This window comes from Tauraco erythrolophus, chromosome 6 (assembly GCF_009769465.1).
Source record: "Tauraco erythrolophus isolate bTauEry1 chromosome 6, bTauEry1.pri, whole genome shotgun sequence".
NCBI lineage: Eukaryota > Metazoa > Chordata > Aves > Musophagiformes > Musophagidae > Tauraco > Tauraco erythrolophus.
The window spans coordinates 64,477,547-64,621,725 of record NC_141470.1 but is presented as its reverse complement, the minus strand read 5'-3'; the positions used below and the strand labels follow the sequence as shown (position 1 = coordinate 64,621,725).

At 41.1% G+C, this 144,179-nt stretch overlaps 1 protein-coding gene across 1 annotated transcript; it reads left to right on the top strand.

Moving 5' to 3' along the window:
• The first annotated feature begins 80,744 nt into the window (after positions 1–80,744).
• On the top strand, positions 80,745–143,736 carry NUDT14 (nudix hydrolase 14). Its single transcript, XM_086613914.1, has 5 exons — positions 80,745–80,825; positions 109,102–109,145; positions 126,043–126,107; positions 130,935–131,172; positions 143,496–143,736. The coding sequence occupies exons 1-5, from the start codon at positions 80,745–80,747 to the stop codon at positions 143,734–143,736; spliced, it is 669 nt and encodes a 222-aa protein (XP_086470040.1).
• Positions 143,737–144,179: the final 443 nt, after the last annotated feature.

Here is a 144,179-nt window from a genome sequence, read left to right as displayed (position 1 = left end):
CTCTCCGGAGCAATGAGCCGGAGGAGTGTCAGGAGCTGCTGAGGGCCGGGGAGCTGCAGGGCAGCAGGGCATGGGGCTGCGTAGGCAGCTGTTGACCTCTACGCTCTGCCTCTCTCCCAGATCGAGAGGACTGGGGGAATTGAGGGCAAGGAGCAATCAAGACTGAGACCAAAGTCTTCAGTGAAGAAGTTGCCTTCCTATTACAGACCAATTCAATTAGAAACATCTTAATGGAGCCTCGCTTCATAACTCCCACTCATCCAGGCAGGACTAAAGGGGTGTATTTGACTTGCTGACACATTACAAGTTAGGGGTCTTCACCCTGGTTCCCACCGGGTCTCCAGTCAAAAGGAAGAGCAAAAGCTGAATAAATGGGCTGCTGCCAAAGGGCTAGTTTAATAACTGATCTGGAGAGGCAGCAAACCTTCGCTCCGACCTGGTACACCTTCTAACCCCAATTCCACTCTGTCCCTACTAACACAACTAATTGAAATATCAGAAGATCAGAGCCCTGAAGGGTAACACAGCAAAAATGCCTCTGCTTTTAGATGCTAACTTCTCCTGCCCCTATATGCATCATCAGGGAAATACATACATCTTTGCAAGCTTTAGAGTGGATGCTTTTTTCTGTTTAAAGTCCTACAAAAATACTCCAGCTGAGATGAGGAATGGCTTGGAGATATAAGATGTTTTGCCTATTGAACACATTCTTAAATTTTTCCCAAAGGCTCTTGTTAGGCTGTAGTAGTGAAAAAAAAAAAAAAACACTAAACCCCTTAAGGTTGTTTGATAGCAAGCAAAGACATACAAAAGCTGAGCAAACTGTCTTGTCCAAACTTTTTTCACCCTTCTCTAGACAAATGGTTCTCTGTTCTCTGCAAAGTGCTTGCAGACAAAGTTGCAGCGGAGCTGTGAAGTATTATTAGTAAGGTTTATTATAGCATCTCGCCTTGAATGGCTGCAGTGAAGGAATCCCCACTGGGTGACCCAGGGCGCAGAAGAGTACAGAAGCTGTGTGATTCATTGTGCACAGTGCAGCGTGAAACACCCGCAGCAAACCATTTGCCTGGGGAAGAACTGGGCCTCTTTCTGTCTTAGGAGACCTGTGATCTAGCCACCGTTTCCTGGGGTTTGTTGCTTGAATTACGCTTCATGACCCTGTTTCCCGAACATGTTTTTACCTTTTAAAAGTGTATGTACGGTGAGACTACCTAGCACTCCAGGCTCAAGCTTTAAACTGAATTGCTCAATAGGGAAGGTAGGTCAGGTAGCGCTACTTCAGTTCCTCAACTAGGTAATCAACTAGGGCATGGAGTACATCTAGAGCATTCGTGTGAATGAATTTTCAAACAATTTTCTCAGAAAATCTACATTTTTCCCTTTGTTGTCTCTTCAGAAGTGATTTCAAACTGGCTTGACTGTATTCTTTCTCTGATGGATGGAGCTTGCACCAAACGCGCTGTATTCAGTCAGAGCTAAAAACAGTAATTTTATTGCTTAAAAAGTCAGACCTGTTGTGATTACTTGTTCACTAAGTTGGTGTATTAGTGGAGAGTAATTGATAACGCCTCAGTTTAAAAACACAAGGCCCAGATAAGGGGTAGACAGCAATCTGATCAGTCTTGTCAAGACTGAGGTGTGTCTGAGCACACCATAAGAATGAGGTTTAGGCACCTTCAAAATGTTAATGTCAAAAACAATGATGTCGTAGGATCATCATAGAATCATAGAATGGTTTGAGTTGGAAGGAACCTTAAAGATCATCCAATTCCAATCCCCCTGCCACGGGCAGAGACACCTTCCAGGTTGCCTAAAGCCTCATCTAACCTGGCCTTGAACACTTCCAGGGATGAGGCATCCACAACTCCACTGGGCAACCCCAGGAGATGGCTGGCTTTCTGGACCGCAAGTGCACATTGTCGGCTCATGTTGAGCTTCTTATGAACCAGCAATCCCAAATCCTTTTCCTCAGGTCTGCTCTAAATCTGTTCTCCGCCCAGCCTGCACTTGAGTTTGGGATTGCCCCAACCCACGTGCAGGACCTTGCACTGTCCATGTCACCAACAAAGATGTTAAATGCCACTGGTCACAATACTAACCCCTGAGGAGCACCCCTTGTCACTGTTCTCCACTTGGACATTGAGCCGTTGACCGCAGGAATAGACAAATCAAGGACTGTACAGAGAAACTCCTCCATCCTGAGTAACACTGGGGGTAACCCCAAGGGCATTGATGGCTGAGAAATATACTCCTCAACTCACATACAACCATCTATCAGTACCTTCTGCAATGTCCTGAAAATACAGCACAGCACTCTGGAGACACTTAGTCTGTGGAATGTCCCTTCCCCTGAAGTGGCCTTACCAAACTACTACCAATATCTGCCTAAAGGGCAAAACCCTGGGGCTCCAGAGATGCTCCTGAGCAGATTCTGTACTTCCTCCTGATCACACTGCATTCCAGATGCATGGACCGGACTCTTACTGTCACCATGGGAGACAACAGCAGGATCAATGCCACCCCCACCAAGTTTCTTTCCTTTATGGAAAAACGGATGCCTAAATTGTCCATGATTTCCAAGCAGTTGTTTTCCTCTCCTATCAGGTAAAAACACATAAAACTGGTTATAATTGACTCTGTCTTTTCCCATAATAAAAATCATTAAAGAATGGGTCCGAGGCAAGAATGACATCCTGATGGCAGAGTAGAATTGCCAGACGGTCCTTTCCTTTTCTCTGTGACCTCCCTGTCTGCTTTATTGCAAATACTTGTCTCAGGTTGAAGTGCTCCATTTCCTTTCTAAAATCTCTTTCTTGTGCTAGTAATCAGGGTAATATAAAATGTTCCTTTTAGACCATCTGGAAGCCACAGGAAACATCAATTAACTGCATATATTTGAATCATAAATACATTAGGCTAGAAATTTCTACGCATTCTAAAAAATAAATTCTATAACGATTTTAAGCTATGCAATATTTAATTAAATTGTGGCCCCAGAGCATGGGGATCAGAATCATGTCCCTGGGCCATGGCGCAGGGTTTGCCACAAGTTCCCCACTAGAAGTGCAGCTATTAAGTTTTTTTCACATAGTGAGCTCCCTGTCTAGCTGGCACAGCCACGTCACAAGCATTTCATTTATAGCCTCTTTTGAAATGCAGAGGATTTTATTGGTTATGTCCAGCAGAGCTCCTGAAAAATGGAGGAAGTGTGCTCCCTACTGTCTACAAAAACCCAAAGCAGAATCTGCCAGTTTGATTCAAGCACACTGGTCTGAAATACCAGCAACAGCTAAAATTTAAGCCAGCTCCTTTCTTTGTATGCCTGCAACATGCCAGGATGTGTGTGCATCACAGCCTGGCTCTCAGCTGGAGTAACTCAGCTGCAGTCAACCCAACCAAACCTCATGGTGCAGCCCTTGAGTGGCCTGACATTGCAGTGAGAAGGAGAAGGAAGCGTGCCTTTCCTACCCTTCCTGTGGGGAGTATTGGACTGATTCTTGCCTGTGCTCAACGACCTCGAGCAAGTCACCATGCCTCACTTTCTCCTTCTTTGTGAACAAAGCAAGGCTTAAATGCTGTGACTATTGCACTGTCATCACTGTAACCACTCCTGAAGCTCTGACTGTGAGCTGGCTGTACAGGAGCAAAGAAATTTCCCTGCCAGTGAGGGCATCACAGGGCCCTATACATTAGTTACTGGTTGTTGCATTCCCCAGCTCTCAGGAGAGCAGGAGGGAGCTGGGAGGGAAGGGCTGACCACTCCACCATCACTTCCCTGGCAAAGCCTTTCAGAGCGCTGACCTGTGCTGCTTGGAAGGTAACTGTGCTAACAGGAGAAATGGCACAGAAAGCAAAGTGGCCCTGGAGTGGGGCTGGCCACTTTCAAACCAGCATCAGGCCTGTCACTCCACAGAGTGTCCAGCATGTATTACCTCCCCACAGCCAAGGCCCCTGCTCCCAGCATAGAGAGGTGTGAGCCACATGGTCCTGCGGCAGCTGAGAAGTTGCAAGTGCACCAGAGCAGAGCAGGGTGCTAGTTTTCCAGCTACCCTCTTAGGAAGCACCAAATAAATCAGAAAAATCTAATGGTGTGGTTGAGAGCCAGCCTTGGATACATGAGTGCACTCTCCTCTATTCTGGACACTAGTGAAGTTCATCCTTTTCTACCACCTAGCCAGGAACAGCATGAGGATAACTTCACTCTACAGGCAATTTCACCCTGGACAATTCCAGCCAGGGGTCTTCTGTGAATACACCTTCTGGTATTTCAAAGAAATGAGTAATGAAAGACGCTAAAGTAGAAACTGGATTTGCTGAGTGCAGGTGCTGCCCAATTCACCTGACACTGGCCTAGTCACAAGTGGGGTGGCAGGTCACCTCTGTTCAGACTTCATTTCATTTGAGAGTGGGCCATAAGAGACTCTAATGGTAAGGAACTGTATGGTGGATAAGGAGTTGGCTAAGGGGATATGGCAATGCCTGACAGTAAGGTGGGAAATACCATTTTAGAGAACAGTTATTGATGGAGATCATTGAGAGTGGCAATGATTAATATTTGCATTAGTGATCTGAAATACATGTTAAGAGTATTATTAATGGCATCTGTTGATGACACAAAGGTAAGAGGCATCACCCATAGAGAAAAGAATTAGGAATGCAGTTTGAGAACTGAGTGAGCTTGATGACTGGAGTATTAATAAAAATATTAAATTTTATTAACAATTAAATAATAATAAATATTTTATATTATTAATAAAAATTAAAATATTTTAAAATTATATTAATAAAAATAAGATTAAGTTCAGTAGTACAATGTTCAGAGTCTTGCAATGAGGAACTGATGACAAAACCTTTTTCTGTAACCTGCTAGAATTGAGTGAAGCAGAGAAAGACCTGTGCCTACGAGTTGATTATGAGATGATTATATGCTGGCAATGTGATATAGCTGTGTAAAAAGAAAATGTGCTCTGAAGCGGTGTCAGGACAGATGCTAACTGTTGTACAAAGTGATGGCAAAACGTCATCCCTGTGGTATACAACAGTCCCTGCTGAAGACAGATGAACTGCACCGGGAAAGATGCAGCGATGAAGGGGGAGGCAAGTCTGTCTTCTAAGGGAAGGCTCTGAGCGTTTTGCCGGGTATAGCCTGGTGCGGTGAAGGGAATAGGACTCTATCTGTACATTAACGCAGGCACCAATGCCGAAGATGGAGAGGAGCTATTTAGGTTCATGCACAATGTTGTTTCAAGAGAGAACGGGTGCAAAATAGCCATTTATAAAGTGAAACTGGAATTTGGGAGGTCAGAGCTTTGGGAACGAGCCGAGCCTTCAGCTGTACGTCCGTGGCAGCAGAAACAGAGGAAAGGCGATGCTGGAGTGCCATCGTCTGCCCGTTTACAGCATTGCAAGGATCTCAGGAGAAGGATCAGCACTGCAAGGCTCAAGTAGGACATCTTACGCAATAGATTTAAAACAAACAAACAAACAAAACAAAACAAACAAATTTTGCCTTTGATTCTATGATTCTATGAAATCCGTGTGCATGCTATGTTTTGTACCAAACCAGTGCAGCAAGTCCTGACTCTCCCCTGACAGCACAGCTGGACATGCAGTATCCCCAGGCAGATGCCTGCAAAAGGAGCCAAGGGACAACGCACACAGCCTCCTCTGCTGGTTGGAACACCCCATATCGTAGTCCAAATGCAGCAGACCGGAATAGTAGCAAAATATCTACACACACACACACACACACACACACCCCCCCAAGAAGAAATCTATTAAAAAAAAAAAAAAAAAAAAAAAGGTGAATAAGCCAAACTCACTTCCTAACTCTTAACATCAACTTAAAAAACATGCAGTGTCTGAGTTGGTTGGCTTGCAGCAGATCATCACACCACCCGATTGTGATACCTGTTATTGTGATACTGGGGATAGCGCAGAATGAATGTCTTTCTGCCACTCATCCCTTTCATAACTGTCTTACATGAGGTTCCATGACATACTAAAGAAAATCTGCAAATATTTTCACTTGAAGTAGATGCTTTGGCTCATTAGTCCTCAACAGTATTGATTTTCTGTCTTGTTTTCTCAGTTAATTGTTTCAAATGGAGAGGGGCTGTCAAGCCTATAGCGCTGATACGTATCTTCCTAATTGAACATCTCAGAAGAGGATGGAAGGTCCATTTTTAAGATGCTAAGCGTAAAGGTGACACAACTCAAAACCAGACCTCTCTATTTTGCATTCGCAAACATTTTGCAATGCAGGTTGGTGTCAGGGTCTGCCAGCATCTGCAGCAAAGCTGCCAGCCAGCTTATTAACAGGCCAATTGTCTATGCAGTGGTTGCTCAAAATTGTTACATTACACCAGAGCCTGGGTGGCTCTGCAATCAGAGCATCCATTTTCAACGTTCTTTGCATATATTGGTAATATTTTCTTCTTATAAAGTGCCCTGCTACTTCTCTGTTAAATGCTGCATCAACCGTCTGGTCGAGAAAAGCACTGAGAATAAAGAGAACTGTCCCTCAGTACCATATTTCTGACCCATACGTGACTGATTCTTCCTTAGCACTGCCATCAAGTTTGTGTGAAAGGAGTGCCCATCCCAGGCAGAGCTTTGTAGGATGTACCAGGTTAGGAGATCAAAATCCCTGAGACACCAGGTCCCATCACTCTGCTGTCGCACTGCATACAGCACTGACAGCCCTGGCAAGAATGAAGTGAGGGAATATAACCCTGCTTGCAAAAATCATGGGAAGCCTGGGATGTTGAAAAGCTCACAACAGTGTGCAGGACCAGGCCAGAAAAAGGCTGGTGTGTGAGGTTCTCCTCCAGCGAGTGGCCACCTGGCAGGAGCAGTGGAAGTGCTTAGACACATCGGTACGTTTTCGGAACCTCTCCCCAGCAGTACCCCAGCGAGCACAGGCCTGAGCGCAGCTGGTGAACCAGCACTGTTGCTCTGAGCAGCAGTGCTATCCAGCAGGTCTGCAGGAGAGAAGCTAGAGCATTCCTTAGTATTTGCTCTGCATTCATGGCCAGGGTTCACTTTGAATGTTTCTGGCTCCCTCTAAGCACAAGCAGTGCCTCTGCTTCCATCTGCCCACCGTCCTGACATGCTGATGCTGCTGTTCTCACCTCCACAGCCCCTCCTGCCCTGCCCTCCCTGCCCATCAGGTAAGCGCCGGCAACGGCAGCAGCACCTGCAGGAGCACCTGGGCCGGCTTCTGGGGCTCGTGTCGAAAAGTGCTATTTGAAAAGAAACCACAACCGAACACCCCATGAAGTGGCCATCTCATGCTGACAGCACCTAAACTCCCTGAGTGTGAGAGGAGTGGGCTGCAGCCGGGCCGAGGGGGACGCCCAGGTCCTGCAGTACGTCAGGGACATGGCATCCCTAACGCCGAGCCCCAGGCTCCGCAGTGCGCAGCCCGCGGCTCCACGCCCATCTCCCCGCAGCCAGGTGAGGGAGAACAGCCCTGGCCGACCTGATGGGACGGCTGGATGTCTCTAGGAGAAGCACGCACCTCTCTTAGACATTAATTAAGCATAGCCTCAGGCACCGCACATCACAGATAATTGCCCTTAACTTCGTGTGTTTATGCAAAGGGGAAGTAATCAGCCAGCGCCTTTGTTAGCTCTGTCTGTCGGGGAGTAAGGGCGGCGGCAAGTCCTGTGGTCCAGGCAGGTGAGATGGCCCCAGCTGGGCATGCCCTCCCCTTTCCCCCTGGCTGTCAGGGACCTGTGCGGACCAACGGTGTCAAATCATCGTGCCAGGGGGACTCTGAGGTCCCCCTGGGCCAGCAGCCCTGGAAAGAAGGCAAGCCTTTGTCATCAGGCCTCTGCCGGGAGCCACCAGTGCCGGAGCAGGTCAGGTTTTCAGTCAGCGAGCAGAGGACTTCCTCCAAAGTGTCAAAACCGAGCCGCCTTTGATGGTATACGAAAGAGTGCTGCAGGGCATCCCTTCCAAGATTGCATGCCAAGTGCCTGGGAGAAGGGCTCCACAAGTTGGTTCACAGTGCTGAAGATGTAAGAGAGTACACAGTGGCCCCTTTATCTCACCTGAATGCAAAGACCTCACAGACATGAATCTAAGACATCAGTACTGCTCCACACACCTTGTTCCTTCTGGGTCCTGAGCAAGAGGTACAGGGTTTTGTACACCCCAGCACATACAGAGATGAGAGGAATTCAGATTAACCACAGTTCTTAAATCCCTTTCTTCATCTGTTATGCACCTTTTACACCCAACTATCCTCTCTGCCCTTCTAGGCATTCCTGTTGATCCCTTCCCTTCATGACAGCCCCATGCTGTCTTCCAACCCTTACCCCAAGTTCTTCACCTGTTAATCTGCTTTCTGTTCCCTCACCTTGTCATCCATGACAGTTCAGGTCATGACAGATATGAACAAAACGTGTGAACCTTGAATTATGCTTTGGCCACCAGGATGGACCAGCAAACAGGAAGCTAGAGATGTTCCATGCTTAGTTTCTCTGCCTAAGCTAGAACAACCAGCCATTACTATATTCCTGACTGACCTGAATAATATCTCAAGATATCATATCAAGAGGAGAGGCTACACAGGATCACATCCTGCTTTCCTGTGACCTCAGGCCACCCGAAGCTTCCCCAGCCCTTAGGAAAATTGCTAGAGAAAAACTACTGAGTAAGACTAAATAAATGTTTCATGGTGGTCACCATCAACAGCCCGTAATATTGCGGAGTATGTAGAGTTCACCCAACAGTAGCGTGAGTATGCACACATGCATTTTAGTAATTTTGCTGTGACTACTGAAGGGGACACACACACACCTATTTTTCAAGTTAAATTTCTGTAGCTCATTTCTGATTACTTCATTGAACTAAATCTCCCTGTGGCCTTACGGGTCTTTCTCTTTTCTTCCTCATTCTTACAGGACATCTGCCCCTAGACTAATTAAAATAACCATATCAGAAAAAACATAAATACAGTCTTACCATGCCCAGCCAAAGCTCTGTCTTACCTGATGTCATTCTCCCATAGAAGACAACAGGCAATGGTTAGGGAAGGACATAAAACAGGGCAAGCATGCAGTGATCCTCCCCTGGAGACTATCCTACTCCCCTCTGTGATGTCCTCAGCCAGAGGTGGTTTCTTTGTGGTAGGACTCAGCTACCAGGGAGGTAGTTGTACTGAGTCCTGTTTCTTAAATTAATTTATCTGCACTTTGAGTAGAACAGACACTTCACCTCCATTTAATTTTTTTAACTGTATTCCAAAGAATGAGTTGATTTCAACAACTTAACATTTTCTGAGATTTTTCCTCTTTACTTGATCTTGGTTACACTTTCAGGTACGTATCATTTTTTTTGAGAAGTGTAGCTTTAGATTGACTGGAACACTTAGCAAATTTATGTTAAATGAAGTTAACTGTTTTATCAAAACCAGTGTATAATTAATTGCTGATACACAGGCAGTCTGTAGGTGGGGCCTGACCTTGTTGCTCTGCAGAAAGCATACATAGCTCCATTGGCATCATGCAGCTGAGGGTATGTGAACCACATCTGAGCAGGATCAACAGGCAATAAGAGGGGGATATGGTCCTCTTCACAAGTCCTGTGGTACCTACCGCCCTGCAGTACCTTCTACAGTAACCTCTGTAAGATGTCATGCACAGGCACACAGTCACTACCCTTGTTATTCGTGAGCACTGCCGAAGGTTTGATGCTTGATATCCTGATCAGAAATTTAAAACAACTAAAATTCATTCCCATCGCTAATACTGCCTAACAGTAAGACTGATTAAAAGGAAAGATGGATAACAGATGGGTCAACCTGAGTAAAGTGCTCTCATGCGGAGATTACATTTTCACTGTACTGGGTGACTCAGTTTTTCTGGTTGTCCATGATCATTAGTGACATTACTCTCTGAACCCGATGTTTCCTATTCCATATAAGAAGACATCTTTTTACAAGAAGGATATCAACTGTTCTTTCCATTGTTAAAATAGTTTTTCACCAGTTGAAAAATGTGAAAAATATTTTCACCAGTTGAAAAATGTTTTGCTGCAAGCTGGCTGAGAAGGAATACATGTCAAAGTTTCTATATCGTTTTCCAAAAATATTTGTGTATGGTGGTGCATGCTCTGCACTTAGAGGACTTGGCAGTCTATTAGGTCTTTTTATCATTAATGTTGAGTCTGGATAAGAGCACTTCTAAACTGTGGAGAATAGCTTTCTGCTGTCTCTGACAACCTGAAGATTATCTCTGATAACAAGTGAATAAAGCATTCTCTCATTATTTTGAGTTCAATAACTGTCACTTATTTGCTAAGGCTGTGAGAGAGTGGCCAAAGAGATTAAAAATACATTGAAAGTACTCTTTACTATTATTTTTTTATGATCTTTTGTCTGAAGGTGTATCATATTATGTGTGTTAGGATAATCGGGTCTTAAGAGCGATGAATAACAAAGAAAAGTCCTGAAGTGGTGATCTGAAGTGGCTCCAGGGTGATTTTATTGCAGCCTTCCAGTACTTAAAGGGGGCCTACAGGAAAGCTGGAGAGGGACTTTTTACAAGGGCATGTAGTGATAGGACAAGGGGCAATGGATTTAAACTGAAGGAGGGGAGATTTAGATTAGATATAAGGAAGAAATTTTTCACTCAGAGGGTGGTGAGGCACTGGAACAGGTTGCCCAGAGAAGTTGTAGATGCCCCATCCCTGGAAGTGTTCAAGACCAGGCTGGATGAGGCTTTGGGCAACCTGGTGCAGTGGAGGGTTTCCCTGCCCATGGTGGGGGGCTGGAACTAGATGATCTTTGAGGTCCCTTCCAACCCTAACCATTCTATGATTCTACGATTCTAAAAAACCTCAATCACAAGGTGAAATAATACACTGGAATTGGCAACCAGACAAGGTCACTACAGAAGGGATCTAGTATTGCAATATCTGGACAAAGATTTGGGATATTTATGTAGCCCATGTTTACAGCTCAGCCCAACAAGTTGCTGAGATTTGTGGCTCTGATTCAGCAAAGCACGTGTTTAGCTCAAAACATGTGAGTAATCCCATTCACTTCATTTGTACTACTTACACACTTCAAGATAAACAAATATTTGTGTGATTTGTTGGATGTGGCTCTTACTGAGCCAGAAGGAAAGAAAGGTGATTATTCAGTACTGTGGGGAGGAATGTTTTGAGATTTTGTTTTCTTCTTCCTTCCAAAGGATGCTGTATGAATGACAACCCCAGTAAATGCTCACGTGGTGTTTTTGGGTACCGCCACTGAGTCTTTTTTGGCTGAGAGTGACAGGAGGCTTTAGTGATTGTCTCCTCCGTTTTTGTTAATGTTTTCAGGGTTGTGTCTCCTTTAGTTTAATAGGTAGCAAGACTGGAAGGAAGTTTCCATGGGTGCTTTTCATGGTGCTCTGTAACTCTTATAATTAAGCAAGCCCTTCTTGCGCCTTGTAAGAGTATGCTGAGCTGGTCTTTATATAATGAGGATTTTTTATATGCCTGTGTCCGTATGCAATACAGCTGTAGCTGATGTGTGTGCGTGTGTGTTTATGCACATGGGTATTTTGAGCTGGGAGAATCCTCTGTTGACTTCACACTTGATCTCCTTGCTGCAACAAATGACGTGAGGTGCTGTAAGCCACATTATTCCCATTCTTGCAGCAGGGTGAGCTTGCCAACGTTCACATTACAGGGAGACCGCTCGACCCGTCTCCACTTACAATGTGCACACAAAATACATTTCATGATTTTACTACGGAGCGTATGATTGCCTCCATGGGTCAAACTATCATCTTTCATCAATTCCAAAAAGAATAACACTTTCTGGACAGCAGCCAAAATAAGGACTGCTGAGGAATCTGATATTTATTTCATGTTTATATCACGACGATTCAAGCAGAGATAGATCTTCTATCACTTCACTCAAGTTTCTTACTCTGGGTTATGGGATGAGAAGTCAGTTGCTCTAAGCAAAGCTGTGTAAACTTGTAGAAGAAAGTAAAGTTAGAACATACCAAAATATAAAGCATTATTAGAAATCTCCTCTTGCAGTTCATCTTTCTGCTTGAAACTGAATACTATCTCTTTATTTATCCATCTGCTCATTTCAAGGGAAAGCAAAAATATATAAAACCAGAGTATAACATTTTTTGTATTCACTTCTGTGCGAACTGCAGAGGCTTGTTGGGATCTCCTGACTTCTGTGTTTCTTCTGGAAAGGTTCTTTACACTCTTTGCAATATGCAGTTTGCTTTTTCTTTATAGATACACCATGTTTCAGTGTTTGCCCTAAAGACTAAGGAGTGCAAGACAGCTACACCCTGGTAACAGCTTTGCTATCTACTGCAGCTGCAGCTGGCATAATAAGAAGTTATTTCTTCTGGTGTATGTAAGATAATTTTTCTCTAAGAACTCAGTGATGTACAATTAAACTCATGTTTTAATGAGACAGAGAAGGTGGTAAGAAATGTCATATCATTCCCACGAACTAGAAAGGTATAAAACACTTCCCAATAGGCCAAGTCAAACTAATCAAATTTTAAATTAACCGTTGTTATACAGCAGAACTTTAAATGGATTGTCCTTCCAAGACCTGTTAAAACTAAGCTTTAAAAGATCACATAAATAATACCATATGCACAGTTTTAACCCTCAAATTTTAGGCCAATAGAAGGCCTCAGATGAAGTCTAATTAGGTACATGGGCTACAAGTGAAATGCAAAACACGAATAATTTTCAACTGATCCAAAATTCCAGTTAGAAACTCTGACACTTTGGTCCTTATAACAAAATTCTCATTTTTAATCATAATTTTTCTTCAATTATTCATTGTCCAGTCTAACTGTCTTATATAACCTGGTCCGCTGTCTCACTCAAACAAGCCTAATTGCCTTAATCGTGCCAAGTTCGTGATTCAAGAATGTCTGGCACAGTAAGTACCACAGGCCAATCATACAGTGCATGAAAAATATTTTTACCAACTTGAAACATCTGATCAAATGAATTTTTGCTTACAAAATGTCTTCTGTGTTCATTTAAAAATGTTTGACTGTCTACATAGAAAGCACAATTGACATGTGAACTGCCAAAGTGGGCAAAAAGAATGGTCGTAACAGGGTTTTTTTGTTATTTCATAGAAAGTTGTTTGCATTACTCATACTCCAATTTCCTTTTCATTTCTTCTAACAACTCTATTAGTCTATTGTTGGTCTCCAGATCTCTTAAACACTCTTCGTAATGCTTTTGTTCAAAGGCAGCCCTACATCAGTCAGTATAACTCAGTTCACTCTAACCATTACCAACAACTCTGTGGACAATATTCACTTTTAGCGCTTTTCATAGCTGTGTAGATATTATCATCATCCAAAGATGGAAAAACTAATTTTTCCAAGAAAAATCTTCAATATTTCTCTTTGTTTTACTTTGCTTTAATCTACTATGTTTTCACGTGTACAATCTGGGTTTTCGCTGTCAAAAATTTAATTATTTCAGGAACAGTGAGGGTTAAATATTGAGTACTATTAGGGGAAATTTAACCTAGAGTCTTCTTCCTTGACATCCCACCAGCCTCCATGTCTCACATGAACTACTGCTTCTCTCCTGTTATCCCAACATTACTCATTTCTGACCTCTTCCCCACCCCAGACTCCTTCAGTAGGTAGTTTCCATCACGACCTGGGCAATTTGTGGGCTATGCAACCACCCCATGAAGAGACAGTGAGTCAGCCGAGAAGTATCTGAGGGAAAATTAATTTTCAAGATATAGTACTTTTAAAAGGATAGATATGGGTTATCTGAATCATAGGTTACACATATAAAAATATGGCATCAAAGAAGCTCCCTTAACAAACATTATCTCCACCTCTGCTTGCACCCTTTATCTGACTGAGAAGTAAATTAAGTTGCAGCAGCAGGAACAAGCAAGAAAGCTGTTAACAACACTGAGCACCTCTGAATCACGATGAACCGAAACCCCTGAAGATCACTGCAGTCTAAGTGCTCAACAGTAACAGTAAAAATTCCAGATCAGTCGTGCCGTGTTTCCCTTTTCACAGTCTACATAGGAGATCTTCAACAGTCTCTTAAGATCTCTAGGCTAACAAGTACCCTGGACCAGATCAGTAGTTGGTGTAAGGCGGGTCAGCTTTCCTCAAGTTAATGGAGATTAAGCACATAACAATAATCAGGCCTCCTGGGTTACTTATTCCATTTCCTTGCCATTGCTGGTAACCTTGCCATCCAATCATCGACATGAGCTTATCACAATCCATTTTAAAAGTACTTACATCATTTGGGAGAATATTCCAACACTTTAAAGAAATCAGATTTTTTTTAAAAAATAAAAAATTTCACTATCGCAATTCTTCCCTTCTAAGAGAAGATTACATGCAGATTATGGTTTCTTAAAATGTTTTCCAACTACTTTCCTTTTTCTTTAATTTAGGAAACATTATCCCTAGCCCTTTAATTAACCACACTGCCCATCTGCTCCGAGCTCTCATCAAATAACACCATCCTCACGGCTGTGCTCTTCATCTAGTGTTCAGAGCTATCACACTATCTGGCCTCCACGATAGCCAACCTTCTGTTCCAGACCAAGGAATCATCTCCGCTTCCATTCCAATGACTGTGTTACTCACATGCACTTTGCTATTAAAAGCCTGCCTTCCATATCGAATCGTTATTTTGATCATTAGCACAGTCAGGATACAGCCTGGTTCTAACGACTCTTAAGAAGCAGAGGCAGGCAATATCAATGTAATAACAGCTGTGAGGCAGTAGATGGCTCTACTAGAAACCATTGAGACAGTTTTTGGGTCTGTGTAGGGGAACTCAGATCTTGCAGTCCTGCATTTTCCTATTTGGAAACTGGGTTCATACCCAAATCAGTTTCTCGTCTGCATGTGTTAGCTGTAGATAAGCTGTCCAAAGAACAGAGCCCATCAAATCAAAAATCAATCAAATATGTCAAAACATGACAATCCCCATATACTTTTAAGTCAAATTCTAAGAGAAAGTGCTGTGGCACCCCTGATTACTTGGTCATCAGGATGACAAAATTAGAATTAATTACCTCCAGCTTCCCTCAGTTTGTCCTTGCTGATGTTGCCTAGAGTTTGAAGGTGTTCAGAGAGGCCATAGGCTTTTAGTATCAAACCAGAGCCATCGATTTGTCTTTGTTGCATGATAATGTTTAATTGCACTTAACCAGAAGAAGGGCCACACCGGATTAGATCCATGCTCCATATAGTCCAGTATAATGCTTCCAGCAGTGATCAACAGTGAAAGCTAAGAAGGACCATAGGAACATGTCAAGTAGCTATGAGATCCCCCAGGTATCCTAGCCCTCAGCCATTCATAGTTCAGGGATATTCTAAATCAAGGTAGTCTTTACATATTCAGTAACCCAGTTAAGGCTTTCACACCAACAATATCCCTCATCAAGAAGTTCCACAGCTTGTCTACACAGTCTGAGGTTTACCTCCTTTCATCTGTTCAGAGCCATTCCCTGACATCTTTCTATGACATCCCTACGTCCTGGATTAGACGAGAGAGTGAATAGGAAGGCTCTGCTCCCCTTCTTTCTGCTGCTTATAATTTAAGAGACTTCTGTTGCATTTTCTTCAGTCCATGTACTCTCTGTCCATGTCCATGTTGCAGGTTCAGCATTGTGGCTAGAGATATAACCTGGCCAGGCAATTCACATCCCCAAGTGCCTTGCTTCACACAGCTCAGTAACCAGGATATGCTGCAGTTGTGCCAAGAGGCTAAGGGGAACTGCCGTGCAGTTCATGACATCTTATGAATCCATTCCCAGCAGCACTACTGCACCGTCTAGCCCTCATGAAGGGTTTTTCGCGTTTTCTGTCTCAAGCGCTTGTTCGATTTAATTTTAGCCCATCAGCAAGAACAACCTTCACCACAAACTGGAACCAGGTCTTAGACTATGTTTCTTTTCAGGCCCAAATGACATTTGGTGCCATTAAAAGGCAATGGTAGTTCACGGAGTTCCTACCGAGCAATCGTGGGAATCAGGCACTTGGCTGTCTCTTGTACCTTTGGAAATGTGTCACTAATAGTAACATGGGGAAGGAAAGAAGAGTGTTCCCTGCAGACTCTGACACATCACTAATTCAAGCGTGATTGCGTCTGCCTGTCCATCAGAGCCCTGTTCCCTGCACTGTGTCCTTCTCACTCCTCTGGCTTTGTCAGCTCCTTCCCTTCTTCAGGTTTGTGCCTGACTCTGCTCCTGGCTGTGGTTCTGTCCTTTGAGACATATGCATCTTTCCTACCTTAAGTCACCAGGATTTCTTTTTGTGCGTATTGATAAATTACGCACCCACTATCCTAGATCTGTCTTCAGCAAGAGAAACAGTTAAGTCCTCAGAGATAATTTTCTGCATGGTAAAAACTATATCCACAAAGATATGGCTACTTCACAATCACTCCATGAAGTGGTCCAACTTATACTGAAGTATCTGGAAGGAGGGGACACTGGCACATTGTAGGTGTTTCAGTTCTTATCATTGATACGAGAAACACGCAAAAGCTGGCAAGAGACCTTTACTAAAACGTGGTTTGGCTCCTCTGGCCGTTCTGCTATGTGGACAGGACCTGTAAGGCTTTATGCTGAACTACAATAAACAGGAAGCGTTAACAATAGCTCTGAGACTAGAAGGCTCCCCTTAAAGTCTGTGGCCCAGATCTCTGGCCGGTGCTAATCAGTCTCATTCAATTGGGTTTTGGTGAACTGCATTGATTACATAAAAACTAGTCCCAGCTCACATGTTTCTCATGAAGAGAATGGGTAACAGCAAGAGAAGATGATGAAGAAGCATTTTATTGTCCAGCTGAACAATTATCATAGAAAAGAGCTTGGTCTCCAACATCTTTTCAATCCATATAGTAAATATCTCCTGTTTTGTTGGTATTTTCAGATCACTCAGAGCAGATGCTATGCTGGTGCATCCTCTGAAAGGTTGGATCACCCACATAATCATTTCACCACAGAAGAATAATTCTCTTCTCTGATAGTTCCCAAGCAACACAGAATCATAGAATCATAGAATGGTTTGGGTTGGAAGGGACCTCAAAGATCATCTAGTTCCAACCCCCCTGCCATGGCCAGGGACACCCTCCACTACACCAGGTTGCCCAAAGCCTCATTCAACCTGGCCTTGAACACTTCCAGGGATGGGGCAATATCTGATTCATAGTCTGCAAAATAAACCAAGGTAGCCTGGTACCCATGGGCAGCTTTGGACAGGAGTACAAGTGCAGAAGTGCAAAGCAGGAATAACTCTAATTACTAAAGTAAATAAACATATGTTTCCACTTTCCACGTGTCACCTTGCTCAGGTCAGCCACCACTTGTCCCCACATCTTCGTTTTATCCTCTGTCTACTTGTCTCAGTGGCAAGGCATTTTTTTTCTTTTAGGTAAGTGCTGGTACCTATCCCAGACCGACTCTGCCCTTAGGTGCCGCTACAGCACAAATAAATACATCTGGGTTTAGCTTGGTCTTCCTCGTGTGTGAAACCTAGCCTTTGCACAGGCTGTCACGCGTGTTGGAGTTACGGGTGGAAAGCGCTGAGTTTATCACAATTACAGCAAACGAGAGTCATAAAACTCTCACAGCTCCCCATGGAACTAGCTGCTGGTTTGGGGTTCAAAATTGCTATTTTCAAATTCAAGTGCCTCCATATTCCTGAGTCTGATCGTTCCTAAGCTGTTCCTTTACTAAGGTTTTTCTTCCACACTTAACACATTTTGATAACCTCTTCTTCCTAGAAATGGGCCCTTGCAGTTCAGCTGTCCTGTTTCTTGTGTAGACAGCCTCATAGACATCCGATTACTTGATCAAACACTTCTCTATCTCCAGCCTTGCAGGTGCAACTCTTCCCTACCTCCAGCTTTTCGGGCACTGTAGGTTACAGCTTACTCCTTCAGAGAATTGACAAAGTGCAGAATACTCCAGACTTTACAAAGAGCACTAAATGTAGTCAGTCTTCACTTTCAACACAGATGGGGACAAAACAGTAAAAGAGCAGTGCAGAGCTCCGGACTGAAATTCACCACTCTCGAGCCTTCTGTAGGTTTTGGCCAGTGATCCCGAGATGGTTCCCACTGCAGCTCATGGCTTCTCTCATGGATCAGGGGTTCTTATTTTCTCCATCCTATGCAGCCGACTTCTCTGATCCTCAGCTGTGGAAGCAGATCCTTTGCTACAAAAATTTGCCCTCCTGTTTCTCTCTTCTGTCCCAGTTTCCTCTCCGTCTTTGTATTTTTTGAGGTGAGAATATCCTGGTTTCCTTATTTCCCCATCCAAGGATTCTCCCTCTCTCTTCAGAGTGCAGAGTTTCAGATTCCTGACCAGATTCATCCTCTGAAACTCTGGCATTTAAGCAGAGCCTAGAATAACAGCTTTTTTTCCTTGCTGTGCAGTATTTCACAGCGATATGGGCAGGAAGAGTGAAAGTGTCTCAAGGATACTTCCAGGCTACAACATGGCTCAATCGCAACATTCAGTGATGCAGCAGTTTCTTGAAATCAACACAAATTCATCACTTATGCAGAGCCTCTCCACAGCACTCCAGTGACTAAATTAATGAGGTTAAAGCAGAACAAAACTCCATCCCTGGGATAGGCAGTGACTTGCCCACAGCACCGGAAAGAACAGAGCTAGATTTGTTTCATGCCCAAGGATATGCAATTTCTGTCCTTGAAATCATTTCCTAGAAGGAAAGAGATAAATTAGAGGCCCTGCTTTCCCCTCACTATGGGAAAAATTCTGATCTTGTTTTGGCTGAGGCATGCTTGTGAGCTAAGTCAAAATCGTTCACATGGGCATCTCCTGCTCACCTGCAGAACCACTCCAGATCGTCAGTGCTGCCAGTCACGACCAGGTCAGGGAACAACCTAAGGAGCAGCAGAGGCCAGACCCAGACACATCGGAATATAAGACGTGTGGCAGAAACCGATCCTATGGAACGTTTTTTTTTGCTACATGTTCAGTCCTTTGGGTTTATGCCCAAGCAATTGATGCCAGAACTAAGGCAATGGGACCTGTGGGTGTGGAGGGAGCCTCTCTAGGGATCCAAGTACGAAGTCTTGTTGCCTAAAGTTGTGCACGCAACTCCGTAAACTGTGGCCAAAGTATTTTAACTAGGCTGGGTAAGGGCTTGCTTCTCATATTGCTTCCTGTGCTTTTGTGCATTGTTGCTTCTAAAGATATTCAAAACATCTAAAGGAGGCTGAAGCAATTACATTGCAACTAAAATAAAATCCTAATTTTGTAATCCACTTCCCCCCTCACCCACACAGAAAAAATCCACAATGAAATATAGTGCATGAGAAAATACAGAATATTCCACCCACCCTTCAACAGTGCATGTATGAGCACAGCCCTATCACAGCCAGCACCAGGCTAGAGTGCTTTTCATTAACTCAGAATATATATGGGCAGAAGCTTGATAAGCAAATAGCAGTGTTCCCAGCACACCAGCCAAGCCCTATGAAAACTAAAAACAATAAATTTATTGAAAGCTTTTTTAAAATAGGAGGAAATTATTACTCATTTGAATTCTGTTCATGTTAAGGTCAATGGTCTTTTTTTCAGATTCTGATTGTTAATATTAGATGAAAGGACATTTCCTTTACATTGTATTTATGAACTCTAACGGCACAAGGAGGATAACAGCCACATACATTGCACACCAGAAACATTTCTGAATTTTGCATTGTTTAAGAATTAGTTCATTACTCATTTTCCTTTGACCTTTAAGTTAAAGCCAGGGTTGTTTAAATATATTGGGTCTGATTCTGGTTTGGGATGCAAGAAGAAATGATACTTTGTTTTTACCTTCTAGAAGTTTAGTATGTGTGGGAATACATGTTTTCCATTTAGTCAACATGTCCTTAAATTCATAGAATCATAGAATCATAGAATGGTTACGGTTGGAAGGGACCTTAAAGATCATCTTGTTCCAACCCCCCTGCCATGGGCAGGGAAACCCTCCACTACACCAGGCTGCCCAAATTATTCACATGGATAAGACTACAGTTTGAAAAACAGTGGTCTGAGGGAATTTAGTCGTCTCACAGTCTGTGTGATGGAGACAAAATTTCCAAGAGGTTGTAAGGTGGAGCCAGAGCTTCAGTATCTTCTGTTGAGCTTAGAACGATCCCTGTTCATGCCCCTAAGCTTGAGCACCACAGCATTCAGCTGAATGTACAGAGCTTTGCATGCAAAAAAAATACCTGCATTGCATAATTTTGTGAGTATCCAGAAGTAAATTTTTAATTGCTCAGGTGAGAGCTATCAAAATGTTGCACAAGCACAAAATTAGTCTTAGATTTGCAGTGGCTTTCTGTTAACAGTAAACATAATTTGACAACTGAAGGTAGCTCCAGAGCCTTTTGTGTGGTCTATATTATGGAACAATTATCCACACAACATACTGCTTGTGACATTTGCGTTGCCCAAGAAATTGCCGCCTGTCACTCTGCTGCTGTTACTGTCTTTTCATATCTTCATTAATGACAGTCAAAAGCTTTCTGTTCATGTGGAGGAAAGAAATGCAAAACCCTCAGATCTGCCTGGTCTAGGTACTGGATATACTCAAAATGCATCATTGGACTAGGTGATTGCTAACAGGACCAAAGGGTTATAAACAGTGTCAAATCTCCACCCAGCTGTGGAGTCATTTCAGATTTACCCTGGTGTCTGAGAGAATAGGGCTCGGCTGTGGGCATTCCTAAATGCTCCCTCCCTTTGCACCAGCTGCCAATGCTGTATCTTTGTCAGTGAAATAATCCAACCATCCTGGTGGTTGATGCCTGATGCAGTTGCACTGTTTGCTCCAGCAGTGGTTATACCTCTTCAACTGGCTGCTGAGATATTGCTGTCATTTTTCTGGTGAGAGTGATACCAGAGTATATCCTCTTCCTCCTGAAGGCACACCAGCCTGCAAGTAGCATGGCTGCAACTCTATAAAATGGGAGACCAGCTCCTTTTCGCCGTCTTTTCCTTTTTCTTGTAATGACAGGATAAATTGTGGCCTTTTCTTGCCATGGAGGACAAACTATAGTCTGGCAGCATGTCTTAATGTGCACATGCCTCCATCGCAGCCTTTACTGTTCTGATGAAAATGGAGAGTGTTTTGACATTTGTGAGTGGTTTGGAAAGATTTAGAAGTTTCAGAACCATACTCCATCATGACTGATATAAGCACAGTAGCAGTTCAGTCTATATCCCCCTGCAGTACTTGTTAAAGGCTTTGATAAAATACATGAAATTAGTAGAGGCATTTTCTGGTTTGATTCAAAAACCTTTTCTATTCTCAGATTCAGAGTTCAGCAATAAACTATGTTTGGATATCACTGAGAAACTTTAAAATATGAAAAAAAAAATTTATCAGCACAAACAGAATGAGACAGACGGCCTTCTTTTGATTTCTAATCCCTTCTGCTCACATATGATGTACCACAGTAAAGCTGCAACGCATTTTTTTTTCAACAATTCTAGTTTGTGAAGAGCTCCCATTAAAGTTTTAGTCTCAAGTAAAGATTTAGGACCTTGTTCAGATTTCAATGTTCTGGCCAAAAGAAAACATGGGCTGATACTCTATTAGCAATGCTCTGGACACACACGGCTCATTTCAAACTCGCGATAATACAGCCTTCGGGGTAAACAGCCAGAGATTTTGTTTATGTTAGAATTTGAAAAACAGGCATTTGGGGGATGCTTTGCAGCCTTTTGAAACAGGACAAAGAACACTATTTTTCCGTGAGTCTTCCAAACTGACATACCTAAGGGCAGCTTAAAGTGAAAGACATAGCGAGGGTGTCACGTGGCCGTCCCCGCTCCAAAATAACAATACTGCACTAATAATTTGGTTATTGAATAGGGTTGGGTAATCCTTTGTACGTTTAGTATTTCACCATCTGCCATGTCTAAAAAGAAGTACATGTAGCCAGGAGAACTGTGAAAGATAGGCAGGCGAGGGATCATGACCCCTGCTTTTGACCTTGATGCTGAGAACTCACATCTCAAAAGAGATCTAGGACTGCAAACCTGTCACTAGTCCTGCCCTTCAGAGGTAGACAATTGACAGGGAACAGATTCACCTCTGTAAAAATGAGACACTGCTGTGGTGGGCTTAAGGGGGAGGGAGAACACCAGAGAACATTTCCAAGGACCCAACTTAGTCCTCTCAACTCCCCTATCAGCACTTCCCTTCTCTCATTTCCATATCGAAGGCAGATAGAACGCTGCGAAAGATGTTCAAGATGTGGCATCCATTTGGAAACTTCCCAGGCAGTTGTACTAACATGTTTTTAAAGACTGCCTGTAGGTCTTTCATCTGGATTAGCTGCACATTCTTTCCCTGACTTTTTTTGTACTGAAGAGCTCACTCGCTTTTATCCGCTGCAGGACAAAGTTCCCCTTAAATCCCCACCTTAGAACCAGCTAATTTACACAATAGAAGAGGCGCTTGCTTACCACTGCTTTTGCATCTGTATTTACACACGAAGGGCACCTGGATCCAAGTGGAGCTTCTTTTGGGGACTGACTTACCTTTGCAAATCAGGAGTACATTCCAGAGCTTCACTCACTTTAAGTTCACACCAAATATGCAAGTTCAACTGGCTTATTCATGGGAGTAAGGCAAGCAAGAGCTGGCCTCCTACTTGACTTCACATATGAGCCAGGTCTGTCTTTTTTTTTTTTTTTTTTTTTCCCCCCTTTTTTAAGTGCTAGAACAAGCAAGCAGAGGTTTCTGCTTTCAAAACAAGGACTGGTGGATACATCACACCAATCTAGTTGTCCTGGGTTATTTCTCTTTCATTAGATTTTTTTTTATTATTGAAGAGGAAAATAACATAGACGGAAAAAAATTCAGGAAGATCTATGCCAGACACATAAAGCTGAGGTGTTCATGTTTTGCATATTGTTTCTTCTCCTGTCTGCTCATTGATAATGGAGTTTTTGACACTGAGCCACAGAGAAACAAAAAAAAAAAAAAAAAAAATCATTGCCTGCCTTGGCCAACTTATTGAAACAAAACATCTCCTCTTTCCAGTCTGTTTCCATTCCCCTCATTAATCCTTCTTTCCTGCCCAGCTTAACTGTCCCATCCTGTTATCTTTGCTTCACGATGTTTCACCCAAGACAAGGGTGATGCCTATCATTATAAATTCCTCCAAGACACCTGGCAAAAAGAGAACATGACAAGAATCTGTAGGTAGACATAAACTTGAATGCCTGTACTTAAGATATATTGATATTTCTATAGTGATTTATAAAGGAACTGCAGTAAAAAGCTAGACCTTTGGCTCAGTAGTGCCAATTACTTGTTTTTCGATGTGTCTGCTAATTAGTCCTTCAAAGGAAGATGAAAAGTGACTGTATTATATTGAGGCCCAGTGTAATGCTACACAGAGGAAATTTTTCCTCGACCTTATCAGCAAGATATGTCATGCTTATTCTGTTATTGTTTTAATCCAAATACCTACAAATGTTATCAATCAATATCAGATAACTGAATCCTACTCAAATTCCAGGTCACCAAATCTGTGTATGAGACTATGTAATTGTGTCATTGGTCATGATATGTTGCCCTTTAAAAATTTTAGTTTTCCTTCATCTTGGAAAGGTTGAAATAAATGATCTGATTGTCTTTGACCCAGCAAAGGGGAATGAAATAAGAACAGCTGGGTAGGTCAAGGAGATGAGTCATGTTACAGTCAACTCATCAGGAAGGGCCAGAGATCTGGACTACAGGAATTAGGACAGCTGAGTGGGAGTAAAGCAATCGCAAGTGTATTAGACTCTTATCCAGCTCCCCTAAAATAGGGTTTGGTTCTTGCAAAAACAGGGCCAAATAGAAGTCAGCAGAAAACTGGTAATATTTTGTTGGAAATATTTGAGAAAAGTGGAAAAGAAATTGTTTTTAACACAATTTTCAGTGAAAAATGCCAATCCTTTATTTGAAAATACGGGCTGCTGTCCAAAAACCTGGAAGGTTTTAGCAAAAGAACTGTTGCAGCAAAATCCAAACTAATTTAGGTGAAATCAACAATCTATCAGAAATGTTGTCGAAAGATTTCTTATCCAGACTTGATGCGAACTTTTTGGATTTTTTGTTCCTGAAGTGTATTATAGAGACCTAAATCAATACACTGAAATACTGGCAAGCATTGCAAACAATACATATGCTTTCATTTAACTGTTAATGGCATGAGTGTTAGAAAGAGCAAACTATGTTCTTTTACATGTATCTCGTTACTTCCACTTAACAAATATGGATTTGCTTTAACAGTGATCTTCTAGAACAGGACACACCCTTGGATGCTTCACACTTTTCCCCCTATAAATCACATATAAACTCCTTCCCCTGGCCAAAATCATCTCTCTGTAACACTGCTCCTGATCACTTCCGCCATTTCTGCTTCTTATCCCCTCACTTGATACTACTACAGTGTCCACAAGTAATGTCCTAGTGATGCCGCAAACCAAAACAAAGCAATTGTGGATGAGTGAAAAAAGCTCTGAGCTCACAGGACCTCAGATAACACTCTAGATATGGATGTGCAGCATGCCAGTGGAATAGCTGAGAACTCTCCTCAGGTCATTGAAGATCAGGTAAAATTGGAGGCAAGCAAAGGCAGGCAAAGAGTCTTTGGATGAAGCACACGGCTCTTTTGCTCTATGATTTTGCCTCAGGTTCATTTTGAAGTTTATAAGGTTTTTTAATTATAGCTCCAGTGTTTGAGGTTTTATTGGGACTTTTGGGGTTTCTTTTTTTTTTCTGGGTAAAAAGAATATTGAAATATGATAAATGCTCAGACAAAATGGCAGGAAATACTTCCTGAAACCAAAAGAAACGAAGATGAAAGTACCAGCAACTCACACTGCCCTTGCTAGTTACTCCAGTGCTGAGAGTAATTGTTTTTTCACGAGAAACAAGAAGGAATGCATGTGCAACAGCAACATCTCCAAAGGATCCAGGACTAGCACTGTATTGCTCAGTACACGAACTACCATTAGCTCACTGCTAAATAGCAGCATGGTGGGATGTATTTAAGTATCACACAACTTCAAGAGAGCAATGAGTGCTTCAGATCATTGACTGTTGTGGAGTTCCCATCCTTGGAGATACTCCAGACTCAGCTGGATATGTCCCTGAGCAACCCAATCTAACTTTGAAGTTGCATCTGACTTTGAAGTTGGCTCTGCTGTGAGTAGGCGTTGAACCAGGTGACACTGAGAGGTCCCTTCCAGCCTAAGTTGTACTATGATTCTACCTAAAACTGTTCAAATTAGTTACTTGTGTAGCTGGAGTGACACAAAAAAAGACAATGATAATGTTTTAGTACAGAAGCCATAGGCAGCAACATGAGTAATGTCTCTCTTTCCAAAGATGAAGACAAGATATGAGAGTTGTTAAAGTCATGATGGTCTAACGATATGAACAAGCCAGTTGTTTGGAAGGTAACATGGTATCTTTTTATTAAGCCAACTGATAAGGGTGGAAAAACAAAGATAAGGTTTGGATTAAGGTTTGGATCCTGCATGTAAGGATTTTTCAGGTCTGCTTTTTTCATGTCAGGTCATCTTCAGTTGATCTTGTAAATAATCATAATTACTGCAGTGCTAAACGATAGAGATGGTGATTCTATGCATATAATTACTCAAAAAAACGAAGAATGTAAGATTAAGCTTCAAAATGTATGTTAAGGAGACATACAGTCTGAAGCAAAAGGAGCCTTGAGTTTGTTTTGAAATAAAATACAATGTAAAGGCAAATTCTACAAGCTGGATTCTAAAAGTAATTTTAATTTACAGATTTATGTTTAATTTCCTTGTGATACTCTGGTTTGCACAGACTGTAAAACTGCTGTTCAGTTCATTCAAAATGGTGGTGTCTGCTGAAAAGAAGCCTTTGTCTGGGACAGCAGAGGACACTTCAGGTCAGAAGGAAAAAAGTTCTTTGCTAGCAGTGATGGCCTTCAAAGAGCTTCCTAGAGCTGTGCTTACCTCGTGCCAGCCCCTCATTTACACAAGCAATAAATGTATCCAGACTATATATACTTAAAGAAGGAAGCCAGGGTTTATACCTTGTTTTTATAGAGATGTCTTATTTCTTCAACTGTTCGATATTAAGACATCTCCCAAGAGCTGTGTGGCAGCTGTGCATATCTTGCATTCAGAGAGCTGTCTGACCTGGTCAAGGTTGGTCTGCAGCTTCGACAAATCCGAACCTCCTATATTTTTGCCCTTAGATTACCCTCTAGATTATTTGTTAAAAAGTCCCTGCTGTTCAGCAGCAGAGCAAATTATTTGTTTAGAGTCTGAGGAAAACCTCAAAGCCTCCTTCCCTCTGGTTCCCAACTTTCCAACTCCACGCAGCTCAGCACCCCTCTTCTGCTGCCTCTCACTCTGTGTGGGTTAACTAAGGGTGAAGTTATCTTGGTGGGGGATGTAGGGGGCACCTTGGGACTTGTTTCTAAGTGCTAGTATTTTTAAAGACTCCAAGATTATATGAGAGGTGGGCTATACATGTCCAAAACAAGGTAGCAATTCAGAGAAAAGTCATGACGTGCTGGTTGGAAAAAGCTCAAAAGACCCACATCCAAAGCCCACCGGATCAATGGAAGGATGTGCAACAACCCAATCTGATGAAGCACAGGGCAATGAGATGCTCAGAAGCTGAAGCCTTTGATACATGAGCCCTGTAGCAAAGATTCCCTGGATGCCATGAAGGTGAATTGAGGTTAGCAGGGAGCAGATAAACACAGGAGGGCGCAGACTTCCATCCACCTGATGAGGGAGCATAGTTTGCTTTCATCTAAGCAGGGCTCTGTGTTTTCTAAACATTTCAGATGCTGTGTTCTTGTTTTGGTTTGGTTTTCATTATTAAAAATGCAGCAAATGAAACCTCCAGAAAAGAAGCAGGAGGGAGAGCTGCTCCCACATTTTCACCTCTAGGTAGATTGCTTGACCCTGCCCACAGCCCCACCTCGAGTGACTAACAAAAACATAAATCCCTGTGGGACATGGGAAGATACTGGTTTTATGTACCAGCAGATCATGCCTCAGGAAAAGGTATGAAATCATTGCCAAGGAATCTCAGCATTTGTACTCCGCTCCAAAGTAATCGCCATCTTCTGTTTATTGCCTGGGTAAAACCCGTTGTTTCTTGAGTGCTACATATTTGAGCTCCTACCTATCGCAGACAAAACAGACATTTTGTTCTTCTTGCAGCTGCATCCTGTATGCTCAGAGGTGCCCCATGCTCTCTCAGATTTTCCCTTCTTTTCTCTTTATTGGCATCATTTTCCTCATCGGAAAATTATAGCAACATTTTGTTTGCGCTGGAAACAATAACATATACGAGAGCTACCATGAACATCTTGTTACCTGTAAGCAATGCTCCCTATGCTTATTTTTCACAAAGAATATCTCAAAATTTCCAGACCAAAATGGCTTCAAAACTCGTCAGTTACATGAAACTCTCCAGTCTTTAGCAGGCCTGATGTTTCTCCGAGTACAATAAGGCTCTGAAATCCATCCTCAGTCAATTAAGTTTACAGGGCATCAATGGCCCTATAGGGAGAGAGGAAAGTTCCCCATAACTCGCAGCTCACTATTTAGGCAGGGATGTTTGTAGCAGGTGCCTTGCCTGGAAAGCAGAGGCCAGTTAGGCAGCATAGACCACTCCATTCCCTGTGTACACCTATTACATGCATAGTTGTTTCAGTGATGCACCAGGTTCAGCACGTTTTCTGCAAAGCAACAACCGATGGAGAATACTCTTTTGACACCCACACAAGACTCCAAATCTTTAAAAACATGTTCTTTTCAGTATGAGATGAGAAACAGCATCTGAACTGATGTATGACTTGTGCCTAGCTTCTCGTGACGATCAGTCCTTGGGCACCAAGGCAAGAAGCACGCAGCTTAGGAAGACATGTCCATGTCCAGACCTTACAGACACCCTCAGTGGGGGCAACGGCAGATTAACTGAGTTGAGGACAGTACAAGAAGAGTATCTGTTCCTGGGAGCTACCCAGGGCAGACCTGAGCAGGAGATGGCACAAAACATGATTGACATGAGAGGTTTACTTCAGCAACAAACCCTGGTCTTTCTTATCACAAGCCAGTTTTGTCCCAGACAGTGCTTTAAAAAACTCAGGTCCATCTATGTGGCTAGTGCCTCCTCAATAGCCTAGGTACAATGCACCTGCACATGGGTTTGTGCACCCCGTTGTCATGACTCAAGCTGTGCAAGAAGTTTGTTGATCAATTGCTGCGTGCCAACTAATACCAAGGCACTAACTAGGTGTAGGTGATTTGTGCATTTGCTCGGACTATAGCAATTGGAGGGTGACTCGGATCAGCCTTTCAGCAGCGTGCTATGATGGGAATACTGTAAAACACTTTGCTAAACATGAGTGCACACAGTATGAATATTATAACCACCAAATGTGCTCTGGGTCCCTGTGACTAGCCAGATCTCTAAGATTTCAGCAGGGATTGAATTTTGTAGTACATCCCAGGGAAATGTGGGAAAGTCGTCCTTGGTATAATTCGTTGGACTCCAGGTAAATATTAATCCCAGGTAATTACTCTATAGAATTTCACTAGAAGAAGGTACAGATATTTGATACTTGAGCACTCTAGGGCTAAGGATAGCTGGGTTTGATGCCCAGTCTTCCACAGAATTTGTCTCATGGCTCATGTAGACTGGCTGGGGACTGCTAGATGACAGATACTGTCTCTCCTCTGGTTATACCCTGGGAGACCGGCAGGAATTACATGGCATCTCCTGTCTGTCCATGCCCTCATTCTTGTCCTCCATCCTCCACCTTTCCAGTCCAGTGCTTGCTGTCTGCAGCAGGCAGTCCCGGGAGCTGTGGCACAGCCTGTATACTTCATGAGTCTACTCCTGGACATGATCTTGTTTTTAGGTGGCACAGCTGCAAAATGCTGATCTACCAAATTCATGTCGCTTGTAGTCTTCCACTCTGGATGTGCCTTTTCCAAGACACAAAGACAGGTTTGTTAACACTGTGCTAGCTTCCACGATTTAAAAAAATCACACCTTTTGCCTTGTGCTGGGAAATCTGTGGGCGTTGGAGCGAGATATATATACGCACATACACATTTGTGTGTGTTATATATATTTGTGTGTGATATATATTCTACATATCTATGCATATATATGTCTGTATCTACTTACATATATGTGTATATGTATAGCTTAAGCCTTATCTGTAGAAGCAGGCTAATACGCCCCTTTTTTTTGAAAAACAAACATTTATTGCTGACTTGTCAGGCATATTCCTTTTTGTTGTTTTTTTAACTTGGCCAGTTCTTAGAGTACAATAGTACATAGGCCATCTGTGCAGAGGAGAAGAGGGGTTTAATGAATAGACAAAGCAGGGAATGATTGACTGATTGGGACTGTTTCCCAGTCTCATTCATACCAGCCATACAATGGAATCACTCCCCATTTACACCGCCAGAAGTGAAAGGAGAATCACGTCTGTTTTGAGTTCATTCCTCAGAAGCTCAGATCATCCTCCTGGGCAAAAGACTTTAAAGCACGTGCTGCTGAAGCCAAGCTATCTAGTTTATTCAGAACATGCCCAAGCCTTTAATACGTGCTAGTAAAATTAACTTCTCCTCGGCCTCTCTGATGGTGTCACACAGCAGACGTGGCCTTTGTATAGGGCTAGGACAGTTTGTGTCCGGACAAACTTGTTTATGCAACCCAGTATGCCCCTTCCTTTTTTTGTCCCCATGTACAATGACAAAGTTCTAGGCACGTGGGCAGATCACTTTCTTTCCCCTTTTGTCAGAGTACAAATTTACAACAGCCTGTTTGCATACCGTGCGCTGGATTTTAATCAAGTTCACTGTAAGGAGAGATAATAAAAATGAGAACCATGATTACTTCACAGTTGATTTCATTTGAATAAAGAGCCGCTCAATGACAGATGGTTTCTAGAGCTGCTCTATATGTGAGCTGCCATGATGTTGAATAGTAAGAAGCACAAGAAAGTATGCTGCTGTGGTCTTCGGGTCCTTACTTTGTCTTATCTATATTCATGTTTTATTCAGAGAGGAAATTAGATTCCACACCATTTTTTATTCAGAAGAGAAGGTTGGAAAGGGATAACACACAGTATGCAAACCTGCCAGCGTCTCTCGGATCAGGTCCACATCCCTCTACTCTGCCAATACAGCTTTAACAGCATTCTCCACCAGCAGAAAGCCTTGTTGTGAATGTAGCTTATATCAGGAAAACTGCGCTTTTGGCAGTGTGGCTTGTTTCGCCTCCACCCTCAGCCCAGAGGCAAATGTGTTATCCCAGAAGAGCAAAGCAAGCGTTTTCATCTGTAAGACCTGAGGAAGGGATGTCTCTATGTGCTGCCTGATGTGGCTACACCAGCAACTCTTTGCAGTGTAGACATGAGCTGTGAGTCTGTTTCCACTGGCTTCACATTTGGTTACTTCTCCCATATCTGTAAGCTACAGCATTACACAAAATTGTTGAGGACTTTCCTTTCAGAGTTTTATTCTGTGGCAGTAACACTTGTCTGGCATATGTTGAGGGAGTATATAACCTGTCCAAAACAAAGATGCTGTAAACTCTTCCTTGTCTGCAAAACCAGAGGTCTGCTGGTTACAACTATCATTTCTTACCTCATCCTGCAACATCTTGGTGACATATCCTTGTTGGAATGAGTGGTTTTTCATCAGCAATTTAGCATACCGTTTTTCTTCTTAAACAGAATATTGCTTGTCTTCCCCCACTTTTTCTGGTCTCTCTCTGACTGCATGCTTACGCAATCCCAGCTGCATTATTCTGATTGACTCTCTTCTGAGCTGCAATGGAAAATCATTGACTTGATGAGTTAAAATGCTAGGCTTGGTTTGCGTTTGGAACTGGTTTTCCAGAAAAGGAGAAAATCTGCAATTTCTGAGCATTCAATCAACAGCTTGAAAGGGCACAATTTGTAGGGCAAGGGAATAGCTTTTATGAGACTAGCTGTTGTGCCTGGAAGGGTGAGACAACCTTTTAAGCACATCACCAAACTTTCGTTCAGAAAGCACCAATCTTCAGAACTAGGTACAAGTCAAAAACTATTGCTCAGAATTCAGTTAATACATCAGGAACAATATAATTTGAGATGAAAGGTAGTTGGTGTCTTTGGCGTGTTGGTGTCAGAAGGAATCGTTAGTAAAAGTGGAGTCCAGAAAGGCATTAGCCTGTGTGGTTCAGAGAGAAAGAGGTAATTTATCACCTGAGGAACACAGAGGTATTTGCTAATAATAGTTACTGAGGGATCAGAACATGCCATAAAACCACTGTTTTTATTGCATCTACAAATTTTCCATCCAATAATGATTAAAACCAAGAAGTAAATATTTCAGCTCCTCAGCCCTCATTAACGGGAGTCTTTGCAGAGGCTTGAAAATGCTTTGAATTGTGCTCACATAGAGTACATTCATCTTGTAAGCTTTCGGACTAAACTTTTTTGGCTGTTGAATCATGGATTCAGCTAGTGACCACCTGTGACTCTTGAGATCATTGTGATTATTAGCTCAGGCAAATGCACTTGTCTTCCATTCCTCCTTCCTGTCTCCATTTATCCTACTGGGGTATTCACCTGTTGTGTATTGTCTAAATCCTTGATTAGGAGGTCTCTGGGTCAGGGCCTGTCTTTGTGTTCTTTGTTAGATCTCTTCAATATTAATCCCTTTCACATTGGCAGTATATGAAAGGTGGATTCCTCACAAATTCTTATTAAGTACCCAATTAATAAGAGCAAGAGCATGTTAAGAGCACAGCACAGACAATGCTCCATTCAGATGCTGCATGAAATCTTGATGCTGATACTGTTGTTTGAGTGAAGTCTGTCTAGGGCTGGGGATGAATCCTGTGATGAGCACTAGGAGAGGATTATTAACAGAGCTGGATTTTTTTTTTTTATTATTTATTTGAAATTTGATGTCTGTATGATAAAATAAAAATAACAGATTATTCCTTTGTTTTTCATTATGCACCATTTATACACGTTTTATTTTAGAACTTCAGAGATAACTTGATCTGGGAAAAAAGATAAATTGGCCTAAACATTAGTGCCCAAATGTGAGCATAATCAGGGGCTTCATTCTGCCTTATACCTTGTCTAGAAGCATACCACAACACAGAGCGTTTTACGGCCATTTGGAGGAACCACTATATCTAGCATCCTCTCCTGGGATATCTTTATGCTTTTAAGGGACTCATCAGTTCCGATGTGCCAAAGGATTAATAAAGTCCAGACGTCAGACCCAAAATCTGGGTAGAGTAGAATGTCTAAGAACATCAGCAAGGAACCTTGTCGTAGATAGGCACTGAATAAAAAGGGAGTTGTATTAGACTAAGAGGGGAGCTGGGAGCGAGATGACTACTTGGGATCAGTGACAAAAGGGAATTGGCAAAGGCCAGCTGACCACGAGGGCAAGCAAGATGAAGGGAAATGTTCTGGTGGGCCTGGCTGGGACTGCAGGCTGAGAGAAAAACCTGGGTTTTACCTGAAACACCAAACTGAATAAGATGCCAAGCTGCAATATTTGCTTTCACAATAGATGGTTCCAAATTTCTGGAAGAAGGCTGACATCTGAGGCTTCCAGTGAATCCATACTAAGAGGTGCTGAGCTATGAAACCTGACTCTGCTTCCAGGCTCCTTCCCTTTGCAGAGGTTCAGACTTCCTTCTTCCCTCACTCAAGTCTCCTCAAATATGAACATCAAAAAGCACAAGTGTGCATGGACTGCCTTGAGTTTCTGACTGTACCATAGAAGTGCCTTGAAAAAATATTCCCACGGTGCACCTCCGGCTGTGGATGCGAGGTGATAAAGGCAGGCCTCTGTGTGCTCCCAAAGATGCTGGGTGCTCGTTCTGCCATTCATTGCCCTATAGAGCAGCCTTTAGGCTGCTCTGAATGGTAACAGGTGCTTCTGGCCCCATTGTGCCGTCCCAGCTGTCAGGGATTTCTGGGGACCAGTGAGTGAGATTGTGTAGGAGTTGCTTTAGTGGCTCTTTGCCATTCAGGAATTCTTTTGCGCCAAGGGAATCCTCCAACAGCTGTTTGGGCTGGCGTGGTGACAGCTTTGTGCTGCCAGAGCTGGGCAAAGCAGCCCCAGCTGGGCCAAGGATCTGGCTCCTTGCATGTAACTTGCTTATTTAGGCTATCGCCCTGTTCCGTAGGTAATCTCTGCTACTGTTAGTGAATGCAGCAAGCTGCTGAAGTTGGTGGCCTTTGCCAAAGAGCAAAATACCGACTGATGTAATTGGAATGTGAGATCTGCAACGCTTGAAAATTCTGCCAGAAACTAGTTAAATGGAGATGGCATCTCATTAAAGGGAAGAATGGGGTCTCTGTGCATGTTTTCTGTCCTTAGTCTGGGCAGTGGATCTCCAGCAAGTTTCCTCTGCGAAAGATAAATGTTTGAAAGACAGGATGTAGAAGAGCTGGATCTGTGGGTGAGATGAGTAGGTGCAGGCCTACTGTATTCAAGGATGTGGCATTCAGGTGCAGCAAATGAACACCTGATTGAAGGCTACACGTCCCTCATAAACAAAGACATGCTTTGCCATGCCATACTTTTGGTTTGTGCATGTGTCCTGAATGTCTTTCCTCATCCCTTTGTGCTACTGCCTATTCAGTAGCCACGAGGAGCATATCATAAGGTCAGCTAGCGACAGGGTCTCCATATCTACTGAGTCACGACTGGCAAGGCATGCTTCGAGGATCAGCTGTTTGATTATCCAGAGAGCATGTGGCTTCACTCAGCTGCTCCAAGAAAAAAAAGCCAAGAAGGACAACTGACTGATTGTCAAGAAGTGTGGACAATGAGGCAGAAGGGGGAATCCATGTGACTGGTTTCTGAGTATGGTCCTTCAGTATCCAGTCAAAATAGAATTGGCCTGAGCTATCTGATGACCTGCATATGTAAAAATATTTGTCCTCATTCAAAAGGGAACGAGACACCATATACTGTGAATGGAACAATGCATGCAAGCATTTGGAAATCCAAGATGTGCCTTGTAGCTAAGTCATATGAAATGACATATCTCCCCCAGTGTGCATTGTTGATGGGCAATCAGGTTCCAACAAAGCTGTGATGAAAACAAAAGTGGTGCAAAATAAACTCCTTGCTTGTGAGCAAGCCCATTATTTGTCTGCTCCTAAATATATAAATACTCAGACAGGTTAAGAAACTGTAGATTAGACATATTTTTCTGTTCTTTTTCCTGTATTTTGTAGCTTAAAGGACTAAAGTGAGAAGCTAACGGGCTGCTTTAAAGAGATGTTCCTTGTGGGACATTAAAAAGTCTTCATACATTACACTAGACAAAACAGACAGCCACCTCACTGTCTCTGCTCTGAGTGAAAATGGGGCTGCATTTTATATTCAGTGCTACTAAAGGATACGCTTTATTCCGGTAACTGGATGGAGGAATGGTACGCAGTAGAGATAGACATAATCTAGAAATTACAGTATTTGCCTTTATTTGAAATACATCTCCCTCGGGAGGATGGTAAAAGCGATCACTTCCCTCACCTCTGTTACAAACATGGTTACAGAATCACGTGGCCTGGATTCATCAGTGAAAGTAATGCCTTGAAGGGACCTTCCCAAGGGAAGAGAGGTAAATGTGATCCTGTGGTTCCCAACTATTTCCTTCTGGACTTTACTGAAGACACTGCCTGCAGACGGTGCCCCTATGGGATGCCAGGCTGGACGGGCCAAGGCAGGGCCACTGAGCAGCTTTGTCCCCAGGACAGCCTCCCAGAGCTTACCTGGAAAAGCCAGAAAAGACTGGAGCTCCACCGCATCTCCCGCGCTGTCTGCTGGGGAGCAGAGCGGAGGTATCCAGCCCCTGTGCATGAGCCTGACTTTCTGCATATCCCTAGGATTTGTGATATCCCTGGAAACCTTTTGGATGTGAACCGCCCACCTCTCTTCTTCCTCCAGCCCCAGCACAGGAGACTTCACCACATGGACCACATGATGGAGGAGGGCCTGGGCTTGGCTGATGGGCACCTTCCAGGCGCTCACTCGCTCGCTCGGGGGCTTTGGCATCCCTCTTTCCCGCTGTGGGGGAAGCCAGTGCCCGCATCCGGGAAGCTGAGCTGGGGGGCAGTTTCCCACAGGAGGAGAGAGAGGCTGGGTGGATTTGGAGCCAGGGCTTGCAGCTATTCAAATGCAGAGGTAAACTTCATCTGCACTCTGAGCCAGCACATGAGGGGGCTGGAGGCAGGGAGGGATGGACTCTCCCTGAGGTGATATCCTCCCTGCAAGGGACTCTCCAGGGTTTTTAAGCGTAGGCTGCAGAAATCTTTTTGATTCATAGATAAATGTTGCTCTTCTTTGAAAGAAAACAATTTTTTTTTTTTTCCCATCCCTGGGCTACTTTAAAATCTTCTTCTCCCATGAGGACTTCATCCAAAGAGAGAAGACTCCTCGTTGTATTAAAGAGAGGCCTGCTGGGTGTGAGCCATTGCGCCAAATTCAAAAATAAACCTGGAAAACATTGCCAAAAATAATAATAATAAAAAAGAGCCTGTGTGGTGTGAGAAAACACTTTGCGAGCAAATTAAAACAGGAAAGCAAGTGGGAGCTGTGCTGAAGTGAAGCCCGGAGGATCTTTTAGGGCAAAGCCTGAGTGAGTGTTGTTGGCTTCACATCTGCCCCTCCATTACTGCTCCCATGCTACACAGAATCCTCCCAGGTCTCTTGGCTCTTTCCCATCACACACGGTGCCTCCTTTGCCACATGAACCAGCATGCCGGATCCATCCCACTGCTCCCATTGCTCTGCACCAGAAAAGGTGACAGCTTTGTGCATGAAGCTTGGTGAAGATTTACCCAACTTCAAAGGCAGTGTAGCATAAATTAGGAAGAAAAGCTCCACGCTCCTCCGAAAGTCTTGTTTTTTGTCATCGCAACCTGCTAATACAGGAAGAGGGCCAGGTATTATCTTCTCATGCAGCGCTTTTTGTCAGCTTGAGCATGAGTCGTGTCAGCTCACTGATATTTTTCTCGTTTAGTAAAATGCAACAAACAATTTGGGCACAGCATGCATTTACATTTTCTCCCTCAGTCTCAACCACCTTAAAAATTAGCAGTACCAAATGCTAAGCAGATACCACGACCAACTTACAGTCACTGGTGATGCTGAACCAGACAGGAGCGAGAATACTGTTTTCTCAACACTACTTTTATCTCATACTTTAAACCCCCATCAAAGAATTTCATACATATTTCTCTGCATATTGCAACTTGTTGTAGGGGGCTGGACTTGGATAGTCTTTTTAGTTAATTGCTACTTCACTTTATATTTTATTTAAAATGCACCAGTTCTAAGAAACCCTGCTAGGAGGCCATTGTCTCAGGTACTGTATAAACGTCAGATATGTTTTCATTTGCTTCTTTATTTCCTTTTTTTTTTTGTTAGGATTTTCCTCCAGGCTATTCCCCCTTGAGGTTCAGAGTCCTTGAGCCTCTGTTCCAGCTCCTTTACTTTCCAGCTGAGCATCCTACTATCGTTAGTGATGTAGTTCCAAAATGCACACAGTTCTTACAGCTGAGATAAGAATCTTTGGGGTTTTCTTTGAGTAGTCTCTCTTCCTTCAGCCTCATGTAAAAATGCAGCCATTCACAGGCAACAAATGTGCAACACTTTGCTTCACAAATTCATCTCCCCTGTCCTTGCGGACCTAATCCTGTAAGTGGATCCAGACACAGAAGCTACATGTACACCGGTAAATTAAACATGCCCAGCAGTGTTCCTGGGCACTGCTGCCAGTTGGCATGGAAAAGGCAGGGTCTGTGCTAGCAACCTGCTTGGTTTAAAGAATTCACGTGGTAATCACTCACTGGAAACGGTCCCTGGACTGGTCTAAGTGCTGTGCCCAGAACAGAGTTAGAATGGGCCAAAATCATGTCAGGGACGCTTTGACAGTCTAATAGTGCAGGCAGTCACTGCCCAGCACCTACTGGTATACCTGAATCTACTAGTACAGCTGTTGCTGTCCAAGTATCTTGCTACAGAGACAATGCTGTGGAAGCAGGTCATAAGGATCAGCCCACTGCTTTGTTAGTACCGTGGTGCAATCCATGTCTGCTGTGTATGACAGCATACCACTGCTGGCTCCATCGCATGTCAAGGTATGTTTGTCTTAAGCACTGTAAGATGCATTGTGAAGTCTAAGCCATTGCTAAATGACACTCATCTGGATACACAGGTAGCTAGATAGACAGATCAATCGATCAATTGATCAGGATTTTTCATCCTTTGGCTCTTCTCCAATGTCTAATTAGAGAAGATGAAGTGGAAGAGACCTCAACGGGATCTCAATTCTCCTTGCAGAGCATTGACATAAAAATTCTTACACAAGGTCACCCATGAGTCCAGGTGCCCCAGGACCCTGTCTCTGACAGCGACCTCCAGCAGATTTGTAGAGAGACTCCAAAGCAGGGCATGATGATACAGTAATCCTCCTGTGGGCACAGCCTCCTCCCAGCTTTTAGCAATCAACAACTTCCTAAGTCTTTGCATTCAGTAGACACTAAAGGAATTTTTAATCATGAATGTTTCTATTCCTTTTCTGAAACCAGTTATATTCTTGGCTTCCATAACACCCTGGGCAAGGAGTTCCACAAATCCATTAGATGTGGTATGAAACAGTATTTCTTCTTGTTTGAATTTACTGCTTGATCATTTCTTTGCATGTCTCCCAGTTCTTCTATTGTAAGAACAGCTGTCTTTACTTACCTTTTCTATGCCATTTGGGATTTAAAATATTTTTCTCAGATGTTGCCTTTCATCATCACTTTTTTCCATAAGGAAGATTCCAGTCTACTTGTTCAGTCTTTGCATAGAAGTTATTCCTCCATAACTATTACACCCTATTCTATTACAGCTACAGATCTAGTCTAGTTCTGCTCTGTACTTCTGAGATGAAGGAACCAGACTCATTTGAATGTACTTGAATTTAAGTAATGGCTAATAATATTTTCTATTTTTTCTGTATTCTTTTTCCAATAATTACTAACATCCTATTTGCCTTTTGGTCCTCTACCGAGCACTGGTGTACTAGTTTCATAGGACTGTCCCCAGTGGCTCCAGTTTCCCTTTCCTGATTGGTAATAGCTATATTAGAACGCCTCATCACACATGTAATATTTGAATTGTTTTTCTCTCAAGTGCATTACATTGCACTTTCCAACACTGAATTCCATTTGCTGTTTTATCATCTGGTCACTCAGTAACGCCAGCTTCTTCTAAAACACTTTGATGTCAGCTGTAGTTTTGACAGCCAGGTCCTACCAGATTCGGTGGAAACCCCTGTGCCGAGTCTTTGTTCTACCTTTGATTCCTCTCTTTTAAAGAAAGACAATTCACAAAGAAGTCTACCCAATCCTTTGCAGACTTTCTGCAACCTACACACTATTGCTGTCGTCCGAACGGAAGTCTTGTCACAGACTCACCATTCTTCTCCAAATGATGTTGAACTAATGAATTAAATCTCTCATGCATGTTGCTGGGAATAAAATTGGACTTCTCCTACTCTATAGCAGTATACTGTGCTCCATTGGCCCCCTGCAGCAGTTTTCATCTCCACATATCAAAGTACTTGCAAAGATGGGGGAGTATCAATGTCTCCAGGTGACAGCCAGGGAAACTGATACCCCTTTTAGCAGTAACAGTATGCAGTGTTCTAGAGTGGCCTGAATGCTATTTGTTGAATAAATTAGTTAATGAGTAACAGCAATAGTTGCTAATTAACATACTCAATGAATATTTATGCTGGCATCTCGCCAGTTGTACATCTTATACAATGTGTCTTTCACTCTCACTTTCCCCTTATTTATTTCATACCATGAGCTCCCATCGGAAACAACCTATCCTGGCTCTGCCTCCCCAGCATCTGTCACAAGGAAAGCTGACTTCTTCTTCTCACCCTGCAATGGCCAATCATGATCAAATGTAAATCCCAAAAATCATCCCCAGCTTCACTGCATCTCTACTTCCCAATGTAACAGTTGATCAATGTGTCCTCCACAGCACCCCTAGCATTTACAGAGTCAAACTGTATAGGGGAAAGATCTCAGTTTAAGGGATGAGACAACCAACATGTAACCTGTGGGATTCAAGGTTACACCTGCACATTTTTCTCCACGGCCGCAGACCAGCATCAAAAGTGCTGTGCCTTCAAAATATGTATCCTGAGATACTTAAAGCTTCATAAAGAAAATCAGTAGCTTAGTTTCAACCTGGAATCCAATCTGCAGCTTGCATAGCTCCCGGGCCATCACTGTACCCCACAGCCTGGATTAGCTCCAGTGCCTGGAATAGCCCCAGGCGTGTGCATTACACTCATCTCGCTAATCAGGCGTTTCAACTCTGTGCTCCCCGTAGGATGATGAGGTAAGAACTGGTGTTTGTAATTCAAGAAACAAGGGAGTCTATTGGCGTCATCTCTCCTTTTGAGATGTCCAACACATCTTTAGTCCAGGGAAGAGCATCTTACAAGCACAAAACCCAAAGCCTGATGGCTTGTGTCCAATACTACCCTTAGAGATGAGACTCTAAGCATTAGCCTTACATTAGTCTTGCCCAGGTTCTTAAAAAGCTAATGGTAACTGTGAACAGTAAAACGACTAACGCTGGTTGTGAAGAGTCACAGAAGATCTCACTGCAGAGGTTGACTGCAATCTCACATTAGCGAAATGATAAAATAGCAAATAAAAGTTTCATGACAACAAATGCAAACTCATGCTTACGGTGAAAAAAACCCATGCTAACAATGCCTATACAGTAATGGACATTACATTAGCTATTACTGCTCAGGAGAGACACTCTGCAAGCACTGTGGATAGTGCTGTAAGTACGTAACTCAGGGTACAGCAGCACTCAGAAAGAAAAACTGAACATCAGGAACTATAAGCAAGGAAACAAAACAAAAAAGATGCCTGTCCTCATCCCTGTGCTGCTCTGTAGGTTAATGGTGCATGCTCTCTTCACCACTGCTTGCTGTGCCTAGGAAAAATAGAGTGGGACCAGAAAGGTTCACAGGAGATCAACAGGGATGATTAAAGCTATGGAAAGCCTTCAAAATAAGGAAGTATCGTATGGACTGGGACTGTTCAGCTGGAAAAGAGACCACTGGGATGGCAGATGAGAGAGGTACATGGAATCCGGAACGGCCTGGAGAAGGTGATAAAAACATGTCTCTTATAGTGCAAGGACTGGGGAGCATTTACGTGACTAAGTGTCAGGTTTAAAAGCAAACACACCCAATACATAACCACATTGTGACACTCGCCGCAGGATGTCATGGAGGCCAAAAGTATAAATGAGTTCAAAAAGCAATTAGAAAATTCTTGAAAGAAAATTCCATCAAAGTCTCCTAGACTGCAGAGATGAAGATACAGCCCTGGCTCAGGAAGTCCCTAAACTCCAGATTGCCAGAAACTGGAAGGATGAAGTGGAGGAAATATCACTGTACTTGCCCTGCTCTTGTGCTCTTTCGCTGAGCATCCGCTACGGGCTGGTCAGAGACAGGATATGGTCTAGGTGACCCCCTCAGTCTGACTCAGCACTGCTGTTCCTGCAGCCTGGCTGTTTTCCAGCTGGGCTAACTCACACGATAGCTGTTTGGAGGCTGTATTTCTTCATATCCCGTTGTCACGTCAGGTTATCCAGAAGAGAGGATTGTCTCTGCCAGTGGGGGCAGTCCCTCATTGGGATCAAGTCAAAGGGGCAGAAGTTTTCAGACACGATGACCAGAGCTGAGCAACTTGGTATTATGATGTCAAAAGTCCTGACATAGCTACAAAGGAAAAGTGGCGACAAGGACAAGAGATAAAACAGAACCTAGGCCTGCCATGGCCAGACCAGCACTGGCTACATCAACCTGGCAGGACCTTGTTAAGGTGTAGGGAATTGTGCTCAGATCCATTTTTTCTGAGGCAAGCCTCATCTCCAACCTGTGCCACGTAGGGTGGGAATACGATGTGTGAGGAATTTTGGATCCATGCCATGCCCAGCACTGAAACACTTTCTGCTGACTTTGCCTTCTACCAGGGCACAACAGCTCTGGGTTTTGCGCTGCAGTTCCTCACTAAACAAAAGAGGGGGCGAGTGTTGCTTCGGGCTCCTGCTAGGATCTTCTCTGAGACTTCCCAGCCTTCCCACGGCAGATGCACAGAGCTGCAGGAGGTTCAGATAAGGCCTCATTCCATAAAAACCCAAAAAAACAAACCACTTGAGCAAGCAGGTAATGAGCAGCACCTGTGCTCCTCTAGGCACATGGCACTTCCCAGCGGAGCCCATGGAGCTGCTCCACGCGCTGGAAATGATACCTGCACTTCAGCATTTTGCTGTATCGGGGTGTAAAATGGTGCAGAAAAGCTCTTATTTGTCTCACTTTTCAAAGTTACAGTATTTGTGAAAATCTTGCTGCAGATAAGCAGCTTAAGTGCATTGTAGCAGTGCGGCTGTTTTTGAATTACTAAAAATCTCAACACTACCAGCTTTGTCTGTGATAAGCCTAATCTTCTCTTCTCATCCTTATCATGTTAGAAATCATGCTGGAGGCCTCTATAATCTGACTTCATTTTGCATTACCCATAATTGTGAGAACTTGCTTTTTGCATGCGTGTTTGGGCAGAGATTGTTTGCCAATGACTTTATACAATTATTTTACTCCCAGAAGTATGCCAGAATTAATTTCTTTTTGCTTGATTTAAAGAATAAAAAAGGAATTATCCCAGCAGAAAAAGAAAAGGAGAAGAAAAGAAAGTCCTGTTGTACAGCATGACTCTGATGTGTACAGTAACAGCCTTGGTGGCACAAATTACCAAGTTGGAGATACCAAATAACCAGCATTCCCCAGTCAGCTTGGTGTACACTGCTTCAGTGAACATTGCTGTGACAGATGAAGCCCCAGTACACTAGCTCTCGATGGGGGAAATATGTAATGAATGACATGTGTTGCAGATGTATCTTCACGTTTGTTACTCTCTAATTAATACAGATACAGTGTTGGATTTGAACATCCTTTTTTTTTTTTTTCCTTCCGCTTTTACCAAAATCCACACTGGCTGTTCACTCTATTTTTTCCTTCACAGACTGTCAGGAGTTTTCCTTGCCTCTAGTGACTGATCCTATTCCTGTTAAACCAACAAGAGACCTCGCACAAGGAGGGGACAGGGGTAGGGGTTGGGATGGGAGCTGCAGAGGAAGCTCTGCGCTGCAGAGGGTGTGGAGACTGAACACAGGCTAACAGCTCTCCCGAGTCAGTCGGGATCTACAGGGCTCAAAGAGCAGAGCCAATATTTGCAGCTGCAAAGCAGACCTGATGCAGATCCCAACCCTTTTAGATCCCAGTCTGATACAAGAAAAACAAATATTTCATAGTCTTTCCATTAAACACCTTATCAGTCAATGTTAAAGCATCTGGAGTGACTGAGTGCTAAAGAGGAGACGCTCATCATGAGAGAAGTTTATAAAGAGGAACACCTAAGAACATGAAACCAAAGATATTATTATGGCTAATGAAACAAAGGCATTTGATTAATTACTGACATGGCAGAAGTACATTTTTAAAAGTGATTACTATAACTAGAGATGTCGAACATGATAATGTGCACTAAACAACATACAATAGGGCTGGAGAAGATTTATGAGATTCCCCTGCACCTTGGCTGCAACAGGGTAAGCTCATCGAGTCCCGGGAGTTCACACGAAGAGGCCTGAAGAGCTGTGAGTCTTCCCCGAGCCCCCGAAAGCCACATTGAGACTGTCAGTGATAACAGATAATATATTGTGAGCCACCTAGGAGGGGGAGAAGGCAGCAAGGCTGCTGGGCTGATGGCCTGTTCTCAGTCCAGGGGGTACGGTGGCTTGGCCCTGACCAGTATGCAGGGAATTGTCTAACACGGGGCACATGGGGAAATCGCAGCACTCACACTTTGATGTGCCACTTCTTCCCAGCAGTCCCCATGGAGAGGTTTGGAGGTGGTGGGGCGTTCTGCCACGAAGGGGCAAAACAGTTTTCCAGAAGGGCTTCACCATGGGAAGACCTCCAGCATACGTGAGCTTATCCATCTGCTGGTGAGTTCCACCATCCTGGCCAATGCACAGTGGAGTCATATGGCCTCCCTCTTCCTTTATGTTGTCTTCCAGCATTTGGCCCTGCACAGTGTGCTCAGGGAACACCATTACACATGATCCTCATCTGCTGCAGGAGAGGGAATGCATCCTGCCTCCAGTTGCTGCTGCAACCCCAAAGACATGGGGAAAAACTGGCCTAGGGAGGCGAAGCCCTTTGAAGAAGTCTTCTTGCAGCCTCCTGTTTCTAGATCAGGATGTCTCCAAAAGCTGAGGACTGTCACTTTCATTACAGATATAATTGTTGGAAAATGGGTAATTTTTCATCAACATCTTATACATCACCAGCTGCTGCACCTGGGTCAGATTAGTCACTGGTGGCTAGCAGAGCAGTCTGGAGAAATACCACTATCTGTTACCCTGTTATTATCCTCTTCCACAGACACCAGTTCCTGGCTGCTCTGAGAGCGCACCCACACTTAGCCAAAACTCAGGTAACACTTTGTATGTTAATTTGTAAGCTAATTTTGCTTTCTTTGCTCTGTTTGTGCCCTGGCTCTGAGTTCCCGTTCATCGTTAGAACTAGCCATGCATATTTAGACAGTGACGGTAAGGAGCGGAGAGTTCAGGACAGGCAGGCAGCCGAGTCTTTAACATTTCCACCTGCATCCAAGTTGAGGACAGTACCTAGAGACACTGCTCCCCTCTGCGTTCTGCACGAAAATATGGCTGTATTGATTACAGGCAAGGCTGCAAACAAAGCATTTCTGAAAAGGCAAACAAATGATGATCGCCAAAAGAAAAACAAGTTATAAAAAAAAAGAATCGGATAGAAGAAGGCAAGTTGCAACAGTGAACGCTGGGGATTTGTCTAAGGGCCAAAAACTAACCCAGTGTTGGTAGGTGCTCTTGGACAACTGCAATGTAAAGATTTGGAGCCGGATTCTCCGTTGGGGTAAGCAAGCGATGAAGTAAATGGCACTAATCTGATTTATAGCTACAGAGACTCTGCCATTAAAAGCATAGATCCCTCCAGAAGAGCAAGGGGCATCTTTTATGAGTTGCTGCATGACAGCAATTCCTTACGCACTGGAGAAATATCTCACTGATTTCATTGGCAGACATATGCCCTTAGGGATGTTTCAAAAGGTGAAAAAAATAATAATATCCTTAAGCTACCTGTAACAATTGCTAATTTCCAGCTACCTCCTCTTTTTAATCATCGAGACTGGCGTATGTTGACATTCCTTTATCGTTGCTATTAATCAGATTTGACTATCTGTTTAACTACCACCTTCATATGCCCCATGGCATTTTTTTTTGCATTTGTATGACAGCTCCATAACCTTAACTGTGTTGCCCTGCGCTAATGACACCGAGTGTAATGCGATAGGTGCAGATAAAGGTGCTAATAAAATATGCAGATGCCCTTAACGTCGTGGTGTTGAAAGACGGTTACAGGTCCTGCCCTGGCCAGCAGAGGCCACTGCAGAATGGATACCTCAACAGCCACCTAGAAACCATCTGAAGGTTGGTGAACTGAGTTTCTTTCTTCCTTCTCAGACGCACACGTGTGATCTCACACATATTAAATCTCTTTTTTTTTAAAAAAAAAAATAAATCAGACTTAGAGATGTCTGAATCCAAACTGCGTCAAAGCCTCCATGTAGCACAGTGGATCTCCCCAGTGCTCAAGTGACCAGACACGAATTATTTCTAATATTAAATATGATTTCTGGCCTCTCCCAGTAGGCCAGATCATACTGGGTTTAGGCGAGGGTACCCACTATAATCAAAAACAATACAACATTTTCTCAAAATAGCAATACGTTTTAATATCATTGCTAGCAGGTCGGTTACTTTTGATAGCAGACCTATTGTGTAAAAAAAAAAACCACAAGGGTATTTTTCTGTTATCATTGTTCTTCATCTTGGTTTCTGGGGCCCTGATGTTGAATGCTGTAATCTCAGTGAGATTTAATTTTGATTACCCAGTATGGAAACATTTATTTCATTCATCTCTCTGGGGTGTATAAACACAATGTGAATATGGACCATATGGATTTCCCAGTGTACCTGGGGTCACACAAGGGTTGTCAAGGCAAGGACTAAAGGGAATTGGCATGGAAGATCAACTCTGCTGGATGTTCAGTTTTGTCACGGGAACTTTCATGATGATCATCGGACCTGCTGTATAACCCTGGTACGAATTGTCTCCCATGAACTCTTCTCCATCTTCAGATGTTTCAGAGATTTTGGGAAGTCATAAAACACTGATTTAAAGAAAAACTGAGAATCCAACTTTACTCTAGTAAGTAATGGTTAATTACCTTCAATTTTTTTACTTGACTTCTGTTCTGGATGTGTCTAGCATCAACAACCAACCACTGGATTTTATTATGGGTTTATTTTCTTCATGAAACATCTGTTGCGTTTTCCCCGTGCTCATACTTGTAGACCGCAACCAAGTCATCCCTTAGCCTCTTTCAAAGAGACAAATTCCACTGAGTTCTCTGTCTCCTACCATAAAGATTTCCAGGTCTCAGATTGCTCATGTACCTTTCCCTGATGCCTTTCCAACCTGTCAACATCTTTTTTGAAGCACGAACATGAAAGCAGGACCGAGTGTTCCTGCGGTAGCCCCATGCCTTGTGCACAGAAATAAATCCAGGTCATGGCTCTACCTGTGCATGTTCAGGACAATCCGTGCAGCAGCACCGCATGAGGAGTTGACATTTATCTGGTTATTTCCCATCACCCCTACATCTTTACATCTCCCCTATGGCGCAAGGAATAGAGTCCTCTTCTTTTTGGAAGGATCTTTGACCCACTCCCCAGATCCATACAGGGTAAGGAAAGGCCAGCTCCGAGCTTGGGGAAGAAAATGGCTCCCCTGATCCTTGGACCATTTGGCTTAGGACCAACCCCAAGTGTAAGTTAGAGCCTCAAGGGAGACTCTCCAGCTGCAACAACACAAAAAGGATGGAGCTGGGAGCAAGGGTGGAGCCTGCATTCCTCAATCTAAAAGGAGACTTTTAGTCTCTTCCTAGCCTCCCTTTCTTTGAAATGTCTCTGGAGAGATGGTTAGAGAACAAAGGCAAGGAATGAATAAAACACATATTATCAGCACTTTGCATGAGTCCTGCAGGGAAAGGTGGCAAGCTCTCTCCTTTTCTCCTCCCTTTCTTGTTCCTCCTTTGCCATAGTGTCTCTCCCAGCTGTGGCTGGCTGGTATCCTCCTTGCAATTGCAGATCTCCCCTTGGAGTCACAGGAGATGCTGGCTCCCTTCTCTTCTGGCCTGGCTGCTTTGTTGCTGGTTATTAACATACCGTTTAAAAATGCCTTGACTGGAATGACACAAATGGCAGTAGAGGAGGGAAACACCCAAGAATAGGAAGAAAATGTTGCACAATGGCAAATAAAAAGTCAAAATTGTTGGGAGGCGGTGTGCTCCACTGACTCACAGGGGAACAAAGCAGAGTCATATCACTCCTTACCATCAGGAAAATCTGCAAGGACTAATGTTACATCCTTGAACAATGATATTTTTAAAATGAATATATTCTTTCTTTTCTGTCTCTTGAAGCTCACCTTTGAAAACTACATTTTCAAGTGCTGCACCATACTTTTTTTTTTTTTAACATAGGATTTTAATGGAAATTACTTCCTTTCCAATCCATAGAGCTTTACACATAGCTTCTACAAGTGTAACTCCGCTAGTGCCATGCAATGGAAAACCAAGACCTACATCTCGTCCTAACAGGTCAGAGTTATTTGTATAGGCCAGAAAAATCTTTTGAACGCATTTTTTTATTAGTTATTAAGGGGTTTGTCCCTTTTCCAAGCAAGTTCTGCAGAAGATGAGCGTTTGCTGGCCTGGAATACATCAGCATAGCTCCATGAATGATGTAAAGCCAAATCTGAATAATGCCATTGCTATTAATTTGCATGACCACTTCACATAATCACCAAAAAGGTGGATAAGGATGGATTGTCCATTGTTTTTTGCTGTACATGAACTGGGTTCAAAACAAATGAGAAGTGGTAGTTTTGCATGCAATAGATAGTAGATCTATGGAATTGCTTGCCAAAGGATGATGTGGATGATAAAAGTTTATAAGGGTTCAAGCAGTGACTGGACAAGTTCACAGTAGAGAAACACACTGAAGTTACTAAATATACAGAAACCACACCTAGCTCAGCGAGTCCCTGAGCTGAGAATAGCTGGATGCTGGAAGGGTATCAGGGTAACGTATCTTACAGGTTTGCCCTTTCCTTACTCTTCCCAAGGCATCTGCTTATGATTACAGTTCAAACCTGGATGCTGGGTGAGATGGACCTTGGTGTGACCTGGTATGGCTTCTCTTCTGGTTTTATGTTTGTGGTACAGATAGTGGTGATAAGGAGGCTGTAGTTGTGTTTGCATTTCCTGAAGTGTTTAGTTCTTATGAGAAAAATGACCTAGATATTTGTATTTATTCCTACCATTACCGTATGTTTTGGGTTATGCATGACTTTCAAGCAGTGTCAGATAGGGGCAATATTACTAATATTTTCTGTGGATGAGTTGTGTCTTTATTCACAATCTCACAAGAAAATCAGGACAGTAAAAAAAAAAAAAAAAAAAAGGAAAAATGCAAAACAAAGAAATTAAGCACACGTGTTATTTCGACCCAAAACAAGTCCATGACAGCCTAGTACACACAGACATTTCAACAGGCATGTTGGCTTTATAATCCTTTTTTTGGCATCAGCATAAGTGATGAAAGGTAGCCATGTGTCCAGATAACTCCATATGAGTGATTAGAAAACCTGGTCATTTTTCCCATGGCACAGGCCCCTACCTGCCTTTTTAAAGACAGCCTTCGTTCAAGATGCTTTATAAATGCCAGCTTGTTGTGGTATTATCAGTAATGTCATGTACCTGTGAACGTGCAGCCCAGCCCTGCAAGAAGCTTGTGCCAGGGGAGAGGATGAAAAGCAGCCTCTAAAAGCTTGAATACTCCAGATGGGCAGACTGTCCCCAGGGAAGAGCTCTCCTCTTGTTTCTATCAGCAAGCAGAGGGAAACAGTTAAAAGAGACAGGCCGTGTTTGCATTAATATTCAGAGTGTTTTGGCCAAAACGTAGCTAAATAATGAATCTGAAGGTACTAAACACTGTTGTGTGAAGCTGGAGCTCAGACCAAACAGAGGAAAGCAGGTGGCAGGAAGGCATCTTGGGGAAGCAGCAACTCTGCTTGGCCCTGTGCACTATCAAGGTCTCTCTGGAGGACTCCACAGAGATCAGACTGAAAGACCATGAGGAACGTGACAGCAACCTCAGGAGGAAACATCGGTGCTGACTTAATGGACACTAGAGAGCTTTTACTGCAGCAGCTAAGGACTGCAGCTTAGCTGAGAAAATCCAGCGAGGGCTTGTCTACCCAGCAAGTCAGAACCACCTTGGCTAAGTCAACCAGTGAAAGCAGGAAAGGCATCGTGTCCCTTAAGGGCCGGAGATCACCAGAACTTCCCCAACGCCAGTCAACAGGAGCAGCGAAGCGAAGGAGGAACAAGTGCTGAATGAACACCACCGTATGGGATGTTCAAACTACAGGTGGAGAACCGAGCTCAAAAACTACTGCCAAGATGCTGCTGGGGGTGGGAAACAGTGAATCTCACTTAGCAGTTGTAGATTAGATCTAGATGCAGACACAGATATTGTTGGTTTATTAATGCACCTATTCTCGAACTGGGTGGCATGTCCCCCCGGGGGGCTGGAATGCATAGGGTTGAATAGTTTACTTCTGCGAGGGAGAAAGCAAGTCTGAAGCAAATCCCCCACACCGCTTCCCTCCGTGTTACTGCCAGGATGAGCCAGACTTGCTCTTCTAGGATGCCAAGACCCACAGGCCACATCCAACGTCCATGGGCCAGGCAGGGCTGGGCACACAGCCCCTGCCTCCACGTCACTTGTCCTCTCCCGGCTGGGGGCTTGCCTGGCTACTCTCACCATGGCCTTGGCCTGGCCACGTTCCCTGCACCACACACTCCCCAGCAATTCCCCCACTCCTCCAAATTAGGATATTTTCCCCAGGGACTGCTGTCTGTCATTTTTTTCCAAGTTGAAGCTACACCAGCTTTTCATTTCCTTTTCCCGTACACTAACTCAAGCTTTGTTCATGGGAAGCTTTGCCTAATAAAAGCACCTGGCGAAGACACTAGTCTTCCTAGGTCTCCAGGCTAGGGCTCAGGCTGGTTGTAGCCATCACACCTGATGAAATCACTAGGCATTTAAACCAATCTCTGCTGCTGCCAGAGGCAGCCAGAGGGGTTGCAATATCAGGGTATACAATAGCAAATTATGACAAATTAATAATGTATAAAAACTGATCAAAATTGAGGCACTGAGCCTGATGCACATAGTTGGTCCCACTGCTAAGAAAGGCAGCCAAATTAACTAGAAATCCTGACCTCTTCCATTTGTTGCCACCCATTTTAGTTCTGTTCATGCAAGTATTTGAGTTTACTCCTCTGCTTCTCGCCCTGTGGTGCAAGACGTTGGTCCTGGCTCTTGCTCAGGAGGGTGGCTGCCACAGCAGTCTCCTTGTCTTTGCCCAGGGTAGAGCCAGAGAGCTAGTCTTCATTGTCTGGGCACTTCAGTCCTGTATGAAGAGCATGGACACCCGCCTGCCCGTGCTGTTTTAGTCGTTAGTGTTCAAATCCCTCCTTCAGTTCTTGGGTCAGCTGGGAGTGGTGTCAGTGCAGAAGAGATGTGAGGTCAGGTCAGAAGACAGTTCTTTAATTTCCAGTAACTTGAGGCTGGCTGAGGTCCCGTTGGAGCCCTAAGAGCATATATCGCATCCTACTGGTTGGGCAGAAACTGCTGCTGGGATCGTCTGGTGGGAAACCGAGGTCGCAGGTGGATTTAGTGACCAATGACCAGATCAACTCACCAGGGCCACAGTAATGACGCGATTAGTCCCATAATAAGAAAGATTACCCAATGCTTGGTGAAAACGAGGAAGATATTCCGCCTTATCCTCTCCTGTGGATCACCACAAGTTTAACTCTTGAGTGTAGATTCAAGAAGGCTCTTAATTCTGTGATGAGAAATGCAGAGATCTGATTTGATGATGGAGAGCTCAACATTGGAGGGCCGGTGCCTTTGGACAAACACTCCTTGCCAGTAGAGCCCTGACACAGCTTCACAAAGAACTGAATTTCATTCTAAATGGATATATTTGTTTTGGAAAGGTGTCCGTAAACCCGAATGTGGTGCAAGCATGCTGCTGGCAGTGAATTTTCTGGCAGAGTCCCTCTTGGCACGGAGCAAAGTCACTAGTCCAGCCCTGTCGCTCATGCTGGACCAGAATCACCAGCGCACTGCTGCAGCTTTATGCTGGTACCGTTCCAGAGAAATGAGTGAGCTGCTCTGGAGAGCCCCTGAGCCACACCATGCTCCCGCCTGCATGGCAAGGACAGCTGGCTCCGTGCAGGAATGCCCTTCCAACCACATCAGGATCCTCTCAGTGACACTTGCCATCTGCCTGTCCATGCCTCGTTTTCTCTCCTGGTCCTACATCAGGCTGGATGGGCAGGTAGCAGCCTAGTGAAAGGGATAAGCAACTGCTGCACCTTCTGCAAACAGCAAGAGCTGCGTCCCAACTGTGTTGTAAAGTGACAATGATAAGGATGCTACAGTGGAAACTGGGGGGAGAGGCACAAAATCCCGGTGAGGTGTACATCTGACCTATATCCAAGGTGAGCAGTGCCCTGCTTTATTGGAGGAAAAAGTCAAGTGGCTTAGAGTTAGGTGTATACCTTGTACATGCAGGCAAATAATTATTTTGAAGCTAAGACCCTCAACAAGGACTTCAAATAATAGGATTTAGTTCTCATCACTGTCGTGACTCTCATGTGTCACCAAACAATGTTACTTCTCCATTTTTCAGTTGGAAAACATGCCCCCTGTGGCATAGGGAATTTAATCTTCCTTCTCCCATTCTTTGCTGCTCCTGACTATTTAAACTGCAAGTTGTTTAGGCCAAGCATTGTTTCTCCTAGGGTATACATACAGTGTATACATCTAGGCATAAAAATGAGAATTTAGGACTCCTATAAAATGGACAAGTCCTGATAAGGACCCTGCTCACACTGCAGACTGTGTCTACCAAGCAGCAGCGTACATGGTCAGTGCTTTAAGAGGTATCAATATGATGTTTCCTTGTACCCTCAGTCCCTTTGACTCCGTGTGCTACATTCATGGCTACAGCAAGTCTCCCTCATCACTAGCTGCTGGCAAATACGCAACCAGTCACCAGCCACTTTTGAAGCGTGCCAGACATGTAGTGGAATATGTGCTCCTCTCAACCCATCTGCACAACAGGCTACAGATGCCAGCTGCTTTCCTTGGAGTGACATAGATGAGAGAGAAAGAAGGGAAAAGGAGAAAATAGAGCAACTGAAAACCATATTCTCCATGCTTCTTTAACTCGCTTCCCTCTTGTCTGAGTACTACTGTCTTGCTGTTGCTCCAATTTTTCTCTCCTTTTCATTTTTCCATTGACTAATTAGGCTATCCCTGAGTTAATGAGGTTAGTGAGTTTTTATTGCATGACAGTAAAATATGAGATGTTCCTAAAGTGTCTCCATTCTGGTCTTTGAAAATATAGGGCTTTTTCTCAACATATCCCCTGCTTGATTCATAGATTCATAGATTTCTAGGTTGGAAAAGACCTTAGAGATCATCGAGTCCAACCATCCCTAATCCCCATTAAACCATATCGCTAAGTAGATCATCCACCCTATTCTTAAACACATCCAGGGATGGGGACTCAACCACCTCCCTGGGCAGCCTATTCCAGTGGCTGACAACCCTTTCAGAGAAGAAATGCTTCCTAACATCCAACCTGAATCTCCCCTGACTAAGCTTATACCCATTTCCTCTTGTTCTATCACCCAACACTAATGTAAAGAGCCCTTCCCCCACCTCCCCACCATCTTTTCTCAAGTATTTATAGGCCGTAATCACGTCTCCCCTCAGCCTCTTCTTCTCTAGTCTAAACAGCCCCAACTCCCTCAGCCGCTCCTCATAAGTTTTATTTTCCAGCCCCTTGACCAGTTTAGTCGCCTTTCTCTGGACTCGCTCCAGGAGCTCAATATCTCTCTTAAAGCGAGGGGCCCAAAACTGGACACAATATTCCAGGTGCGGCCTCACCAGTGCCAAGTACAGGGGCAGGATCACTTCCCTGTTCCTGCTGGTCACACTATTCTTGATACACGCCAGTATCCCATTGGCCTTTTTGGCCACCTGGGCACACTGCTGGCTCATATCAAGCCGGTAGGCAACCAACACCCCCAGGTCCTTCTCCGCCAGGCAGCTCTCCAGCCACTCTTCCCCGAGCCTATAGCGATGCTTGGGGTTTTTATACTCCGAGTGAAGGACTCTGCACTTGGCCTTGTTAAAGCTCATGCCATTGGCCTCAGCCCAACGAACCAGTCTGGTTTAGATCATTTGAATACACTGACAAGAGCAGCCAGTTCTGAGAACCACTCAGTGTAATTCACCCTTCCTTCACAAAGAAAACTGACACTGAGTTTTCCCTTGGGAGTATTCCTGATTTAAAAAAGGGTAAGCTACAAAAGAGCACTGGGGATAATAAGCCTAACCCTGTTCTCCTTTATACTTTCCCAACACTGCTCTGACTCCACTGACCGTGATGAAATTACCCCTGGCTGATGCTGGCCAGCAGCAGTTGAAATGGAAGTTGGGTAGTCTGAAATGAAATCTAGCTGGTCTACAGGAGATACATAGGAAAATGCGAATGTGCAGGTTCTGAGGTGTGCTGGTATGGCAAACTGCTGTGAACAAGGTTACTAGGTAAGTAGCTGGTCTCAGGGTGCAAGAATATTAACAGGATAATGATGTCACCATGAGTCTTGCACAGGATCATACATATTTGTTGTTGATACTTTAGGGAGAAAATTAACTTCTTAAAACTTTTATCCTCCTGGTGAAAATCTACATGCAGATCCTCCTCTTTTAAATTAAATGCAGCTGAGTATGATTTTGTGCATGAAGGCACATGAACATGGCTGTATCAGCTGAATAAGTTCCAGTTCAAGGCGATTGAACTAGTAGTACAAAACAAAGCGCACTGGACCATGGGATATAGGAGAAAAGTGGAAAGAGATCCTCACTGTGTGCAACTTTTCCTTTTGAAAACAAAACGAATGAAAGCAAGCAAAGGTTAATCATTCCATGTGCCCTCACACGAAAGGCAGTTGATGAAGGCACGAAGTCATTCTGAGAGTTTGATTTTTAGAGCACACAAATTTTTGTGAAATTCTGAATTTGGTCACCATCTATGACATCAAGCTCCTCGGCTTATCTGGGAGCCCTACAGACCCTCCCTGCATGTGTAATGAATAAACAAAGATTGTGAACAGCAGAAGCCACATTTCTTCTGAGTGAAGTCTGTCTGTGCAGACACACCATATGAATGAAACCGTTTTCTATTCACAACTATTATTAATTTGGTGACAGAGGGAGAGAACACAAGACTGGTGGGTACAATGAGCTAATTGGATAAAAGGCATGTGAAAACACACTACCTATAATGTACCTTGTTAGCATATGCAAATGAGATAATTATACAGGCTGATAGCAGTTAGGCACAGTAATACATAGTCCATGTGAACTGTCCACAAATACTTTTGAGATCAAGAAATGAAAGTAAATTCTTTAAACATCCTAATTGGTTGCCAAAAGGAAATTCATTCCAGCTAGAACTTAATTCAGTGTAAAGTAACGTAACTCATTTGATCTCAATGAAGATCAAAAAAACACAACCGTATCCAGACAATCTTGGATTAGGATGCGTTGTTTGTATATATTTACTACATAAAGTTGTTATGCAAAAACAACCTAAATGAGATGAAGGCTCTGTGAAATCATTCATTACTATTTCTCATGCATTACTAGTGAGCTGAACACTCTCCTGTTTGTGCAAGGAGACACCAGATCTTCCTAAAGTCTGGGTTCGCATACAGGATTTGTCCAAGTCAAATGGATAGTCAGATGTTTCTCATTCCCTCAATTGCACTCAGTGATTTTGCACTTCAAGTGCTTTTTGCTTACACAAATTTAGGCCAGCCTCTCACCTTTCAAACTGCTAATGTACCTCAGAGACATTTTCTAGGGAATTATTCAAGTAGACAACATTTTTTCTCCTTGATTTGCTATGAAATGACAAGCGCTGTTAAACCAAAGGTTAATCATTGATTAAGTTTAATGACATTAAAAGAAACAGGTCATGTGAGAAAGCAATTGCACTTTCATTTTTGCTGTCACAGGTCATTTATAGCTTTTGATTCAAATTCCACCCCACGCAAAGAGTTGCTAACAACATCCTACTTCAAATTCTAATGTACTACAACTGCAGAGCAAGCATGTGAGCTGGCAGTAATCAGGCCATTTGTAAAGCATACACAGATTCTTCCATTCATCCTGGCCATTAAACTGTTTGAAAAGATTATTTTATTGTTCTGTGTTAAGAGGCAGTGCTTTTGACAACTTGTTTTACAGAGAAGTGCCCCATTTTATTTGCACGCAAGATTGTTCTGCCATTTTCATGCTCAAACTCCTTATCATCTGCAGTTCTTCCGACTTTAGTATGAACTCAAAACAAAAAACAACAACAAAAAAAGGGAAAACAGCTTGAAAAGAGAGCATTTATTTTCTCTGTGACCAATAGCTCTCGTGCTTCAAAACATATGGGGAGCTAAAAAGTCAACCGTAAGCCTCTATGACTTGTTCAAGGATGGCTACATCAGCAGGGAGCTGCTCATAGCAGTAGTAGGGTTTGCTTCTGATCTTATCCTCCTTTGTACTGCAGAGTATCCAAGGACATGACTCTGCCTTTACACCAGCATCGAGGAGATCAGAATCAAATGGTCCACCTGCTGAGGGAGAGTTAATGCGCATTGTTAATCCAATATGCATCTATGTTCTGGCCTACTATCCAAAAAAATTAGCTCTCTAAGAGAGAAAAGAACCTTTGAAAACTTAGGTGAGGGCAGGAAATAAGCAACAGAAGTAGATCATGAGGCTTATAAGGCTACATAAAGCCTCCATGAGCTTTGTTTTCTTCCTTTTCATCCTCATAATATGAAAAAGAAGGGCCCACTGCTCTAAGCTTTTTGGCACTCGCATCAGGACCCACATAGCTTATGCACAAATATGAAAGAATTTTCAAAACTGACCTTGTTCAAAAATAAAAACATAAAGACATTGATGTTGGCTTGACCTAAAAAGCCAGGATTTCTGTGACAAAGAGCATCTATAGGCAAAGGGGAACCATGCTTTAAAAAAGCTGATGGTGGGACAAAAGAGATGAGATTGCCTTTATTTGTAGACTGTATGTGAATTCAGGGATGAATCTGGCACTTTGGAACTAGACCATTGCCAGTTGCAAAGCTGCAGAAATGGCTCGTCTCTAAAACATAGCACTGAATCTTTGTGCAATGGGCAAACCACTCCAGCTGTGATTTTATGAAAATGAGCTGTTGGTATAGATCAATTCCAGGGTATCACCGGAGTTGATATCAAGAAATAGGCTTTAAAATGGTAGTAGAACTGATTCAACAAAAGGAATGCCTTGAAGTATTAAGGTATTTGTCTTTTCAGAGAAAGCAGTGAGCATTGTTCAAATATGAAAAACATGAAGAGAGCTCTAGTTCTGCAATATTGACATGAACTTTTTTCCTTTAAATCTAATTGGGGAATGATCATAAAAAAGTCTGCATAAAAAATTCTCATTTTCAGTGCTGCGGCATTGGAGCATTGCCACGGGCTTTTTGAAGAGTCACTCTACATCCACATCTATTTTCACCCTTTCAACCTGATTCTATATTGTTACTGCTGAGTGGTGGAGCTGCCTTTGAAAACATACAAAGCAGGTGATTTTCAATTGTGTAAAGCTGTGTTTGGCTTCAGGCATTTGAGTTCATGGGAATAGCCTTTCAAAGTGCCTGGTCCAAAGCATAGTGAAGTCAATTGAAAATCTCCAGGTGACTTCACTGGGTCTTGGATCCAGTCCAAACTCTGGAGCCTCAAAGTCTGGAAGTCTCAACTGGGCTTGAAGTCAGTCCTAATTGTTCAAAAACAGAATAAGAATTTTGCAAGGTCAACCTCTGCACATGCTGCGTCCGATTTTGCAATGACTTGAGAGTCTCCTCGAAGACTGCAAGCATTCAGCACCTTGCAAAATGAACGGCCATCTTAGGATAAACCTTCTCACAAAAGTCACAGCAGTAGATGTGCAGTGGATTAATTGTGTTGTCTCAGTCCTTCTCTGCCAAAATTCATCCAGCTGTGCAGTTTAGTCATCTTTAGCCACAAGCTGTGGTTGTGGCTCATCTGCTGAACTTAGAAAGCTACACGGAAATTCACTTCTAGAAGACTATTCCCTCCAGGAATCAGCTAAGAAAAATAAGTAAATAAAAACAAAAATACAAAAATTTAAATTAAAAGTATGATCTGATCTCGGAAACAATTCTTTGCCTATAAAGTTCCCACCAAGGAACCAGTTACATGCGTGTTTCAAGGAACTATATTGTTTAAAGAAACTGTAAATGTCACACAGTTGAAAGAGGGAGATGCAGCTAGATTTAGTTAAACAATTGACTAATAACTCAGTCAACAATATTCTTATCCTAGGTAGTAGTTATCAGCTTAGACAGCTGTTACAATCTTTCACTGTAATACTTAAAAGGCAAACCACCAAATTCAATACCATATTGTTTGGGTAGTAGTGTTTGTTTAAAGGTAAATCACTCATAAAAGTGTAATTTCCTGCTGATACATAATGGCGGATAGCGGCAGGAAGCCCGTCCGAGCAGACTGAGACCCTGAGATATGCAGCACTAAATCGCCAGCAATACTTCACCCCAGCTCTAAAATGATTGTGTTTTTACACCCAGTCACACCTAAATTAGCACCAGCATATTAGGCCTTCTTGCAGACGCCTCTTTTCTCTGTGCAACAGCACAAGATAAGAAAAAGTACTACAATCAACACAATGAAGTCGTGTTTCTCAAATAAAGATTCCTTTCCTGCTGGGGAGAACCCTGCTGGGCAAAATTCCCTCCCCAGTCTGTTTTTCTTATTGATTTGTTACAGTATCACACTTATATTTTGGGTTTCCTTCTGCTTGCTTTCGGCTGACACACTACCTCATAGGATTTCATCATTCTTGGAACAGCTAATTGAAGCTCCCAAATTCACAGTGTTTCATTCACTGATTCATTCACGAGTGTCAGGAGCACAGAAAGCGAGCAACTGTTGTTGGCTTTGGAAGAGCTGCTCGAGACTCATGTTCATATAGCCAAAACCCCAATTATCTTGTAAGCATGTACCAACTCTTCACCCAATGGTCCCTCAACCTATGTAGGGGCTGGCAATGTGAAGGTGATGGGGATGGTCCCAGGGACTGGGCCTGAGACGCAGACACTATATCAAGCATAGGAAAAAACGTACCCCGAGAGGAATCACCTATTGCTCCTACTTTGGTCCTTTGAGCTGAATGCTTTTCGACGAACTTTATCTGCCTAAATCTCAGGTTCTTGAGTCTAAGACAGCTCTCTGTGTGATTTATTTTAAATTATAATCAATAAAAAGAGAGGCAGAAGGCAATTCATGCTGTGCACTCTGTGACCTTTTTTGTGAGGAATGAATCAGCATCCATCTCTCAGATGGTCCCTAGTGCCCAAGGTGGGTGAATACGTATTTTACTTTCCCGCATTTCTCTAAAGAGATATCCCAGGATGCCATCAGTATGCCGCGATGGCCTGATGCCAGAGCACTCCCTGTGTGCCATAAGAACGAGCTGGATAAAATCTTACAGCCTATAGCTCAAGCCCACGCAGAGTGGGGAGGAAAGGACTCGCACCACATCTCTCACCCTTTCTCTGCCAAGAGCCTAATTGCTCAGCCAGCTTAAGAGAGGAAGAACGACTTGTGTCCTCTGCTCTTTCTTACCCGTCTGTACCTGAAAAGCCAGATCCAGACAGACTTGGATCTAAGCCACAGTGTTCAGAGGAAGTTTTGACAGAGCAAGGATGTTGATCCTCGTTTGGTAGGAAGGGCAGTTGCTGTGGAATTTGTACTGGGACTTTCACGTACTTTTGGACAGGAGAGACTTCTGGTAACTGTATATGTAGATATTTTTTAAATAATTCCTTTTAGCAGTCCACAGAAAGGAAACAGGAGTCCACAAATATCACAGAAAAGTGAGCTACTCTGCTAAATTTAAAATCATAAAACATTAATAGAAGGCTAAATTGGAAATCAGTTCCATCTTCCGCCATCTGCCAAGCTCTGCTTTCTCAGCAGCAAAGCATGTAGCTCGGAGAAATTCTTCCATGTCTCCCCATTAGGGTTTGATGTTATCAGCTTTTTCCTGTCACATACAAAAGTTACCTTTAATTAGCTCAGTTTACAGCTATACTACCCAGCCTTGGAAACTTGTTTTGGGATATGAGGAACCATTTGTCTTCTGAAGTGTCTCATGAATCATCATCAGCAATAAATACATCAAAGTCCTGCAGCTCAGGAGGGCTGTCTGGCATAACTGAGGCCAACACTGAGTCCTGGAGATGGAGATCCATTGAACATGCCATTCCTCGTGCACAATCCCACATCCAGTCCAGTTCAACCATCACTGTCGCTAGACTATCTCAGGTCTGAGAGGAACAAGAGCAAGAAACTACCTTGCCTTCCTAACTCAGCAAGCATATCCCAAATCATGACTAGGTAGAAGACTTGCTTGCCTAAAAATGCCTTTTTTCCCCAGTTATTTGTTGCTTTTTAACACAAATGCTTTTAGCAACACAGGTTTCCAGTCCAGTGTGAGCTGCTCACATTCCCTGAAGTTCATGTTGTTAGAAATGAAGGGAGATTCATTTCCTGATAAGTTGGATGAAATCCTTTTGCAGGTTTCATAGTTCACGACTAAATGTAGCATTTGTCAATGCTTTCCTTGCCTGGAGGAAGAGAAGATTGTCTATTGGTTTCCTCTTCATTAAACAGTTGCTAAAATAAAACATCTTTGTTTAATTGAATGCCTCGGCAGACTCAGTCAGGTGCAAGTCCTGTTTCTTCAAACAAAAGGATAACAAAGGAAACATGCAACTGCCATATAACCTCGTCATTTGCTTTAAGGAGAGGAAGAGTTACCAGGCAGTCGTACATTTCCCTCAGTGCTTCAAGGACAGAAGAAACAGCTGTCAGTTTGGGGGCAGCAGGATGGAGAAGGATCACACACTATGTAAAAACAGAATATGATTTGGATTTAAATTGCAGTCAGTGGCGGAATGGTTTGGAAAAGGCTAAGAGGGACACAGTTTTGTCATGGCAATTGTCTCTGCTGGACCATCAGGTTTCTGCTGTGGTAGGTGGTTCCTCACCCACAAAGTTCACTTGAAGACAAGTGAGATTTTACAATGACCCCAGTGTGAGTGAAGATGCCATCATTTGGCATCACTTGTGCAAAACGGACCTCTCTGTTATGAGCATCGAGCTACTGGCTTGAGTCAAGGATTGGGTAAACATCTGTCCTTTTTCAAATAAGTATTATTTCTTATTATTGTTTGCACTGTAACCCTGACCGAGAACAAGACCTCTTCATGCTTACAGAGGCAGGCCCTGCCCCTACAGACTTGCATTTGAAATCAGTGAGAGAGTTGTGGTATGGCAAACACAACAGCAACGAAAAGGAAAGGATGAGGTTGTCAGAAATCACACAAGAGGTTAGCGGCAGTGCTCGAATGCTGATTTTAGGATGCCAATGATAGAAGGTAGGAATATGAGGAAATAATTAAGGAAATCTCCCAGGAGTTCATCACTTAGCTGATGACAAAATTCAGGGTTTCTGAATAACACTCTGTGTTATTAATCATAACAGAATTCAGAATAACACACTTTGTGAATAGCATACATAGACCCATGTCTTTGCAGTCTGTACGAAAAGCATAGCAATCTCAGGCTTTTCTTCTCCTAATTCATCAGGTCTGAATTTGTTCTCTCTTCAGTCACAGCAGGGGTGACTTTGTGGAAAACCTCCAAGTTATACCAGAATGGAATTCAGCAGAGAGCAGAAAAAGAGCAAGACACCTGCCTTGCAGTCGCAGCGAGACTCAGCCTGTGTTGCTGATGTAAGATACCTTTGCTAGTCTGTAAAATACTTCCATGCAAACCTGAAATCGTTCCCTTTTCCTTTCTTCCATATCTTAAATGATACAGCAAAGGCAAAGCCCCATGCTGATCTCTGGCTGTGACAGCCCATGCATTCATACCTCCCCAGGCCTGAATGCCTTCTCTAGCAGTAGAAGAGTAAATCCAGACAATGTTTACAAGTCATGGATTTGTAATCATACAGGTTTTAAGGCCAGAGAGGCTGTCATGATCTCGTGATTTGATAGTTTGACCTTTGGCGTAACCCAGGGCAGAGAAATTCATGCAGAAGTTCCTGCACAACCCTGTGGTCACAATTTGTGGTTGGTGGTGGTTTAGAAACTGTGGCTTGCTCCAGTCTTCTGATGACGGAGAATCACCACATCCCTGGTCAGGTATTGCAGTGGTTTGCTACACTCAGTGAACCACCTTAACACAAATCCTCTTAAGCCTCACAGGCTGCTTACAAACCTGGAAACCAGGACATTTTGCGGTCTCTGTTTCAGTAAAATACAAAAAAACCCCTCCTGTTAGGTCTATTGTTCAGCCTAAAGCATACAACAAAAATCAGAGCTGGTGCTCAGAATATACGGATATTCTCTATAAAGTGTCGTTGAAGAGAGGGAAACCTACTTTCTACCTACATCATGAATTTACAAGCTGGTGTGTTATCCAACCCAGATATTGTTACTTAAGCCCGTCTTGGTCTCAGGGAAAAGGTCTGGCTTTGCCAAAAGGATCCTAAGGACATTGAAACTGAATTTCTCTTCCTATTTGAAAACACCTCTTGCTGAAACACTCTTTGAGGGAAATCACAAACACAGGAAACAGCAGCTACAGTGCCGCGTGTTTGTCCGTATAGAAGGAATGTGATGATATCATTTTGGAATGTGCTTTCTTTCTCAGGTTTTTGTTTTGGTGGCAGGAATGTCACTTTCTTAAAAAGTAAAGCACATTCTTGGCCGTCCTATCCTTCCCCCTCCTTCCAAATTTTGCCTACAAATCAACATGCCCATCTCCTGCCATGTGTTTTTCCCAACCTGTCAGATACCGTTCTCATGTTACTAGTATAACCATCTGATGTCAGGCATCCCAACAGGCAATTATAAATAGTCATTTACTATTAGCTAGAGGGCTTATTTATATAGATATAAGTTTCAAGATGTTCTCTGCTATTTTAACTTGAAAGGATTATTTATTTGCGTTTGGCATAGAGGATTTGACCATTTAAAACATGTCCATTTCCATCATGCTGTGGTAAAACCCCAGGTGAAACCTTAGCCCTCTGAAATGAACCGTAAATACCTCATGTTATCCATTTTCAGAGGAACCCAAAGGCATGTGATGTCCTGTTCTCCACCAATCTGACTGGGCATCTCTCTTTTACAGCTCTGATTGAGGGTGCCCATTTCCCAATGGTCATATCCTTATAGCCAGGTAACGTTTGTCAGTGCAGACGAAGTTGGCCAAGACATGGAGATCTCCTTTGCCATGCTTTTCTGTGGAATTGTCACTTTTTCTCCACTTAAACCTAATCTATGTGTTATGCACTTCTACTACATCCCCTATTACATCAAGTTTTTAGGCTTCTACTTCCAATCATTGTTAAGACTAACTTAAGGTTAAGCAATATCCCAAACCAGTCCCTCAAGGCTCCCCAATGACTAATGCCCCAAATGGACTGAGATGCTGGAGAATGCACCTGCACTTCCAAGAGGTAAACCCTGTCTCGCCATGCCAGGCTGGTGTCTCTGGAAGCACCCTCCATCTCATGGAGGAACGAAAATTCAAAATTGTCCAGGAAATAAACCTTCAGACAGAAGAATCTGAACGTTTAACACTACTTTTCTCAGCTGAAGTGGCTTCCCGCTGTGGATCTCAGCGTGCTCTGTGCATGATCAGGACAGAAATCATCTTTCCAGGACACAACAGGGGGAAAACTCTACATGGTTGGAAGGTTCGCTTATCATACGGGGAAGATGAATGCAGCTTTCCCAAAAGACAATGTTGGTTCCTCAGGAGCTTGTCCTGCAGCAGTCTGGGATCTCTTCAAATGGCAAGTGGATTCTTGCTGGTTGGAAGGACAAAATGAGCTTCTCATCTACACTAGCAGCCAGATTCACAGTGTTCAAATTTTGACATTGAGAAGGGCAATGTGCATCAAAATAGTGAGTTACAAAAATCCTACTGATCCCTAAAAACATGTTTTCTGAAATGTTGTGTGTTTCAGCAATGAACATCTGGTAAAGAATACAGTAGAAGAATAGCAGGGCGTTGCCAACCTGGGAGCCAATTCAAATGCAAAAATGTTGATTCCTGTGTAAATGAAAGCTGGCTCCGGAAAGTTGAATCTTAAAGTCTTCTTATCCTAGTCTATTTCATGTCTCAGGGGTGACACAGTGTATTTCCCAGGTCTTTATTCTCAGAGAACAGCAACATCAACATCAGTCAAACTGCAATTTCTGATCAGGATCGTTACGTCCATAGTAATGAACGCAGCGCTAGTGAAACCCAATTCACCGTCCTTGATCTAATGTTCTGTCTGATCTCCAGGGTCATTTCCAATGAACGCTACTGTGTTTTCTTATCATATAACTCTTTTCTTCTATTGAAGAATGTTTGACAAAATGCTAAGGATCTGTAACTGGACAGAGAATAAAAATTATTAATATAATCAAGAACACTGCAAGATCAACTACTGACTTTGCACTAGCAAAGCTGTTGCTACAAAAGAATTAAGAAGCCTGGCTGGGCAGATGTAATCCTGCAAGCATCAGCTAATACATTTTCTTAAGTCTTCTATACTGGCTACAAAATGATTATGCAAAAATAGAGGCTTGCTACTGACTGAAATCAGGACTGTGTGTGGGTGTCAGGGTGTGCCTTCACTGGAGCAGTTTACATGGCAGGGGCCAGAAACCCAACTCAACACGTCTCTATATTCTTTAGCAATTAGATAAACCAGTAATAAGTTCATAATTGCAATTCCACAAGGTAATTTCGTGTGCCTGGGAGATGACAATATGCATACAATTAAAAGAAGAAAGCTTTTCATCCCTGCAACTATATTACTGAATACTCTGGTCTTTTCTATTTGCAGCACACAAGCAGAAGGGAGGGCAAGGGTTACCCTGAGCAGTGTGGAGGTACCAAGAGGGGAAGAGGGAATCCTCAAGGCTGTAAATTCACTGAGTTCCATTCAACAGAAAATATGGAAACGCAGGTCTCTCAGACACTTCCTCTTCTTAGCAATTTTCAGCTTTTTGGTTGCATGCAAGAGGAAATATCTTGGAATAAGGTTCCTAGATCTAGTATAACAAATAGGGTATGTAAAATCCCTTTTACTCTGACCATCTTTGAAATAACAAAGCAGCTCAATTTCTGAATTATTATATTTAAGCTGTCTTTCAACTTTCCTTTTTCCCCCGACAGCTTTAAATCTCTCTGTGGGTGGAGATCTAATGTCGGCACATGCAATTCTATACTTTAATCATTTTTTAACTACAAGATCAAAGCAAGTGGGTTTTTATTACTCCAGTGTCCAATACTTCATAACTTAACTATTGAATGTCATGCAACAGCTCTTCTCAATGCATTGTGTTAAAATAAATCTTCCCAGCGAGACTCCCCTTCCACCAAGAGAAGCACTGGAGAAAAAAAAAAAGAATAATATTTTATTAATCATGTGAAAATTAGTAGTAGTAAAAATAAAATATAATAAACTTGTTCCTACGTTTAATCTGGGGTTGTGCGAGCAGTGCACTGTCTAAGAAGAAACCCCGTGGCAGACATTGTTAACATCTTTATCTTATTTCTATTCCTAACACTTTTCTTCACTTTCCCTGCTCCCACATAGGAACACAGAGAAATTAATACCTGGCCCATAGCCAGACTGTCTGGGTGAATAGTCTCCTGGGATATTATTCCTCTGGCCACGGCAGTGCAGAGCCATCACACCAGAAGAAGAAAGGCATCTTTTACCCCTCTGGTGTCAATCTCTCCCTAACTGTGCGCTTGAATTCTGCCTAAGTTGCTGGTCTTTCTCTGCTGCTGTATGGGAAGTCCTCCCATGGATTTGCTATGTGCCACTTTCACAGCTGGGTACCACAGGAATAAAGTTTTCTGGACTGACTGCACACTTGTTCTTTTGTTGACACCACCAGCTTCGAGTTTGGGACAATAACTGCAAGAAAAGGCAAAATTGTGATCACTCCTTTATACTCTGGGAGAAAAGATTTGATCACACCTTTATACTTCTGGAGAAAAGACGTCACTTACATGAGCTGTTTACCTGCTCACTACTGCTCACAGGGAAGTGACTTCTTAGCCTCACGTCGCAGTCTAGAGGAATTTTAACAGTGTCTTAATGCAACTACAGCATAAGCTCTGAGCTTTTCTGTACGTGAATCACCTTGGGCACCCGGGCAGTGCCACTGACCCTTGCCATTCAGCTGCTCCACATGCACATGGATTCGCCTGGCAGCATTTCCACTGGAGCAGAGAACACACAACGCTTGCACTTTGTTGTCAGGTTGAAATCCTCCCAAATACTTCTCTGTCACAAGCTGTTCCAATTAAGAAGGCATGCAATAATATGCCTAATTACATTTTACTTTGATGAGAGATCTAGGCATTTTTTAAAAATGCATGTTGTATAGGGTTAGAAGAATCTTCATTTCAATTCTTTGCATATTTTGGCACGAGCCATGTCTCTGCCCTTCGGCGGGCTCCAGGCCCTGCAGAGGCACGTGCATCTCTTCTGCTACGGCAACCCAGGCTCTGGATGCCAGACGCCAGCAGAGCGACGCGGGGTTATTATTTGCTGACTCACCCCAATGCTAAATCTGTGAGCTCTGACAGCTCCAATGCGAGAAAAGAAAAGACCCTGAGCAGTCCAGGATCTCGGACAAAGGGGTCCTGTGGTAAAATGCTCCCTCAGAGCTGTCAGGTTCAAGCAAGCGCTTGGAAGGAGATTTATATTTTGTTGATTACAACGGTAATAAGCCACAAACACAAATTCAAAGAGTAAGAGTCAACCAAACCCATGTTCTCTTTGAGCAAGATAAAATCTCTACCTTTTACACGCCTATCTATTGACGTGTTCCTGGATAAAACATGTAAAATTGTAATTAACTGAAAGTACCTCCCTTTCATATTAAACTTGGTGCTAAAACCAAAGAAAATCATACAGCAAAAATGCCACGTTGGCTGAGTGCATTTCTCTCTTTTGCGCTGAGACATTAGTATGTGCGCTGTTTTCTTCTCAACCAATACACATCAGTGTGTAATGGGGGACTATAAAAATATCCACATCACTTTGCTAATTCACTTGCCAACCAGGCACAAGCATTTATATGTTAAGCTTCTCTGATGCAGGTTCCACAGATAAATCTCTTTCTATTAGTGAAGCAGATGGGGAATGCAATCATCCCCAAAACAAGGAAGGAAAAGAAGAAAACCTAAAACAAATGTGTCAATACAGAAATAAAGTCAAGCACAAGGAAATTAGATTCTTCACTGTAATTGCTTAATACTATTCTAGTATGAAATATTTGTCTCTATTATTTAAACTATTATATCAAAACCGTCTCCACTTAACACACACATATGTAAGTACAGATGGAGGTATGCATATTATATTTTTCTATATATCTCTCAAGAATGCTGTGTTTTTGTTGGAGCTCTCAGAATCATTTGGTCAGGACAGATCCCTTGATCATACTAAAGAAGAATTTTAGGTCAGGAACTTATATTTACACTGAATCAAAAATCTGAGCAGACGGGTATATCATTAGAGCTAACTTTTAATCTCCATCCAGACACAGGTCTCAAACACCCTTCCTGGATATCCTCTGTTGTCTCTGCCCAAGGGTTTTGCCATCTCGCTCTCTCTTTCGACACCACCCTGTTGTTTGGCTATCGAGACGTGTTGTTTCTCTAACTAGATCAAGGATTTTGCCAAGTCTTGTTGCTTCCACTTCTGTAGCATATTTAGAATTCCTCCAGCCCTCTCTATCTCGAAATTCTTGGCCCTGCACAACTGTTTTATTTTGGCTGCTAGAAGCCCACACTAACCTAACCAGATTTTGGCTGGAAACACAGATCTTTTTAACCATGCTTGTTTTTCCCTGGGCACATCCTTGTTTACCAAGTCTGGTGGTGGTGGAACCAGTACAGTAAAAGCCAGCATATAAAGACACCAAAGAAAATCCACGCTGTCTTTAAAACAAGTAAGTGCCACAAACCAGAGCTGAGGACATGGCTTATCCTAAGACTCAGGTTTTCTTTGTTTTTGTTTTTGGTTTTTTTTTTTTTTTTTTTTGAGGACACCTGTACCTGTCTACTGACTACAGTTTCTTTTTAACGTTTCCAAAATGTAAGCACACGATGCACAATTTTAATTTTTCCTGCCCAGTTTGCACACAGGTGAATGCCCACAAGCAACTCTTCTGTCTCTGGCTAATGGCAAACACGATGCAGAGACTCTGGGATTCTCCCATTAAAGCTGACTGAATTGGGCTATTACAGCTAATAATGCCTGTTAATACATTAGTGAATTGCTTGTTTAATGCACACTGGTAGATAAATGTAGATGTTGGTATTGGTGATGGCAGTGATAAAAACATAACAGTACAAACGCGCTCTCTCCTGCTGCAAATCACTTCTTCCTCTATGAACTCTCACAGTGTTTTAAGTAAAATTCAGCTTCAATTTTAGTCGCAAACCTTTAAGCAAAGCTCAGATAACATTTATCCCATGACCATTTTTATCAGTATTATCTTCCTCCTCTGACAGGTACTAACTTAGAGAATTTTCCTATATACAAAATGCACAAGACTGCTTTCGTTTAAGAGTTGCCTCAGTGGTTTACTAAAAGACAAAGTTCATCTTTCTTCTTTTTTTTTTAAAGCTTTTTATAAAACCTATTTTGGCTGAACTTGGAAAATGTGACTATACAATGGGAAAGGGCAGGCCCTCTTTTTTTTTTTTTTTTTTTTTTTTTTTGTCTGAACACAATGGCAGGATAAGGGAGGCACCTCATTACAAGGAATACACTTTAATCAAGTTGCCCAGCACCAAGTATTCGTCTTCCACCACTCTAGATGCCAATGTTTGTTTTCTGTCTGGGAAAAGAAACAGACAACACTTTTCACTTTAATAAAAATCTTTCAGAATGAAGCAAACAGATGACCTAATTTGGAGGATCTACTACTTGGTTTGCAAGCCATTTAGGAGGTAAAGATGACTGGAGCGTCTCCTCTTACAGCGTTGCTGGTGAAGATTTAACACTTTCCTGCTCAGTTTGCTAGCTGAGAAGTGCGAGGTCAATTGAGATGGTGTTTGATTCAACTCTCCCAGCTACAACAACATTGTCATTACTATCACATATGGCTTGGTTGAGTGGGAACGGCAAAATATGTTGCTAGGACTGAAAACTGCAGTTGGAAAGGTGGAAATCTGGTTTTATTAAGCACATGTACGCGCTTGCTAAAATTACTTCTGCAACTAAAGTCAGAACTCCATTCTCACAACAGTCTCATTCTCTGGTATGCTTCTAAGCATATGAAGACAAGAAACCATAATCATTAAGAAAGACTCATCTTTCCCATAAATAATTCATTTCAAGCCTCCAAGTTTGTGCAGAAAAACACAAAAGCCTTAAAGACTCGTAGTGCAGGGAAACTGAAAGGCTTGTTTATTTTCAATCCTCATTACATCATGGCTAATCTCCAGGACTTTGAGGCTCGAGTACTACATTTTTTATGTTGTTGGCTGACAGCAGATACTAACAACACTTGAGAGCTTCAAGCATCTTGTCCTGTCTGGATGTAGCATTTGATGACAGCAGAGACTTACTTTATTATCTGTGACCAGGTAGAAATAACAGCCTGAAGACTCTTGTTCTCCTCTAGGATTCATGTCCCTTAAAGCCAGATCTCCCACTCTTTTCTCTCAGCAGCACTTAACTCCCCAAAACCAAGGGAGGAAGGGGTAAGAGGAAGGGTGAAGAGGCAGAAACATGAAACCTAAGTCCTCTTTTCCCTACACCACCTTGCATACCAAGGGAGCAGCCCTGTTGTCACAGAGCTGCAGGTGCAAAAGATACCAGTGCTGCAGGTTGTCCTCCCTGCTGGGAATGCAGGAGGGACACCAGGAAAGAGAAGACAGGAGGTAGTGGTGGACTGTAACCAATGCACTTTCTGTCAAGCACTTCTTCTCAGATAAATCCCTACTTGTTTTATATCACAGAGCCTGTAACAACTGAAATCTGTCAATTTTTCACAAAAATATCATATTAACCAGGAGATGGTTTCCCTTGGAACTCGTGCTCCAGTGGTGAATGATCCCCACTGTCAGAAACACACATCTTATTTCTCATTTAAACTTGCCTCACTGTGGCTTCCTACCACTAATTCTGGTTATCGCAATGCAGTACAGCCTCTCACCGCTCGGCAAAAACCAGGTGCACAGAGATATTGTGATGTTTTTGTGAGTAGAAGCTGGGACTTGCTCTTTCATCTGCCTGCACTGGAGAATATAGCAGGCACGGAGAATACAGGAGGCATTACTGAGAGTATGGAGCTGTTTTTGAGGCCCAGGCTACCTGTGCAAGGTAGCTAATGAACAAAATTAAATGGTCTGTTGTAAGGATCTCGCAGTGATATCTGACGAAACATACACTGAAAACTGTGTACATTGAGTGGGATATTGACCGGTGACAAGCATGTGATTCAGTATTTGTTCCAGGGCCATCCATGAATGGATCAATCCTTGTTTTCATAAAATCCTTGTTTATCCTACTAATTACTACTATTAAAGCAAACAGTACCAAGTATGGTCTTGCATATGCATTATTAAGAGCATCAACAACCTAGAGCTGCCAGGCACCTAGGTTTGTTGCAAGGTGCTGCATGCAAACATCTACACTCATCAGATGAGCACTTCTTTGATTAGCCCCCTGTTCTACCTTTGCTATCTCTTAGGGCAGTTACCCTCCATCAGCACTGTTCACACTGCTATCAGCTGCCTACCTGTTTTAGCCATCAGTTGCTGCTAACTCTGTGCTCTTCATTTGGCAGAGCTCTCACTCCTGAGCAGGTTGTTATGATCATGGACATTTTCCTGTGTTGGAGGGACCAGGAGTAAAGGTCCTTTCATGTGCTTTTGGCCCACATCACCTCTGCAGTCCATGGAATATCCAACTGCCCAAAACCACATCCCCTGTTCACTGCTGACATTAGGAATTCATCTGGATTCAAAGGTACGAGATATAATTTAATACGTGCTTTTCCTCCCAAACACTGTAAATCACCTTGGGATTTTTTCTTTACCATTTCAGGAGGAGGTACTATTAATTTTCCTCTACCAAAACCAGCAACACTATGTCAGCAGAGAGTTCGTCTCATAAACTGGATTGGAATTGGACATGCAGTACTCCTGGTGACATAAAAACCGGATTATTCTGGAGAATAATCTGTGGAAATCCTGCTAAATTTCACCCACACAGAGGTGTCAGAGATCCTGAGCTGGGGAGAAGAAGCAATCCACCAGCACCCAGAAGGACAGATTCCTGACGACATCACCACACATAAAGCAGCCACTAAGCTTATCAACTCCAACACAAGAGTTTCACTTAGATCAAAACAGTTCAAATCAAACATCTCATCATTCATTAGTCATGTTCTTTTCTCTTCTTTTCTTGTTGTGAGAAAATGTTTATCTTCCACCCAGAGCTTTTAAAACAGTTTTCATTTAGCAGCCTGTTGTCCCTGCTTGGGAAGTGCAGAAAGCAAGCAGAGAAATATAAATTAATTTTCTATAGATTGGAAACCCTTTTTTCCGGTCAGCTCTGTTACTGAGTCAGCTATCCGTGTGCACTGCCAAAGGAAGTAATGGGAGTTGTCTATACAAAACAGAGGGAGCAGAAATCAACAGGAGAGAAAATTGGGTTTCTCTTGAGCCACTGGCAAAAACAAACCCATCAATGCTGTAAAACGAGACAGGACTCACTGCAGACTTGCAGATTCACTGTACTGTACTGATGATATCTAAGGTGCATGACTGCTTCGCAGCTCTTTTTCCTTGAATTCAAACAGAATCAGCCTTCAGACTGCTTCTCAGCATATCTGTCTGCTTGCAGACACTACTGCATTGATTTCCATCCGGTGCATGTTTTAAAAGTTATCTTCGCCACCTTGGGGATTAACTGCACTTTTTTTTACAGAAGTTTAGATTCTGAAGCACGCTGAAGAAAACAATCATAGCAAAGAAGCACCAAATCTCTTGCAAACTCTCCCCTGATCATTGGGCTTTCAAAGATCTACCAGCAGCTGTTAATGTAACGTTATGGATGTTTAGCAGGACTTCCTGTAGCTAATGAACATAGCTCTTTCAGAGAGAAGACAAAGTGCAATGCTGTCCCAGGAAATAAAAACGATGTAACATTCAGTCAGGAATGCACTTGCTACATGGCCCGGAATGGTGAATTGATCTCACGCTTAAGTAACAAAGATCTCATCTGTAGTCCCCATGCACTGCAGGCAGCGGCACAGCCTCAGAATGACCACGATGATCCCACTCCCAAAAGGAACTGATTAGGAGGGATGTTCCAGGAGCTATTTGATACAGGCAGCACAATCCAGAATGACATTTACGGAGAACAAAAAAAACCCACAATACTGTAATCTTAAATATTTTTATGTCTAAGAATGCCAACAGCATCATCTAACTGACAGTGAAAAAAAGCGGTCCTATAAATATGGCATTCCTGGATTTTGAAGTAGGCATAGTGGATGGACAGTGGCTTTGGTGCGAGCATGGCACATAAGAGGAAAAGGTTCAGTTTGTTTTCCATGGCTTTCCTCTTGATTTTAACAGGAATTATACATGTAGGTCCATTTAAAATCCTGCCGCTCATTTCTCTATGCCTTGATGCACACAGAATGTATCCTGGGATATCATAGAATCATAGAATGGTTTGGGTTGGAAGGAACCTCAAAGATCACCTAGTTCCAACCCCCCTGCCATTGGCAGGGAAACCCTCCACTACACCAGGTTGCTCAACGCCTCATCCAACCTGGCCTTGAACACCTCCACAGATGGGGCATCCATAACTTCTCTGGGTAACCTGTTCCAGTGCCTCACCATCCTCGGAGTGAAGAATTTATTCCTTAGATCTAATCTAAACCTCTCCTCTTTCAGTTTAAAGCCATTGCTCCTTGTCCTATCACTACATACCCTTGTAAAAAGTCCCCTCTCCAGCTTTCCTGTAGGCCCCCTTATGCGAAGCAAAATGTAAAGTTGTGAGGCGAGCCGGTACTGCTGGAAACGAGGAGGATGTAAGTAACACAGGCAACTTGTAAGAAAGGCTTTCGGCAACTTTTGCCAAATATCCAACTTGTGGCAACAGTGCAAGCAAGGGAGTGAAAATGTACCTGGAGTTTTGCTTCGCCAATACCACAGAATAAACCTGAGTTACACTGAGTGTCGCCCAATCCAGTTGTCAAACATTGCTGCTGCAATACAAAGACAAATGTTTATTGGCTTAACTTTGAAACTGCAGTAAATGCTCTTCTATTCAATTAGATAAACAAATACAGTACTGAGTATATAATAGGGTCCTTTCAAGTAAATTATGCTTCCTAACTCATGTGTAAAAGAAAAATTACTTTTAATGTTTATATTCTTGTAAAATAAGAAACCATTAAGGCTCTCCTTAAGTTATATTCCAAATATTACAAAAATAAAGAAAAAAGGTTTAAATGACGTCCCTTTTATGACCACATGAGCAAAGCAAAGAAGTACAGCCAGACTGACATTCCAGCTTTTCCTCTCACTATTACGAGAGAGAGGGAGAAAAAAATTCTCCGTTCTGTTCTCATTTACAGTAGCACAAATCCCCAGGAACTGCACTGACTTCAGTTGGTTATTTTCGATTTATGGCAGACTGAAAGAGATTAGAATTTGGTCACACATGAATGAAGAACAGAACATCCACATTCTCTCTAAATATATTTTCCTTGCTTACGTGCACAAAACAGCAATGCTGTCCTTAGCAATGGTATATTATGGGCTATTGGTTTACTGTATTGCCTAGAGATATTTAACAGGTACCAAGCGGGATGCCTTGGTGAAGAAAGTACTTAGTTACCTTCTCCAGCAAAGGCATCCACATCTAAGTCCAGAAAGAACTGCATTCTCTACAGGATCAGGGCATTAGGCAAAAGGCTAAAATGCATACATTCAGCATTATGCATCCAGTGATGAGAACCACCTGTTTGTGCGTCTGTTCTATTGTTTCTGCCAAAGATTGGCTCTAAGTCATGACAGTCTCTCCTGCAGATATATTAGCATACTGGATTGTATATCTTTAAAATACCAAGTAGAAAACTGTAGTAGGTATGGTAGAGTTCTACTGTTCAAACAATAATAATTCTTGATCTTGATGAAGGAGGGTATTTTCTTCATATAGTCTGCTTAGTTAGGAGAATCTCAGATCTAGTCTCAGCAAAGAAGCAACGCAGTGAGCAGCTCCCTATTGGTTTAAAAGCAATGATCCCCCTTACACAGCATGAACCAGCTTCAGATCCTTATGCCCCATGCCTTGTTCGCCTTGTTCAGTGGAGGTGGAACATCCTTATGCACAAGCAGGTGGCCAAACACACAGTGTCTTTCCTTTGGTCTTGACACCTATCAACATTAAATACATCTGCCTCTTCCATTCTGCAGGCTTTCTAAGAAAGTGGCTGCAGGCAAGGAAGAGGCATTAAGAGAGGGAGTATTGCAAAAGTAAAGTGAAAACAGGCTGCTCCAGGAGATCGACAGAGATTAGGGTTGGATACCCCTGGGCTCAGTTTTACTGTGAGCGTACTAATGCCCAAATCTCCAATTGAAATGCTCTGGAAATCTTCTCTGCAGTCTCCAAGAACACAGTACAAAATAATAAATCCAGCAAGATGGTTCACAAGTAGGAAAGGAGGGCAAGGGTTGATTTTTGTGGTTTGGTTTTGTTTGGTTTTTTCCTGAACTATAACCAAAGAATGGAAAATATCTAAATATGCAGAACATTTATTAAAAAAAAAAAAAAAAACAAAAACAAACAACCCACCAACATTGTCAAGGTTTCAAAGTCAAGCACTCAAAAGTTAGGAAATGTCAATGTCAACAGTTTTGAGAGTCCAATGTAAGACGCCTAGGATTCTATTTTTCAGAACCTTGATTCTTATGGACACCCAATCTCTTCAAGATCCAATCTTTAAATTTCCAGAGAGCTCTCAACAACAGATCAGCTCAATTACTTGCAAGTTACTTGCTAAGTCACCTCAACTCAATCAGTTCGACCCTTATATTGCTTCCTGACTTCAACTCTCCCATACTGAAATCCTGTTGCCTCGTATCTCCAGCTCACGCCCCGCACTGCTGTAGCACTCCCAGGCTCCGTTCTCCATGCTGTCCTTCAGTCACTCACGTTCTTTGGTGAAAGTTACTCCCCCTTGAATTAGGTCATGGAGAGCTCACCCTGTTCTTCCTCAGAGCTCTCCTCCAACTCACTTCTAACTATAAGAATCTCACAAAAGCATTTAGGCTGTTTTGTTCTGTGTTTTGATATTGATGAGCACAATACATATGAGCAACACAAATAAATATGAAAATAATACAGTATGCCTAATGAAGAAGAGGCAGGAAAATGGCCAGTTGTGTGTCCCTATCCTTCTATCTTATAAACCACAAATACAGGTATTTATATTTAAACATGTGAAAATAGAAGTCAGATAACTGCTCCCTACATCTGCTGGAAAAAAAACACCCTGACTATTTTTTTTCCTTTGGAATGTGTCAATTTACCGAACAGAAACATTTCATACAGACAAGTATTCAATTAAATTCCTTTGGAAAACAGGCAAGCTTCCACCGGAGCTATGCCAGCCCCAGCTTCTGAGCAGCCCAGCTGGTAGTCTCCTGAGGACTAGGGCTTCCAGCTCCCACAGCTTCAACAAATCTTCCTAGGCAAACTGCCTGAAAATTAAGGACCCTTGGGCTTGAAATGCCATCAGTCCAGGCAGGCTACCAGGCATGGCACAGGGTCATGGTGGTTGGAGAGCTCAGAGATACCAGGGTCATGGCTACAGCCATGGCCAACATTCAAGAATCCAACAACTCCAGCTCCAGTTGTTTTTACAGACAATTTCAAACTATTGGAACATCAAGGTTCCCTGAGGAATTGAAATATTTTTCTCCTTCCAGCTCTATTGCATATATATGGGGCAAACAAAAGCAAATTCTTCTTATTCCTTTACTCTTCTTCAGCTGTTCCTTATTACTATATGTTAGTCTTGTTTGTTCCTTTGTATAAATTAGTTTGCAGCTCTTTTGGGAAAGACACCACCAACAAGGTGTTATCATTTTCTTTTTTCACCTCATTAGAGAGAAGCTTATTGAAAAATCAAAGTCTTCCCTCTAATCGTTTTCACTCTGCTAGCTCTAGGCAACATTTGTTGAATAGTAATTAAAATAATTTAAAAGTATCTAAATTTTGCATGCATATTGTTTCTTACTTTTTCACAGACTATGTGTTTGTTCTTCCCCCAGCTGAAAAGCCAGAAATCAGAATTTACTTCCCATGTTCTCACCTCCCTCTCTCTACTTTATACCATATTGCAACTTGTCATTTTATATTATGAATATCTTATGAACTGTCTATTTGACATATTAGTTACATATTTATGTGGAAGAGCTTTTCCTTCACTATTTTTAGAGAGATCAATTTCACATGTCATGATATCCATATTTATATTGAATATATTTCAATTATTTTTTTCATACCATATTTGGTACAAGGATTTTAATGATGGTATGCACTGAAAAAAATATCAGCCCTTCATTTAACAAGGCAGATGGATAAATTTCAGTCCTTCTGGGAAATCACATTATTCTACTAGACACAGGTGAGGTTTCCACTACAGCCACGAAGACAGTACTTGACTTTGCAAAGTAAAGACTGAGATGGTCACTTTGCATTAACACAGATATACTTTGGTTTTCTGAAAACAAGGAGGAGCTAATGAAAACATCTAAGGGAAACAAACTGAAATATTCCTCTAACTTGCTCTAGTGCACATTAGCAATATACACCATTCCTGTTTTGATCATGCTGTCAGTCCTTATGAACCAAATTCTGCAAACCCATACATGAATAATTACTCTGAGTTCTTCGGACTGAGGCTATTCATGTGATTAAAGCAGCTCTGAATCAACTGATGGTGAATAAAATTGTTAAAACATAATGTTATGTATTGCAGTGCAGATCTCTAATTCTGTATTTCATCATAGAAATTTTTTTTTTTTTTTTAAAGTTGTGTCTCAGAAATGCTACTACTAAATAAAACAAATTTCTCTAGGGCTCTATTTACAATGCCAGAAGAATTGCATAAGCACGATTCCTGACTTTCATGAATGTAACCAGAGTGGTTACACCCCAGAACTGAATAATAATTAAAAGCTAGATATTGGCAGCTTCAGGCTGGCTTTTCCGCAGGAGCCTAAGGGGTAAACTTTAGAAAGCAAACTTCACAACAGCCACTTCATTATGGATAGAACCTGCATCTGAAAGGCACTCAAAACTAACATCTCTGTGGCAATGCAAGGATGGCCCACATGAAGAGGACAAGCTTTCATACTGCCAACCACAAGGATTCCTAACTAAGACTACAAAATACACTGGATTTTGGACATTTTCATCCATTTATCTCACTAAGCCTTTACAGCAAAGGTGTCTGACTGTCTGATACCCTATGTGACCTTAACAAAAACTGCACATGGCCCAGGGAGCTGAGGAGGAGCAGGAGAAAGTGCTGGGAGCAGTTTCTAGGCAAAAGACAATGGTTCTGCAGATATCCCAGCTGTCTGCTGCTGGATGGGGCTGAACTGGTCATGCAGCTGGATCCTGGGTCAGCCAGCACCCCTTGGCTTCAGCAGCCTCTGTGGGCTTTCTTCTGCCCAGCATTGGGGATTCAGGTTATCTGTCACCCCAACATCAAAGCCTTTCTGCTTTATATGTGGCATTAGCTTGGCACAGGACCTGTGCTTAACAGCTCACAAACCATAGGTTTTTGCCTGAGTTTACATTTCCCAACTTTTTCTTCTGCAACCATGAGGGTTAGAAATCGTTTTTCTAAAAATGAAAGCTGAGAATTGCAAGATGGCGCGCCTTTAGCTGCTGAGGCTTTCATACTCACAGTATCTTAGTAACCACACTACTCACAAATATCAAAAGAAATACAAGTAATGATACTCTGCAATATATTAAGGAGATCAGAAAGGCTCAGGACTTGATGATTTTTGCTCATGAGCAAGGGCACGTCAAAGAGCAAAGCGAGCCTGGTAAGGACTGACTGAATTTAAAAGCACACGCGTAAACGCGCGCACACACACACACACAAATCACTACGGAAAACACGCTGCCAAACCGTGCATGAATGAACCCAGCAGCTCAGGCACTTTGCTAAGCTCCAGCAGGAAGAGGGAAGTACTACTAGGGACATTCCTGGGTGTCCACCCACGGTCAACAGTGGGGCTGTTGCCTGAGCAGACGGGCCAGGGCAGGTGGCAAAGGACTGTCCCGACTCCCTGCACACTGACACCGGTGCAGGGAGGTGGCTGGCTCCGGGAGCTGCCACGAGCAGGAGAAGGGCAGTAGCACCAGGTTTGCACGGGAAACAGTCCCTGTTGCGTCCCAAAGCAAACAGCAATAAAGCAAACTGCTAATGAGGATGCAATCTGACCCTCTGACACGTGCATGCCCAAGGACGGCGTGTCTGCCTGTGTTTAAGGGGAAGGGAAGGACCGTGTCGGCGGAAACTTCAAGCTCAAGGGGATTTCTTTAAAAGAACAACAACAAAAAAATTGTTTGGGTATTTTGCTGGTAATAAAAGTTACTCAAAAAGTAATAGAGAGCAAACACTGCTTTGATGGAAAGAGAAGTCTGTTAAACAAAGAGCCTCACCCTGTGGAAGGAATTATTTTTTAATGCTAATATTAACATTTTATATTTTTTGTGAGAAATCCCAACGAATCTTCCCTGGACTCTTCAGCTCCAGACAGGACACTTCTCTTTTTTCCTCTCTGCCTGTTGACCTACTCTGCTAATCTTTCTTTCCAGCAAAGAAACAAACTTTGAGTCATGTTTTTGCTTTTCTTTATTAGGTTGTTTATCACACTGTTATACAAACTGTTCTCAGACCTGCTAAAGCCTGCACATGCAAAACATCTAGATTTTAGTATTTTACAACAGGAGACCAGCAGCTCCAGGAACCTAAAGAAACTACGAGGAAACCACTCATGACAACATTCACAACCTTATATGTGTTGTTTTAAAAGGCAAGAAGACAACATATAATACAGAAGCCACTTCTAAGGAAGATCAGGGAATGTATTCAACATAGTGAAAGGCAACCTGCCATTCTGACACCTTCTTAATTTTCTGAGAGTCAAATTAACGATAACGCTTAGCAAGGAAGATGTGATGTCACGAGGCAGTAAGGTTATTGAAGCATATCATCGGCAGCTATTTCAATTAGGAGCGTAATGATAAACATGGATAGTGCTCTGCAAAGAAACTGTGATGGCAGAGTAATCCAGGCTGTAAGAAATTTGGGAACTGATGATGTAGGGACAGTATCACAGAAACACAAATGATACTGTACAGAATAGTGCTAATTGAAACCAAAAGATTTTGCAAGCAGTTAAACATGGGCTTAAATGTCAGTATCAGAAGCTCCCTGAAGCTAATAGACATGAACACAGCACCTGAACACCTTGGAATTATCAACGCCTACTTTCACACGTTTCTGGAGGAACACCACCACTAGTACTTCTGCTTTGAAAAAGGAGCAGCCACACAGGGATGTTGAGTAACACACGACAGAGTAGTTCAGAGCTCTGCAAGCTGATCGTTATCTGAGGTTATAAATCCATATGGGGCAGCACTCTGTCTGAGCAAACATGCCTGGTCTCTCAATGTCCTTTGGAATCAAGTTACTCCAGCAAAAGTCATGAGTGCACGGTGGACACATCTGCCCTGGTGGGACTTTTATGTGTGAACAGAGCTCTCCTGACCTCTGAGCCGAGCTGCTAAGTGGCATCTCCACGTTGTATCCTCTTGTACTTCTTGCTGTGAAGCCAGTGCCTTTAGAGCCATGTCAGAGTCACTGCGCCAGTCAGCACAGGCAAGCTGCAAAAACGGTGCAAGGGAACAGGAAAGCAAGAGTGCATCGCACAGACTCCAAACTAACTTATTTCTTCGTATTGTTCATTGGAGTAAGTGGGAGCTGAGAGGCATTTCCTTACCAGGAGCGCTCCTGGACTAGCAAAGGCAAAGCCACTTGCTGCACTAGGTATCGAGGCCTTAACGAAGAATCATAATGAAATTCAGGTCCAGCTGTTCAACACTACTGCCACTATGCAGGACATATTTTTCCTACTTATTTTCTCACTCAGGTTTCACTTGTAAAACGGTAACACTAAGGCAGCTCCTCAATCTCAGCCTGTTAAATCCTTAGTTCAGCTAGCATATTCACAAAGAACATCTTCCAACAAAGAAGTCTACAACTTTCAATTGCAATTTTAACACTAGAGCACCTTGAAATATTTTTCTGCAACACTGCGCTCAACTGTTCCAGGTACATTAGTGGGATCGGGTCTGTGACACATTACAACCCCAAAAGCTTCCCACCTAAGCCGAAGAATGGAATAAGCAATCCATCACACACTATGACATGTTCCCCCAAACACACACACACTCAAAACCTTAAAGTAGTGTCAGAATGTTTATCGAAAAGGGCAATCTAACTGGCTGAATCGACCTGGGTACCTGGTAACTTTTAACATAAGCAAACAGAGATACTGTAAACTTGCTGCGCATGGAAACTGTGTTTATACTTAAATTGGACTTCGGGAGGACTGAAACAATTTAATAGAAAAATACAGCTTAGGTTCCCAGGAGCTCTGAACGACCTCAAGATCGTTCTGAAAAAAACAGAAATATAGGGGCATATCCAATGATGCAAATAGAGTTACACAAATATTTTCAAAGTCAGCTAATAAAATACATTTAGTTTTCTGTTATGATAGCTTTGCAAATATACTTTAAAAAAAACACTTTTCTGTCCCACTAAGCATTTTTTTTGTCACTTGCGTTATCAGAACTGATGGTAAGCGTTCTGCAACGTAAGTGCTGCCTCATTTACTTCTTAGTGAGTTTTGTAAATGCTGGATCTGTTCTTTTGAGCTATACTGTTAAGAGTGTTCCTACCACATGACAAGACAATAAACTTCCTTAGCGATGCAGTGGAAGTAGATTACAAGAGAAAAAAAAGAAAACAGATGGAAGAAAGTTCAGATTATTTTCAGTGTGGTGGAAATATTGACAACTTTTATTTTGATTTATACAGCAACTAAAATAGCTGTATGGAACATCTGCATGGAAAGTGAACACAAATCAGAGGGATAATGACCATGACAAATTGTGAATTTGAAATACTCAATTTGTGTATTAGAAATATTAAAACATCAAGGGGAATCTAACCTAATGTTGCATAACGACGACGAAACTCCTACGAAAATTAGGAAATCGTTAAACAACATGTTGTGATTTATCTTAAAAAATGAAGTAAAACGGGGAGAGGGTAATTATTTTGTAACTGTCGCTGAATACAGCCCTGTGAGTCTAATGAACCTGCGTTTGTTCCTCTGCCACCGGCAGGGTGTGTGGCCAGGACGGGAAGGTGGCCCCGACGGGGAAGTTTGAGAAGCAGCGAACGCCGCGTTGCAGTTCCAATGGACCCGCAGTCGCACCTGCCTTTTCCACGCCACTCACGCGACTCCCATTTTGACACGAGAACACCACGCAGGCGAACATAGGGAGCTTGTGCTTTCAACAGCAAGGTCCTCATCCTGCCAAACGTGACACACGTCCAGGATCGGGACGAGGCGTGGCGGAATTCCGCACTCGGCTGTTTTTGCGGAGTGCAGGTGACGAGGCCCCTCTGTGCGGCTGCCGCGACCCCGTCTTGAGGGTGACGGGCAGCGCGCCGGCCCTGCTCAGGGGGAAGCGGGCACGAAGGCGCCGCAGCTCCGTCCTGTCCCCGCAGGGAGCTGCGGGGCTCCGCACCGCATCGGCGGCCCGTACCCGCGCCGCAGACAGCGCGCACCGGGGCCGCGCCGCGCTCTCCGCCCGGCGGGACTCGGCCCTGCCCGCCGCCCTCGGCCAGCGGCTGCGCGCGCCTCTCCCCTTCCTCCTCCTCCTCCTCCTCCTCCTCCACCCGCTGGCGGCCGCTGCCCCCCGGCAGGGATGGAGGCCATCGAGGAGCTGGCGCTCAAACCCTGCACCTCCTCCCTCTACCTACGGCCTTTCCGCCTCTGTTACCGGCAGGTGAGTGGCGCCGGCAGCTCGCCCCTCGGCGCCCGCCCAGCCCCTTTCCTCACGGCCGGCCCGGCCTGTCCCCCCGCCTCTTCCCTCCGCCGCGTCTGGGCGGCGGGGTCTCTCCCGCCTCGTCACGGCGCGGAGGGGCGGGAGGCCGAAGGAGAAGGGCCGGACGGCCTGCGGGCCCCTGTAGTGTCCTGCCGGCCTCCCCCGCCTCCGCCATTTTGGGACACTGGCGGTGTCGCCGCAGCAGCGCGCGCGCCTCAGTCTCATGGCGCCCTCCCGCCCCGCAGCGCCCGGAACCGCCCCTCAGGCGGCTGCTCTGCTGCTGCCCGCCCGCCGCAGCTCTGCCTGGCCGGCGGGGAAGGTGGGGCTCGAGGTGGTCAGTGAAGGTACTCCGAAAGACCGGTGGTGCCTATGGAGGGTACTGCCTTTGCGTGTGGTACCAACTCCAGCTCCTCCATGGGTGTGCCAAGCCTCCTTGTGCCCGGTACCTCACAGGGGTCTGGGGCTGTCTCCTGAAGCCCGTCCTGTTTTTTTGGTTCACCTTTGAGCGGTCACCTCTTGATTCGGGCCTTGCTTTGGTGCTGGTAGTCTGCGGGTCGAGCCCGTGGCCGGCCAGCCCTCACCACGGCCGGTGTTACCGACATCAACAAGGTACACTGCTTCTCCGCCAGGGCAGCCTCAGCACCCGCATCTGGGAAGCGGGGAAGGAAATCCCTTTCCTTGTCATGTTCATATCAGTGTGAGTCACCTTTTAGAGGATCCCTGAGAACTGGTACCTCCAACAGTGTCAGGAATGCAAGGCGTGAAAGAAAAGTCGCTTCTCACGGCGCAAAGTGCTGCATGTTCCGTGAGCGTTTTGTTGCCAGTGGGGTCATGCGCAACCCCGATCCTTTCTGTAGCTGACCATGCAGCGTTGGCCGGTCCAGGGTGAGCTTTTACCCAGGTACAGGGGTGGAAGTGGAAGTGCAGAAGAATTTGGACAGCCCTAGAAACACACGCTGCGGACCACATCTTCTCTTTCTCCTTTGCTTTGCTTTTAAACACAGCGGTTGAAAAGGCAGGAGGGAATGTGTATGCAGGAGGTGTGTTTAAGTCCTGCAGTGAGATAAGATATTGAAAAGAAAAAGCAAGTGTTCAAATAGCTTTCATTAAAGCAGATGAACTGATTTTTTTTACCTTTTAAAATACATTTTGTACATGATTTTCCTGAAGAAACCTCTCTTCTCATTGGTTGGGATAAGTAAAACATTTTGATTTGTGAACAGCTGAAAGCTTTACACTGAATTAATTATTTCTTTTTAGGTATCAGAAGAAAACCTGAAGAACATTCTTTCATGTTCTGAATTTTTGCTGGCTTAGTTTATAAGTGACAAGTCTTACTTGTTAATTTCATTTTCATTTCTGAATCATGCTCTTATTTACATGAAAAATGTGATTTAATTAAAATGTGCAAAACAGTATTACAAAAATACATTTAATGAATACAAATGCATTAAATGTGATGAGTATGGTAAAGAAGAAGTAAGGATGTGTTTAGTTACGTGCTGTGATTTGACAGAGACCAGCATGGCTACCAAAAGAAGTAGACTTGCCCTTTCTGTGCATCTTGCTACTTCTCCTTGCACAAGTGTTTGTGCAGCAACATAGTGAGCTGGATCAGGGATCTGGTCCAGGTCAGACCTAATCTGGCCAAAAAAAGAGGTTAGTTTTAACCTAAACAAAGTCAGTGATTCAATTCAAATGTTTATGCCAGCAGAGGGGAGGTGGTAATGTGGTGATTAGGGGTGAGTGTTTGGAGGCTGATTGAGGGCAGAGATTGTTTCTCTTGGCCACAGCACTATCTTAAAATGAACTTGAAAATGTAGTTTATGTGGCACCTGTACAGAAGCTGGCTTGGGTCCAGCCTGCTGAGAGCATAAGCTCGATGAGTGCACAACTGTCTGCACCTGACCTGGGAGACAAGCCCTGTGTTTATTAAACACACGTTTTGAGTTTAAGAACTGACTTACTAACCAGAGGAAATGCTAAATATTTTTAGTCATTTGACTAAATGTTTCAAAGTCATTTGGGCCTGCTGAAAGCTCCATTAAATACTTAAACAGTTAGGTATCTTAAATCTAAGGGAGTTAGGTGCATGATCTGCTTAAGAATTTTTGAAAATTCCATCACTCATCTAAAACGGAAAATTATTTCCGAAGTCTAGCTCTTGATCTTAATGGTTTTATACTGACTAGATCTTCCCCTTGTCCAACATTTTTTGCTCACTAGCTGGAAAAAGAAAAGAAACTTTTCTTCTTCTAATTGGTACTTTATCTTGGAGTAAAATTAGTTTCCCCTCTCTGTGAATTCCCTGCACCTGCTTGCTGAACTTAACCCAAATCTAATAAAAAAATCTTTCTGAATAACAGAACAATTTGAATGAGGAAAATTTCAATAATAGCATCTTACACTATGAAAGTTGAAACTAGTTTGGATATTTAGTTTATGTAATATGTGGCATCATGCTGTAACTGGAAGGTTTGAGGCCATCTTACAGGTACTTTTTGTGAAGCTATAACATGTCCCCTATAATTCATTGTACTTCAAAGAAGATTTAATTGGTGCGTATTTTTGTGTTACATAATATTGATGAAGGATAATTTAGGCCTTGAAGACTGAGATTTTTGAAATCTATCTTCAAACAGATGTGTTCCTAAAATAGGCATTGATATGTCAACATAACTTCTCTGTCCAAGGATGTATATAGAATGAGAGTTTTTTATTTTATTAGTTTGGGTTTTTTTTACAACTACTTTTCTGTACAAACAGGTAATTTAAAGAATTTTTACAGAGGTGTGATTTTAAAATTGTTTCTAGGCATTCATGAACACTTATGTTATAGCATTGATTTGTAGAAATTGCACTACTTGTGTGGAGGTAATTTTGATCCCATCACTGTTGCTAAACCAGTTAAGTTTTAAACAGCTAAATACAAATTTAGATATGGGTGATTTATATCACAGTTAACCCTGCAAGTCTGGTTTTATCCATTCAACCCACACCCCACTGAGTTGTAAACCACAGTCACTCTAGCAGGTTTGCAGACCACCAGAAATCTGCAAGACATCGGAAAGGAATCCTGGAGGGGTGTGAAATCTAAACAAAATACTGAGGAAATACTGTTGTAAGACCACACAGATTATGCATCTGAAGAAGATTGTGGTCACACCTGATCAAGATTGGAGCCAGAGACTCAGACGGTCATCTACCTGTTCATCAGAGGCACTAACACATTCAAAATTGTAGGCCCAAAGATTAGATTAGTGTTTTGGCCTGCTGAGTGTTTTCCTTGGGTATCTGGTTGTTCAGATAAGGCGTTGTGGACACTTACAGGAAAAGAGTTGTGTGTTCTTAAAATCAAGTCAGGCGGTTACTACCATGTTAGAAGAACCACAGCAATGTCTTTCTAGGTTTGTGCTTGAGTCCTAATTTCCCCTTGTTCCAAAACCTTTAGTTGTTCTTTGGATTGGACCTGTTACGTTTGGTTATATATAGAAATACTCTTCCAAAAGACCATGAGAAAAAAATGCAGGTTTCTAGCTATTTAACTGTAGTGAGGATTGTCATAATTCTTAGGAGTTCCTCAAGTTACAACAATTTATGCCCACTATGAGTCTGCTCTCCTAATGGAGAGGGTCATGAGATCTTTTCATAATGAACTCTTTTGTCTTTGTCTTTGTCTGCCCACCTGTATTGTTTTAAATAGAGGTGATGAGCACTGCATGTTACTTTTAAAGCTTGAAAGTACGTGTATACCCTTCTGAAAGAATTCTAGGGTTTGAGGTGTGTGGATGGAGGCAATGTGCAGCTTGGTGTTAGGCATTCAAGTTATGGGGAGTAGCCTGGTGCTCCAGACAAACCCCTGTACCTGTGTTATTTTAAAGTCAGATGGCCTGAGGGTGAGAAATGGACAAGGTACATAATGTAGTTGATGAATATCCTCTTCATTTTGTCAGTAGGAATCCTGTTTATGTATTTTTGTTCTGCTTGGTACTGAAAGAAGATAATTCATTTATCTCGTGTATAGGATAGCACCTGGCTAGTTTTAATGTGTACTTGCCCCCAAAGTGCAAATCAATTTGTTGTCAAAGTGGCTTTTTTTTTTTTTCTTAAAAAAACCCATGTATCACCTTCTGAAGAATTGGCTTCTTTATCAGAGCTCCATGGTAAATCTCTTTTCTCTTTTTCCTATTGAAGTTTTTCTGCTTTTCATAAATAATTTATTCAAGAGACCAGAGAGATGGCTAATGAGAGATTAACTCAGTGCCCAAGGGCTAGGGCATTTCCCTGGGATGTGGTAGAGTCAGGCTGCAAGATCTTGCTTCAATTAATATTGCTTCCCACATCACAGGAGAGTGTGCTCACTGCTGGGAAACACATTTGTGTGTAAATCTTCAGCTCTCTTTTGTGTATGTTAGCCAGGCACTGGCCTATGTATTAGACAAAAAAAAATACCAAGTTTAAGAATTCTGCTGAGACTAAGTCATGAAGTAGACTCTGAGTAGTAACAATTGAGTAGAGTTGTTAGGGTTTTGGGCAGCGTTAAGAATCCAAATAGTAATCTGAGTTCAACATAGTCTCCTTCATCAGCACCTGAGCAGGGATTTCAGTGGTTCTGCATGTTGGATTTTGACCCTAACACAGGGCTTTGACAGACACAGCTCTGGTGAATCTCGCTGTAGTAATTTAAGAAGTTGCTGCATGCAATTGTTTGTCCCTGTGCCTGCGGTTATTAGCCTTGGAGAATCAGCAGAAAGGAAAGTAGTTTTGCTCCGGCTCATACTTCGCTGTTACAGTTCAAACCCACCTCCATCAGCCCTTCAAGCTGAATCACTGAGCATTGCAGAGGGCTAAGTTAAGTGCCTTTGCATATTCTTTTTGGTGACCTCTCTGCTAGGGACAGTCTCCTTCCAGGGGAGGGGGAGCATCAGCTGGGGGAAAGCATCTAGCTGGGGGAATAGTATCTTGAGCTGTTGCAGAAACTTTTGCCCAGAGCTCACATATCAAAGCCTTTGTGGATCTAGCCCAGACTCCTGTAGCTTTGTTTTTGAATGTTGTTCTGGCAAGGGAGCTCTTGCCACTGTTTCCTCACATTGTATAAACATATATGTGCATTCTTCCCAGGAACTTTTAGAAGCTTGCTTCTAGACTAATATCAACTGTCAGTAATTTTCCCAGTATGTATGTGAGTGAGTTTGTATTTCGCATCTGTGGAATAGTGAATGGGCATCTGTTTCAATGATGTGGTATAAACCTCAAAAACTCCGTGAGTATGGACTGAACCATACAGTCAGTAGTGGTAAATTGGAACTGTTTGCTCTTTCATGATCTTCACGTTCCTTCTGCACTTCAGAGTAGTCCTGTGCCTGAGCATCACATTTCCTCTACTGATTAATGTTTAGAATTGTTCATTTTGAAGTTAAACATGAGAAAATGCTCCCTTCAATTTCATTTTAATGCATGATGTTTTCATGCAGTGTTAAGGGAATTAAATTATAATCTCTTTGAGTTTTACAGTCATTCTAAAGTAATTTTCAAGATTGTAGATTTTAACACATCATGGACTTTATAATGGGTAGAAAATGTACCTCAGGAGTAGTGGGCAATTCATCAGTGTAGAAGGATTTTCCTATTTCTAATCTTAGATTTGCTACTGCTTTCTTTTGTGAGCATGAGCAGCCCCTCTGTTTCTGTGCCTTACAATTTAACTGTCTTGGGGAGAGATCATGAAGATTAAAACCCTGATTCTAGGTATACATACAGAGAGAAGTGAGGTCTGTATCATTAATGTCATGAAAACTTTGAAGATGAAAAAAAGCAAAGTGATGCAGTGTTAAATAACATTAACAATCTGATTGTACATTCAGAATTTTTTTTTATATGGTAATAGCAACATAAATGTGCCCAGCTGCCTGAAATATTCTCTGGAACTTCCGTGTGCTTTTTTATAAACATAAAACATTATTTTCTATTTTGACAGTTAAAAATGATGCTGTTGAGGGAGTAAACAGATTTTTAAGTTACCTGTTCAAACAAGTAAGTCTTCTGTTGAATCTTCAAAAGGCTCCAGCAGTAGGAAATATGCTACCAAGTAATACATTTATTTGCAGTTCATTTTTTTCAAAGCAGTAGTGTTATAAAAGGAGATGCCATGTTTGCTGCAAAATTTGTCTCATTTTCTTCAGCTTGTCAAGTCTGTTATGTCAGTGTATAGTATTATTAATCTTAAATGCAAACATACCGCTTCTAGCTCAGGAAGTCCCTGAGCTGCAAATTGCAAGAGACCGGGAGTATTTTAACAATATATTCTTCCTTAAGCATCTTGGCTTCTGTCAGAGGTAGGATCCTGGATGAGACAGATTTTTGATCTAACTGATCCGACTGCTGCTGAGTTAACCAGGAATTATGGTTGAAGTGCAGTATAATTTATTTTATATGGATGAAGGAAAAAAAATGTCAAGTTTTTGCAACAACAGCAGTAGAGAGTTAAATACCTTGAGAGAAACAGTGTTCTTTGCAATTTGAGCACAGGTTTAAGAAAAGAAATTAAGGAATCTAGGCATATCTGCTTCTGGCTCTGCCATATACCTTAAATTCAACTCTGGAAATTTGTACGAGTTATTTTTGTATGAGACATTTATGAATTGCTAAAGGGGGAAATTAGAAGAATTAGTTAATAAGAGTAGTAGTTGAAAAGAACACTAGTACTTGGTTTTGTTTCAGTGAATATTATGTTGTATTGATCTTAATTTCTTCATCCAGCGTGCTTTGACAAGCGAATGTAGTTTTGTTTGAAGTAAATACATGAAAGGTAGTTGACAGTGACAAAATTTCACATTTGTGACTGACAGGTCGGTCATGTTATGATTAAACTTAGGACAGCAGATGTCACTTACTGGAAAGAATAAGGCTCTGTCGAGCATCTTTTGTAGCATCCTTGCACAGGGCTGAGGTGTATCTACACTTGCATAAATGAAAATTAAAATCTCATTTAATGTCAGCAGTAGCTAGACTACTTTGGTTACTGTGCAATAGCTGTGAAGTTCAGATTGAGTATTAGGAGGAGGTACGTAAGTTGTAGTTAGCTTAAACCAGTATTTTTCAAGTTCTGATCCACAGCTCACTGAGGGCCATTGGACTACTTGTAGGTTGTCTATATGAGTCAACTAAGAAAAGCAAATAAATTATCAGCAGATTTTAGTGTGCCACCGAGATCTGCAGCTTCACAGGTAGATGTTTCCAGGTCTGCAGACAAAGAGGTTGAAAACCATTGGGTTTGACAAAACCGCTCCAGTAGCCTCATCTGCAAGAGCTTGTCTACACAGGACTTTCCTGATTAACTCCATGTCTCCTTCTACAACAAAGAGTCTGGTTCTGTTTACGTTAAACCATTTTCAAAGTAGGATTGTACTTTGAATTCATACCCTACCTTAATCCACATTAACTTTGCAGCGCATGCCCTAAGGGAGCAGTAAACTAAACTGAATGACGCTGTCCACGCAGGGATTTAATGGAGTTTAACACGTTCATGAGGGTACTTACTTCAGATGCATTTTCTTGATGTCCTGGTATAGACAAGCCCTAAGAATGAAAGTGGTTTAGTGCTAAGTGAATTAACCATGTTATAAAATCCATCACTTAAGATTTTATTATATTTTGTGTGTGTGGAATGCGACTACTGTAGGGTATAAAGTAGGCTTTTTTGACTTGTTTGGTACTGTCTCTTTTGTAGTAATTGCCGTTAGATCTGAGGAAGACAATAGTATTCATGTTCTTCAACAACTAAATGATTTATTTGTTTTTCAGTTTGCATCAAAATACATATGTTTGCTTAAATAGCAGAAACTTCTTTTTCCCAGTACAAAAAAAATCTGTTTTCTGAATCATAGTTTCAGCTGTGATATTGTGTGTATTTGGTATGTTTTAAAGCAGATGAACTCTGTAACATTTTAAGTGTTTATAGTGAGTCTGAATATTATGAAAATTAGCCATTTTCTGTAAATGGGAATATTCTTTAAAATGTCTGGTTTTGATGGTCTATATGGGATGAAATTATACTTTATTATATTCCTGAAAATAGAAGTGTGGTTTAAATTTTACCTCAACTGCTGCCATATTTAAAATCCATTTGTATTTTCAGCTCTAACTCATAAAAAGTCAGCTCCCGTGCTTTGAAAACTCTGGGCAAGTCGATGTTGCATAAATAAGCGTGCTTTTCCCAGCAGGCATATAAAGTTAACTGCCCCTCTGACTTGCATTCAGATTAATAATTTTTAACTAAAACAAGTTAAAGAACTTTGCTTTTGGTGCTGTCCTTCAGACATTGATCAAATCTTGTTAATACAGTAACACTACAGTTTACTGAAGTTTAAACAAAGTAAAGCTCAGTTTTTCTTAGTGGTCAGCTCATGTCATGCTAAAGCCCTGATCACTGATCAAAACAGCATTAATTATTTGTTTCACGTTGCAGTTGCTGTGTCAAAATCCTTTAAATACCTCTTGGAGCTGAGAGAGAATCTTACAGCCTGTGACAGAGCAGCTGGTCTGGACATGGGCTGATGCCCCAGTTGACAGGTTGTTGGATTAGAAAGAATATCAAAGGCAGTGAGTAAGATTAGGGATAAGTGAACATCTGACAGCAGTTTGCAGCAGGGGAGAACAGATGATAAACAATGGGAGCGGGGTGCGTGGGGGGGGTGAGAGGTGAGAAGGCCATGGGAAAAGTGTGGCGGCAATCACTAAAGCTCCAGGTTGCTGAGCCTCATGAATAGAACAGGAAATGGGATTTGCTGGGACAGATGTGCTGAGCGGTGATGAATACATTATAGGGAAATGAGGCTAAACTCCTAAAGGTGAGAGATGTTCTTTCTCTGAAAATAGAAAATATGGGGGGGAGAAAAGTTTACCCTCCTGGAGAAGTAAGCATTAATACTTGAAAACTAATATAGAAGGAAGTAATGCTAATGGTAATTTTAATTAAATGATAATTCCGCAGTAGTATTCATGATGAACTCCAGGTCATGTACTTCTAGTATAATGATCTTTCAGTGCTATTACATCCATTGTATTTCAAGTATTTATTTTAAACCTAAAATTGCACAAATGGTAGTATAGTTTGCACGATGGAACAGCCTGACTGGAGGCTCTGGCTGGATAATGCTCAGATGCATATTCTATATCTGGCAAGCGTTATGTGGAACTCGCATAACGTGTGTTTGATCCTGCCACCGTTAAAGAGAGTTGTACTGAGTGATCTTGTGAGGTGCTTCCAGCCTTACATTTTTTCAATTCTCTAAAGTGGTTGTATGCTTGTAGTAAATTATACCTAACTGTTCCAGTTCCTTAGTATATTGTTTCACAGACTTCTTTGTTTTATATTCTTGATGGATCTTTTCCCAATATTTATGATCTAATTATCGGAGAAAGCCAACAGAAACTTTTTGTGTGTTTACCAATAGGACTGTATGTCAGTTTGCAGACTTAGAATTTCTTCTGTGTTTTCATGTTTGTTTTTTTTTTTAATTTGTAAAGAAAATCTCATTAAGGAAAACAGCTCTCGCATTAATATTTCAATAGTGTATTACTTGAGCAGAAGGAGGAGATGCAGAAAGTAGGATTGTTGACATTGCTCTGAGAAAAGTATCGGTAAGATTTGTTCTCAGATGTCTAGAAGTTTATTCCACAATGTGTTCTCCCAGTTTGTTTTACAAATATGAGCTTGCTAAAATAAAGTAGAAACACAAACCGTGGGAGTCACCAACTGGAAAACATAAAGCTCAATGGCGTAAGGACAAGAGGTGACTTAGCTGTAATGGGTATGCCCACCATCTGTCTCTCCTGACCTCGGATCTCTCGTGTGTGCTGCCCCTGTCCTCAAGCCAAGGAGACATGTATCTGTCCTCCTTTAGCCCCTGTTTGCTCCTAGCCATGTGTACTGCAACTGTAGCTCTAGTTTTTAAAAGAACAAGGAATGGTATCTAGAATCTGGGATGAATAGCTGTGCCCCATAGCTCTGCTTCATGGAAGTAGCTTCCTGCTGCAGAAATGCTGTGTATGGTATTTTGACCACAGCGGCATCACTTGAATACAGCCATTGAAGAGTCTGCAGAGCTCTGGAGTTCCGGAAGTTCCCCAAAATTTGTGATCAACAAGGATTGTACTTCAAGTGGCCATAATAATAAACAAATAAAACGGTGGTGAGCACAGCAGAACAAAGATAAGAAAAGTGTGCTTTACTGATTTCAGTCAGCATAAGTACTATCCTAATAGTTCTGTTTTCCAAAAAACTTTGATTTCTACATTTGCGTGAAACTATAACCAAAGCTACAGGCAGTTCCCATTTTGAAAGAGTGATTGAAGATTATTTATGTTGGCTTGCATAGTGCTTTACTGTATATCCCGAGATTTAAACTGTTACAGGGTCCCTGTCGTTATGAAGGTTTCATAAATACTGCAGTAAAATGTAGAACTGTATATAAATGACTCATAAATTAATCACTAATTAATTGAATGCCAGTTGTATATGACTTTTGAGCAACAGGTACACATCTCAGTACCAGTGCTCTCTTCAGAGTAGATGACAGGATAGAAGGTGTTCCCAAGTTACTTCTTGAATTTTCTGTTATTATTTTTTCCCAACAGGAAGATATGAGGAGATGACCACTGCTGTGGGAATCGGGTTTCAGTTGAGTCTATCAAACTTGAGACGTAAAAGTGGAATGAAGAGAATAGCAAAACCTGCAGCTAGTTTCATCTGTCACTTTGAACTCATTTTTGGGGGGGGGGGGGGGTGGGTGGGGAGAGAGCATGAAAAGCCCTGAAGATCTTTGTGAGGAGGGTCTGTGAGAAAGTCTGAGGAGAAAAACCCAAAGATTGTTACTAAGCCTTGGCTTCTATTAGCCCCCTGCTGCTGTTCTTCATCAAGTTGTTTTAATGGCTTTCAAAGCAAGTGAGTGGAAAATGGTTTCTCTGGAACTTTAAGGAGTCTGAACTGAAAACTGTCATTGCTTTATAAGTAAAACACATCAAAGATTGATGGAAGAATTGCTTGTTAAACACATTGTAGGTTTTAATTAAAAAAATGAGAGATATCATAAAAGAGACATCAGATCATCATAACTACCTAAAGGTGAAAGTTTAATGGCTCGTCATCTGTTCAGGAACCTGTGTTAAGTATCTCTTTGATAGCTTTTGTGACCCTCTGTGTGTGTGCATGTGTGCAAATTTTTGTGTGTTTTTTTTTTTTTTTTTCCCAGAGAAGTTTTTTTTCCTAATGTACAGAGGGAAAAATACACAAGCTTAAAAATGTAGGTGATAGTTACTGTGCTTTTTAATTCTTTTTAGCCTATATTTAGGGATGCTTTCTGGTATTTTTAATTACCTAGTGCTTCAAATTCTTATGTATTTCTGAAATAGTTATTTTTTTGTGTGTTACAGTGTATAAGATGTGTTCTATGCGTTCAGTGTATGCAGAGTGCATTTGTGTATTGTCTAGTAATTCCGTGGACGTTTCTTCTGGAACCTGGTCCTCTCATTTTGCTCTCCTCTCCCCACCTTCTTTTCCCTCCACAGTCCTCCCAGACAGTAAATAGTGTGTATTTTAGAGTTGTGTAGTAGATCTAGTTGAAAAAAAAAATAGTGAAAAAATAAGTGTGCATAGAAAACATTTCCAGTGAGACTTTGAGCTTCATTCTTTTAAGTCAAATGCTTGTTCTGATATGTCATGCTGCATATGATCAAGGTGCATATTTAGTAAGCATATACAAGCAATTCTGTTAAAAGCCTGAAAGAATTCCTCTGCAAGCTGATAAAGCACATCGTGCATTATTCAATATCCTTCTTAAGATTTCAGAAATGTTCAATGTTGTAGTTTCAGTATTAATTCGTGAGTTCTTTCTGGAGTTAAACAGCTACATATATGCATGACTCTGACTCTAGATCTGATTGTTAATGTAGAAAATTGTTTTTCCCAAGAGCCCAATATGTGATGATTGTAGTTACTGGATTTTCTGCACAGGATATGCTTAGAAAAGGTATATATCATCAAAAAGCATAACATCATTGGAGTGATTCTGTCAGATTTTCATGATGTACAAGTTCCTTTAAATTAGGAGTAGGAATATTGAGTATGCAATCATAGAGTCATAGAATGGTTAGAGTTGGAAGGGACCTCAAAGATCATCTAGTTCCAACCCCCCTGCCATGGCCAGGGACACCCTCCACTACACCAGGTTGCCCAAAACCGCATCCAACCTGGCCTTGAACACTTCCAGGGATGGGGCATCCACAACTTCTCTGGGCAACCTGTTCCAGTGCTTCACCACCCTCTGAGTGAAAAATTTCTTCCTTATATCTAATCTAAATCTCCCCTCTTTCAGTTTAAACCCATTGCCCCATGTCCTATCAGCCCTTGTAAAAAGGGTCAATTTTGTAATCAGCAACATAGAATTTGATAGCTTGGTATTATTAAGGATTATTTTCAATGATATTTGTCATTTTAGCTGATGTTTTAGTTAGTCATAATAGTTGTTTGTGCCCTTGGAATGGATGTAGCGTTTTGATTTTCTGCATAAAAAGGTTCTAGACTATAAATGAGTCTGGACTATGAAGGGCCAGACACTAAGATCCTTAGCATGTATGTTTATAAACTTTTGAAATTCCGATTTTGCTAAATGCAGTGATATTTTTGCTCCTCTCATTGTTGAGGGCAGGTCTTCACTTACATTGTTTCTATTTAATCCTAGTTTAGGCAAAGTCTAAAACAATTTGACTAACAGATTTTTTACGTAGAAAATAAGGGGACTGGAGTCACAGCAGTTCAGTGCTTTTTGATCAGAAATTACATGTTCTGACAAACTGAGCTGGAAGTCAAGGTGTGGAAAAAAATAGGCGAAACAGGTAAATTTGTATATTGAATATAACATTGTAAATAATTTAAAAAAATATTTAGCTATGCACTTGTGTAACTCTTGTATATATTCGTACCTTGAACTGTTGAAATGAACTATCACTGTTGGCTTTACCCGGTTTTGCTTTGGCTTTAAGACACATCTTTGTTACTATTCGGTCACTTCAGCTTGTTGAGCTTTTGAAGCAGCAGGATTAGAAGAAAAGTTGGCTATCAAATCTTTTGGTAAATCTGTCTTCGAATTTTGTATGTATGTCTGCACTTAGGACTCCGCTTTCAGCATTGTAACGTTTCTGAGGAAACGCTGGGCACAGGTAGGCAGTTTCTGGCTGACTTTGCAGGCTTGTGTTGCTCATTACTGTGACGATTCATAGCACTTCAGTTTGTGCAGCCTAAAATTTGGTCTGTAGCTTGGTTGATTTGTACCATTCAGATAAGTTAAAGAATAATATGCCATTATTGGCCTCCTTTTCAGTGAAACCAGTCAGTAATCTTCAGTAAAGAAATGACCACTATAGTACTTTACGGGATAGTTCCTCCAAATTTGAAGCCTGATTGTCTCCCTGATTGTTTCTGTAAACCATGCTTTTTTCTTGTCAAAGAGAGATGGTTGACCTGTCAGTCTGGAGAGCCCTGTTTCTTTTTATCTTGTTACTTTCTCTTTGATCTGTCTAGGAGTTAAAACCTCTTGGCAGAGCTCTCACAAGACTCACAGGAACGTAAGAGCCTCCCTAGCATTATGGTACACTCCATAGAGAAAGATTAATTTGTAAAAGTAATAATATAAATGTCAAGATTTAAGTGTAAGAATTATGTTGGGGGGGTGGGAGAGTAGAGATTTAATCACACCCAGGGGCTGAAAACAAGCTAGTCAGGGAAACTATTTCACTAAACGGAAAAACTGTTGGAATATTTGCTTTTGAAGTATTTCTCAAAAAACACCCTCAGATGAATGCCAGTTGGCATTGTGTCTTCCCTCCGCTGTCTGTACATTCTTCTGTAGCCCTTATGGCAGAGCAGTGGCACGCCTTCCAGTAGTGCATTAAGTTGGATGACAAACCACACCTAACAGTTGTGCCGTGGGGAAAGGATGAAAGAGAAAAGAGACTTTCTGCAGTGCTGTGTTTTGTGTACTTTTTGGTCAGAAAAGTGTGTCTTGCTCTTGCCAGGGAAGGTGTGTAGTTGTCTGTAGTACTTGTGGAAGTTAATTCTTCATTCTTAGACCAGCCCTGCTGAAACTGTGGAGTGAATTTCTTCATTCTTTGTCAATGATTTTGGGCTCTACTTCATATGCTGGGTTCATGCCATTGTGTGTTCAGGGTAAAGTCTTAGAGATTTAAGGTGTCTTGGTATTCTGTTGAAGGAGCCAACAGAAATGGCAGTAAATAGTTTTAATGTGCTCACAGCATTCAGTACTGGTGAGGAGATGTGCTAAAAATACTGGGACTTTGTCTATGCGAATACTTGCAGTAAGCAGTAACCTTGAGTTCCTATGAGATTCGGTGTGTAGGAAGCCTCTTTCCCTACTCTTGCTTCACCCTGGAAACACGGCAGTGCTGCACCTGGCTTTGTTCCCAACTTTGTTGAAACTCAGAATCTCCCAAGTGCTGCTTGCTAACCTTGGTCAATCTTGTTAATGCTGGTTCTTTGTTGGCGTGTACCAGACTGGTGTGTGATGCAAGGTGCACAGTTCATTGAGCTATATCGTTCCTGCATTGATTTGACTTCTGCATCAGACATTTTGTGTCCTTCATAAGTTATAAGTAAATGAATAGATTTGTTATTTACTTTTTAAAATCATACTTATGTGATTCACGCTATTGCTTTACAGGTGCATTTGCAAAACGAAGTAACTTTGAAGTTAAGCTTGACAGATTGTTTTCTGTGGGGTTTGTTGTTGGGTTTTTTTTTAATCCAATTTTAATGATACAACAGTCTATACACAGGCTTTTTCTTATCAGTGTTCTGCTTCAGTTGACATAGTCGGTAGTTTTTTGTTTCTGAAATTAGAACAGCATTTGTCAATGGCACAGTTTTTGAATGCAGCTTTATTACCTATGTAAAAATGGAGTGGTCCAGTACTGTGGTAGGAGAGGGATAGGTTTTTTTTCTGCTGGCTCTTTGTCAACCAGAGAAGATTTTAATCAGACCTTGTATAAGTTGCAGTGGAATTTGTTAGAATGACTAAAGAGGTAATGAGAAATATTAGACAATTGATGGTGGTGATTAGCATTTGGCTGAAATACCAGTGGCAACTTAAACTGTGGTTTTATGGTGTTGTCAGTGTTGTTTTCCTCAATGGCATAGCAAAATTAATGATGAAAGGACAGTTTCTTTCCTTCCTCTTTTGGATGAGGGTCATGACCTAGGGTAGCAAAGAAGAAGAAATTATGCTTGTAGGCGTAGTGGTTGCCTTGGGACTGATGATTTTAAGATTCATTTTCTCTTTCTACTTTCTATACTTGTGCTTGCTTCTCTCCCTGTGTGCCTGCAGAGATGAGGTGAGAGTCCTAAATCCTGGTGAAGTCAGTGGGGTGGATGTCTCTCTGAGTCAGAGGTTCTACACAAGGTTGTCTTCAGCAGTCCCAAATTCTTTGGAGTGCTATACCAGTAAGTGGTCAGGGGAATCACAAGTTGTGGGAATGTGATTTGGACTGAAGCAGTGCGTGTCCAATATGCATCATTTGGAGAGTCCTCTTCCTAAGGGGGTTGAAAGGATATTTTGACTAATGAGCGCACAGGATGAGTACAGGAAGAAGTTCCAGATATGAAGTGAGATTTCTCATCTACTGTGGGGTCTCGGACTCACAGTGGGTACTTTATATTGAATCTCACTCTATCTTGAAAGAGCTACTACAGACATAATTGATCTAGGCATGTTATGATGAGTGCAGAATTATTTCCCCTGCCTGTCATTAAATATCCCTAGTCTGAAATTTCACAGTCAAGCCCTTTATCTCAGTAACTCTGGTCAAAAGAAGCAGCTGTGAATGGACCAGAAAAGATTAAAACAGTTTTCCTGGAGATGTTTTTCATCCTTTTGCTCACTAAAATTTTAAAACAAAGTTTATTTTTCTTAATAGTTAGCTGTGTCTCGGTAAAATTTAGCAGTTTGGAAAATGTTGGGTTTAGTGACTTAGGAGCGGAAGTGCTATTTTCTAAAGGAATTTGGAGGAATCCATCTCGCTGAATTTCACTAAGGCTCCATAAGTAGCAGAGCAGAAATAGTTCTGTAATCTTAGTACAAATATTGCAATTTAAATCTCACCACAGAATATGACGTTATTTAGTGAAGGTGTTTATACTTTATTTGGGGGTTCTGGCATTTGCTGAAATGACAGTGGTTCAGAATAAAGTCTAAATTCAGATCTTCCATCTTTCCAGTGCCTTAAAAATGAAGGTTATTGAATGCCACAAAGTGCTTTCTTAAATCTCGTCTTGGGAGTTGTTCATGAATTGTTGTAAATTGGAACAGGGATATGAACCCATGTCTCTTGCTCCCCAGATTCATTTATTACTGAACTGCAAAGGCCATGTTTGTTTGTTTGTTTGTTTCTAACTCAATGAATATGTAACAATTTATACAAATAAGGAAAACTCCAGAAAAAGAAATGAAACACAGAACACCTAGGAGCTCTTAGCAGCTCTCTGATAGGGCTATTTCCCTGATTTTTAATCTCTGAGTTTTTAATCCAGCAGATGTGCCTCCTGGATCTATCTTTCTCAGCCTTTTAGGTTGTTCAGGGAATTTTATTTTTTATTTCTTTAATATTCACTGGATGTGTAATGTGTACAATAAGCTAAAAAAAAAAAAAAAAAATTCCTTGCCCTTTTCCACAGGGATGCACTTCTAATATCACTTTTGCTTGTCCTGATACAGAATTCAGAAAACAAAAAGTTACAATTTCTGATGACAGTTTACCCAGGACAGTTGTCTCAGTTGTTTCTAGCTTCTGATCCTCTTCAAAGATAAGTGTATTAATAATCCCAATGAACGTCATCAAGTCTAGTGCAGATTAGAATTGCGGAATGTGAGACACGAAATTACAGGTACAGTTGTCCCCTCTTTTGTGTGGCACATACCTTTATGCAGTGGCAACGAGATGGCAATGGCTTTTTTGTACTGAGTTCCCTCACCAGGTTTAGTCACCAGGTGACATCTTTAGTGTGGCTCAGTGTGTGGTTGTAGAAACGTCTGTGCTGTTTGCATGCAGGAGATTTTGCAGGAAGCAGGGAAAGGGAGGGTTATACTATTTTGATGGAAATGCTTACTTAGGTCAGGTTAAGCAGAAAGTGTGGCAAATGAAATCTTAGTGGTTGAAATTTCCTGAGTTTTTGTCCCCTTGATAATAGTTTTGCTAATTCCGTGATTTTTTTTTTTCTTTAACAATAATAGAAAAATGTAGGGAAAAGATTACAAAAATGGCTGTGCAGGTTTTCAACAAGTATGGGTATAAGTGGCTATGTGAAATGTGTAATACCTCTGTTTCAAAGTACAGTACTTATTTACAGAAAAGTGCTTTGCTGTCACATCCGCTGAATGCATAATTTGCAAATGATATTATCTCTGTTAAAACATCTTTCATTATTAGGAATTTATTCCTTAACTATGTCCAGATAAAGTTTCAGATTTCATGTTTTACTATGATTTCGTGTAAAAAATAGTCTTAGTAATTCTGCAAATATGAGAAGTATACGTTCTTTTTATCCCTACAAAATAATAAAGTATGTCACAGACTTCAAAGGGAAAACAATGTACTGAAAATGGGAAAATACATACAGCAGAATTGAATAACACAACAGGAATTTAAGTAAAAGAGTGGTTGAATACTTGCTTTAAGTTTTGTTGTTTATATACGGTAACAATAGAGTGAAGACTCTACCTAGTAGCAATTGGTTCATTTCAACAGAACAGGAGTTAACTCAGCACCAGGAAAGCCCCATCTGTATCTCAACTTATAACCTTAAATTAAATGCTGACCTGGCAGTAAAATGATGTGAGAAAAGTCATAAATTTGACCTTTGTGCATATCGTGTTTCTTAACGCAGGCACCATATCCTTATTCTTTGTAGTATGGATTTCAGTATGCTACCGTGTGTTTGCCTTGGAATAAAACGTGTTTGCTAGGTATGTGCAATTGTTCTTAACAATAATGTATATTAAAAGCACAAAAACAAGGCAAGAAAGGAGATTTGACTTAATTTAGTGTACTTATATATGCTTAATTCTCATGTTTTATAAATTTCCTTCAAAGGTAAGTGATCTTACTGATAGCTGAATGCCAAGCTAAACTGCAACAACTCCATTGTTGAAAAGTACACACGAAAAACAAACTGTGAACTGAAAAGTAAACTTCCAGAGGATTATACGAGAAAGTTTACTTACACATCAGGTATCTTAGTTGTAATTGTTCTGGCAGTTGATGTACATAAAATGAACAAAGTGGCTTGGCCCAGTAGTGCATTAACAGTTGAATAAATTAGTGCATTCTCCATTGTTTATTTTACCTCCTAAAGTGTAAAAAAAATGCACCTTTGAACAGTAAACTCTATTACCATAACCATCTGTTTGCAGTTTCATTACAAACTCCTACCAGAATAACCCTCACTTTGAAGAGAAAATTGATATGGGTTGTAAAAATTACAGTCTATGACCTTGGGTTTTATGTCTCTTGAGGTATCCTGGTGTGGTCTCCACTGGTATACATTATGATTTCTTCGAGAAGTACCTTTAAGTCTTCCAGGTAATTTCAGATAAGAAGTCAAGTCCACGCCTCAAAGAGTTTGCTATCACACAGAGCCGAGCACTTCTGTCACTTGTTCAAGATCCTTACACATAAAATGAGTGTAGTGGAGACCACGGCAACTTTGCCCTGCCCTGCTATGAACTGCTGTGTCAGCTGGAGCTGGCACATTCTTCTTCAGTGTACGGAAGGATTTGTCCGCATGGACTTTGCTAGCTTAGTCGTACTTCTGAAATTGTTAATATTGTCAATTAAAGTCAATTAGCAGCAGTAGTATTTGTGCTTCAGCTAGGATGTTCATTTTTAACGTTGTTGAAAAGTCATCAGTTTGTGGGTTTTTGGATGTGGATTCCACAAAGGCACTAAAACCAGTCATTTCTAACTGAAACATTTGAATACAGGTAAATTAAAAACTGTAAAATGCCACTATTTGTAATAATGATGCTTTTAAAATAAACATTCTGGATAGGTTAGTAATGAAACCTTACAAGCTTTGTTTAAAAAACAAACACTCCCTCCCCCTTCCTCTTGAGCTTAAACAGTGGCTTGTTTAAAAAACAGTAACATTCCATAACACTTAAACTCTTTTGAAGTAGTTCTTCAACATCAGCAAGTAATTCTGCAAATTGCTTTTGAAGATGAGGCTTCATTTACTCCAGCGTGTGCAGTCTGATGGAGTGGATTAGTGGGTGTGGACTGAAATTGTAATTTAGGCTTTTTTGTGTGCATATGTCTTTCTCTAGAACACTCCTTATCAGATACATCTCTATCCTTGTGGAGTAATTTTGAATAGACCAAGGCTATTCTGTGAAACAGTCATTGGTGAAAACTTGGTATGTATATAATGGCATTACATTTATGTTATCCACTGAAAATCAGTTTTTTCATCAGGTTTTGTTGTAGAGCACTTTTTTTTCAGTCCGATCAGTTCCCACAACCAACTTGCTGCATGAGTACACAAATGCCAACAATGGGGTAGGGGCAGAGCAGAGCTGTGCAGCTGGGGTAGGAAAAGGAGCAGCCTGGGTTTCGATTGACTTACGCTGTTCCAGGACTGTGCCCTAGGACTGAGTTTAACAGCAACACTTGGCATTTAAATTAGTAGTTGTGTAATGTGATAGCCAAGCATCAGACAGTTCCCTGATACTGATGTACACATTCAAAAGGAAAAAAAGAGGGCTAGGCACTCAACTAATACAAATCAGAATTATTTTATTGATTTTATTTTATTTTTTTAATTGAGTTGCATGATTTTATGCCAGCTGGAAGTGCTTCCTTTCATTTTGAAAGGTACGTAATACTTTCTATGAAATCCGTAATTATGTAAAAAGAAGACAGCTTTCTCCCTGCTTATCACAAATCAAACCTTTAAAGTAGACAAAAAACCTGTGATAAGTCATTATTTCAAACAGATTTCATATGCAAAATAATCTGTTCAGGACAGAGTCTTTGTTAGATGAAAAAGTTGAATATTAATTGTCCTTGAATTTTTGACTGTTTCTTTGCACTGTTTCTTTGAGATTGAAGAAGGTTTTTAGATATAGCATGGCAGCTCTCTAGCTTTTATAGACAAAACCTCACTCCACTGCCTTATTAATCCAATAAAAATATTCAACAAGAAGCAATGAAACTTTGTATGGAACAGGTATTTTATTTTATTCTTATTTGGAAAACTTTACAAGTCCAAACTTGCTTTAGCTATCTTTCTCTGATTTCTCTTCTTCCTGCAGGTTTCATGGTATTATGTTGATTACTAATGCTTTATTTCTTTAAAAAAATCCCAAACTATGGATTTTTGTGTGTCAAACCTGGTGGTTTATTTATTTCTTTATTTATTTACATAATTTTTGTATGTGGCATAGTGTTGAAAATACTTTGAAAAATATTCATGTGGGTAATTTGGTCACTAATTGTGTGATAGCAAAGTAACCATAAAGTGTTCACAGTCTTGAGTTTGGCCTGGAAGTACAGCTTCTGTGGCCACGTCATTGTGGACACTGGAAACATTCTGTATTGATTATATATAACTAAGAGTTATAGCATTAATAATTCAACTGGCAAGAAATGGTTTATATTAGATTATAAATCCTCATATATTTCTACTGAAAACTGTTGTAGATGTGACATCAGATTCCATTAAGCTGAAAAAAAAATGTAACAAGGAAATCTCAACTGATAGGAGCTATTCTTCTGTAGTGGATGGAGAAAGGAAGGGAAAAGTTCATAGACAGAGGGATGAGGGCTGAACTTTTAGTATCCAGTATCTTTTGTCTTGCTGGGTTTACCGCAGGGGAAGTCCACTCTGTTTAGCCCAAGAACTGTGACTCGAGGAGAAGCAGCAGCTAATGCACATCTTCAGGGCCTATTTTCCAATCGTAGGAGCATATATTTTATAAATCGAAAAGTGGTGAATTACTGAGTTGCTTTTATTGTGAATTCACCTCTTGGCTTTTGTTGGTCATAAAAAGAGGAATACAACTGAAAAGCATTAAGCTAAGACCACTTAAGGAGATAAAGGAGGCAGGAGGCTGCAGGAGCTGGCTGTGTTAGTGCAGTTTTGTCTGTCTTCATGAGTCAGTTACTGATTCCCACGTGCTGCTGCTCACCTGGATTAACCTGACAAAAACCTGTCTAATAAAGTGAAAGTTTGGCATTCTCTTGCCATGCGGTTCCGAGAGTAGGTGCCTTAAGAAGACGATGTGTAGTGAATTTCCAGATGGAGGCAATGCTGTACACATTGATATCGGCCTGTGTAGATAAATTTACAGAAGATTTGTTGAATGTAGGAATGAGTGCAATAGAAAAAACAAGTTTTACATGTTTGTTTATTTGTTTGTTTGTCTTTTTAAAAAATACCCTCAAACCTTTAAAACAAAATTTAAGACTAGAAAAAAGCAAAATCTGATTATTCCTCTAGGGAGTTTTACTGCTTTGTTACCTGTAAATGATTAAACAGGGACCACACAGTTGCTTGGCACTGCTGACTGGTTTAAGACCGTTATTTGCCAATTATTTCTCTTATCTGTTTTTGTTTACCTATATTGTTGTGATTTTATTGCATGAAGAATGGCCATAAACTCTTTGCATTAAGGACATTAACTGCTTTTGTTTTAGGGCTGTGGAAACAGAGTAGATGGAGCAGTGAGGACAGGGTTATTTTTATGTTATAATTGCTTCAACTTTTTGAGTTGGATTTTTTCATAAACATGCGACATTTCCTTCTTGGATAACTGCTTTATCTCTACCAGTCCAACTGGTAGAGACTAGGGGATCATGGCTGTTGTTTGTCATTTTAACCCTCATAACTTGTGCTGTAGCTTATCTATACCATAATGTATTTGTCTTTTTTCCTTAACTGCCTCTGTTTGTTTACACCAACTTTTGTCTGGGTTTTAACTGAATTGTAAGATCATTGAACAGGAACTGTTCCCACTACATATGTTTAGTGCCTATCACAATGGGTTGCTAAACGTCCTGTTGTCTCTCCTGTAATGTAAACAGTGAGAAGTTAATCATTGTCATGGACAGATTTTTTTTTTTTTCCCCTCTGTTAGTGGCATATATGAAGTTAGTTTGCTTATTTTGGACATATGTCCCCAACATTTTTAAGTGATCTACCTCCTTATCCTGTTACGAGTCTCCTCCAAAATTTGCAATTCAAGATATGAACCCTTTTTACTGAAGTGATTTTGATATGACTTTACTGTTCTTGGCATCTTTGTCTTTGTCCAAGCAGAAGTTTTCTGTGGATAAACATAGGAGATCACATGGGCCAGTGTCTTTAATTCAGTAGCTTTTAAAATTATTAAATATTTTAATAAGACAAATAAAATAGAAGAAGCTTTAAGTAGGTTTTGGGTAAGTATCGTTTCTGCTTCAGTTACATGTTTTCTGTCCAGAGCTCATTACAAGAAGTTTGGCTGTCATTTAAATCAGTGCAAATTCATAGTAAATTTTGCTTTGTTGAATGGTCTGAACTCCCAACAGAGTAACTACAAGAAATCTGTGACTGTAAATCTTTGTGTTGAGGATTTATTTTAGACACCCTTGTGTAATGTTGTATAAAAATTATTACATGGAGTTAAAGGAAACATTTAGAGAGATTTTGTGAGTGTTCCTGCACCTGTTACACTGAAATGTCAGTTTACTCTTCAGAATAAAACTTTTAATAAAATTTAAGAAGTAAAAACCTTCAATTACATGAGTATAAAACATACATGTAATCTAGTTTGCACGTAGGTGTTTCAGAAGCTGTCAATTAATTCTTTTATACATAGATCAAACTTCTCTGTGCTGCTGCTGGACTTCAGCACTGGTTCCTTGAAAGGAGACGGTTCAGTGCCCAGATAAGCCTTAGGCATTCTTCTCAGGTAGCCAGCTTTGAGATAGTGCTTCTGTATTGTTGGAAATAGTGAGTAATTGTTTCACATTCACCATCTCCATGTCATTCATGAGTTTACACACTTCTGCCATTTCAGCCCTCAGTATGGCACTGTACCTACGTTACCTTAGCTGCATGGCATGGCCTGCTGCACCACCATCCCGGTCTCTTCCTCAACTCAAAACTCAGTAGCATTGGAAAGGTGCAGGTTAACTGGGGCACCACAGCTCTAATTCACTTCTGTTATTTATATACAGATCCCATTCTTTGGGAAGGTCCTTGGAGGTGGTCTTTGAGGAAAGGCCTACATCTGCCTCTCTAAAATTGTCTTTAAGTACTTATTCCCTCCATTTGAAAAATCTACACAGAAGTGGTCGTGAGTCCCAGCAAAGCTGTACACAACAGCAGAGACCACAGTGAAACTGAGGGTAGGGTTGGTTTGTTTGGGTTGGGGCTTTTTTGAAGACTCAGGATGGGCCCCATGTAACACTGGGCTGAGTATCGGTATGTGTGGAGACACATTTACCTGAAGTATGAGATGTTCGGAGAGCCTCTCAGGTGCCAGACCATTTATGGGTGCTGCCCTCAAGGGAAAAGAGGGAGGAAGGCATTCAGGCTGCCCCAAATGAAGAGTAGAGGAAATCTCCCAGGTGACTTGCTTCAGAGATTCTCCAGAATCTCTCACATGTGGAGCACACCCAGTATCAATGTAAGATCAGTGCCAGTGGATGTTTCTTCCTACATTGTTAGCATACTGTGTCTTTATCGGCCAGCCCGGGCCAAGTCTTAGGCGAGTTGCTTTTGTAAGCAAAAGTCATCCTTTGCGTAGGTGTCCTGACAGCACTTTGACCATGTTGTTCAAACATTATTTTGACTAAGGTAGTGGAAGACAGCAGAGGACAGCAATATCCCTGGTGCAGTGATTCTTAAGGCATTTTAGCCAGAGACAGACAGAGTGTAGGTGGGAAAAAGAATGGTATTTTGATTATAGACCGCAAACAAGCCCAACTTATCCGTAACAGACGGTGTGAACAGGCTCCTGCCTGTAATTATGGCAATGAGCAGGTGCAGGAAGAGTCTTAGGGGAATGATTTCAAGGATGGAAGGAGGACAGAGAATGTGGAGATCAAGTATGGGTGGCATTACAAACAGCTCTCTGCTGGTAGGAGTCACATCTGCTGAACTTTCATCCACTGTCAACGCTTGCCCAGCAGAGAGCTCTTTGCATGGTTGTCCTGGAATCACTGGAACCAAAAGGAATCGAGTTCTCCTTGTGCAGACTGTCAAGCTGATAGCATACTGTTGTTAATTCTGACTAAGTTGTGAATGCCAGTATGGGGTCAGTCGTACAGAGAAGAGGAGCGGGACTTGTGACACACCATTGCACGTTCAAATAGTATGAAATGGCTATTTGTGCTTGCTTCTCAGGGCGAGGGCAGAACTGTGTTTAATTGGGATGCCTTTTTGCGGGATTGTCTTTTGACTTTTGTCAAAGGCTTTGAAGAGTATTCTGGGCAAGCATTGGCTGTGTGCTTCCTCTGTTCTTAAATTTTCCTTTACCTTCCTTTTCCAGGCAAAATGGACATCTCATCTGACCTCATACAGCTTTCTTAGGCAATTTGTGCTTATGCAAGTAATCTGGTTTCTGTATAATATGAAACGAAGTTGTCCCAAGTGCTGCCTCTCCTGGAATACAGTTTTATTAATTTACACATACTCTATGTGCGAGTTCAGCATTGCAACATCACAGAACCTGGTCACTGAGCACAGAACTAGAACACGATTACTTTGTGATTAAAGACTTATCAAATCAAGTATGGTTGTTGCAGTATCAGAACTGCTATTCTGAACAGATAAGAACTAATATAAAATACTTTGGACATATTTGTCTTTATAAAACATCACGGGACACATTTCCTGTCTGAAGAAGAATATTTTAAATCTTTTTCAAATGGAATAACATATTCCTTTCTCTTTCCCGTCGTCAGTGTTTAGATCTCCCAGCGATCAATTATACTTAATTCTCTCACTTCGTTGGGAGATACTTTGATTGTTCCTTATTAGACATTGGAGAATGGTGTGTTTTATAATAATGCAAATATGTATTTACTAAAATGAAGAGTATTAAGGGTTGAAAGAGCTTTTGTATTTCACAAAGATACTGCTCTATTTTGGGAGGGATGTTGACCATTGATACATTAATTCTTTGTATCTGTAACTGTGGTGATAGGAGAGCATTGTCAGAGGCCAGGATGTATGGAATGGAACAATTTAATGAGTAATCATGGCGCCTTGGCTTTTAAAAGCATGAATCTCGATCAGTTTCAGCAATTAATATTTGTCTTAAAGATAAGATAGAGATATTACATACAGCTTGATATAGTTGGTTAGAAACTGGTTAGAATTAATGTTCTGTAAAGTATGTAAAGCAGCGTAAGAACCATTGGTAACTGTTTACATGCTATTAATAATTAGCAACCTTCATACAAGTCTGTTAGGAAAGAACCACGCTTTGGGTACAATAGAAACTCAACTCCATACGGTTGGGTTCAAATTACAGTCGACTTGGACAATGGGGCATGAATGGGGCTCATTTGAGTTTCTGCCACTGTAAACATTGAGATGTTGGAATGTTTCATTTGTTTATTGATTTATTTATTTGGACAGGTGCAGGTTGATCATATGAAATAATTTTTTATTCAAATATAGGTAGAAAATAGCTTCACAAGCATAATCCAGTCAGAGTGTATGATGATAACCACCACCTTGAATGGACAGACTCAAATTAATTTAGCATGTGGCTGGTTTTGAATTTGGGTCTTAAACTAATAAAATCATGATCTAGAGAAAGCGCTCTATGTGCTGTCCGCCACTTAGAAAATAGAAAATATAGATTTTATTTTCTGAATAATTTCTTTTTAGGTATTATGTTCCTTCTTTTACTTTCTGTTAAAAATTATGTGCGTGTCTGTGAGACAGATTCTGTTAATGCTAATGGAGCTCATCCTTGAGAAGAGGTCATTCAAATCTGATGGATCCCATCTGGATGAGGATGATTCTCTAGGGTGTAATTTTCCTCAGCTATTTGAAACCCTTTCAGAAGTACTCCAAAGCAATCAGGTTCTATAATTTGCAAAATGATGGCAGGAGGAAAGAGCCAGGAAGATTGTTGCTGGGATCATACATTAGGAAGTAGTATCACAGGACTAATAGCCTAAATTAATGCAAGGAGAGCCTTGACTCAAGACTTTTTGTCTTCTCCATCAGCTGGACACCTGCATTTCTCCCAAGTGAATGCTACAAAGGGAGAATGGATGATGGTAGCACATCTTACCATTTGGGGCAGGGGAAGGTTGAAACTAGAGAAACGATGAAAAGGTACATGCAGAAGACATTATCCTTGGTCCACAGTTTCCCAGCTCACTCATGTCAAATGGAAAATTGCACAGCAATCTGCAAACAAGAGAAAATCCCACAAATGCATGTCTTACAGGTAGAAATAAACCTACAACAGGATTGAGCAGGCTTTACACATTTAATACCTTAAATTATCTTACCACACAACATAGCCTATGCTATTAAGTTCAAGTGTTGCAACTATGGGTTGTGCCATAGTCCTTTCAAAGTCGCTCCTCTCTCCCTCACCAGGTGGAACGGATTGGATGTACACTCAGCTCGATAAACAATGGCTTTAATATTTCAGTTCACACTGAGAATTTGCTGTCTTTATCCATCTTTCAACATTATATTGCATTTAAATGATGACAGGGTGTCTCTTCTAATGCACACTTTTGGTTCCTGTCAATGCTAACAGAAGGTATGCGCAGACACCAGTGGAAGAGTAGACTAGAGTTTCTCTTGAGGTGAACAACTGTTTATAATTAGAGTTGTGGGTATGAAGGAGAACCCAGCTAGCAAGCAGTCGCTCTTCCAAAAAGCTTGGTAAACTCACAAAGCTCAGGAGCTTAATCTCTGAACCAGAGTGCTTGTTATCTAATACACGCCAGCTGTTGTGTACTCAGTAGCCATGACATCTGTAATAGAGCTGAAGAGCCTGTCTATATTGGTTGGCACCTTTACCCACCAACTGAACTTGATTCTTCTTTCATTGCTCACATTTACCTGCTTTAAATCATTAACCAGTTGCTTAGGGTTTGATCATCCCTTTAACCATACTTTATAATAGAGAGCTTGTGCTGCTTTTCTCATTAAGCGTATTTTAAGGATGTAGGTTTCAGCAGGTCTAGTTTTTGCCTTGCTAATAAGAGAAAGGTATCAACCAAAATAATTTCCTCTGATTCCTTGTATAGACTTAAAACTGACCTACAAGTAAAATCTCTTGAATTGTGTTTCAGCTGAAAATACCATCACACTTCTGATAAGCACGGTAAAGAATTATATACAGGTCTCTGTTAACTGCTGTGAATGAATTGATACAGGTGATTATAGAAGACAGAATATAACTGTAAGCAAGTGTGCACGTGTTCATTGTAACTGTGGAAGAATGCATGTTCTCAGGGATCGGTTTCAGCTGTGCTGTAGTCAGTGTCATTCTTTTAAGACAGCAGAGGACAGATATTGGCCCAACTTAAGAAAAGAATCTACTTCTTGGGTGAGTGCTGTGACTTCAAGCCTACTGCTTGACGTTATCCTCACCACCAGAAGCAGCGCAGAGTAACAGCTGCTGTGTAGAGTGGAGCGTGATCTCTTCATTTTAGGCATATCACGGACAAAACTACTATTTTAGGCCTTGTAAGGGGTTAGAGGGAAGGCTGTCTTGTTCCTGGATCCCAAATGAGTTTGCTTAGGAGGTAAGTGCTGAGCTGTCCTCCTAAGATAAGACCATTTCTGGACATGGAAGAACTTAGGTCTGTGGGTTGTTTTACTGGTTACAACTTAGGTGCTTATAGCTCCCTGGTAACGGAATTAGATTGGACATCTAAAGTTGATACTGTGGACAAAACTGGGTCTGAAGGCTACCATAGACTTAAGTTACCTATCAGCAAAATGATGTGGATCTAAGATTTTGAACTGTCCTAAGACAGTCCTCAGCAGCTGTAATACTTAGTGTCAAAATCCAGATAATGGTCTCATAAATAAAACCATGTTTTTAAAGAAATGCCTGTTCAAATTTTGTTAAATTACATTATAGTAATTTCTCACCTGAAATTAATTTTACTGATGGATTGATTTATTTTTTTCCCCTAGAATGGCACTAAGAAGTTCTGGGATTTTATGAGGACACATGACAGGTAACAGATGGAATCACGTTATTTCCTTTTGTCTTTATGTTGTATTTGATACTGTACTTTCCTCCATCGGTCAAACTTTGTTGATGTGGAGTCACTTTGTTTTCCTCCAATTTCCTCTTCAATTCTTACTACCTGTGTAATACTTGCAGATAGCTCTCTGCTATTTTAGACAGAATTAGCAGAAAATTTAAAGTCTCCTGATGGTTTATTATGTTTTCAGTCAATTTTTTCTGTGCTTGACTTTTTCGATATTAGAGTTTTGGCACATGATGTATTGTACACGTTAATGATTACCTAGAAGATGGAACTGGAAGTTTGGATTGTATTAAATTTTCTTTTCTGAGTGTGAATATATCACCTGAAGGAAGGACTCTGCCCCCACATATTTAAACTTGTTGTTATTTGTGCCGTTAAATGGTCTAGTGCCAAGTATGTGACAACATGCTCTCACCTGTGAATATACAATCCCAGGTATTGTCCTAATATAAAGACTGTTAAAAAGTAATCTGAAGTTATGGTCATGCTGTTTAATTTTTTTCACTGGCAATTACTTGGAATAAGGTAGATATTCTGTTTTATGTTTGAGCAAATCCTAGTATTATGCTGACTTTTTCTTGTTTTAATCCTTTCCATTCGTGCTATATCAAGATGTTTCAGGCGAAGCTTAATTCAAGTAACTTTACAAATGCCTGAAACCTCTGAGGCTCTCCATTCTGTACACCAAAACCCTCTCCTAAGTGCATGGGGAGAAGTGGATGGCCAGCAACTTTGTATTTCTCCTATCAGGGAAGAAAAGCAGTTAACTCCTGACTTCAAAGATGAGTTCATGCAAAATTATAACATATAGGGTATATATAAACAGAACCAGTCTCAGAGTTATTAAATACTAAAATATTCATATGTCTTTTTTTAAACTATGAATATTTAATCTAGTCACTGAAAATTCAGGTGCGAGAAGATAAAAATAAAAAGCAAAGGTAACAACTTTTCTCTAGAAATAGCTTTTCTAAATCTATTAAATGTAAAAAACAATGTAGCAAAATAGCAATGGCAAAAGAAATTGTGACATATAACCAGAACCATGTTGAGAGATGTGAAATAAGTAGGTAAAATCAATTGCATTTTTGGAAATTCTCCCCTACTGGAATCCTCTAAATCCCTTAGAGTGAGTCTTTTTTTTTTTGTAGATACCTGGGATGGACATAAAGTGATAGCAACAATTTCTATCAATATAAGGATTGTGAAGGTAGAAGTTCCAGGAAGGAACTTTTATGGGAAAATAATTAGATAGATTAAAATTGCCAGTACTGCTTGAGAATGAGGACAGAAAAGGGAGTGATATTTCAAGAGTGAACTTCACACTTGCTTTTGGAATTTGCCTGGAAGACAGTTCAGTCTTTGCACTTTGTCTGTCCATATGGGCATGTGCCTGGATTTATGATCGCAGATACAAAGGCTGAAATGATAATTGATTGCCAGAAATTTAATATATGCCCTGTACTTTCAAGCAACTTTCAGCCTCAAGTCACAGTGCTGAGAACATGACTTCCAGATGAATAATTTGTATTCTTAATTTTGTTTAAACTTCAGATTATCGCTCTGTGATAATGTGTGAATATATGCAACTAACTGAGTGGGGTAAATATTAAAGGATCGGTTTTCCATGAACTTCTTGAGAACAGTATTTCTGAAGGACTTTTGTGGACATTTTTTAAATAGTTGAGAACATAACTGTATAAAAAGGCTACGGCCACATGTCGTGCCAGTCATCTCTGGTCACATAACATTTGTTAGCTTCAGATGTACAACAGCTGCCATCCTGACTTATTAGTGACTACTGTTGAACTGGAGAATGTCTAATGCTCTTTCACAAGGACGTTCAGTGCAACTTCTGACACCAAAGAAAATAACGTGAACTTTCTCTGTAGAAAATCCATGGTTTTACATAAATTATAGTTGTGAATATGGAGCCAATTATTATCAGATAAATGAGTCAGGTTCAAAATTCCTTATAATGCATTAAAGCCCTGCATTTTACTGTATAGGACAGCTGTGTTGCTAGTTATATGGAAAATTCACATTGTCTGGTTGCTGAAGATTATAGAGGACTTCATACTTAGGGGGCTTTTAGAGTTTCATTAATCTTAATGAAGGATAAAATCTTGAAGAAGAGGACGGGCTTCTGGGACACGTGTCCCATTGGTCAGGATTTCCTGGTGCGTATATCTTCTTCAGGAAGATTGTAGATGTTTTCCATAATTAAGATCCCTTTTCCATAATACTTTGTCTTAAGTATTCAAAATTTATTTTACTTTTGAAATTGCTATAACAATGTTAAATGCTCCAAGTTTTTTTAATAAGGCTGTTTACCTACATTAAACGTACACATTGGAATGCCAGATCTGTGAAGTACGCATATATGTATATTATATATTTACACATAATTTATATGTACAATTAATTTAATGATGCTGAATAAAAAACCCCAAATGAACTGTGATAATCGTATAAAACAAGACATCGACTCTAACTCATGTCTTTATCTGTCATCCTCTTTCAGCAGCACAAGTAAACACATGCTTAAGATTGACTTCCTTGCTGTATGCCAGTGAACTGAGAGCTTGTGTGCTGGGTTCCTTTGGGACCCCGGTGTTCTCTCTTGTTTCAGAGGAGATCAATGTAAGCCAATATTCAATAGATTTGTGTCAGAATATAGACTTGATACAGGAAAATATTTAGCAAGAGAGATGAAGTTATTATTGTATAAACTTATCCTTTTCAACTGTTCAGATGAGCAGCTGATTGAATTATACAAAGACAAAAACATGAGGACTGCAGTAGTCATTTCGGTTGCTTTAAGTGTGAGTCACCCTTTAAAATCTCACACTATATTGCAGTAGGACAAGATCATTTAACCATATGCAAGCTGGAATAATACTAGCACAAGCTGAAATAGCAGAATTTTTATTAGATATTATTATTTTTTCTTTTATTTTTTCTTAGTTATTACAGATCTGGGCTTGAGTCTACAGTGCTTGGCTCCTGAGATTTCTTAAGATCAAGACCATTCAAGATCAAGAAGTAGGGTATCAGTCCTGGAGTCACCTCTGCTTTACATAGTTTGTAATTTATGCTGAACAAATCATTGCTTACTCTCAATCCCTCCATGCCACTTGAAAAAAAGAAAAAAAAGGTGCAAAATTAGTACTGTTCACACAATAAACTGTTACCGAGGCAGACCTTCAAAACTTGTGCTGTCAAAAGTCAGTTGAGTGTCAGTATAGACAAAATATGCAGCATTTCCTGCAATATTGCAGTTTAAATTGTAACAGAAGGAAGATCTGGGACACAAAGACATATCCACAGAGAGTAGTTAAGTCCTGGAACGCTTTGCCCAGAGAGGCTGAGGAACCTCCATCCTTGGAGAAATTCAAACCTTGACAGAGCTCTGAGAAATCAGACCTAACTTAGAAGTTAGCTCTTATAACCTGAAGGTTTCTATGGTTTTATAAGTAGATTAAATGCTTAATGAATGCTACAGTTCCCATCTGACAACTGTCAAAAATTTTTAAACTGGTCAAGAAATGTGTCAACTTGTAAGCCATTTATATGGCTTATATTGTGCTTATAAGCACAAATACAAACTGGGCACAGAGTGGGTTGAGAGTAGCCCTGAAGAGAAGGATTTGGGGGTGTTTATAGATGAGAAGCTCTACATGAGCCGGCGGTGCGCTCATGCGGCCCAGAAGGCCAACCGCATCCTGGGATGTATCAAGAGAAGCATGGTCAGCAGGTCAAGGGAGGTGATTCTCCCCCTCTACTCTGCTCTTGTGAGACCCCACCTCGAATACTGTGTCCAGTTCTGGTGTCCCCACCATAAGAGAGACATAGATTTGTTGGAGTGTGTTCAGAGGAGGGCCACAAAGATGGTCCAGGGGCTGGAGCACCTCTGCTATGAGGACAGGTTGCGGGAGCTGGGATTGTTCAGCCTTGAAAAGAGAAGACTTTGGGGGGACCTAATAGCTGCCTTCCAATACCTGAAGGGAACCTACAGGAAGGCTGGGGAGGGACTTTACAAGAGTGTCCACTGATAGGACAAGGGGAAATGGATTTAAGTTGAAGGAGAACAGATTTTGATTAGATCTTAGGAAGAAATTCTTCAGTACGAGGGTGGTAAGACTTTGGAATAAATTGCCCAGAGAAGTTGTGGATGCCCTCTCCCTGGAGGTGTTCAAGGCCAGGTTGGACGGAGCCTTGAGTAGCCTGATCTAGTTGAGAGGCGTCCCTGCCCATGACAGGGAGGTTGGATTAGATGATCTCTGAGGTCCCTTCCAGCCTATGCCATTCTATGATTCTATGATGATTCTATGATTTTCCTATTGGAAAATAATGCTTTTACTGTCGTTCTTGTTCTGTGGAGTTACATTAAAGTTAATCTTCTTTGAAACATGCAGATGAACATTAGCAGAACTCATTGCAAGGTTTTATTACATCATTAGAAACAACACTGAAGATTACTAAAAATGAAGAAAAAAATCCTTCATTCTCTCTTTTTGATTGTAATTATTTAACAAGTTTATTGAGATGGTGCTCCATAAATGTTACATAATTCTGACCTGTTATGTTAGGCAATAACACACAGTAAAAGATGCTTTCTGCAGTTATTTTATGCAGTGTTTGCTTTTCTAACTAGTTTTCTTTCCCTCTGTATATTCAGCTAATGTGTTTGCTCATTATTAAACATATCCTTGTGAAAATCAAATGGAGTTCAAGAGATGAAAGTTTAAATGCAGAGTGTATTTCAAGATGCTTCTTAGGCTTCCATCTATCAGAACTAGTTAGCAATTTGTGGTGGTGTGATGTGCAGGGGTCGGAGTTTGTCATGGTTTAGCCCCAGGTGGCAACTAATCACCATGCAGATGCTCGCTCATTCCTTCCCTCTCCCCCACCCCTCTCCGGTGGGATGGAGAGGAGAAAATATAACAAAAGGCTTGAGGGTTGAGATAAGAACAGGGAGGGATCGCCCACCAACCATGGTCATGGGCAAAACAGACTCGACTTGGGGACAAAGTTTAGTTCCTTACCAGTTACATTCAGAGAGGATAAAGATAAACAAAGCCAGATCCTAAAAACACCTTCCCGCCACTCCTCCCTTCTTCCCAGCTCTATCTCCTCCCCGGGGGGGCGGAGAATGGGAGTTGCAAGTCAGTTCGTCACCCTGTTTGTGCTTCTCCTTCCTCCTCAGAGGGAGGACTCCTCACACTCTTCCCCTGCTCCAGTATGGAGTCCCTGTCATGGGAGACAGTTCTCCACAAACTTCTCTGATGTGAGTCCTTCCTGCAGAATCCAGTCCTTACCCATCAGACTGTTCCAGCGTGGGCTTTTACTATGAAGTCACAGCTTCTTGTGGTGCAGCCACTCTCTCCGGCTTGGGGTCCTCCATGGACTGCAGGTGCTCCACCCTTAATCTCTCCAGCAGCATGAGGTCCTTTCCCATGGGAAGTCCTCTATGAATTCCTTTGGGTGCAGCCACCTGCCACAGCCTGTGGTCCTCCACAGGGTGCAGGTGGATCTCTGCTCCATTGTTAGTCTCCATGGGCTGCAGGGGGGCCGCCTGCCATCTCACCGTGGGCTGCAGGGAAATCTCAGCTCTGGCACACCTCCTCCTGTTCCATCTTCACTGGCCTGGTGTCTGCCTAGTGGTTTCTCTCACATCTCTCTCCTTTCTCCGACAAACCTTGGTGGTCCTGCAGGAACACACTCCGCCCAGCGGGTGCTCCAGGAGCGAGGCACTTCCAAGCACTCCAAGCCCTACGGCTGTAGCTGCCACCAGTTGAGTGGCAGCAACCCAATGCGGGCAGCCACCCATGCTGGAGGCTGGGGACAGGCTTCCCCCCTCCCCACCCTCGCGTCCCCCCTCTCTCAGCTGCAGGTCCTGCATGGTGCCATTTCTTTTTTCCTCTTCTTAAATTTATGTTTATTCACAGAGGTGCTGATGGGCTCAGCCCTGGCCAGGGGCAGGTCTGGCCTGGCCAAAGGTGGGTCTGACTTCGAGCCGAGGAAGCTCCTAGCAGCTCCTTACAGGGGTTATTCCTGTAGCCCCTCTGCCATTACCAAAAGCCCACCACAGTAACCCACCACAGAGCTATTAATGTTTTTTAAGGTCACTGCTTTTAAAAATAAAAAACTTGACCAGGAGGACATTTTCCTTCTGCAAATTTATGGTGGTTTTCTGTCAGAAATTGAAGTGTACCAAATACTGCAAAGTAATCAGTGATGCCTGCAACAAAAAATTATTCTCTAAAACCAGACTCACATTCCAGTTATATTATTCTCCCTCATCCTAATTTTGCTATTTTTAGTACAGTAAGAGCCTGAAATGTAATACTTAAGTTTTACATTCATCTACTTTATAAAGCAATAGACCAAGTTTGTTTCAGGTTTCAGCAGCTCCCCTTAAACAGATTGAAAGCTTTTAAAAGACATAATTTGAGAACAGATGAAGGTCAGTGTACAGTCATGTGCTTGCTTTTGTGCTTTGAGTAATAATGTTTGAGAACAGGATCACAACCATACCTTTTGCTAGTTGACAAGAAAGACAGCTTTGAAATTGCATTCTGAATGGATATAAAGGAAAATTATGGCTACTTCTCTTTTAAAAGTATGAAAAACTCACTGTAAAGTACACTACGTTTAAAAAAATGAGGAGCCCAAATTGCGTGCAAGATTGCTGTGTGAGTTCCTCTTAACCCTGAAAATATCATGTGACAAGGAAAAGGCATTAGGACCAAAAAACGTACAACTCTGCATGTGCATTGTACCCTTGTTAACGCTGTGTTTTTAACTGCAGAAACGTGGCACAGTGGCTCAGTAATAGCTCCTGACTTAAAAATTCTTAATGGAAAAAACTTTTAAGTCTTTTCTAATCTCTCTAAAAGGAGGAGGAAATACTATTCATGCCCTATAAAACTGGCTTCTTTTAAGATAAGAGATTAATTTATTTCACATTTAAAACCAATTAATTCCTAATTGAATTTAACTGTTTGTTCAGAAAAGAGGCTTTATACTTTATCTGTTACAAAGAAAACTGAAAAGCGTAGTTTCCCATCAGGAGGGAGTTTGCAGGGTGAAGGAAACCAAGGCAATCTGCACCTCAGCGTGTTGTCTCCTTCAGGTACCAGCACTGGGGGTAAACAGAAAGAGGTTCTGGAGGCAAATTAAAAATGTACATGACTCGGAACAGGAAGACGAATATACTGAACCGGTCACTGTGTGCTGTGAAATCACCTGGCCCAGAGCTGCCTTCTGCGTGCCGCTGAGGTTGGGGAGCACGGCTGTGCAGGGGGTAGCAAAGAATGATGCTGACCAACAGCTGCGGTGGGAGCCTGCTGCAGCCCTGGCCCTGGCCACGAGAGCCGGCCAGGTGATGGGTCACTAGACCCACACGAATGGCCTGGAGGAGCCAGGGTTGCTATTCTGGCTCCGTGGCTGTAGCCGGCAGCTATGGAGACAGAGTGGAAGTCATATGCTTTGACCACATTATAGGAGTGGATTAGATTCCTTCTCCTATTTCATATGCCTGATCATTTGGGCTTTATGGAAACTTAATCCCATATGTATTTTTCTGGTTTATTTCCTAGTGTATTGTAAGACACCATGAAATTCAACTCACATGCTTCCTTTGTGCAAGAATTATCCCATAGCTTTAAAATGGGTAAAATACAGCTTTTTAACACCTTTATAGGTAAAAAGAGAAATCTTTCTTCGGTGGTGTGTGCCTTTTATGTGTGATGATGTGCTGTTGTGCTGTAAACCCTGTCTGTCTTTGCAATGTTTGCTCCAGGGTGTCAATGGTGTGGAATTTTCACGGTTATCTGCAAAGATAGTGCAGAAGATAATGCACTGTTTAAAATACACTGGATGTAGTTCAACAAACAACAAAACTGATGAAAAGTTTAGGGAAATAATAGCTGAGAGAAGGTAATGATGGCTGGGCATGTTCATGCGAAGGACAAAACTGAAGAGAAAAATTACTACTTATCACAAAAATGTAAAGGAATGTAATAAAGCAGGCTGCAGTCATTTTAATTTCATCAGTAATCAATGGCAGAACAAGAAATAGTGTCTCATGTGGAAAGTATTTTTAAAATTAAACACTAGGAAACTGGTTTTACCAATAGGCAATAAGACAATCTAGGAAGGCATGTTTTGTAATCACTGTCATTGAAAACACTCAGGTCTAGACTTGATATCTGTCTATCAAGGATGCTATCAGGATAATGATATTTTTCCTGCTATTAGAAGGAAAAAATGTAGTAGCCTATTAGTTTCCTTCAGCCCAAGTAATTACAAGATTTGTTTGCATATGATATTTGTAAATAAAATGCACTCAATGCTTGCATATTTTTGTTTTTGGTTTTGGGGTTTTTTTAAGTGAAGACTTGACAGATCCTCTGCTTATGTGCCAGGAATTCTGCAGGCGTTATTTACTATCTTTTAAGACGTCTTACGTCTTGTTACCTTAGGATGTGATCTAAATAAAATCATAGCAACGAGGCAAAAATAAATGTGTTTGATGCTGTAAAGTTATCAGAGAAATGCATAAAATCAAAACCCACATTTTCAGATTCTTTTAAAATATGTGATGTGAAAGTACCATATAGCATATAAACTCAGCTCTGCTGTATCACTGAAATAGGGTAAAATGACAATAAAATCTTTATCGAGGGTATTGCTTCATTGGGAAGTTAAATATTTGCCTGATTTTAAGAACAGGATCCATAAAGATTCTTAAAACTAAGCAGGTACACAGGAGTTTTGGCTAATTAGTCAAAAGTTTCTAAATACAGGTTTCTGATAGCCAGATGAGAGGCATCTAGTTTTTACAACTTCAGGAATTTTGGTTTTTAGTGTTTACAGTAGTATGCAAAGTAAATGGGTATTTTTATTCTCTTATAGTCACTGAAATCAAGAAGAGCCTTCCCTCTGCTTCCAGGTGGTTTTGAATTAAACCTGTTCTGCCTGACGAGTGCCACAGTTTTACATGATCTAGAGACCATGGTCATGACCTGCATTTGGGATTGGTAAAAATAATCTTAGGAAAGCTAGGAAGTGTCCTATAAGCTGCGTGCCTGTACTTTTAGAATTTTATCTGAAAATATCTCATGAAAAAGAGGAAACTGTTGAAACCATTATTTTCAAAATCGGGAAATTAGGTAAATTGTGAACAACTGATTTAGTCTATGTTTCTCACTCATGGTGGTGAGACTGTACATTCACACCTGGTAAAAAGATTGTGCTACTCACTTCATATTTGGGTTTTGGTAGGTAAGAAACAAAGTTGCTTGCTTGTCCTTTACCTAGGAGGGGACACTCCAGCTTTGTGAACTGTCCTTGCAACCTGATACTGTTTTAAAACTTTGAGTTTTGCCATTTCAGAATGAAGTCATACTTATGCCTTTGAGATGGATTATTTATTGGTCCTATTATGCGATAACATTTATAAGCGGCAGTTTCACAAATAATTGGGAATTGGAACAAAAGCCCATCAGGCTCTGACATCTGCTGCACATAATGCCCACAGAGCTTTATTTAATCAAATAAGTTAGAATAAAACCTGAATTTATTTATTAAAATATTTTGATGAAAGAATCCCATTGAGATGCAATGTGTCATTTCCAAGGGTATCCTGGGATACAGGCCAAAATATGACACTTAAAGAATGTTATTGAGAGCAATGTGCTTTGATGTCTCATTTATTTTGCAGTTGAATTTACTTTCTATTTTTTTTCTTTGTTATATGAAAACAGGGTGCTGGGAGTATTGTTTATTCCAAAGAAGTTGTCGTGCCTCATATTGTCTAGTTGGGTACAAATTACTACTTTACAAGTAGATAGAGATTATGTTTTAAAAGTGCATGTATATGGATTTGTTAGAACTTCTTAATTCGTTCTTCCACCAGTCTGACGATTAACCAAACATATGCTTCCTGCTTTATGGTGTTATGAACAACTTCCTGCTGCAGTTCAGTTTACTGAAACCAAACTTCCTTTTGATTTTTTCCAAAGTAATATTTATTTTCCTAAGCATACATGTCTCACCACTTTATTCTGGTTTTACTTAGCATTAAATATTTAAGTCGTATTGGAGAAAGCATTCAAATTTCATCGGAATACAGAAGTCTTCTAGACGTCTCTAATTATCTTTTGCGAAATCCACTTTATCTGTGATTAGTATGAAAGGCTGAGTGTTTTTGTCAGGAGCTTATGCTTTGCTTTTGTAATAGGCTGCATTTTAAGCAGCCAATTGGATTGGTGTTGGCCTTTGAAAAATGTAAAATGCTTTGAAGGAGGACTTAAATGAACCAGTAAAGATTGTGCAAGCACACACATTTAATCTCAGGACTATCTGCATTATAGTTAAAGCTCTGGGAAACTAAAGGAATTGCACTGGAGAATAATCAAAGGGTACAGCTTTATTACGTGTCTCTTCTGAAAACGAAGGGACCGTTTTCTCTGGCTTAAAATACTAGGTGCTGCTCTGATAAAAGGAAGAAGATAGCACTTTAGCTACCACATTAGAAGTTTTCAGGGATGTGTCCAACTGTGAAATGGATGGTTAATTTGAATACAGATGTAACACAGGGGCCACATGCAATTCTTTCTCATGGTCACCAAAAATAATTTTGAAATAACTTAAGATGAAGTAGGCCCTCCTGAGGGATGTATCTTCCCAAAGAATTGCTTGTGACTGTTAGCTCTCAAACAAGTTTGGGTTTTTTTGGTTATCACTTCAAAATTGAAAGTGCAATCATTTCTGATTTCAGTAAGAAAACACTTGTTCACTAGCATGCTTAATCTTCATCTGCAGTGTTTCTCAAACACAGTATTTTAAAAAGACTAGGTGGCATTACAGTCTTGACACAGAAAACAACATGAAAAATCAGTTCGTCAACACTGATGAACAAAGAAAGCCAAATTCATATAACTTCAAGAAGAAAAATTTATACTTTAAAGCTAAAATAATTACAGGATATCTAAATTACTTTTTTTTTTTCCCTAGCTAACTTTCTGTCTAGTATGATTCATAAGTATTGACATTTGCTTCTTTATGAGCCATATAGACAAAAATATTACATGTATATTTTATATTCATGTGCTTTCCAGCTGAGATGAATATATCTCTCCCAAATATTTCTGTGGTTGCACACTACATTTATTTTCTTCTGATTATATCAAAGAGATTTTTAATACCAAAATATCTGTTGAGAGTCAAAGAGACTCTCTAAATTACTTGCTTTTATTCCTGTATGCCATTTTTGTCTTTCTTTTTCGGAATCTGCCATTCTTTTTTCTTTGTCTTCTTCAAGAGTGGTAACTGAAATACCACAGGCTCTGATAGTAGTGTGGAGGTTTTGGTGTTTTGTTCACTGTTTTTTTTCAAATCAAATAACATAATTTAAAGTCTCTACTGTGGAGCTGAGATTATCATTTGTAAGCAGCACAAACAATATCGTAGACTTTCAACTAAAGTTGACATAATTTTTAGCCTTTAAAGGTAGATGGAAGTGAGGGAGGTTACTAGCTGAGAAGCCCTGGCTTCTAATGTGAACGTCAGTCGTCTTTAAGGTGCTTTATCTTCCATTGTTCAATTCTGATTAGAATTTGTGTGTGACACACACATACCCATGCTAGACATCTACCCAAGGGGATCCTGAGTTGCTCTTACAATGATTAAAGAAAGGTCAGTTTCTTTGCCTGTATTATCTCATCACTTACTTAGCATACTATAGTATTAGTAGAAGATTATCTTTAAAAATCCTTATCTCCAGCCTTGAGAGTCTTACTTCATTCACAGACAGACAAGAGGATCTTGTCCTTTTCCTTGCTATTATTATACTGGGATTTAATTTTTTTTTTTACTTTTTGCAAATTCACATTTGTAAAGTATGCATTGAGGTCACATCTAGGAATAATGAAAGGCTGAATCAATCTTTATTTGTTAAAAGATTCTACAAGTTTGTCTCATGAAAAGCAATTAGTAAGTGTTAGCAGTTGCTTGTGGATTAACTGTAGCCCAGGTCAACAACTGACAAATCATCAAGATAGAAGGTTACTAAATCGATGACTACAAGGTGAAAAAAAACCTACAACAAAAAGCAAAAAAACCTCTTCAGACAAAAAAAACCAACAACCAACCAAACAAAAAACAAACCCTCAAAAAAAAACCCAAAACACCCAGCCTCTACCCCTTCAAGTATTGGAGCTCTAGAAGTACGTGTTCTTGTAGCTTTGGCAAAGCTCATTTGCTGCTCTTAATTACTGGGATATGTTTCAAAAGAATTAACTTTCTGTCCCTCCATGTGTGTGTTTACACATTTTAACAGGATGTCAGTTTTCATCTGTCCCCTACCTCATCACTGCTATGGTCAAATACTGTGTTTTTTACATTGCTCCTAGAAACACCACCTTCCTTTCCTAGGTTTGAGTGCGTGAGTTGTAGTAGTATTTCTATATAAATGTCTGCTCTGCTGGAATGTCATAAAGCACCAGTCACTGTGAATTCAATAAATAGAGAGCTGTGCTGGGTTGAGGGAAGGAAGAAATTTGGAAATAGTTTTCTAGGGCAATGGCACACAATGGAGTCATTTTCTAAACTCTCGTAAGAGGTGTTTTCCACTGCAAAGATTGTATTCAGGTGGATATCACCTGTTCAATGACAGTCTTAAAGGTGGAGGAGAAATTAAGATTCTGGACTCCTAATTTCCACACATTGACTTAGACATTTTAGGGAAGCCAAATATCTGTTAGAGAATCCTAATACTTACCTACTTCAGTCAGGGTTTTCTTTGAAGTTTAAATGGTTAAACGCCACATGAAATCCTTGACTGAACAGTTGAAATCCCATTAAGAAAATGTTTTGTTAGATGCCAAGACCAGGCACACTTTAACTGCAAGCTTGAGTAGGATAAAAGCTTAAGTACAAGTTAGCTGGTCTTTGTAGGTATGTCTTGCTGACATTATAGGTACATATCTTTCTTAAAATATTTTGAAGCTACCCTAATTGTTGCTATATTTGTAGAAAGAACACTATCCTACGTTGTTGCACAGTAACCTGTTTACATGCATGCTTTCTTTGGGAAGAAGTCTCCTGTAATTAGAGTAGCGATTTATTCTGTGTATAAAGTGAGCAGGAGCTACTGCAGGGGAAGCTGAGGAGGAGTTAGGCTGAAGCTTGAGCAGGTCTGTGGTCTTCACCAGGCCTGGAAGACACTGTACAAACCGGTGTCTTCTCTTAATATGTTGTCTTTCTGTTCGGTTACAGTCTCTAAAGCAGCCACTGACAGATGCAGTGCAGAGGAACCGAGTCTTCTTCATTGGTCTGAGGTGACTTAGGTCAGAAGCAAATTACAGCTTTTCAGTGACACATAGAGCACATTTTGAAGTGTTTTCTTCTCAGGCGCCTCTTGCCTAGAGTGGTGGTGAGCCCACTGGCAGTGGGAGGTACCAAACGTGATACCTGCTGTGCGCCCGCTGAGTGCCAGGCGCAGGTCTGTGGCTCAGCGGCATTGCCTTTGCATTGATGACCTCTCCTTTTACACCAGCGATTTCCCAGACTGTCAGCTGCTGGAGGAATAGCCAGCAAAGATGCACAACTGCGGAACATGGTAGAAAGTAGTCATCTGCCACCCAAAATGGAAAGGTTGGCCAGTCTAAGATGAAACAGTTTCACTTCTGCAGGCACGTTGTAGCTCATTTTTGAGGTATAGAGGCAAGTTTTGGATCCATTGTGATCCTTTTACATCTGAATGTTCTTTTTCCTTTTAAAAAATAACGAAAAGGTAGTCTCGTGCTCCCCTCTGGGACATGGGCACATGAAGCCTGTCGCTAGGTTAGAACCTTTGATGTCCATTTCAGATTAAATTCTTGTCTAGGATTCCTGCCTTTTTAGGAAATTTGGCTGGGCTTTTTTTTTTCTCTTCTAGTGGTTCTGCGTGATTTTTCTCTGATAACACACAGCTTTGGCTTTGTTTATCTTCTGTGTCTTTTATTTGTGGATATGTTCCCAAAAGTCATTGTGAATGTTTTAATTTTTTTATTTTATATGCTTACTCTTTATTGATCGCTTTAAACATTATAGATGCATATATAAAATTCTAAAATAGGATCGGTTGTAATATTTTAAAGGGAATTGCCTTGAAACATCAAAGACCCGTGTAATATCTTGTACTGTGATGCCACTGAAAGATATATTTGCAACTCTGCTTTTGTAGTAGTCCTTTTTGGTAGCCAGTATCATCTGTAAAAATAGCAATTTCAACGTAATTTTGTATTGAATTCTTTGTATGATGATCTAAAACTCCAGAATATAAATACTTTTCTTATCTATAGGCCAGACCAAACAACTAAACCCACATATTTGGGTTGTTGCAGCAATAAGGAAACCCACTGAAAGCAGTAGCTCAGGGGATCCTCCTCTTAGATCAGTTGAACAGCGTTGCCCTAACTTTCTGTAATACTCACATAACAGTCCTGGATGTAGCTTCAAATGGGTTTTTGGAAGTTACAAACCTACTAACCTATGAAAATATTTTATGTTATATTGGTTTTTTTGGAATACTTTACATTAGCGATGGGTGATAGGACAAGAGGAAATGGATATAAGCTTAGTCAGGGGAGGTTCAGGTTGGATGTTAGAAAGAATTTCTTCTCTGAAAGGGTTGTCAGCCACTGGAATAGGCTGCCCAGGGAGGTGGTTGAGTCCCCATCCCTGGATGTGTTTAAGAAAAGGGTGGATGAACTACTTAGGGATATGGTTTAATGGGGGATTAGGGACGGTTGGACTGGATGATTTCTAAGGTCTTTTCCAACCTAGAAATTCTATGAAATTCTATGAATAAGAAATACCAAATGGCATTTGTCATGTCACACTCCTCCTAAGAAGGTGTAATTCTGAATTTTCTCCTCCATGACTCTCTAGTTCTGACAAGAAATATTAGAACTTGTGTGTTGTGGTTTGATAAAAAATGTAAATTTATGTTCAAAATTGTTTGTCAGTCTCTCAGAAAATTAGAAGTAATTAAATAGAAAGTTCTACAGATTTGTGCCATTTCTGTACCCTCTCATCTCAAGATGGTGTGAGAAGCAGACAATTGCAATAACTTGCTGCTACTCCTTTCCAGCTTAATTTGATCTTGTTCCTTAATTCTGACAGATTGTTTTTAATTTTCCCATCTGTTCCATAAAAATCTCAAGTGATTGACTCTTAAGAAAAAATAATGTCTAATAGCTGAGCCATTTTTAATGAGTTGTTATGAGTTATTTAATGAGATGTGCTGAAGAAGGCAAGCCAAGCGGAAGATTGGGCCTGGGGTTGTGGGTGTAAAGAAAGGTGAAGGGCAGCCATGTGCTTTAGGAAGTCTCTCCTCTTCAACCTCAGCTTTAGACTGCTACTGTCTGCAGTTTCAGGCACTGCACATCCTCAGACCCATGGTCAAAAAACAAAAGTTCAGTAGCAGTAATTCCTTTTCCCCTTTTATTTAGTGCAGTTTCTGCCCTCAGACAGTCCTGCTTTGGGGAGAGGCACAGTCATCCAAAGGAAAAAAAAAGATCAAAGAATAATACTTAAGTGAACTTAAAAACATTGGAAGCTGTGGTTTTACTTCATGTCTTCTAGCAGCCTACGCCATAACTCCAAGATTCTGGTGTTAGGTCAGAAGGAACCCCCATGCCTGTAAATGGAGTGAATGTTCTCTTCCAGCCTCTCTGAAGGCTAAAACGTTTGCTTTACAACTGCCTGCAGATAACATCTCCTGGGGCAGGAAGTCATCAATATGCAGCACGGGTCTTTGAGAATAGCAGCCATGAATGTAAATATTGACATCTGGACTTCTCACTTCTGTTTTGGTTTTTATATATTATTATAATAAACATTAACATTATTTTTAATAATCATCAAATAGCAGTTTCTCTGGCAGCTTGAGACTTCATTATTAAATCAACTAGTGAAAATAAATATATAGCTCTTTTACAAGGAAAGTTGAAAGTTTGACTCAACTCTGCAAAGATGCCATTGTTGGTCTAATCTATTGTAGAATTCATAGAATAATGAATTAACTTTCCTATTGCATACAGTGAGGCATAACAAATGAGAGAATGCTGCCATGGTAGTGAGCAAAATATACACTTGTTTTTGCAGGTTTTAATAGCCTACCAGCTAAGGAGAGAGACTTTTGTCTGTTTTTTTTCAAACTAGTAGCTAGGTGAAAAAGACAGCAGGGAACATCATTACTCCACACTTACAGAGCATCTCCAAATACTCAGCCTATCAGGTTTCCCTGTGACATATATTTCCAACAACCGAGGAGGACAGGGGAGAGATGAAAATGTGACTTTTAAACTATTGAATGTAAGAGCAGTTAAAAATGCTTCTGGTTTGAACGTGTACAAAATTAGAGCTGGATGGTGTCTGTTTTAAGGCCCAAGCTCAGCAAGTAGCCACGGATAAGAGATTCTCTCTGCTTATACAGAAGTCTCTGGCTCTGAACGAGACTATTTTTTTTTTTTTTCTTGCTATTACCATCTAGTAGCAATGTTCCTAGAGTTGGACTTTTTTTTTCCATTGAGGAGAAGGAATTGATTGGTGGCTTACTTTGTCTGTGTAGCAGGAGAAAAAAGTGACTTAATTTTGAGTAAAATTCTCATGGGCTTTGAGAACATGACCCATTATCTATCCCTCCTGATGGATTTTGGACAAGGATCTTCTTGCCTTGTGGCTTTAGTAATAAATCTTCTATGTATTTATGTAGTTAAAATTAAATTCCCAAGATGTAAGTTTAATAGTGGTGCATTAATCCTTCATAAAGCATTGATCTTTTGTTTTTTATCTTCTTCCTTAGTGTGTCAATCCTGATCTTTAACACTTCTCGGCAGTGCTTTGTTGTGGTGAAGCAGTTCCGCCCAGGTAATCCTCTTTTTTTAGATTTACTTTTGCTCACTAGTGAAGCAAGCTTTTAAGGGTTTAGCAGTTAAAAGTTGGTGCATCTGTGGTGATAAAATCTTTGTTCTATGTTCTGTTTCTTTGTATGACAGCCCACCCTTTTCAGTTGGTCAGAATTTCTAACCAGGGAAATTTCCATTACAGATGAAACGAATGATCAGGGTAGCCTTACATTCTGCTTTTGGGCTACTCATTGTCCTCTTTTGGATGAAATTACAAACAGCTCTATAATGATCATGCAATAGATTGCTTTTATTTTCTTGACCTATCTAGTATTTAGTAGGCAGCTTCTGTGCAGAAGCACAACGTTAAGTTTTTTCTCTTTGGTCTTAAATATTCTTCTTTTCTTTGATGTGTTATTATGTGTTGTATACTTGGGAATTTAAAATGAGAGAAATTCAGAACTGTATGCTTTTTCATCAATACGTGGACAGCTTCATTTTACCAGTTATTATTATGAATTTAGGTTAATGTACTGTATTTTTTTTCCTGGGTTTTTGTATTGGATATTTTAATTTAAAGCAATATTTACTTTTTGGAAGTTAAAAATGAAATACATATTCTCTGCATGTTAATTAAAAAAAATCACAAGATATTTCACTGGCTGTTGCTAAGAGACCATTTCAAGACCGTTCATGGTAGACTTCATAGGACACTTTCTAGGGTGGTGTCATGCTGTCCTTTCTTACTGACAGTGATTGACAGGCTCCTCAGTGTTGTGCAGCACTGTTATTCTGACAGTGCATGCTTCTCATGAAGCGCTGTATTGACTATTATAAAGTGTTTGTTTATTTGTTTATCCATAATCCAGTGTCTTTTATTTGCCAGCCAAATAAAATGGCTCATATAGCTGTTGCAGTCGTTGAGGCAATCTTAGGTAGAAACCTTCATATATGTGCATATGTATCTAAGTACTGAACAGTGACATGTTCATTACATCATCTCAGTGGAAGCGTAAAATATACCTCAAAAGACTGGACTATTCTTGGAGTTAAACTGTTCCAGAGGCTGGAGCTGCTCAGAAACCTGGCCTTAAGTCAGTTCAGTGATCTCAACCATGCCCTGACATTACTCTCATCACCATACTTAAATTTCCATTTTGTGGTTATTGTCTGCCTTAGTGCCTGTTCCGCAAAATAAAATTAAGGCCAGGACTTTTCTCATTGCCAGCTCCTATCAGGGTCCCACCGGGAAGGCGGTAGCTGGTTGCTTGTTAGCAAACACCTGCTGCTCACTCACCAGGCACGTCCGCTGCACGCGTGCTGGTTGACATATGTGCTTGCCTTTGCTTAGGGCGTGGTGTCACAATCAGGTTTTCCCATTGAAGCCTGCGCTGCTTGTAAAGGCAGTCATCCCTCCCTGTACATACATTCCCACCCCATTCCCTTTGGCAGCACCAGCGTTATGCAGCCGCAGCAGAGGTTTTACATAGCTGCAAACTGATAATTTTGAGGATTAGACAGTTTATCTGACTGGCCTGGATAAGTTCATGCTGGCTTGAGAGATGGCAGGAGCACACAGCCGCAGTGGGGCAGACAGGACCGTATTTTTCAGTGTACTGTGGACTTAGATCGTCTTGAGTGAATCATTTGGAAGGAGCAAAAAGAAAAAGTTGCACATATATCTCAGTAGTTTCCATATTAGTTCTTCCTTACCCATGACTGATTGGACAAGGTCTTGGGCAGCGCTCATTTTGGTAGTCAATTGACTGCACGTTTTCAAATATAATAAAATAACACGTTCCTTAGAAAGGCTGGGGTTGGTACCTATGAACGAACATGTGCCCTGTTTTTTTCACTGTAAGTATAATGACCTTTCAATGGATTGTGATGTTTGGTTTTTGCATTGACTTGAAATAAACAGTATCAAAGATTTGAATCACAGGCCATGTTCTGTTTCAGGAGGTACAAAACACTGGTGCAATCAAAGAAAAATCAGAAGTTTAAAGAAAAGCTTGCATGTTCTCCAGTCAGCTAAACCCCACTAACCCCTCTGTCCGTGCTGTTGTTTTCTTCTCTTTAGGGGTAGTAAGCAAGTTCCTGTAATGACTCATCTAACAAGGCTGCTTTGAATAACAATTATGGTCTTACTTGATGAGTTTGGTTGAACCATCTATCCTTTAACCCAGCTTTGCAGAAATGAAGGCAAGCACATCAGTTCTACTGGAGCTTCCGCTCTGAGACTTCTTACAGCTGAGTGGCTCCAGGGTACTTAGTCAAGATATTTAATGAGCACTAGATGGTTGTTAGAGTCCTCACTGTACTGCTGCTCATCGCATGTGTCCATGTGATGATGGAGGAGACTGCCCAGTGGTGATGACTAGCAGTGGCAGTTTGTGACCAAAGTAGCATAAGCCATTGGAAGACAAGAGAGCAATCAGACACGGGACTAGTGGATGGGTGGCTGAGTTCTTGCATCTAGTTTCTGCTCTCCGAACTCTTTGTGCAATGGCAATAAGCTGACAACATGCAATGAGGATGAGGAAGAGGAGAGTTCACAGCTTTCCCTTCAAAGAGCAGGCCCTAGCCAATAGGCCACAGACTGCTTTTCCATCTGGTACTTGATCTCCCTCGGTACATCACTTGTGCAGTGCATTTTGCACCTTCAAGAGAGGCGTGGGGGACTGCTCTGTTCCCTGATGTTAGCAGGCTGCTTGGTTTTCTAGGCTTTGCTTATCTGTCAGAGATGAATTGAATGTGAACCTTTCTGAGCCTGCTGATAATGAATTCAGACTGTGATTCCCTGGAAAATGCTCTAGTTTTTGGACTCTTACAAAAGTGTCTGGTGCTGATTCTTTTCTTCCTTATCTGCAGAGAGAAGCTGTTAGTGTGCTTTGAGTGTTGGCTGGCTTTGCTCTGAAGAGAACTGCTGGGTTGGGTCCTTTCGGGAATGTAGGTTTTGATCTTCGTGGAGCCCAGTTGTGCTGAGGGAGAAGGAGAACGGCAGGTGCCTGTCAGAATGACAGGATGGGTTTCAGGGATTCAAGAGACTTGTAACAGAGAGTTACTTTAATCACAGTTTTGTGTTTCTGTACCCATACTCTTACCTGCGTCCTGTTTTGGCACCCAAGTTCTTTACTAGCGTGTACGTGTTGTTCCTTTTTGTGTTTACTGATACATATAAGTCAATACTGAAAAAGCAATACAGTCTAAAGGGTATTTGCCTCGTCTCACGAACATCCTGGAGGTAGTTGTCATTTATGATTTTAGAAGCTTCTAGGAGTTCTTGGAATGATGACAATAGACACCCTTCAAGGATCTGTCCTTCAGACTCTACCCGGAATATTCTTTTTTGCCACCTTCTTGCTGCATTTTAAAAAGAAAACTGAGCTCTAGTCATGTTTTTCAACTAAGAAATGGAAGCTCCATTCCTTAAATGTTGGAATCTCAAAGACCTAGATGTACCTACTGCAAACAGCTTTGGAAGATTTAAGTTCTGGAGGAAGATTAATTTTGGGGCAAACTTCTGCACTTTTTCTTTCTTTTTAGACTGATCTAGACATCTCCCTTTCAGGTGCTAATCTTGCTATACTGCTCTTCTGAGGCAAGATGCGTTCTAGAAGGAGTCTAGGCACAGACTTCTGGGGTATAGACTCCTCCCCAGAGACCAAATGCTTGAGAAGTTACTGTGGTACTTTACTTTTACATGGCAACATTTCTGTAGGGACCTTGTTGTATATCACAGTTTTAAGAAATAATAAGTTAAATTCAGAAACTGGAAGAACAAAAAGTTGTCCATTACTTATCTTTTATATACCAGTTCTGTAAGATTTAGAATGGCAAATAAAAGATAAGCTCATTTGAAAACTGTTATGTGTTTATGAAATAGATATGTACAAGATTTTACTGGAATAAAAATAATTTCAAATTTTAAAGTAGTTTTATTCAGGATGTTTTATAATGCCCTCATGGTAACCTTTCATGAAAAAGAAAGTGATAGACATGAGGAAATTTCAAAGAAGAAACAGATGGGATTGTACCTGTAAAATCAAGTCACAATGATTGGAATTGTCAGTAGTGATTCTTTATGTGTTAACATCCAGTCCTGCAGTTCTCACTCAGGCAGAATTGCTGTTGACATCAGTGAGGGGTTTTGCTTAAATAAGGACTAAAATCTGGCATTTGCACTTTCTTTAGGAGTGCATTACAGTGGCAGCTGTTTGTAGATTAATTCAAGAAGTCTTTTTTCAAACTCCACACAGGAATCTGTGCAAGGACCTATATGTTCAAAAGAGGATTTTTTTTTTTTTCAAACAAGCATACATGCTTTTCATACCCTTTCTATATAACAGCTGAGTTGACAGGCTGTAAGACTCATCATTGTGCACATGGTACATAATTTGCAACCCAACTTTCCTGCAAGATAACTGCATAGTTTAAATTAAATCCTGATGTCCACATTGCCCAACAAATGGAAGCTGTTTGGAGCTTCTGGGACTTAGACTTCTTGGATGAATGAACTAGCTTCCATATATGTATATATATATATTTTTTTTTAAGGTGTGTATGAACTCATTCCAAATGATGTAAGCACAAATAGTGTCTAAGGAATAATTTTACAGAAATGGCAGGAGAACTTTTGTTCTCTAAAATTCCTATTTCAGTGTGTCATAATTTTAATAGATAACACAACTGAATTCCTTGCTACTCTCCAGTGCTCTGATGGTTATAAGTTCCCAGGCAAAAATTGTGTGTGCCATCTTTTTTTTCTATTTAATATGAATAAACTATAAAAAAAAAAAAAAAACAACAAAAACCCTCTTGTCTCTCTTTTTTTTTTTTTTTTTTGAAGCCGTTTACATGTGTGAAGTAGAAAGGCATCATCCTCAAGTCTTTCAGAATCAGGACAAGGAGAGCTTCTCTCATCTAGAGGATCCCTTACCTGCTGTGGTAGGAGTGACCTATGAACTCTGTGCTGGCATCGTAGACAAACCGGACCTTTCTTTAGAAGAAATTGCATGTGGGGAAATCTTAGAAGAGTGTGGCTATCGTGTTCCCGTTGCAGACCTGCGGAGGATCACTTCTTACAGGTAAATAGCAGTAAGTTAAAAAAGTGCATTTTGTGGTTTCACAGATTTCTGAAGTGGCTTGAATGTGTGTTGGTGTTCCCTGTTTCCTTGTTTAAGCAGCGTGTTGGAGGAACATGGACGTCTGAAAGTACGTGAAAGGTGTAATTTTCTGCAAGTGAGAGGAGTATTTACAGACACTTAAGGAATTATAAACTCATAATTACGGGATTGAATTCTGCGTAAGAATGATACTATTGTGATTTTTTCCTAAAACTATTAGAACTGGGAAAAATTGCCCTGGGCTCTGAAGAGCAGTTTGTTGCGGTGCTAGAAAACAGCCCGTCTTTACTGTGTCAGGCGTTTTCCATCTCTGATCTTCATTGTTCTGATTAACAATAGAAGCTGCCCAAGATAGTCTCTGTTTTTCCATTAACACAACTTTGTGGCAGCGTAAGAACTTGTACCATTAGATTTAGATATTAGATAATATTTGGGCTGTAATTAAGGCTTCTTTCAATCGGACAGTAATTGATGTTGCATATGAAGATTTTGCTGATTTGACTGAAAATTTTTACATTTTTGCAGGGTTTTAAATAGTTATTGAAATACATTTTTACATGTTTTAAAATATATGTTAGGAGTAAGAGGAAAACTAAATATTTAAGAGGAAAAATAGTCGTTGCAGAGGAAAAAGAAAAAAACCAACAAAAAACCCACAACACTCAGGAGAAACTTTGCACACGGGTTTAATCCCATTATATCTCCTCCTCAGCTTTTACTATTGTTACCCAAAATGTATGTATGTTTGTATTTTATGAAGAAAGCAGGTTTTTTACTTTCTTTATTTTGCTTGACATCTCCATTGAACTAGGCCCTGTCATTGGTTTTTAATTTGGGAATTGAATACAAATCCACAGCTGTCAATCCTGGCAAATGTTATTTCCTGCTGGATTAACAAGCAGTGCTTCTGTCGAGGGGAGGGGGCGAATCACAGGAGCTGGCTTTTACAACTCCTTGAAACTAGATGAAGGGTTTGTTCTGCTGAAAGAAAAAGTGCCTGCCGGATTTATGTGCCAAAGCTGTCTATAGAATTTCATAGGCTGGATGACACTGACAGGCCACAGCATGCAGATATATATACATATGTATATGTGCATATGCATGTGTACACCAACACAAAATAGGAAGAGTAGAACATAATTTCTGTAGCTGTAGAAGTTTGTAGCTTCAGTGTAGAAGTTCAACTCGACATCAACGATTTACATCCAGCTAAAACATCATATGTTTTTTTGGTTGATAAATGGTATCTTACAGGTGGTTATTTCAGTTGCTTTGTGTTTTTTTTTAATTGCACTGACTTGCAAAGAGAGTGAACAATTGGAGTTTTCTCTGTTGAGACCCATGCAAAGGGCACTTAATATGTTAATCCCCCAATCCTGCTTTGTCTATGTGGGCACAGCTTTCTGCCCATGGAGATCCATGCTGAAGTGAGAAGGGCCTGTATAGTATTTACTTTTTTAGATTAATATGAAAGGTCGAAGCCTCAAAGATGGTATTTCACAGTTTCTTTTATTGAACTTCTGTCCTAGGTGTCATCATTTTATTCTAAACGTTATAGTCTTCCTATTAGGAGTGTCCTGTTCTTCCTTCAGCCAAAGACTGGCATATCTGTTTGATCCTTGAGGATTTGATGCAAAGATAGGAGCTAATCAGTTCCCCTGTGGTCTGCTAAGGACATTTTTTCTGTAATGACTATATTACATATAAGAATTTCTGGGCTTTTTCTAAGTGTAACGGGTGTTTCTAAATGGTTTATGCTATTTCATGCTGCGGCTGTCGATACAAAACACAGACATAAAGCATTACATTAGTGCACATGCATCCCATTAATAATTACAATACATCGTGCACTTCTATTATTATCTGTCATCCCAGTGATCCATGTAATAGTTGCTCTATGTTATTTGTTGATCGAGTGTATCAGATTGGAGAGAAGCCTTAGAAAACAGAATTGGAAGGAATTTTGGGAGGTTCTCACCCAGACTGCTCCTCTTCCAAAGATCAGGCTCAGCTGGATTTAAATCACTTCTGACAAATGTGCATCGATGCTTTCTGTAAAATCTGATGATTTCATCGCCTCTCCAGGCATTCTGAAGTGTCTAACTATCCATACAATGAGCAAATTTTTCCTCATGTCTTGCCTAAACTTCCCTTTCTTCACTTCAAGCCTGTGACTTACTACACTGTTCCCAGTGGACATGAAGTACTTCTGCACCTTCCACATATTTGTTTGGCCATTTTATTTTTGCCTATGCAAAGCTATCTTAATTAATCTAAGCTTTCTGTTTAGGCCATGTTTTCTAGCTGTGTGGTCGTTCCTTCTGCTGTCCTCTGCCTTCTCTCCATCTGGTCTGCATGTTTCTTAAAAACATAGTGCCCAAAGTGGAGCATTGTATTTTAGCGGGGCTTTACCAGTGTCAAGATAAGAGTGGAAGCATTGTTTCCCTAGTCTTACAGATGATTTTGTTTATATGCTGTAGTTTGATGTTTGCCTTTTTTGCAGTGGTACTATGTTGTTGACTTCTGGTCCACAATCCTGCCCTATTGCAAAACCATTTTCTGCAGCAGTACCGTGCTGTCATTCACCTCCTGTCTGTACTTGTGCGGTTTGTTATTGCTCCCTGAACACAGAGCCTTGAGCTTACCTTTACTGAATTGCATCCTATTTTTTCAGACCATTTCTGGAAGTTGTTGGGATCATTTTGAATTCTAATGTTCATCTCTAGCTTCCTATAAATAATCTATCTCAGCTTTGGTACCTGCAGTCTATATTTCAACATACAAGTCCTAAAACAAAATATTGGATTATATTGAATGAGGATGGTCCCCAGTGGAATCCTATTTAGTTTGTTTTTCCAATTTGACAGTGATAGCCCTTCCATGAGTACCATTTTTATGTGAATTTTGCACCTATTTCACAGTTTCGTCAATTTCTAAGTATATTGTGATCTCCTGACTTCTTAATGAAACCATCACATTAGATAGCATTCAACGCCTTGATAAACTGAAGTTACATTGTATGTTGCTTCCCCTATCCATAAGACCTGTTATCCTATTATATTTTTTTGACTGCACTTGATATGTTTCTGACAAACCTGTTAGCTGTTGTTCCTATCTTGATGCAAATAAAGCCACATTAAAATATTTAAATAACTATAAATCATAATTACTGAGTTAAGTCTATTAGATTTTTATAAGCTCGAAGTTGCGTGCATGGTGAAAAGGCTTTTGTACAAACAAGGGTTTCTGTGTCATCACACCCTTTGGTCTGAAAGCAGAGAGTTGTCTTAGATTCCCAGTAACACGCTTTTCTTTAATCATGGTCATGAGAAGGAAATTGCATGACTTGAATAAAAGTGGAACTTGAGCTCGACCTGACAGAAGGCTATGGAAAGCAGAAGACACATCCAATGTAAACTTAGGGAGAAACAGTTTTGGGCTAGGGAGGTCAATACAGTTCCGTGGCTGATAGGTTGAGAAGGGGAGGTCATGGACAATTTGTATGGAGAGCTTAGAGCAGGGGGAAAAAAGGAGTAGAAGATCGTCAAGTAGAAAAGGGAAGAAGCAATGAAGGAACCATGCAGAGAAAAAACATGGACTGAGAACTAAAATGGACTCGAGGAAAGTACGTTCATGGTGGAGAAGTTCTCTTCAGCAAAATGAGGAAAGTACTTAGACTGTGTTCAAGCAGAACTTTGCTCTGTTCTCAAGCAGTGGGTGCAGTAAAGATTGGAGGTAATCTGAAGATAGCATTTTTGCATTTTTTTCCTCATTTATTATCAGAGCCTGCAGCAGTGGTTTTGGGGGATTTTTTTGTGTGTTTCTCAGCGAACCAGAAAAAGTGAACTGCGATATTACTACAGATAGTTCAAAAGCACATACAAATAAGCTGTTGGACCCCATTCTGAAGTTCTGTTAAAGTTCCTGGGACATGATACTCGTCAGATAGAAGTCAGACACTGAATTAAGCAGATCTCAGACTTAATTACTTTCAGCGCTCCATGGAGTAGCTGTGGAGTCAATGAGAAATCAAGAAAGAAGCCAGGAGTTGGGGAATTTACGCTCATTGAGCAAGAGTCTTAGGAACAAGTTGTTCCAGCAACAAGAGGACAGTATGGCATGGGTGAATGAAGGAGATTGGATTGGGGGCAGATAACAAGAAAGACAAACATATTAAGAGAGACTTGACTGAAGGAGGTCAGAGGAATCACACTTTGAAGAATAAGAAATATCTGTTCCTATTACAGAAGAATGCTAGCCAGAAGGTGAATTTAAATGCAAATGGTTCATTTTGCTGTGTAGATGGAGTCAGGAATCAGTCTGGAAAAAATCTGTATTGTTTGCAACATGTGTGATGAGTTTCCTCTTCTCATCGTGGCTACACAAATTGCTACTTTTGTGCTTGGCTTACAGTAAATAACCTCATTCTGGTATTACAAAAAGTTTGTTTTCTGTTCTGGCAGCAGCTAATCTGCTTCTGGAGGCTTCATGAATGTTTTGACACCCACTGGTGTGTTGAGTTCTCATCAACTGTATGTATGGCTTCAGTCAAAAATGGCAAAGGTGGTAGATGTGATGGGTGTAAAGGAACCATTTAGCTCAACAGTAAAATGAAGCCAATACTGTAGTAGTGTAATTGTAAACTGAGGCTTCACGAAAATGGTTGCCAGTTAAATTGTTCATTTTTAAAAGCTCTAAAACAAATCTGTGAGGTTCCCTGCAGGTTTTTATTGCTAAATGCGAAATTTTGTAAGTGAACGGCTTTAGACTTACTCAAGTATCAGATATAACAAATTTTCTGTCATGGTGTCCCAACAGTTTCGAGTTTGAATCTCATGTGAAATTCAGCTGTGAGTTAGTTTCTTAGGTTGAAGTACTTCCAGCTATCTTCCTTGAGACTTGTTTCCTTACAAGACAGGGGCAGGGAAATACGTCGTTCTTGTTAAAGATGTTATTATTGCCATTGCAACTTACAATATTTTCTTTTACTTCTTAAAATGTTTGGTTCTCTTGAAGAATATTTATAAAATTATTTGGACTTAAATAACACCTCAGAGCATGAGGATAAAGCTGAAACAGAGCTTCTGGTTCAACTTCCTTTTCCTTTAATTCAGTCTTTATTTTCTCCCAGAGGTTGTAATAAACTCTTGGCTATGAATTGGATACAATAGGAGCTGCAGGTTCTCAGCCCTGCTGCAAAAAAATCAGATGGATTAGTTTAAGGGCCTCACTATATTAACATAGGTACTTACTTTAATCTTCCTACATTTGATTTTTTTTCCAAAAGTATACAACAAAGAAGAGCATTCAGAGAATTAATATTGGATGTTCCAATTACTGGGCTATGGCTATTAGCCTCTGCAATGAGGTAAAAATGGTTTGTATTCACAGGTTATTATGTAGAAAGAATAATAGCCTTGAAAATGTTGGAGTGCATTATAATTAGAAAGATCACCTGCTAGTACACCTGTTGGGTGATGGCATAATGTAATATAATTTTATGTTAATTACTTCTCTGCTTTTTTCCTGCACCTGCTGCTTATAATGTCAGAACTGTACAAAGGTCTTAAGAAGGGACAATAGGAGCTGCATGTCACTGTTCATCAGTTTATATGTTTCATGCCTAAATAGATCTTGATTTCAGCATAAATAACAGAGATTTGTGTCGCATTTATTTGTAAACATGAATTATGTATCCATTATATACCCAAATTCTGCATCCAGATGGCTCACATCTTGTAAGAGGATACATTGCATTTAGGAATTTTCACGTTAACTGTGTCAGATTAAAACCAAAAAATGTATTTCTGTTCTGATAGGAACACGTAAATATTGTTATAGATTTTGTATTTGTTAAATATTAAGAAATGGTGAGAAATTTAGCTTTTAATTGCTATCTATTAGAAATCTGAGTTAAAGTAATGAGTCTTCACAATGGTAAGTCAATTTATTTGTTACGTAAGTTGCAGCAGAGAAGTATAAGATACTGTTTATTCCTTCATGTTTGTTCCTTCAAATTAAAATGTAGTATTAATGAATGTAACAATTATGAATGTAATAATTGGTTGGCATAGATGAGCACCCAGACACGAGAAGAAGGCAAAGCTAGTCTTGAGTACGTGCTTTGAATTTCGGCCCTGCTTGCAAATGTGCACATGTGCATACGTGCACGCGTGTGTGCGCACACTCGGGCTGAAGGAGAAACTCACCGAGCGTCAGCAGACATTCAAGGTGGACTCAAAAAAATATGTATGTAGTTTATCTCATTAAAAATATGTGTGTAGTTTATCTTTATGCTTATGAACTTAGATATGACAAGGGAAAAGGCCCATTTTGTGAGCTGTATTTCATGTGCTACATATTTCCTCAAGCATTTAATAAAAGAGAAGAGCTAAACAAAGGCTTTGTGATAGCTACTATTGCCGTGTTTCAAAAACAGATTGGAGTGACAATCTGTCTCTTGTGTTTTCCCTGGTCTAAGAAGGAAGTAGATAGAAAATAACTCTCGTTACAGCCTCATTCTGCCAGCCAGTCCCACCCCTGGGCAGGACGTGAGGAGAAGTTTCTGCAGTCATTCTGCAGAAACAACTTCTCCACTGTGCTGTTGCCCACAGCTTTGAAAGCCATGTCATGATTTAATCACAGTGTTGGAGTGTTTTATTTAAAATTAAATATGGGAATGCAGCATATAATCTTGCTTTGATGGGTTAAACTTACATTTAAGTTACTATTGTGATGAAAACCATACCACTTTGGTATCCTTACTTCGACTTGCTTACATTCTTAGACTTGCTGTTGTCGAAGTTAATGGAGGTTTCTAATGGTCTCTGAGGCAATGCTAAAAGTTTAGTGCTAATAGACTTGGTTTTAGGAGTCCCTCTCTGTTGAAGTGACAGAGTTTGTGAACTTAAGCCCTAATGATTTGACAAAGTATTTGTCAGCCATGTATGTAGCTGTTAACTGAAACAACTATAAACTTCTCAGTGAAAGCTGATCCTTATGATAAGGAGACGAGGAAAACAGAGCTGTATTTTATACAGATCATTTGCATTTGTCCCACAGTGGTAAATAAGTGTCAGGCACCGTACAGACACATCAAAATACATCTGGAACAGTCAGCTAGGTCAAGCCAGGCTTAGTAGGTCTGGGTCAGTATGAGCCACGACATGCCTGGTCTGGGCAACATGGTGCTGTACCTGTGGAGTGAGACTGAAGCTCAAAGTCTCACCGTGGGCTGGTGCTGTGAGTTCAGACCCTGCTTGTCCTCCCCCCAAACCAAGCCTCTCCTATACTGGGAAGGGGAGACACCTCTATCAGGAAGGTAGTTTTCCCAGGGTGAAACTCATCACTTGCAGTTTGGGTGTACTGACCCCTGTGATTTCCACAGATGCAGAGCTAATGAATATAGCTGTAATCTGTTAATAGGTGACTCATTTCAGACCATGGCAAAAGCATTTTATTAGTAATGTGAAATGCTAGGGCAAGGAAAAGCATATGTCACAGACTTGGGATAGAGGAAGAAGGTAGCAGAGAAAGGAATAGAACCATGAATAAATGCACATCAGAATTCCCTAAACATCCTACTCAGAAAGCACAAGTAAGTGTGCAAAAGCATAGGGAGTTCCTAGAGACAGATACACCTAAAAGCATACCGAAAGCATAAAAGCAGCCTTTTGCCTCTTTTCTAGTCAGACCCACCTTCTCCCTCTCTCCTCTATTCCTCCTCTGTCTCCGGTACCTGAAATCACTGAAATGTATACATGTTTTCCAAGGGTATGTGTTAACCCACTTTATTACATCAGCCAGATGGCGGCTCAGAACAGCTTCAAAGCAACAAACCTGCTAACTTTTGATTTCCATAAAAATCAACAGTACTAAGACAAACAAAATGTCAATAGCATTGATTTTTGGACAATTTTCTAAGGACAGGCCGGAAACATTAGTATTTAAGAGTCTGGAAATGTTGTGAAAGACAGCAGTAGGCAATACTGGAGAACATTTAATTTAGTAAAGGGCGTTCTGCATGGATCCGTGCAAAAATGTTCAACTGGCAGAGTAAGCCAGAGCATTTAGAGAAAGGAACATCGAATAAAAAAAAGTAAGAAATTTGCCTTTTTTATGAATTAAAGTATATTCCTGTATCTTTAAACCTCTTTCTGAAACCATTGAAACAGACATATAGTTAGACAATAAAAGCCGTGAATATGTACATGAATAGTTTCATGCAATAGTCTCCACAGACACCTGTCTAAATAGTGAGGGGATTCTGAGTAGTCTTAGAAATTTCAAGTTTGCTGGGGAAGAGCAGATTAGAATAACATAGAATGATAGAATCATAGAATGGTTAGGGTTGGAAGGGACCTCAAAGATCATCTAGTTCCAACCCCCGTGCCATGGCCAGGGACACCCTCCGCTACACCAGGTTGCCCAAAGCCTCATCCAACTTGGCCTTGAACACTTCCAGGGATGGGGCACCTACAACTTCTCTGGGCAACCTGTGCCAGTGCCTCACCACCCTCAATGTAAAAAATTTCTTCCTTATATCCAATCTAAATCTTCCCTCTTTCAGTTTAAAGCCATTGCCCCTTGTCCCATCACTACACACCCTTGTAAAAAGTCCCTCTCCAGCTTTCCTGTAGGCCCCCTTTAGGTACTGGAAGGCTGCTATACGATCACCCCGGAGCCTTCTCTTCTCCAGGCTGAACAGCCCCAACTCTCTCAGCCTGTCTTCATAGCAGAGGTGCTCCAGCCCTCGGATCATCTTCGTGGCCCTCCTCTGGACCCGCTCCAACAGCTCCATGTCCTTGTGTTGGGGACTCCAGAGCTGAACGCAGTATTCCAGGTGGGGTCTCACGAGAGCAGAGTAGAGGGGCAGAATCACTTCCCTCGACCTGCTGGTCACGCTAATGCATTAATACCATCACTCTGATTTTATTTATAGCTCATTTAGAAGTCTTTATTAGTTTTTAATGAATAACTCATGGCAAAGTTGCACCAGAGCAAGGTAAGTTAGGTAATCAAATAAGTAAGAATGAACATGTGAGTATGTCCTTACTCGAATATGTATTGCTGCAGATTTGTCATTGGTTTCTGTGGCAAATGATAGGCCAGCACATGTGAAGAAATGCCATAGCTTTGGTCGTGTAACAAAGGAAAGGCATTGGTGTCCAGTGCTTTGCTCTTTTAAAGTACATTCAGTGTAGTAGCCACTCTTAATGTGTTTAGCTCGTAAGAAAAGAAACTCTGATTTAGTAGAAGTATCATATGAGTACATACATTGAAATGATGGCATATCGGAATCACTCCGTGCTATTTGAGCCACAGTGGCAAGAAACTGAATCTTACGGTGTAGCACCTCAGGAAGTAGTTTTCCTTTACTTTAAAGATGTGTGTAAACTGAACTCCTGTGATTTCCAGAGCTGCAGCTATGTCATAAGTAAAGGGTCACAGGTGGCACAGAAGGAGATTATTCTGTAAATAATCAAGCCAGACGCTCTTATAGAAGGGCTTCTTAAATAAAGTCTCTGTTTTTTATATAACCCTTACACAATATCAGGTGGACATGAGCGTACTCAAGAGCATTTTCATTCTCCAGGTGGGGCACCCCAGATGAAGCTCAGACTTTACTCTCATCGGAAGTAACATAACATTAAATATATTATGCATCGTCCTGTGATTTTTCATGGTACTTGTGGAGTGTAGCAGGCTATTTGTTTTGCAAATTTTAAAATATAAACTAACATGTGGGTTTTGTTCTTACTATCAGTTAACAAAAAACAATCTCTGAACCCCAGTCTTCCTATGATTATTTAATTACTAAAAACGCCGTTCTTGCAGAAACAGTTGAAGAATGAGTAGTCACTACGGATAGAGAAATACAGATCGGGATCTCTAATTGTTTTAAAAAAATAATCCTTTCTGCCTCCTGACACACAAAAAGAAGGAAAAGAGGGAACAAAAAATGAACAATCTACTGTTCCGTTACAAATACGTTCTCTCAGTGACGCTCCTTCCAATGGACATGGCAACCACTGGAGTAGTGGGTAGCACACGGTCAGTGGTGAGTGACATTACCAAGGTGACTAAGCTGAGGGAGACTGTTCACTGAATGCCTAGAGCTTAAATAACCAGCCACGATGGACTGTGAAATAGATCTGTTTGCTCTTTATCAGTATTTCATTTCTAGTGTTGCTTTTTAACGTTATATGTTATTGCTCGATAATACCAAGAAAAAGATGTTGTATTTTAACACAAAGGTAATCTAGTAAAGCATGCCATCATCCTCACGGCAGAAAGGACACTGAGCGTAAAAAATAGCATTCCGACTTTTGCAAGCCGGTTGCTGATAGCAACTTGATGAAAAATGAATCTACTTTACTTTTATAACGGGATCAGAATGATTGAGGCAGCGTGGTGGGCCCAGTGTGCAACTTGGGCTGCTTTCAAAGGCTGCGTTTGTGTTGTGCTGTCTGCTGGTTGGGTCTTCAGTGGTGGTGAGGTGAGTGGCAGCACGGCTGGCGAACGGCATTACTCTTCCAGGCAGTTTCCCACCAGAAAAGGGAAAAGGGAGTGTGGCACAAGGGGTCCTGAGAAGACATTTGATCTGGTGCCAGTGGCACGTACAGTCTGTGGATGATGGTCAGCCCTGGATGGCTCTTTTATTAGCAAACCATCTCTGATGGTCATCAGAATAGCATATAAATCTCAAGGACAGTGGCTGCAGAAAGGAGGTCCTTAGGGAAAGTAAATACTGAATCAGATTGACTGAGGAAGGAGGTCATGTACTCCAGTGAGAGTGGAAGAGAGAGGGAAAACTGTTAGCCTGGCCTCTCATTGCATCCTAGTAGGTCACATTTTGTTGGTGAAAACGTGTATCAAACACCCCACTACTGAAACAAAGCGATGAGCCTGGAATGAAAGAAATCCCATAGCAGCCTTCGACATTCCTGGAAGTGTCAAAGGTGCTCAAGTTTCTCAAGCACTTAGAGGTACAGGAATGTTCCTGGAGTTGTGACACATCTTTCCCAAAGTCACAGAATGTATCAGTAGTTTTAGGAAAAGAATTCACTGGTTCATTCCCCATTCTGTGTTTTGAAAAAGAGTGTATATTGATGTAAGAAACCAACTTCGATAATCACTGTTAATTCTCCAGACAAAATAATTGCCAGTGCTCTTGGAAAATTGAGAGACAAATGATTAATTCTTGCTCTGGTGTGTGATTTATGCTGGATTAACTAGAAGATTCAGTTGACTAACGGTTAAGTATGGATATACACTTCTAAGATCATAACACTGCTACAAATCTTGGAATCCTTTGTATGTATAATAATATGAAAGCTAATTTTTCAGCTTGCCTTGATGCCTGATTCGTAGTTTCTGTGAACTTTAGATCCAAATTCAATGTGAAAAGTCACTTGTAATCATGTGAAATGAAGAAGTTGGGATTACAATGTGAATATTTCCTTGGAAGGACTAAATGAGTGGATTATGTACTTAAATAATACCTAAATGAAATAGTCCTAAGGAAATAGAGGATTAACAAATAAGAAGTATAATACACAGCAAGGGGTCTAGCTGAAGAAAGACTACATAATCTAAAATATCTTCAACTAAATCCACTGTAGCAAATTTAGCAGGGAGACTGAGACTACTTGAGATTACTTGAGATACATGCGTGCTTACAGTGGTCCATTTGGGTCAAGGCTAAAGTTCAGGAAGGATAGAGAAGGACTCTCAGGCTGCCTCCTGTTCTTGTACCTATCCAGTCCATGAGTAGAGGACTCCAGCTGTGAATGGACATAATCTTCTTAAGAGTAAAAAATCTAAATATTTGTGTAAAAACAAGCAAACAAATGTAGCGTGATAATATACAGATACGCTGAGGAGCTTCCTTCTGTTGTTTATAAACCTCTGTGAGTCATCGTGCAGTCCAGCTCACACTAAGGTCAGTTGACTTCAGTATATGTAGAAAAACAGTTCACCAATTCAAAAGCTGTTTTTTATAATTTTCTCACAAACTAACATTTTTCCAAAGTTGCAGAATACATTGGAAGACAGATCCATTTCATATGCAACTGTATTGAAAAGTGTTGGTATTTCTGCGTGAAAGTTGCAATCCATTTCTGTGTTAACAAAATTGCATTTATAGGTTCTAAATGACATTAGCAGGGAGTGAGGGTTTTGATGTTGCTTGGTGACACAAGTTAAGGACCCAGGTTTGCATCCCAAGTTCCTAGCTACCTTCTTTGTATCTAAAACAAAGTTTCCTCTCTGCTTTTTTCCAGGTCTGGAGTCGGTGTGACAGGTTCTAGGCAGACGTTATTTTATGCAGAAGTAACAGACCAGATGAGAACCGGTGAAGGAGGTGGGCAGCCTGAAGAAGGAGAGCTCATTGAAGTTGTAGAAATACCTTTAGAAGACTCCATGAAGTTTGCTTATGATGAGACTCTCCCGAAGACGATGGGTGTCATCTTCAGCTTCACGTGGTTCCAAAACAACATAGCACCCACGCTACCAAAAAAATAAAATCGAAGCACCATGATTTTAAGAAAAGCTTTCCTGCTGGTTCTGTGGATACAGAAAACTGCACGTCTGCCTGCCTTGATCGACTCAACTTTTTGCAGAGCAAATCTTTCTTGAAATAAATTTGGAAGTAAAATCTCAGTTAAAATCCTGACCCAATTTCCATCATTAGCAAAACACTTACTGGCTTCACCAGGCCCAGGATTTGCCTCTGAGAGGCAAATGCTGATTTTTACACAACAGCAAAACATGTCCAGCTCTCCTTTTTCATGGCACTGCTCTACCACTATACTGAAGAGGTGCTGAGGACCTCAGTGCAGCTGCTATACCAGCCTGTCTCTGTGGTCTGTACGTACTGGCAGCTGTGTATTCACTGTAGTTTCTGATATTTTGGGGGAGGAGGCAGCAATATCCTAACTGCAGATAGGCAGATATCCTAACTGCGT

Bases quoted from the DNA above. Each gene is read 5' to 3' on its own strand.
- NUDT14 (XM_086613914.1), top strand. From the start codon at position 80,745: ATGGAGGCCATCGAGGAGCTGGCGCTCAAACCCTGCACCTCCTCCCTC. The intron at 80,826-109,101 runs GTGAGTGGCGCC...TTTTTCCCCTAG, and splicing joins TCCGCCTCTGTTACCGGCAG to AATGGCACTAAGAAGTTCTG. The intron at 126,108-130,934 runs GTAATCCTCTTT...TTTTTTTTGAAG, and splicing joins GGTGAAGCAGTTCCGCCCAG to CCGTTTACATGTGTGAAGTA.